The 144,179-nt window shown below is 43.1% G+C and overlaps 5 protein-coding genes across 7 annotated transcripts; all 5 read left to right on the forward strand.

Annotated features, from left to right (window-relative positions):
• Positions 1-6,985: 6,985 nt before the first annotated feature.
• On the forward strand, positions 6,986-10,186 carry rpl38 (ribosomal protein L38). The gene is made up of 5 exons (XM_073490334.1): positions 6,986-7,048; positions 7,259-7,285; positions 7,912-7,972; positions 8,474-8,596; positions 10,118-10,186. The coding sequence occupies exons 2-5, from the start codon at positions 7,283-7,285 to the stop codon at positions 10,141-10,143; spliced, it is 213 nt and encodes a 70-aa protein (XP_073346435.1). The 5' UTR covers positions 6,986-7,048; positions 7,259-7,282; the 3' UTR covers positions 10,144-10,186.
• A 1,220-nt stretch (positions 10,187-11,406) lies between these two features.
• Positions 11,407-70,848, forward strand: ttyh2 (tweety family member 2). Of its 2 annotated transcripts, none has more exons than XM_073490364.1 (14): positions 11,407-11,858; positions 26,060-26,232; positions 35,716-35,827; positions 45,390-45,610; positions 49,438-49,533; positions 56,570-56,642; positions 60,516-60,585; positions 60,692-60,747; positions 63,309-63,401; positions 63,513-63,605; positions 63,997-64,139; positions 66,094-66,279; positions 66,369-66,447; positions 69,710-70,848. In XM_073490364.1, the coding sequence occupies exons 1-14, from the start codon at positions 11,730-11,732 to the stop codon at positions 69,788-69,790; spliced, it is 1,605 nt and encodes a 534-aa protein (XP_073346465.1). In that variant the 5' UTR covers positions 11,407-11,729; the 3' UTR covers positions 69,791-70,848. The 2 variants fall into 2 exon arrangements, with proteins under 2 accessions (XP_073346465.1, XP_073346466.1); XM_073490365.1 differs by lacking the exon at positions 11,407-11,858 and adding an exon at positions 20,781-20,836 and having other exon boundaries at positions 69,710-69,876.
• Positions 70,849-72,276: 1,428 nt separating this feature from the next.
• kif19 (kinesin family member 19) lies at positions 72,277-107,101 on the forward strand. Its single transcript, XM_073489796.1, has 20 exons — positions 72,277-72,668; positions 74,711-74,791; positions 93,970-94,080; positions 94,163-94,250; positions 95,569-95,705; positions 99,329-99,454; positions 99,550-99,744; positions 101,388-101,534; positions 101,652-101,774; positions 101,939-102,095; positions 102,200-102,374; positions 102,476-102,674; positions 102,758-103,028; positions 103,603-103,727; positions 103,822-103,985; positions 104,076-104,181; positions 104,706-104,829; positions 105,023-105,411; positions 105,753-105,921; positions 106,013-107,101. Exons 1-20 carry the CDS (start codon positions 72,630-72,632, stop codon positions 106,138-106,140), a joined length of 3,054 nt encoding a protein of 1,017 aa, XP_073345897.1. The 5' UTR covers positions 72,277-72,629; the 3' UTR covers positions 106,141-107,101.
• A 1,766-nt stretch (positions 107,102-108,867) lies between these two features.
• LOC141015070 (uncharacterized) lies at positions 108,868-114,002 on the forward strand. 2 transcript variants are annotated; one of them, XR_012180536.1, is made up of 6 exons: positions 108,868-108,942; positions 109,828-110,423; positions 110,520-110,720; positions 111,399-111,528; positions 111,613-113,440; positions 113,502-114,002. XR_012180536.1 is itself a non-coding variant. In XM_073488973.1 (5 exons), the coding sequence occupies exons 2-5, from the start codon at positions 110,030-110,032 to the stop codon at positions 112,082-112,084; spliced, it is 1,197 nt and encodes a 398-aa protein (XP_073345074.1). In that variant the 5' UTR covers positions 108,868-108,942; positions 109,828-110,029; the 3' UTR covers positions 112,085-114,002. The 2 variants fall into 2 exon arrangements, 1 of the variants encoding a protein (XP_073345074.1); XM_073488973.1 differs by having other exon boundaries at positions 111,613-114,002.
• A 336-nt stretch (positions 114,003-114,338) lies between these two features.
• LOC141016117 (rap1 GTPase-GDP dissociation stimulator 1-A) lies at positions 114,339-119,004 on the forward strand. Its single transcript, XM_073490381.1, has 5 exons — positions 114,339-114,610; positions 116,159-116,266; positions 117,623-117,745; positions 117,932-118,057; positions 118,140-119,004. Exons 1-5 carry the CDS (start codon positions 114,517-114,519, stop codon positions 118,610-118,612), a joined length of 924 nt encoding a protein of 307 aa, XP_073346482.1. The 5' UTR covers positions 114,339-114,516; the 3' UTR covers positions 118,613-119,004.
• Positions 119,005-144,179: the final 25,175 nt, after the last annotated feature.

Below are 144,179 nucleotides of genomic sequence, written 5' to 3' on the forward strand. Positions count from 1 at the left end.
TGATGGAAAGTCAGGGGAAGTTTCATGGTCCACAAAACATTTCTGGAGCTTCACGGCAAAACAGCGCTGTTGTTTTAAAATGTAAAAAACAAAATGGCTCCACAGAGCTCCTCTGGCATAATCCAACGCGACAGTTGTGGTACATGCTGGACGACTGTTGAAACCGTTGGTGTACTTTCACGGTAAGGACAATCAAAAGAGTGTTTTAATATCAGAAGGAATAAAAATGAAAGTTTTTTTTTTTTGGGGCGCTTTTCAGAGTTTATTGGATTTCCAGGGCTTGTGCATGCTCCACCAGGTGCTCCACCACGCTGCTCCAGAAAAAAACAAAAAAAGAACAAGTTGAAACGTTGGAGGCTTCTTCTTCTTTTTTAGGCTTTAATGATCAAAAGTGTAAAAAATTGAAGGCAATTCAATAAACTCTAAGTGCAGAAAGATCAGAAAATGCTTGAAAATTTATAACACCAAGGAGAAACGTGAGATTAAAGTCAACTTCAGGGCCTGTTGTTCCGCACTTTCATTCATTCTTCATGTTTAAAACTTTTCATTCACGCTATTTTCTCTCTTCGCCATCGAAAAGAGAACACTGACTCACCAGAGAAACGACCTCCAGCTGCTTTTTGCCCCGTTTAGTCTGAAATACTTTTTTATAACTCGTTTTTATTTAGACCCATCAGCAGCAGAGCCAGTCAGATCTTTGTTCCCACCCCTGGTGCAATCACATTTAACATTATTTATAGTTTATTCTCCTGCCACGGAGGTTTGACGTCATATTAAGAAGTAATATTTTAGCTTAAATGATCGTGAACACATTGTCAGCATACTGATGTACAGCATCAACACGTCACAGTACGTGTCCCTGTGGTGATATCACAAAACACATCGTTCCATACAGCGAGCCACTTGAGTCATTTTGACCTTCCCTCCTTCATTTTCTGCCCTCCGGTCTTTCTTCCCACCTTCAGCATCACATTCATCCACCAACACAGAGCCACTCGGCATTATTCAAGAGGAAGGTGAAGTCGGTCGGCCCCCGAGGAGTGAAAGGGAAGACGTTGAGCCGGCCTGAGGGGGGACGAGTGGGACTGATGACCGCGTGGACTGGATGGAAGAGGCGACATGTGTATGAATTATGAGAAAGATTTAATTTCCTTTCCTGCAGCCTTCAGGCTTTCAGGGAGCTCAGGGTCGACTTCAGCCGCAGCTTTGACCTTTTTTTCCATAAGCTCTCAATGCAGCATTCAGCTGTGACCTGTGCCAGTCTTCTTCCTCCTCCTCTTCCTCCTCCTGCTTTCTTTGTCTTCTGTGTACTGTTGATTTAACCGAACAGCCGCAGTGACACAAGCAGCAAACTTTCTCAACCATCTGTTGCTTCGAAGGAACATTGAGATTCTGTCAGGGTAAGACCCTCCGACTCGCTAATAATCTCCCCTCATCTGCAGATGTACTTAAAGTTTCCTTCTGATAAGGCTGCCAGCAAAAGGGGGGATCAATACTTGACAAATCAATCTGATCAATAATCAGGGAGATTAGGGAAGCAGAGCTGCTGGAGAGGATTTTGAAGTATACTCTCCTCTTGCATTTCTAATGACGAGGCGCACTTGAACACAACTTCAATGACACGGGCGCTCGTTTTTTAATTCCACATAAACTTTTAAGCCTTTGTGTTTCATCCCACATTATCACTGGAGGTGGTTTCCTGCAGTGAATGGCAACTTTTTTGGATACAGTTAATCCTTTGAATTAAAAAAAATATATATATATATATAAACTCGCACCCAACCACATCTACTTTACAGCACATTCATGCTCAGACGTGCGTTTAAAAAAAACCTTCCGCCGACTCCACGAAACCGAAGCAAATCCAATAATGCCGGTTCAGTACACTATTTCAGGTGATCTTTTGTTGCTCCTCATCCATAGATCAAACCGTGATTAATAACAGGACGTGCCGCTGCATTACTCATTAGCTCTCAGGTGCTTCTGCTGTCGCTCGTGCAGCCTCGCAGGCAGAAATGATGTGTATCATTACCTACAGTGTCTGCGGTGGAGCTCCTCAAACTCCATCATCCACGCTTTGCCTGTCTGATACAGTTAAAAAGGATCTCTGCAGCTCAGGGTTTTTACCCCACCATGCCTTGTTAATAAGCCGGCGCGTAGTTACAAAGTACGATCATCCCTCAGCCTGAGGGTACACATTTTTTTTTTCCAATTACTACCTTTACACAAAGAGGAGGGGATTATAGTTTTTTCGGGGTGCTATTTTTAATACCTAGGTGTGTCCAGAAATGAGGACTTTGAGTGTGAATTCACAAACGAACACTGCTGTGTAAATAAATTAGCAGTTGCCCGAGGCGGGCTCATCCAATCTATCTTTTTTTAGTGTACAAAGTGCAAATTACAAAACGGCTGTGAGACCTGTGAGACTGAAGTATGCTGAAGCAGAAACAAGGCTGAGACACGCTGATAAGTTGAATTCTGAGGTGTTTTTAGCAAAAAAAATATCCAGCATTTGTAGAAGAGTTCGTGTCTTCAGCCAGATGATACGGGGGTGGAGGAGTTCAGCCTGCTCATGTGACATCTTGTGTAATGAAATGTGTTTGTTTCAGTACTTGAAGATAACTCAGTAATCAGTCAGCACAGAGAGCTGGTGACTGGTGGAGTCCATTCCTTGATACACAGCGTCTCCCATTGTCACACCGAGGACGAGACACAGTAATGAGCAATTACTCACTGCCCTCTGCTGCCTGGAAACCAGAACTGCAGCTGTGATGATATTCAGAACCGTGCCGGGTCGCTGCAAACAGCTCGGCAGAGGATCGTGTTTGTTGCTGTGTAAGCAAATGGAATAAAGATGATCCCGGAGCAGAAGAGCTTTAGTTAAACCGATCATGGTCATTTGTTGTAATCTATGAGGCTGAGCTGATCCTCTGCTGTGCACTTGTACTGTAACACATCCTCACAGCCCGCACAAGATAAGAGCATTCAGGAAGGATCACAAATAACAGTGTGATGTAAACACCTCACCTACACACTCACCTACACACTCACCTACACATGACTGAATAAAATCAAGCACTGTCGTCTCAACAGCTTCAAAATTGTTTTATCAGCTTGATACTTCATCACTTTTCCTGATTTTAGGAGAGTTGCTTATAAACATGATGATTGTAGCTGCTGTCAAACAATATTTAAATAATTAACATGATCTTTATTGATCTATATGTGATTCCTGTTATCATTATGTCTTTGGACTTTTATAATTTGTTTGTTCTGGAGGATGTCCAGCGGTGGAATGTAACTAAGTAGATTTACTCAGCTACATCTGTCTGACACCCCTCGTCTCCTTGTGCTCCTTTATAGGTCGGGAAGATTATCCTAAACTATTTAAAAACCCTCTTGGATGAGCTGGAAAACACTTTGTTGTTGAAAAGTTGACTTGTTAGAGATACTTGGTTCTCAGTGGAGGCGATGCTACAAACATAAACGATCTTATAGAAGGCGATATTGAATTGCTGTCGATTAAACGACCCGACTGTATATAAATGAGCTAAAACGAGCTCAAAATGCAACATGCACGTTAATGCAGCCGAAATATTAAATCCAAACACAGATTTAATAACAAACACTTGGAATGAGTTACTTTTCTCAATGACAAGATATGGTGCGACAAGAAAACCAGGTGCGCTCATGTTTCTGCATGAATCAGTAGCCGTAGTAAAGTAAATATTGTTGATAATACTTACATACTTTTACTTGAGTAAAGGTTTTAAATACATGGTTGGAGTATTTTTTCAGTGTGGCATTCGTACTTTTACTGACAGCTAAAAGTAAATATGCACAATCTACTTTTAGTACATGTAATATCAGATACTTTCACATGATATCTTTACTTTTATGTCGCATGACTTTCAGGTACATTTCATAACACTGGTTTTAACAAAGTCAGAAGTAAAAAAGAAAAAGTCGGTAATTAGTTTTCATTGTTATTAACTATTATAAAGCACGGAGCAGTTGGATGTGTAGGAAAAGAAAACAATATTCAGCATGTGCATGTTGGATAAGCTCCTCTCTATCTACCTCTGTATCTGACTCTTACAATCTTTAAGCATCGAGTCAGTCCAGCATCCTTTCCCCCCTCGCGCTCCCTCAGCCCCACCACAGAGCCGTGTGTCTGATGTCAGCTGGAAAAAAACAGAGTCTAATTTTCTTGGCAGCGAGGAGCAGGAAGCCATGTTGAGATAAAGTGTTCATTTTAGCTCCTGATATGGTGAAAGAAGACTAAACAGAGCAGCAGGAGCTGATGGGATAAACACGTTCATTCTGCCTCGTGCCTTTCCTGGCCTCTGCTTGTGCTGCGGCTGATTGCAGAGGCACCCTGGTCCTCGCTTAGAAGTCCAGAACCTTTATTGGAAACAAAACCCAAACTCCATCTTGAACCTTGATTGACACCAGGCTGCTGCAAATTTAAAGTCCTGACTGAAACGTGTCCAATAGTACAAGAGCTGATTGAGTATCTGGGGTGCGGATGGCCTGTGGACGCGGGCGGGCAGGTGGATGGGAGGTTAATTAAAAACGACTGATCTGGTGTTTCCTGTCTTTATGAATTAATGCCATGTCAAAGTGGATCTCCATGGAAACGGACAGAGGTGTCACTCAAACCGGGCTCCCGGTGTAAATTATTGACAGAGATCATCCATCGTTATTTGAAACTTGAATACTAAAACAGTCTTCGGCCGGTTGGAGCTCATTAATGGACTCGGTTCCAGGAGAAAAAGTGAATCTGTATTCGATGGCGTGTAGAGTTTACTGCCGGCTCCTCCACAACAATAAATCACCAGGCCCAAAGTAAAAGAAATCACACCCACTGAGCAGAAATGTGTTTCAGAACTTCGTCTGTTGTCGGATTGGCCTTTTTTTTTTTTTTTTTTGCTTCCCTGTTGTGGAAATATATCAAATTATTTTTTGTCAAGATGTTTGGGATAATAGATGAGACTTCCCTCAGTCTGAGCCATTTATATACTTAAAGGCGTATTATCCTGGCAGCCTTTGGATTTATCTGTCTTGACTGTGAGAGATAATTGAAGCCATAAGTCAGCGCAGTGTAATGTGCAGTCTCAGAGGTGTCTCAAGCAAATCTTTTAGCTTTTTAAACAACTATAATTTACAGTTTTTCGGAGCTGCTGCCAGAATGTATAGGACTAAAGCACACGGCGCAGCATTATCGAAGGAAACAAATGGAGCCGCTGGGAAGAGGACAAAAGAATAAAGTCAGACGGGTCACATCAGATAAATAAGCTGCAGATACATGGGAAATAACTGCGATCTGAATATAACTCTTATAACGTGCAAAAATCTATCTATTAAAGGGAAACTCCACCATTTTTCACACCTAATTGTGTTTACAGGTGATGGGGAGTTCGACTGCGTGAGTGAATAAAGTGGTAAAAACACTTTTGTGGCTCCAGAGGAAGCTGCATGTAATCTTATGGATTGCCTCCAGCGATGTCACCCAGCGGCTGGGTTGCATTGTGGGTAATGCGGGCGCATTTAAGCACTAAGTTCTTATAAATGTATTGACAAAGCAACAGTCGAACCGATTATGAGAGTTTAGATTTTATTGCAATGTTGTGCTATTTGTTCTTTTACATTTACGCCGGACTGACGTCAAACTCTTTGTGATTCGTAAAAGATCTCGTTTGATGTTGTCACGTTATACATTGTCCGGCACGGCACAGGCACCCTTAAAGTGACAGATTTCTGAATGGAGTTTGGCTTGTTCTGCCGCACAGGAAGGCTGTCATGCCGAATGCTCTTTAAACGTATCGTAATTGGATTTTTCTTTGCTCTAGAAATAACTATAGCTTAAAATGGTATATGCTGAATTTACAAGAGCCTCGGGCTGAATATGTTTTACTACTAGATATAGTATAGTATAGTATAGATAGATAGATAGATAGATAGATAGATAGATAGATCATTCATCCTCTGAATGGCTGCTTATCTTCTTTCTCTGCAGTCAGGAAAGTGCTTCACCTTGAGGCAGCCTCGGTCCTGCAGCAATGACACTACCTGTAGTGAGAATAAAATCCTTTTCTTAAAGTATTGCAAAGAATTTAATTAGTATGTGAAGTTTATTTTCACCTTTTGCCTTCCTGCTGTAAAATCATTCATTCTGAGAAGGTTTTGATGTCCACACAAAAGTTATCATTGAATTGAGAACCTTCTAAGTGTTACAGCCTTTTGAACTGATCCTCTTCATGATATTTTTATTTTATATTTTGCATTGTGTTCGGTATTCATTCAGTTTCTTCCTGTTTCATTCGACTACAGTCTTTTCAGGGTCGTAGCTAGCACAAGGCTTCAGGGCGAGAGGGTTCGGGTTAGGTCAGGGATGGATACACCGGGGTACCTTTCACTGCATAGTACTTAAATAAATACATAATATGTCCTGTTTGTCTATCAGAAGAAAGGAACAAGAAGCAGTCCGTGGCCTTTTGCGCACAGGAAGAGCTCAATTAAAAAAACAAGGAGGAGGATGACAAAAGTGCCACACAGAAGGCGAGTAATGGCCTTCACACTTATCGGTCACGCTGTCCATTGTATTATGTTCAATTAAAAGAGCTTATGTGTATAATCTGTGTCCGGTTACGCAAAGGAAAATTGACTTGACTTTTAATTGCCAGAAGCAACAGATCAGGTGGAGATCAACAGTGTACAATTCAATCATTAATCAGATTATTGGGACAAAATCAATCAGAATATTCATTTAATACACAAGTACGTACCTTTACAAACTCCTAATTGTTGTCAGAGGGGAAACGTGTTTCAAAGATGATTATAATGTTGATTAAATTAAAGTAAAGTACCTTTAAACTCAACGTACAGAGTTGTAATGTTTTATTTACGATTCATTTACGAGTAAGCTGAACCACGCATCATACGCTTTTCGTTTTCGACATTGTCCCTCTGTACTTCCCGTAGCGCGGTATAAAAGCCTTTCAAACCGGAAGTTCCACCCCTTTTCATCCCCTCTCTGGCAGACTGAGTGAGTTTCACGTTCACACATAAACAAATTCGCGATTTCTATCATCATCCATCCTCCTAAACGCTTATATTCACATCCTTATTCGTGTCAAATTATAGTTATCCTCTTTGGCAGCTTGATGACGAGATAATAATTTATTTTCTAACACTTTTCTGCTCATCGTTATAACCGATGAACTGACTCCATCTTTCTGTGCTCTTCCCCCCGCAGCGCTCAGTCCGCGGACACGGCAGCATGGTGAGGACTTGTTCTCTACTTTTAACACTTAAATAGCTACGTCTGCTTGTTATACAGTATTGTTACGTGTGTGTGTGGACGTATAACTAGAAATGTGTGTTAATGGCGATGTGACGGTCAAAATACGAGGGTAGCAATGTGATTAGCATTAGCATGGTGCCGCTAGCATAGCAGGGCCGCCCGGCTAACTTTGCAGCCTGTTGGAGAGAGATGTCATCTCGGGCTCATTAGCTCAGCCATTTTGTGTTTATCTATCTTATGAGATGCCAGGGTCGAGTATTTCAGAGTAGTTGAAGCCATGTCAGCTGTAGTTGTACTGAAAAGTGTAGCTTTACGTACTTTACGTCAGCAATGGGTGCTTTACGGTAGTGACAGCTAACAGCTAGCTAGCTTGAATGGAGCCTTTAGCCTTCAGCAAGACGTCCAAACATCTCAGGCTGATGTGCTCGTGATGGATTCACAGTCTTGCAAGAATAATGATGGACCAAGTGCTGAGTTTCGATTTCTACCAGAGACTTCAGTTCCACCGGTCCCCGGACACCACCTCGCCGCGCTCCTCAACCTGAGTCTGTTTCCTGTGAATGAGAATTAAACATGTTTTTTTAAATCTGTTGTTTCAATTGTAGCCTCGCAAGATTGAAGAAATCAAGGATTTCCTGCTGACAGCCAGGAGGAAGGATGCCAAGTGTAAGTTAAACGCTTCACGGTCTCACCTGCCTGTACTGAAGCAATGTGTGTGCATGCAACTTTATCATGAATATAAGCACGTTTAAAAGACATGATGGAAAAACAGGAGACTACTGAAATGTAATTCACAAAGTAGTGTCCTAGTAAAAAACATGCAATTGTTTATTAGTTAGAGAAAGTTAAGGATTTATTCCAAATAAGTGCTCAAGTCAGTGTGCTGAGCATGCAAAAATCAGTCATGTGGAGAATTTCCAGCAATAACTGAATAATTTAACATTTTCTTGCACTTACATGGAGCTTGTCTTTCAAAGAAGTTCCTATTTTTCCTCAAAATACTTCCAAATTTGTTGGCAACATAAGTCCAGGAAACACAAACCAGTAAAATAAAGCAACTGCAGTCTGTTTTGCACATTTGTACGAATACACGCCATCTCACTGAGGTTTGAGCAGATGCTTCTATTGATGAGCTCAATCTAAACTGTGCTTGTTTGTCTCCTCTAGCCGTAAAGATCAAGAAGAACAAGGACAATGTTAAGTTCAAGGTCCGCTGCAGCAGGTACCTGTACACCCTGGTCATCACAGACAAGGAGAAGGCTGAGAAGCTCAAGCAGTCCCTGCCCCCAGGTCGGTAGTATTAACGAGAAGCCGGCTTGTGATGTGAACACACAACTGAGATAAAGGCAGTCTGGGTTCAAACAAGAAAGTTCCAGTTAACACGGTGCATGGGGTTTTTGCATCTAAATGATGTATACTTGACTTTGAACAGTCTTAGATGAGTCCCTTATAAAGAAGTTTGAGTCTTTGCTGGGTCTAATTCAAGGCACCCTGTGGAGTTTTGGCTCACTTGTGGTTTCTGTGAGTGGGTCCATCACACAGGGATGGTGTGAGACGTTTCTTTAGGCTGCAGAGGATGGCTGTGATTGTAGTAAAGCACTGTGAACCAAAGCAGTGTGCTCGTAATAACAGCACTTGTACTGATGTAAATGAGGCAGCGTTCAGGAACACATGGCAGATGTTTTACAGCGTGTTTATTCAGCCTGAGAAACAAAACCAGCACATTTTAGTTTAGAAATGAATGTTTAATATCTCGTTGTTTTTAAGCAAGCGTCCTCAAGAGGAAGATATGTCTTCATGTAAACTGTGACATAAAGTATAATTGCAGACACTGTTACCAAGGTAGTTTATAAGAATACTGTCATCATGACATAATGTGTTAATTATAACTCTGTGTATCCCAAAGTGCGTTGATGAAGAGGAACAGTAACATTTCAAAATGAGTTTACTAAGCACAGACAAACATTTATTATTATGGGTCGTCTTCTGTTGAATATTATTGCTGTTATGATTCTCTATATGTTAAAGGTCCCCTGTGAATCTTAGTACTTGTGGTTGGTTGGCAGTTTTCATCATGTTAATCCAAATAAGCTCGTGACAAAGACTCAACTACCGATTTAACTGTGTTCTTCAGGTTTCTGATTATATAGAAGTTCAACAGTGAAGAGATGAAAATAGTGTGAGGGCTGAAACTACATCCAAACTCTGCACATTTGTGTGTAAATAAAACATTCAGTTGCTTTCAATGGCGTCACGCTAAGCTGATACAACTTGTTCACCTTGAATGTGGTTATTAAGTAAAAACACATGATTCAGTAGCAGCCTCCTTGTTGAAGGATTTGAACAAACCTAAAAGTTGCTCTGAAACATTTTAAGCTTGACTGCATGACTGAAGACGTTGAGTTTGTCAGATGTTCAGTTGAGGCGGATGTCGTTGATTCTCTCCTTTTTTAACGAGATTGTCAAACACGTGTTCGTTAGCGAGTTCTCCAGAGTTCCCACGTGTCCTGGAAAACAGTTGACCAGTTTTTCTGTCATGGAAAATGAGAGAAAAAGCAGAACATTATTTAAACTCCCCCAAATCACACAATACAGCATGTTTTAGTAGTATACTGTGTAGGAGCTGTGGATAATACGCTGTAACTCACAAGAGAAAAGGCATTGGGATTATAAATTAAGAAACATATTGGTGTTTGACTGCACTCCCCGTCTGTCATAAACAAGTTGCAGACTGTCTGTTGTGGTGTGAAGTTGGTTGCTGGTGAATATTTTCTAACCTGTTTCTCTCTCTCTCTCTCTGTCTGTCTGCAGGTCTGTCTGTGAAGGAGCTCAAGTAAATCCGTGATGTACAAATTGTAATAAAAAATTGGAAAACAGTGATTTTGTCTGTGGTTTTGTGTCTGTGTTGTCTTGCTAAGATGCAAACATGATTAGAAAAACTGAATTGTATGATGAAGCATGAATCAGTGTGTACGTGGTGTGTACGTCTCTCCACCAGATGTCAGATCAGAGCTATAATCGGAAAGATTAAGTGCCGTCGTCTCCACAAAATCCAGATTGATAAAATATATAAAATGTGGACATTTCCTTCAATGTTTGGTGTGAAACATTTTTGTTTGCCTGATAATTAAATGTTAAGGACACAATATTTGTGTCCTGAGGGGGAAAAAACTTAAGACTTATTTAATTAAAAGTGAACATTTGCAGATTAATCCTGTAACAGTGGACAAAATGAGTAGGCTCAAGAAAAACTGTACAACAGGTGTAAGTTGTTTTTGTTCCCTTGTGAAGCTTCATTCAAACACTTATAAAACATCGGTCAGTGAAACAACACCCGAAATAAAACCAGTACAGAGTGAACTGAGCTGTGTACTGGGAAGAAATCCAGCAACATCCCAGTACTCTGTGGTTAGATGCATTTAACCTGTTTTTATTTATTATTTTAGATCTATTTTACTCATTTTTCACATAAATAACAAATACATTTAGTTTATTAAAGATGGGACAGAGATTCAATAAAACACATGGAAATACATGAAAAACAAAAAGTGTCTTACCTGTTGTCACCTGGCCAAGGTGTTAAATAATACTCATAATTTTAATATTTACAATATTAATGAGGTAAAAACACAAACAAATATTTATTTTTCCCATAAGTGAATAAACAAGCTGTTGTCAGAGGAGAACAAGGTCCCAGAATACTGTCTGAAGCTAGAGAGGTGGCAGGGTCCGCCACATATAAACGAAAAAATAAATATAAATGTATACATTGTAATAGACCTTTTGTTTTATTTATTTATTTATTTATTGTACAGTTTGTGTAACTCTCTGGTTTGACCACTAGGTGTCAGTGCAGGAGCGAGATCCTCACACACATTAAGTCAGGAGGACGTGTGTGTGTGTGTGTGTGTGTGTGTGTGTGTGTGTGTGTGTGTGTGTGTGACCTGCTGGCAGTCTGTGTTTTTTATAAACTCACTCAGTTTTTTTAAGGGAGCGTCTTTGCGCGCTCCCGCCACCTCCCTCATGTCCTGAGTGCGCGCTCCCGGCGGCGACAGTGTTGTGTGGAGCAGCTGTCGGTCGGATAGGAGCTGCGGGTCCACACACACACACACGCACTCACACACACGCACACACAGACGCGGAGTGATTATTTCTTCTCTTCATGACAAAAAATCTGTGTGGTCTCACTTCGCGCGGCGCTGCGGACTGTGCGGGCTCTGCGGGACTCTGCGGGACTTCTTGGGACGGTTTTGGGGTTGTTTTTTTGCGCTCATGTGTGGCTGAGAGTGTTTCCGCGGACGAGCAATGCTTTCTTCGCCGTCTTTGTCTGATGTGAGACGGGATTAAAGATCTCCAGCAGCCCGCTTCTAGTGGACGGGAGGCCAATTTAGGCTGAAGCCCAACTTTTTGGTTCGGGGCAGGGATGTCTTCGGCTCGGGTGGATTACATTGCGCCCTGGTGGACTTACTGGCTTCACAATTTCCCTCATATCAACCTGAGGTTTCAGCCCATAGACAACAGCTTCCAGCCTGAAGAGGAGAACTACCAGCAGGTCAGTGGGAGCAGATGTTTGGGGCTGTAAACATCTCTGTCTTTATATATATGTGTGTTATAATGTCAGGCTGCAGGCTGGTGATCATCGCTGTGTCTCCTGCTGGCTGCAGATTTTTGTGTTATTGAGGACAGAAGTGGCTCATAATGTCTGCGAGAGGCAGCCACCTTCAGCAGTCTGCCACATTTGTGAGCAGCTCTCTCTCTCCAGTACCACAGCTCGGTGGACCCAGTCGAGAAATCCTGGAGAGTCCTGGTGCTGCCTGCAGAAATGTCTCACGGCTGAGTCACATGCCTGCAGAAAAAGTACAGACGTCTCAGTTCCCGCTTGGTGTCTCACATGTGGGTGCTTTGTTTTTCACCCATGGGAGTCGAAGTGGTTCCCATCTGAAAGACCCAGCTCGAGAGGCGCTGACAGGACCGTTTCTCACGGTTCTGAAGCGGGTTGGGATCAACTGCTGGATGACTAATGACCGGCTTGTGAACACATGTCAAGCACCATGAATGTTTGATGATCTCACTGTTTAATCTTTCAAGGTTACAGCTTAGCCTCCCTGTCAGGTACATCACGCTGAGGACACATGACATGTTAAAGTCAGTGCTGCGGTGGAGACCCGAGGTGGAGACCCGAGGTGGAGACAAGAGGTGGAGACCAGAGGTGGAGACAAGAGGTGGAGACCAGAGGTGGAGACCAGAGGTGGAGACAAGAGGTGGAGACCAGAGACCAGAAGTGGAGACCCGAGGTGGAGACCTGAGGTGGAGACCAGAGGTGGAGACCAGAGGTGGAGACAAGAGGTGGAGACCAGAGGTGGAGACCAGAGACCAGAGGTGGAGATCAGAGACTACAGGTGGAGATCAGAGGTGGAGACCAGAGACCAGAGGTGGAGACCCGAGGTGGAGACCACAGGTGGAGACCAGAGGTGGAGACCAGAGGTGGAGGTCAGGAGACTCTGCAGGGTTCAACAGAGTCACAGAGATGTGGAGGTGTTTTATTTCAGAAGTGAGGTGACAGACGGTGGGAAGAACTGTGAAAGGAGTCACGTGTCGGCTGCTGTGCGAGTGTTTTCAGTCAGAAACATGATCCAACAAGGAGGAACCTGCAGGAGTCTCATCAGTTCTGACTCATGACGCCTGGATGAGATGCAGGACCACCACAGACTACAGTGTGACGGCTCGATAGTCGTCACGCTCTCACGTTTTCCATCACTGACTGCACAACAACAGAGAGGCTCAGTCACGCCTCCTCTGGTGGACCAGAACCGCATTACAGAAACAAATCTGTACAGGCGTCAGTGCAGAGAGACAAACACACTCCTGGTCTGATCCCTGAATCACACAAAAGAAAGAAAAATTGTCCAAAAAAGGTGAAAATCAGGACACGTCTGGTCAAATTGACAGTTATATTGAGAGTTGGTCAGTTTTGTGAGCTGGCTAATGAACAGGAGCGGCTCTACAGGGTGTCGGTCGTGGGTTTTGGTGATCCTTGAACGAGACAACGTCACGTACGCAACTGTTGGGTGTGAAGTCTTCCTGATCACGAATGTTCAGTCTTATACGACAGTTTTGCGACAGATGTCTCTTGTAAATAGTCGAATGTGGTGGTGCAATAACAAACTGACTTTACTGATGTGAGCTGCACAGCAAACACCCCGAACACAACCTTTCCTCGTCAATATACCTGCCGAAAATATCTTTTTTGTGTCGTTTTTTAAATTGATTGATGTTTGAACTGAACTGCGACTTCTGTGTACCATTTTTAACTCTACCTAGCTAGTCGCTAACTTTGTGTACATGCTGTTTGGTTTGGAGCAGGTAGCATAAACTACAAAGTGTCAAAGCTGTCCTAAAGATGCAATATGTAACTATTTTAGTGTAAAAACATCAAAAATTTAATACAATTATCAACAGAAAGACGTCTAGCATGCTAACCAGCTAGCCCCCACCTGTCCTTTCTCGTAAAACTACTCCAGGCTCCCAGTCTGCACCGCTAACTGCACAGCCAACTCAGCTAACGACAGTTAGCAGTGTAAGAAAAGACATAATAATATTTTTTTACTAGTTAAAGTTATTTTGGCTTCAGTATCAGCTGTGATGCTTCTCTGCTTTCAGCTGCGTTCTCTTCACCAGTACTCGTGGATATGATTTACAGATTATCCTGTGGCATGTTGTTCTGGTGTCGGCACACAGATGGAGAGATGAAGGAGATTTTCTTTTCACTTGTCATGCTGCCAGTTTCCGTCCTCTGCAGCAGCGTGGAAGTGGACTCAGGGCCACGGGGGTTGTGGGAGGCTCGGGGGTGGTGAGTGTCAGCAGGATAGCAGCACTTCCTCCTGGGAAACTGTCAAACACAAGCGTGTGGAAACCCCCCCATCGTCATCACCACCTCAGCCTCTCCTGCTCTCTCTGACGTTTGTTTGTGTGTCTCTCTCTCTCTCTGCCTCGTCGGTGACACAACAGTGCCGCCGCTCTCTCTTTTGTGTGTCTGTCGCAGATATAGGTCAAAGCCCTTCATGCTGCCACTTCTTAGAACAATTTGGTGTGAAGCACCGAAGCTAATGACTCAATTCCAAGCTGATGCGAGGCTATTTAGGCCATTACATTTCCTGTCCTTTGTGGGGCCGGCGAGCTTAATTCTGATCAACACTCGTTATCTGAGTGCATTAGCAGCGATAATATGCTGTCTGTGCAATCAAGGGAAGCAGATCTGGCAAGAACAGGTGATGATATTGCCTCTGGATGTTAAGCTACTTGAATTATTGAGGGATTGTGTTAATGTTGCTAATTAAGCGAGTCAGTACTCGGTTTGATACGATCAGCACGTTGTAGTTGATTAACGGCATCACGACGGATGTTTCTGCAGCGATTTAATAGTAAAGAATCCAGTTAAACAACAAAAATGAAGTCCACGTGGTTAAAATGAGTCCGCTGAATGGATTGTTTCGCCGGCCGCTGCTGTGGGAAGTGTCGAGCAGTGCAGCCGTGGGTTTCAGCCGGCCCGTATGGCTTTTCAGAGGAATTATAATTGGCTGGCTGTACTGTGGGTGATCCTGGTGAAGTCCTTTGTTGGCTGAGGTCCAGCGAATGTGGTGGAATGCAAGAGGTCGTGATCTTTCAGTGTTCATTGTCTGTGTGTGTGTGTGTGTGTGTGTGTGTGTGTGTGTGTGTGGTAGTAGTGTTTCTCACTCTCTGTTGGACGCTGCTATTGTCAGGGGAGGAATGTCTGTCAGCTGAATCACCTGACTAGACTTCCCTAATTTCTGTCCTCTGACAATGAGCCGCCCCGTTCTTCTGCCTCGTCCTTGTTTCACTTACAGTATTTGGGAAAAACCTCATCCAGAGCTGCAACACGCTGCAGAGTTCAGGGTTCGGTATGCTCGAAAGAAACTAGAGTATGTAATAAAAGTGTTGATACCCGCTGCACCCAAACACAAAGCACGCTACGAGCTGTTTCTAGAGCTGGGTATCGGACTTTGATACTTTTATGGCACCGTTATGTCATCCTTATCAGCGAGCCGATACGCATGGAGCGTGTTTGTTGTGCCAAGATCAAATAGTGAAGGTTATCGGCTGTCTCGATGCAGGAACAACATGAGGTCACGCCCAGAGACAGGGCTAAGTGCCTGTAAGTGTAATATGGGTCGAGGCAGATGACCGCCCACCATTGAGTCCGGTTCTGCTCGAGGTTTCTGCCTGTTAAAGGCAGTTTTTTCTCGCCACTGTTGCCAAGTGCTTGCTAATGGGGGAAATGTTGGGTCTCTGTAAATAAATTAATCAAGGAGTATGGTCTGGACCTGCTCAATTTAGAAAGTCTTTGCCGTAAGACGTTAATATCGTGATCGCCCGAGCTTATCGTCACCACAAACACGACTGGAAACTGTCTCAAGGTCTCCTTAAAAATATCAAGTGGCGTCACACTTACAAATGTTGAAACCGCTGTTATTGTCTTGAACTGCGGTCACCGGCTTGGCAGCCTTCCTGCCTGTAAGTCCTCCACCATCGCCTCCGCCTCCTGATGTGGAAGTGCTTTGCATCAGTGGTTTGCAGAAACGTAACCTGCCAACATCTTGTCCCGGCAAATGGGTTTGCTGAGAGGCAGAGCGGGACGAGTCGTCCCAAAAAAAGCAGCAGGATCCCTAATTCTGCATATCTGATCTCTCTCTAAGAACTCAGGACAGTCTGGAGGTCTTTTGCGGTGTTGCACTCAATTATGTAAAGAACGTACTGTGAAGAGAGACGTTCAGACTCTGCCTCCTTCCACTCCTCTGCACACTTGCTCCTGACCGACCCAACTGAACATGATAATTGTCTGTTTTTAGAAAAGTTGCTCGGCAGTCGGAGTGAAAGTTTCAGGAGCTGTTCGACGACCTGATGAGCACTTTGTTTTAACCAGACTGAGGCTTTTTACTGTCCTCTCGCTGAGAGAGTGAAACCCCAGCGCTGCTGATGATCACCTCGGGGACGTACATGCTGCGGAAATTTATTTTTTTGTTGCATCTAATGTCTCTGTCTCGAGGCCCGGAGGACGGAACGAGGGCGAAAACTGAGAACTGAAAATGCTTGCACTCAAAAAATAGGACAGGGGCCTAGTTTATCTAATATTTGTGTGTGTGTGTGTGTGTGTGTGTGTGAGTGTGTGTGTGTGAGTGTGAGTGTGTGTGAGCCAGGCATCATGTGTAGGTCAGCAGGTCCTGGTCCATCTGACTTCCCCTCCCATTTCCTGCTTTGTGTCCCAACAATTTTGTGCAAAATACTCTCAGTCCTGCTGCTCCTCACCCAGCCCAGGCACTGTGATGTGATGTCATCACGACAGCCGGGATCGATCAGGATCGATCAGGATCGATCAGGATCAATCAGGATCAGGATCGTAGCATTTTAATAATGTACGAGGAAGTCGGCATTGTTGTTGCTGTTATCAGGGCCAATTACATTCAAACAGCATTATAAATTAGACTGTTGCTTTCTTAAATTATTAACTGACCCAGAACTTCCCTGGTTCTGAAGAAGCGTCGGTAACAGAGTGATAGAGACGTTCTTAAAGGAATAGTTCCACATTTTTAGGAGATAAGCTTGTGTTTGCTTTGTCGGCGAGAGTTCGACAAGAAGATTGATGAAACTCTCTTAACTGTACATTCAGTATGAATCCATCAGGCGCTTAGCTTAGCCTAGCGTAAATAGTGAAGGGATTTTCCTCCTGCTTCTGGACTTTATGCTAAGCTAAGCTAACCATCTCGTAGCTCGAGCTTCATATTTAATGGACAGCTGTAAAGTGGTATTAATCTTCTTGTCTCACTGCAAACTATGTTCCCTTAAATAGAAATTCTTCCACCATATGCTAAAGTCGTAGTTTCACAAGAGAAATCACTTACGGGGCAAAATATTTAACTGTTTTTATTAAGTTATATGTTAGCAAGACCACAATCTTGGAGCCCATTGGCTACGATCAGATGACTATCTAGCCTCTGGGACAACGACATCTGGGTAACCGATAGCGATATATAGCCGGTCGTTGTCCGATCAGCAACTGAAGATGCAAGAAACGACATTTCGGCTCATGTCTCTCAACAGATTTCTGCATTTGAATCCAGATACATGAAAAGTGCAAAGCTAAATCTTCATCAGACGATAGCTGATGGGTTTAGCTCTCCTATTTACCTGCATGCAACCAAAGCCCAAGCTCGAACGGGAACCAGAACCAGAACCCAAATTGCGTCCCTAGTGATGTTACTTTAACTGACGAGACAATCTTGGTCTTTTTATCTCTGTTGTTGGTTTGAGGCCTCGTCATTACTCACTATCTGAAGGTCACACATTAGTCAGCCCATTTTCCTTTCATGAATATTCAATATTGTGTTGTTATAATCTGTTGTTGACACAGTAATTACTCTGAAGACTGCGGCTGTACGCTCAGTCAAGCACAGAAAAACATGTGATGTCGTCGCTGAAGGAAAACGTGCCTCGTTCTGTCGCTGCTCAGCACTGAAACAGTCTGTGCTGTATGTAGTGTAGTTTACGTAAGCTTTGGTATATTTATCATGTTGTGTTACTTTATATAACTGACGACATAAGATACTCTAATTGTAGCACTTAACGCAAAGATAAATCTGCTTTATTACCCAACAAACACGGACATCTGTGCAGGTTTCACACTTCCTGTCCGTCCCCCCGGCACTTAAAAAACAAAGAGCTTTGTTTAATAGCGTCACTATTTGTCCTCGACAACACAATATCCTCTTTTCATGTCTGGGCCACAGATCACTTCACCATCCAGCTCAGACAAGTTTCTGTTGAAAGCTTTTTATCTTTGCTATTACAGCGACCTAGAATGAAATGGGGATAAATGAACAAGCCGCAGACGTGGTATTCGATTACCGGAGCAAACACACAGTCTTAAGACACTCGATCCTGCCGCCTCAGTGGCTTCTCTCGCAGAGATTCCCTGAGATCAGTGTTTCAGCCGAGTGCCTGCAAACAGCCTCCTCCTCCAGAGCTTTGTGTTGTTGTCTTTGTTTCCCTCACGTTCAGATTTTCTGCGTACGTCAGCATTTTCTTCGTCAGACCGTCACTAATCGATCTTGCCTCATGTGTGCGAGACGAAGCCGTGAGAGTAAAAATGTGTTTCTCCACTTACTTTCATTTATTTTCCTGCGTTTGTTTATTTTTGTAATCTCAAATATTGGATTGTGTCTTCGCTGGTTCTGATTTTAGACCTGCATGTTTACTGATCACAGCTGATCTTACAACTGGATGCGTGAGCTGTTACAGTCAGCTGTGTTGTAGAAAATGGGGGAATTGTGCATATCAAGTGCTGAAAAAATCCATTATTGCCTCTGATTGCATTGGAAAAACACCAGCTCCCGTCGCCTTCCCAAGAAAAATCAATCCAAAATGTGTTGTTGTTGATTTCCATGCTCCTCGCCTCACCTCAGCCTCTCTCTCTGTGTGTAATCATATTGTAAAAACAGTTATTCAGCTTCTATAGTCGTCATGATGTCTTGTTTTTCTACTTAGTCCTGGTTTGAGTCATACACATAGAAAGAGGCTCTCGCAGTGTCGCCTCTGGCTCTCCAGAAGGTCATTAACCCCAATCTGTCTTTGTAGTGCCTCGGAGCCGGTAATTAGCATCACCTGATTGGCTGGATGGTACGGCCGAGGTCTGTACTAATAAGGCAGTACGTCCATCCTTTGTGCTGATATAACAACGTTTAAACAGGATGTGACGGCGCTGAAGGACGATCCACAGAGCCAGAGGTTTGTGACGGCGCGGTCTTCATCTGATTCTCCTTTTTCTTCATGGTTTCTGAAGAGCAACGATACGAATCTTCTGCAGGTCGCATCACATGTGTGTAGCTGCTTGAACTGGGACAAGTGGATTCACGCAGCAGCATTCCCCTCCAGCAGAAACAACAATGAGAGTCTGCTCTTTCATGGAGGCTGAGGGGAGGGGGGTTGGGTTTCCTTTGTTGTGGGGGGGGTGTAGCATCAAAACCACGACCCCTGACTCCCCCGAGGGGGGAAGGTTTGGGCTCCGGGTTCACAGAGGGTGCCAAGGAAATGAGGAGATAACGTTCACTGCAATCCAATGATGTGAGCGCAGGAAGACATTCATGAGGGCAGAAGTGATGAACAGCACATCTGTTTACTTCCTGTCAACTTATGAGCAGTGAGGTTGGAGCTTTTGTGCGTCAGTCACTTTGATTTTTTGCAACCTTCCCAGGCACCGAGTGTAAGAAAAGACCCATAGCGACCCGACGTTAGCTGAGCTCTGAAAGTCGGGCTAACCACACAAAGGGACTGCCCAACATTCAATCAATCAATCAATCAATATTTATTTGACCCAACAGTTCCCCCAGGAGCAAGCACTTGGGGACACTGCCGAGAAAAACCTGCCTTTTAACAGGAAGAGCAGAACCGGACCCAGTGGTGGGCGGCCCTCTGCCTCGACCAGCTGGGTTGCTAACGGTTATCTAAGACACTGAGGTGATTATTAAAATGATCAAAACACTTTACAAACATCACAGTCCATTGTCTTCTCAGGTGCTAATCAATCAGGAGGACGTCAGTGAAAACACTGTCAGATTATTTACGTATATACGAGTTGCAGCATTACGACGTTTGAGCTTCTCACCCTCGAGTGTGATGTCCAGGCAACATGGCCGCGGTGTGAATCCAGTCTGTTGAGGGCAACAGGGCAGCGCAACAGATTTAAAGGATCCTTCAGAAGAGGAGCCTCCTTCCTCCTCCTCCTCCTCCTCCTCCTCCTCCTCTCATCCATAACCCATGGGTCGTTTTGCCGGGACTTAATGGCATCCCAGCCGTGAACATGGGCAGGCCCAGCCGAGTGCACTCTGCCGGAAAGAGCCCGGGTCCCCGAGGGTGTTGACCCGAGTGTCAGAGCGGGGACGGGCGGGAGCGCCGAGAGATGACGGCGAGTCGGACTGCTCCGTTGGTGTTCAGGGGAGGAGGGGGGGGCGGCATTCGTTCGGCCCTCCATGTGGATTATATAAAGTGCTATGATAAACTTTACAGCATGTTAAACGTGGCAAAGAAGGAAACGTCACAGGAATAATAGTAACTGGCTGCTTTACGTTAAGATGTCTGGAGGGATTCTGTGTTCTGGATGTTGAGTTTTGCCTCGACTGCAGCACGTGGGTTTGTCCTTGTTGTTTTGTGAGTTAAGGTGGAATTTCTAGTCTTTGTGCGTGTCTTCTTCCTTCTCTACGTGACCTGACACATGTTTAACCCCGATCATGTTGAAGTAATGTCACTGTCACTGTCACACACACACACACACATTGTACACCGATTCCCAGCGCGCCCGGAGACCTTCTCCACCTCCGCACACAGCTGTCCACCACCTGCTGTGGAGCAGCCACGCTGGCGGAAAGACGCTTCGTATCGCTCAGCGGTGCGTTTAGCGTCACTGCGAGCTCGTGGAGTTCCTCCTCTGCTAGTCGCCTTCGGCAGATGTAACAGATGGAGGTGCTTTCCATCGCTATGTATTAATCATGCTCACTACTTGTGTATTAAAAATTGATTTTGTAATATGCTCAGCATAAGGAATGAGCTATATACCACTTTAACTGTCTCGACGTACAGCTCATCCTCCATCTCCTCTGTTTTCTGCCTGTTTCCATTCTGCTCCAATAAAGATTTTTATCAGTGGAGCTGTTCAGGTGCTGTTTATGCTCTTTTATAGATGAGGACTGAACATTTGGGGAAAATCTCAGTAGTAAATCACTGCAGTACGAACGTATTAGCAACTTATTCCTCTTTTCCTCTGTCCCTCTTTCAAATGAAGTCGAGTATCTCATAAGACTTTCTGTCGACTGAGGCAAAAGCAAACTTCTAGTCGTATCTCGTGTGTCAGCTCTACTCTGCCTCCGATTGGCTGATATTCTGACCCAAAACCCAGCCGACTTAACCAGTCAGAGCAGCCCAATCACCAGAAAAATGTTGGCAATGTACGTTTTCTGCAAACGACGGATGTGTCGAGACTTTACTTTATGTCGCAGTTTCGTGTTTCTTCAGGTTCTGTTTGCAATTTCATTGTGCGCCGTGCTGTTCTCATGGTCCGGTTAGGTTAAGGCACATAAAACCAGGTTAGGTTTAGGACCAGATCAGGTTGATGATTATAAATGACCTGGAACAGCAAACGAGACCAAACACCTGTGCTCGGGTCCGATCACATATATCACATATAAATGCTTTACCTCATCGTGATCCATCCTGCAGTCTCTCCGTCACTCGCTTCCTAAACAAATGCATCGTCGCCATCTTTACGACAACAGGCGCTGGTGTCGTACCGCTAGAATCAACAAAAACTGAAAGTTCCTCGTCGCCACAAACACGACTGAAGATGTCCCGACTTCCCGTCAAAAACATCTGTTCTTATGGTCGCCACAAATACGACGTGGAATTGTTAAAACGCAGTCTGAAAATGCGTTCAGCGGCTTGGCAGTTCTCGTTGAAGACACCTGGTTTTGTCGGCACAAACGCGGCTGGAAACTGTCCCAAAGTGATCCACTGGTTTCTCACTACAGCCACTGAAACACAGTCTTGAACTGTGGTCACTGGCTGTCAGCTCATACATGATTTGTGAAGATGTTGATATGATTCATCCTGACGACTGAGTCCAGACTGTAAGAAAGTTGGATTTATTGCAGGGTTTTTTTTGTGGATTGACATTTTGAATTACATTTTAACAATTAATAGATAATAAAATAATCCTTTAATTGAAAAAAAAACAGATAGATTAGCCAATAATTAATTGGATTACACTGGATATCCTTCATGAGCTGGCAGCTGTGCATTTTATCACACTCACACCGGGGCCACATGACACATGGCAGTGTTTGTGACTAACAGATGGCTCATGAGGTGCTTTTTTGGAAAACCTTCCTCTTGTGTTAACCTTTGCTGAGTTCACTTATGTGTCATCTCTTGATTTAGTTCATCCGCCGTCCTTTGAGGGCCGAGCGTACGGCTGATACGTCTTCTCGTCTCGCTCTCGCTCAGGTCTGTTCACTATTTTTGGGGATAAAGCGTAAAACGTTATGCAACGCTCCGGCCTCGGGGCGAAGACATCCAGAGAGAAACTGGGCCGTGGCCTGAGTAATGAAGAGACTGTGGTGTGGATGAGTTAGCTTTGCCTTTGTGTTCCCTTTTCCAGACCGAACACGCATCATTCAGGCGTTCGTTGCCCTCTTTTCTTCTCCTCCTTCACGTGTCTCCGCTCTGCTGCTGTCTCACTGTTTTCATGACCTACAGTTTCCCCTCCATCACTCTGCAGCCCCTCTCCTCCCTATTTCCTCTTTTTATCCTCATCTTCTCCAGATCTCAGGGAAAGCCTTTCCGCTCAGCTAGATCTTCCTTCCTTTTTTCTTTTCCCCCTCGTGCCGCTGCCTCCAGCCTCGTGCTCCTCCTCCTCCTCCCCACCTCCCTGTCTATAGGGGACAATCGAGAGGAAACAAAGCCGTAAAAAACAGCCGAGCCTCTTGAGTTAGGAACGAGTAAGTAAAGAGACGGGTGTTAACACATGGTGTCTACTTTTTTTATGGGAAACTACTCAGAGCTAATTCAGGTAGCGGTTAAGTGGTCGGAGCTGCCAATTTGATTGTTTCCCAGAGAGCAGCTGTACGCACGCTCCGGCCGCCTGAAAGATAAATGGTGTTTTTTAAACTTAATGGAAGGTTGGAGCACTTCAGAAGTGATGGTTACAGGATGGGGTTGTGGTGTGTGTGTGTGTGTGTGTGTGTGTGCGACCTTCCACTCGATGGATGCTACATAATTCAGAAGCCATTATTTTTTGCGCCCAGAAGAAAGGAAAGGACAGCGAGCGAGAGAGAGAGAGAGTGATAGACGGAGAGGAAAGTGGAGAGCCTCAAAAAGAAACCTTGGAATAAAAATGTTTCTCGAAGACAAAAAAGCATATTTGAGTTCCCCCCCGCAGTGTTTTTAAATTATACAACATGTTTTCAGGCACAAAAACAATCAAACTTACCAAAATAGAGATTAAAAAACACAGTTCGTCTCCCTCACATTCCCTCCTGGCCTCAGCGTTGTTCAGCTGCCAGGAGGAATCACAAGACACGAGGGTGCTCGGCAGCTTCAGCCGGCCCGTCACATGCTGCTTAATTCAAATTGGCTGTGTTAATTCGCCCCTTTCGCTCGCCCTCCCTCCCTCCCTCCCTCCCCCCCGCCGCGAGGGCGGCGACCAACTTGCACGTTACCATGACGATAGGAGAGGCTGGGTGGCCCCGACACAGCGAGCTTCTCCCCCACTTCTTCTTTATCTCCTCGCGCCCATCCCCCCTCGATATTACCCACCTGCGTCCCACATCTCCATCTCATTTACTGCGTTCACCTCAATTACACCCAGTTTACGCCGGCTCTCGTCACGCCGACCCCCCCAACGCCTCCCCGCCTTCTTCTTCTGCACCTCGTTGTCTCACCTTGGTGTCATCCATCAGTCTGAGAACACCCATTAACACATTTACAATCCCGTCTCTCAAACGCTCGGCGCCAAGTTTCCACTAATTTCCAACACCTGCTTTAAAGGAGCACCGGAGAATATGGGACCATTTAGGGGCCGGTGACCGCAAATGTGCTCTTCCTGTCCTTCGACACCTCTTTCTCTTTCTTTTTTCCCCTTTTTTTTGTCAGCAGATGTGCGTCCTGCTTCATGAAAGGCATGTAGCCGTGAAATGAGACAAGATGAGCCCAACAGATGGAGCGAGCGTAGAAAGAAATATTGATTTTGGGGGGGAAGGGTGCAAATGATATAAACAAAGATTCACGGTGCAGAAAGTGCAAAAAGAGCGAGCATCCAAAATAATCGCGTTTATTTAAACCTTTCAGTCGTGTTCCCCTGTGAGAGGCGCCGTGACAGATGCTATAAACATCTGTTTTCGAGGCTTTTCTGAGGATTTTTCAATTTACCTGCCTCTTTCATAGCGATCGTTGACATAATCCTGCAGATTCTTCTCCCGTTTTTTTTTAATTTAATCCCACTACTTGACTTGTGGGACTCACAAACATCACAGCGTGAGAGCAGATGGCTCGGCACCAAAAAGATTTCAGACAAACTAAAAAAAGGACACGTTAAGAGGGGCCGAGCTTGAATAAACCCATCTGCTCACAGATGGATGCAGAATTCATTGGAGGCTGTTAGGACGGCTCTTGTTGCTATTTTGGTCACAGCGCTCCATCTCCTGCAGGAGGTGGGATGGAGGCTAAAGGAGGAGTAAGCGGGGAAGTCGACGCGGAGATGTACGAGGAGGCGTCCGCTCTCCGGCCTCGTTTCTTTGTCCCGCCGCAGAAACATTCATTGTGTTTGTTAGTTTTATTACCACGATGACTGTTGACACCAGTGTGAGTCTGTCTGGACTCCGTGATGAAGCTCTTCAGGAGACACGAGCAGATGATGAGGGGAAAAGCTTTTTAACGGTGATTTATCGAGACTGTCGTTGCTGTCGGCACGCAGCGCTGGAAAACATGAATTAGCAAAAGCAAATTAATGACTCGGTGTGTGTTATGATTGGCCACTTAATTTTGGCTTTCACTGCAGGCCTCAGAATAAATGCTAATGCTGCTCTCGTTAGCCGAAACACAAGAATACGTCTGTGTTCGCTTGTCGTGGAGTTTTTTTCTTCCCTCGAGTGGCCTCTTCGCTGGGAAGACCTTCTTGTTGGATCCTCTGTGTTCATATGAAACTGATCATTATCTGAGTTATGGAGTTACCAGATGATTGGAGTGGTCATGTCAACACCACAGTACGATATTCTTCTTTTTGCTTTATCGGATTATGAGAAATCCAAGTTTTTTTGCCCAATATTCTGCTTTATCCGGCACATGTACACCGTTAATCCGGTTTCCTTCGGTCTTTTGCATCCGTGTAAAAAACGTAAAAGAAACCAGATGTTGTTAAAACTGCTGCTCACATGCACAACGCGAAGAAGGAGAGCGTTATTTTGCACGTTTTGCAAATCTAATAAATCCCAGACGCCATGATGAGCGACGTCATGTCGACAGGATGTTTAGAAAACCTGTTTTTTTCCATTATCGCATCACTAAAGTGCATTTAAACACATCACAGCCTGATTATTCCCAGTTATCAGATTATTGTCGTCATGTAAATGTGCTCATAGCTAGCTCCCTGTAAAGCTAACGTAGCCTACCGTGAGTGTGTTAGCTGACATTTAAGCTACATTCTCTGGTTTTGTCTGTGAACTTCAGTCATGTGTGAGGTCCTGGAGAGTCGATGCTGTCGATGCACAAGAAGGTTTTGGTTTCATATGTGTTCAGTCATTAGCAAACATGTTTAAAATTTCTTATTGTCTGTGTGAGTGCACACGATTTCCTGTAAATATATACGAAGTCAGTGTTTGGGTCATTTTAGGAAAAGTCATCGAGTTTCACGTTGAAAGATCATTGAGGGGGTTCTGGCGGGTCATGTTTGACCCTCAGGACCACACAAGGGTTCATTAGATATGCTACATACTGTACATGTGTGTTATCTAGGAGCAACATTGCATTGTCTCGCCTTTAACGGGCCGATTTCCCAAATAATAAAGTTTTGTAAACCCTCTGGGAAACGATGCATTCCAGGACAAAATGTTTTTTCACTGCTCGAGGCCAAACAACGAGCTGCTTTCTGTTTCTGACTTGTCACCCCCTCCCCTCTCCCCTCTTTCCTCCCTGCAGTCGCTCATATTCCTGGGCTGCGTGGCGGCCGCCGGGCTCGGCCTCAACCTGCTGTGTCTCGCCATCTACCTGAGCTGCCTGTGCTGCTGCCGCAAAGATGAAGAGGAGGAGAGCAAGAAGCCCAACTCCTGCTGCGTCACCTGGTCCGCCGTCACCGCCGGCCTCATCACATGGTGAGAAGAAAAATCAAGACGAGATGTTTTGACTAACAGCTGATTACAGTGCACACACACACACACACACACACACACAGACACACTGTCGCCGCTGCCACTCTGTGTTTTCCCATTTTCTTTATTGGTCGTTCAGTATTCCTGACGGCGAGCTGTAAGTGGCCGAGGCTTTCTCTGCAGTCTGTTTCTGCACATCCTGTATCCCCACATGACAACTTAAAGATATTAGCTCCTGTTGCATCATCTCTGTATGTTTGTCTGTTGTCACATTCATATTCTCGACTTGTTCCCGGTCTCTCTTTCAGGGTCGGTCCACCTCTCTTTTTAGAAATACCCTCAGCTTCTATTTGTAGTTTCTGCAGATGTGTCGGCTGCTCATTTCCTTCCTTTTTGATGAGATCAGTCTTTGATGTGTTTCTGCCAAGACTCCTTTTTACCTCTGTGAGACAGCGATGTGGTCGATGTGGATGAAATCTCTCTGAAAAACCCTTTTCTAGACTTTTGTATGATTTGTGGCTCCAGGTGTAACGTACAAAGGAGTGCAACTTTTTTTGATATTTGTACGAGCGGCGTGTTCCTCGAACATCAGTGTGGATGTGGCCTCGGGTTTGAAGGGGGGATCATCTTTTAATCCAGTTTTTTCCTCTGGCTTTAAACACATTAGTTAGCAGCATCCTGATGCAGGTGTATCGTGAATATCCTGCTGACGATGGTCGAGTGTGATTGTGCATTTTCTGCCTGCAACGTCCAACCTGCAGACTAATCGCCTTCTACCTCTGGTAACGATGCGCCAACTGACTCTGCAGAAAATATGTGAAAGTGACATTTAGGAGGAAGGTCACTGTACAGAGTATAATACAGGGAAATAAAGATGGCAGACAACAAATCTCGAGCACTATGCCTCTTCTACATACCTCTAAGTCTTAATAGGATTACACCGGTCTTGAAACTAAGTGCAGCTCAGACATTATAATGGGTTTTTTTGAAACTCCATTAACAATACTTGTAAATAACACTCACCTCAGCTGAATGCTCGCCTGAACCAGCAGACTATGAAAGTTCATCAAGCGCAGCCCCTTTTAATGCCGCTTCTATAAAAAGCCTCTCGTATACATCGTCGGCTGCGTAATGCAACCCAATAACAGAGAGCAGGTTACTAATGGTGAGTGAAATTACACTTTTCATTAGTCCCATTAGTGCGGAGCAGGAAAAAATAACAATCTGCGGCTTCGTTATCGCGTCTGAAGTCTTAAATGATGAAGATGAGGCTGTTACTGCCTTCATTTCTGAGATGATATCTGACCGGGTGTGTGTCTCCCCTCAGACTGACAGTGAGCAGCGTTGCATTAGATGTGATGTGTTTTGGCTGCAGGCTGCTGGAGCTCATCAAGTCTCGAGTGAAGTGGAAACTTTCCTGATCTGAGACGACGTTACGTTTAGCGGCGGTAAAGATTAATGATATCGGGGTATTTTAGCCGTTAGCTGGTACGCAGACGACCTGGAGCGGCTCATTATTTTTACTTTCCATAACATCCTGTGTCAAACAATCACCTCAAACATGGAGGATCCCCTGAAGATCTCCTCTCACAGTCTTTTTATAAAGACACCAAAAACATTTTCAGCACTTACATCACCAGATAAAACCTATTAAGTCGGTCAATGAGATGTGCTTTCTCCTCACAAAGTAGCTAATTGAATTTGTTGCCAGAGGAGCGGTTACCTCTCAGAGCCATGTGACAGTCATGTTAAGAAACCGGTGGCTGTTATTAAATTAAGCCTGGAGCATTATCGCACATCTGTCTTCCTCAGAAGAGGCTCATTGTTGAGTGGAAACACGGCGGTGTCAGTAAAATGTCCTGCAGACTGAAAGCTTCTGTTCTGAACCATCTGTAGGTGAATCTCAGTAATTATTTACATCCGCTGTCCTCCTCGCCCACAGCTGCTGGATGCAGTGTGAGAAATTAAAAAAAGAAACATACAAACAACTCATCCAGAGTTAAATATTCAGCCCGCTCCATTCAAAGCTAAACGCTCGTCGCTAAAAGCACGATGTCAAACACTCGTGCGCGTCGAATAACCTTTGAGTCACCGGAGCACTAATCGCAGCTTCACGTCGCGCATGTTTGTTCAGCGGTTTCTCTGTTTAAGAGGGATGCAAACGGCTCCTGCTCCCACCCTGTCGACCCGCTCTTCATTATGTGATATTTAATCATTCATGTACGGTTTCTCAAGACGTCATCTCGCATTAAAGATGTACGCTGCAAAGTGAAAATAACAGCTGGAAGCAGCAGCGAGGGACCGTGGGAACAGTGGGCGCTGCTGCGTGAGGACATGAAGTGTTTACAGTCGAGGCTCGCTGACGGATAAGATGCTCTCGGAAGAACTTATGAATCGATGCCTTTAGGTTTGAAGGAAAGGTCTCTCCGCCTGAAGGCTTTTTGCTTTGAAAGACTGACAGTAGATATTTTAAGTTAACAAGAACAGGAGGGCATCAGGCTGACTGTGACTGTAGATAGTAAATATAATACCCAGAAAACATTGCAACCACACTTTTCATGAATTCTGTCCTGTTTTTTTTTGCGCATTTTCAACTTAAGCATCTAAAAGTGGGGTTGAAATGTGAGAAATTTGAAAAAGTGAGGAAAGAATCGCAGAAGTGTTTTCATTCTCGGCTGAGATGCAAAATGTTGTGTACCAATAATTCACATGAAGTGCAGGAGAAAGACTTTTCCCATCAGTGTGTTACAAAAATGGCAGTTTGTCTGATGCAAAATATGTTAAATGTAAATGTGCTTTTCTAGTCTACTGACCGCTCACAGCGCTTCACAACACTTGTCACATTCACATGCTGATGGCAGAGGCTGACATGCAGGGTGCTAACTGCTCATCAGGAGCAATGTGGGGTTCAGTATCTTGCTCAAGGACACTTCGACATGCAGCTGGAGGAGCCGGGGATTCAAACCAGCGACCTTCAACGTCATCAACGACCGTCTGAATATTTTTTCCCCCCCGCATGAATGTTTTGCAGCGGTGTGCCTACATCAAGATCCAAAAACCTCCGCTGGAGAGTCAAACACATCAGATCTGCGGACAGCGATGGAAACACTGATCAAACTGACACGTGAACAAACGTTTCCGTCTCGTGTTCCTCATCATTTTCAACAAGTGCTCCTGTAATTAATCCATCTTGTTGTGACCTCCTGACTTCTGAATTGGACGACCGACTGGAGAAATAGCGCCACCAGCTCCTTATCCTTGTACAACATTAGCGGGTTGAAGCGCACACGAGTTCTTATTTTCCTTTTCCGATGGCCAAATATACAGTACGCCGAATCACACATCACACAGTTGTTTTGTTTTTAATCTGTCAGAGTGTCCGGCAGTCGTCCCGTAACGCTGATGTGTTGGAGCACGTCTAAAGATTGCACGCGGCCTCGACTTGATAAGCTGTAGGACTTAATGTGGTGAGATGAATGAAGTGGGGGAAACATCCAGCGGGAAATCAAGTCTCCTTCATGTGATTCCCAACTTTGATTACGACGGTCTCGAGGATGTGCCAGAGCGACATCCCAGAGGATTTTTGTGTTTTCGGCTCAGAAACAGGAAACTGGCTTCATTTTCATCTCATCAGTCCAGATCCTCTCCCTCCTCTCGCCCTCACTTCACTCCTCACTATCTCCTCTTTTATTCCACTTCCTGCTCTCCATATGTTCCTGTCTCCGTCCTCCATCCCTGTCTCCGTCTCTGCTTAAAGTCTCGCCGTCCTCCGCTCTAATTATGTTTGACAGTGGCTGCAGCTGATAGGCCGTGATGTCCATCCCAATTAACAGCGGTGAAAGCAGAGCAGATGTCACTCAGCTGTGTTTGCAGGCCTGCCCGTGGTGTCGCTCATTAACTGTGTGATTATAATGTAGCTGGTCAGAGTGACGACATGTGGACTGTAACAACTGGTAGTTTGGTTTACTGTAATATGACAATCAGAGACGGCAGGAGCCTAAAAACCTTTTTTGTTCAAGTTATTGTCCTGTTTTGCTCCACTTTATGATTAAATACAGTATTTCAAAAGCAGGTTGTTCAAGGTTTACAGCACAAATACAGTTGAAAGTCTTAATCGTCCCTCATCCTTAACATTAATCACCAAGGCGAGTTTATTTGTAGAGCACAGTTCAGACACAAGGCGACTCAAAGTGCTTCACAGGGGCGAGAAAATTACATTAAAGATGTTAAAAACAAGCAGGAAGACGTCAAGAAACAAAACATTAAAACAAGTTAAGAAATAGGAAAGTAAACTAAAAAAGAAGAGGTTTAAAAGAGACAAGACTACAGAATAAAAGTCTCAGTTCATATTAACTGAACGCTGCTCCTCCATGTTGAGTTTTGACTCTGGGGACTGAGAGCAGACCTGCACATGACGACCTCAGAGGCCTGGACGGTTCACAGCGTAGCAGCAGGTCAGAAGCTTCACAGACCAACAGCAGGATGTTTAAATCTCTTCTTTGACTGACGGGAAGATCAAGAAACCAGTCAGTGATCAGAGAGAACAACCGTGAGACCAACACTCGCGTCTGCTCGTACACAATAACACAAGAAAACATAAAGTATACAAATAAAGTGCAGAAAGAGGAAGCGTGTTGTTTTATACGAGGTAAACTGAGTCTGAAGGCTTCTGCAATAAAACCCAGCTTCTCTCTGTTTGTTCACACGAAGGCGTCGCAGCAGAAACAGTGTTTGTGTGTGATCGAGGCCTCGTTCAGTATTTAGCTGCACAAGGGATTCTTATGTTTTGTTGGTAATTTGAGAGTTAAACAACACCGTGCGATCACTTTTTTTCCTTCTGTCTGGATAAATGAACAATTAAAATCCTGAAAACATCGTCAGTATTCTCAGATGTCCCCCAGCAGAGACTCTCACACACTTCTTACGATGACAACGGTGTTTCCACCGCTCATGCAAATAGATCATCGTTAGCGACGCTGTTGAAATATTTATTTGTTTATTGTGTTGCGTCTGTTGCCAATCACAAGAAAAGGAAGAGAGCTCAGATGTTTACATGATGTCCTCCATACGATGCCCACAGTACGAGCAGTAACAAACACACCAGCAGTCGTGTTGTAAACCCTCATTTGCTTCTTGTTTCGGGGTCATCTATTTTTAGCAGCTGACGATTTACAACCTGTTTTTGCATCTCGGCCCTTTAAAAGAAAGGAGCTGTGTGTGTTTTATGTTATCGGACTGCTGCCATTTTGGGGCAAAAATCTCAGATATTCAAACATGTGTGAATGTATTCAGAGTAGCTGAGGGGCATTTTTCTTCCTCTGCAGGCTGAAACTCCTCGGTCTCTTTTCTGAATTTACGTCAATGTCCTTTTATCCGTTTTGTCATTCATCAACCTGACAGGTTGGACTTTGTGCTCGGTTCATGCCTGCTCCGATCTACGATACTCTTTCTCTTTGGATTAGAGCGAAGATATTTCAAAGAGCGGAAGAAAAAGAGAGACGCTCTCTCTCTTTGCACAGGACTCTCTGTCCTCAGCTTCCTTATATTAATTAGATTCTACCCTTAAAATATTTGCGTGGTTCAAAGAAAAATCCACATTTTTCTCCCGGCTACTGTTAGTCCGATAGTTTTCTGAGGCCGTGGCATTAAAGGAAATGAAAGGAGAGAAGCTCCTGTGGTATGTTTTTCTTTTGTAGGTGATGTTTTTGAGTCGGGAACAAGAAAAACATCCAGCAAATAAAATATATATATGAGTCACGATCAGTGGATTGTTATTATATGAGGGTGCGTGAGGCAAAGCTAGCGTTTCTTTTATTTGCGTTGCTCTTTGTGTCACATCACTCGATACAAACAGACGTATACGCTGTCTGCTCGTATCGCCGTCAGTCCGTCTCTTTCCTCGTGCGTCTGTCGCTTCTCGTCTCTCCAAAAAAAAAGCCAGAAACTTTCATGTCTGCTCTCTCTTTAATGCATCTGCTGCTTCCCTTCTCTCCATCAGAGTTATGTGTTTTAAACCTGCAGAGTGGGTGGCTTACCTGCAGGGGGTCAGTTAATGAGACTTTGTCCTCGTTGTACTCATTAGGAAAATAGCCCCTGTTGTTCTGCTCCACCTGCACTCAGCATCCACAACCACAGTCAGGCTTCACCAGACTTCAGCGGTTCCAGGCGCTCGCCGCAGGAAGCGCCGGTGACTGTGGATTTATAGCCGCTATTTTCTACTTCGCACTTATCCGAAGCATCAGGGAGGAGTCCACAAGGTTAAGGATACCGCTCCCGGTCTCAATTAGTCTGACTCCCGCTTACCTTTCTTTTTTCCTTTCCCTTCACTTTTTCATGTGATAGCACAGTGGTGGTTTGTAGCAGCGATTCCTAACCACGGGGGCATCAGGAGGAGCCTCTGCAGTTGCTTTGGGGTCACATGGAAATATTGAGGAGTAGAAATCATAATATGAAACTCAAACTGAGTCAGATTTAACAGAAAGAGAGAAAACTAGCTAAGATGTTTAAAGGTGCAGTACGTAAGAAGTGGCCACCTTGCAAGTACATACTCTAAACCAGTAGGGGGTGCACGTGCAGCCGGCGGCCTGGACTGGGAGCTCGGAGCAGTGGTGGAGTGTTGTTGTTGTTGAAAACCGCTAGCACAGGACAGGGCTAGCTGGTTAGCATGCCACAACATCAAACTGTTATTTCATCACAAGCTGTTGATAATTTTAGTTAACTTTTTAATCTTTTCTTACATGTAACACCTTTAAAGTGACGGCGAAGATGTGAAATAGGTCAAACTTACGGCTAAATGGTAAAAATATTTCACGCCAACTAAATTTAATGCATAAACGGTTTAAATATAAAGCTAGAACAGGTCACATGGTTAGCTTATAGTGATGCATAAGTGGTGAAATAGCTAAAAAATGAGTGGACAGTTAGTTGAGATGGTTAACAGGCACGTGGTCTAAATAAACAGTGAGATATCTATAAGTGGATTATGGTCATTAAGCTGTATTGATGTTTCATGGTTTATTAGATACGGATAAGTAAAGCGGCGCCGTACTCAGAATTAATGAGGTCATAAAATATTGATCCACGATAAAAAAGTCAAAAAAAGCCACATGCTGTATCCGCTCGGCTCTCTGGGGCTCGATTCATCGCTGGTTTATATTAACTGATATTGATTTTCAGATGATGTAGTGAGTTCTGTGTCAATCTGAGCCGGCGTGTGAGGCAGCAACACAGCGTGATCCAGTACAGTGAGGCTGATACGTACAGTGGTGAGTGTTGAACCATCTCCGTGGTCGTTTTGGAGGCTGTAGGTCGTGTTTCTGTTGCGTCATGTGGAAATATATACATAAATAAATGATAAACTAAAGGAAAATTGTGATTGCAGATGCTCGAAAAACAAAATATTGGTCTGGAAATGATGTGATTAGTGTCACTGGATCTTAAACCAGTTGAAAAACGGTGCTCTGGTGGAGTTTCAGACGTTTCTCTCACATTAAAACCGTCCTGGAGGCTCCTCGACACCACGCTGAGATACTTTTCTCTTAATTCATCACCCATGTTAAGCTGAATCAACACTCCTGACATTAAATGCTTCATAAAAATAGGATTTACGGCGGCGCTGTTGAATTGCGTTGGACTGGAGGTGGTGCACTTGATAAACTGGTGACTCACTGCACAGAGAGTTTCCCCTCAGGAGTGCTAATCCTCGTCTCCTCCTGAGTTTTACAGATGCTGACTGCATCTGACGACATCGTTGCACTTTTCCCCTGAAAGTTAATGTTTTATTTTGTGAAGTAATTTCAGGAATTCTTCATCTAGTGTAACGCAGCGGGACACGCTGGTGTTTTACTGCATCTAGGCGATGCAAAAGTTCTTGTAGGGACGGAGGGGGTCGGGTGACGTGTTAAGCATAAAACAAACGCTACTATTTTGCTAACGTCTCAGCTAAGTTGCTGGACTTGGTACCGCTCCTCTTGCATCAGTACAGGCTGGCAGGGTAGGAGCACGGGCTAACAGCAAACGTTAAATTTCTTAAATTCTCTCCTGGCGACTGGGCAAACGTCATTGTAACAGAACCATTGCAAAGGTAAAGCACGAGAAATCACCACAGCTGAAGACGGCATGTTGGACAAACACCAACAACGTAAGCTGATGACGACGCGGTGTGAAGTGAAGGGTTGTTTTATTTCCTTGTAGCTCTGTTCTGAGGGGGGACTTGAAAATAAGGTCTGGAGGTAAAAAAAAAATGTAAATGGGATTCAGTGATTGTCTTCGCAAGAGAATTTTCCTCGACATTATGTTCCTACGTTTTATCCACTTGTGGGCTTTGTGTAGAGTCGCAGCTACTTTCAAATCTCATCGTACGGCGGCACAATGCTGCAGCACTTTGGGGACAAAAGAAGCTCAGACTACTCAAGAGTTTGAGTTTATGATGCGATTATTGTGTTTGTGCTGATGCTCCGGCTGAACAAATGAAGTCCTTGGATGACTGAATATGCAAAAGAGTTTTTTTTTCTCAGGTTGTGCACACACACATTATCCTAAAACACTGTATTGTATCATTTCTGGTTGTTGACAGAGATGAACACAGAAATCCAAACAGTCTTCTTGCAGCTTCAGCGCTCGATAGATTCAGAGTATTTGTTCTGCCGGCTGTAGTGAAAACATTCAGCTCTTCAGGTGTCAATCAAGTTTGGTTTGCTGCACACAGATTTTAAGTTTCAGTCAATGCTTCTCTTTATGTGTTTCTCGTGTTGTCTTTTGTTGCCGTGTCGGACATCTGTTAGACAAATGTGCAGCACAAAAAAAACATTTTATGGAAGAAGCACAAACGCTGAATGAGTCTAATTTTATCTCTCCCACAACAACCTTAATTGTCTGTGAAGTCTCCAAAATGTTCCCCAAGACACACACACGGCAGCTCTGCCTCTGCAGCCCGCCATCACTCGCTGCGTCCGGATGACTGTGTTTACCGTCGCAGTTAACCGTTGAATAGACAAACTAGCATCTTCTGCCTCGCTGCAGGGATTGTCCCAAAGTGCCTCGTTACTTTTTTGTATTTTATTCCTGGCATGGTGAAGAAAAAAAAAAAAAAAAATGATGATACCGCTTTATGATAATGTCCAAATGCTCGGGTTGAAAAAATATATGAAATATTCATAAAAATGTTTGTGTAGGTGCTGCCGTCTGTTGTGCCAACACTAATTACAGGTTGGAAATGTCTGCCGCAGGATGCCGCGACGTTTAAGAGCACAAAGAAAATCCTTAGTTTTAAGTTGTTATTTTAAATGCGGGGAAAAGGTTCAAACTGCGGCTTTAGAGGCTGAAACTTTGAATTCGGAGATTTGGAGAGGACGTCGCCTCGGACAAACGGGATTTACATGCCAAGCACCGTTTGCTGTTGTACTCTGCTGCTCTCATTAATTTAACAAAGGCTTACCTGTCATGTCCCTGTCCCCCCCCCCCCCCCCCCTCCCCTTCTCTCTGCAGCGTCGCAGTGGGTGTGGGTTTCTACGGCAACAGTGAGACCAATGACGGCGTGTACCAGTTGACCTACTCCCTGTACAACGCCAATCACACGCTAGGCGGTGTGGACAGTCTGGTAGGTGAAACACAGACCTCATGCATCAGTTTTTGGGTCAAACAGGAAACATCTGGTTCGGTTTTTTTTTTTTTGCTATTTCATGAGACACTTTGTAGATGAGAGACCTCATCTTAGCTAGAAACAAACATCTCTGAGTGAAGGCTTCAGACAGCCTGGGCTGTGATGTATTCACACACACAAGAAGACACACTGAAGAGGAGAGGAAAGCCCGGAGGACTCAATTTGGTATGCCTTTAAATGTTTTTTATGGTCTTTTTATGGCTTCTTACCGCCGTTACACAAATTGACAGCCTCTCCACACACACCAAACAGACAACTGACACACAAACACACACTCTCCCTCCTCCCTGCTCCACCGTCTCCCAGCCGCCGTGGCCTCGGCAGAAACAAAGAATCGTCTGGTGTCTTTTCTTGCGCTCGCTTTAGCTCAGTTTGTGTGCGTGATCCTTTTTTCTATTTTTATCTGCCTCACTTCCCATCGTAGAGACGCTCGTCACGCTGTCTCGCTGCTGCACATTTCACACTAATGACAAGGCATTCTTCCTCCGTTTAGTCACGAGTCAAACGCAGAGAAGTTAAAGCAGTTTGACATTTTTCTGCCTCTAGTTCTTTTTCCCACCACTGTTCTTTTAAAAAGTAAAAAGTTAATTACCTGTCAACACTATCCGTTAAAGCACTTCACAGATCGGCTTGGCAATCTGGGGATTGTGCCGTCGTCCAGGCGGCCGGACTTCAGTTTGACTTTGGACCAAACACACTGTTAACGCAGTTGACAGCGTGACATCCCGATGACCAGAGAGACCTGAATTATGAAGACTTGCCCCCGAGACTTTGACGAGACCTGTAAAGTGATTTGAGATTTGTGCAGACGGCCTCGACACGTGTGAACTGGCCTGACAGTAAACAGGAGACTTGTGTAGATTGACTTGGGAGTTGGCTTCAGATGTGTGTTAGTTGACTTGACACCAGATTTAAGACTTGTTCAATTTGACATGAGACTTGGCTCAGGATGTGTGTAAAAAGACTTGATATTAGACTTGAGACTTGACTTGACATCTGTGAAGACTGACTTGAAACTCAACTTGAGACTTCTCTAGACTGACTTGAGACATTTAAGATTATCTTGAGACTTGATTTAAGACTTGAGACTTGTATAGACTGACTAGAGATCATTTTGAACCTGTGGCGAACACGTCGTCAGGCCTCTGTGTTGTCTGTAACCTCAGCCGAGCGTCGCCGCCTCGGCAGAGTGCGACCGGCGGCGCTCTCGCGGTGATGTCGGGTCAGGCGGAGACCCGCGGTGACTTTGTGTGGAGGAGAGGGGGATTAGGTCTCCATCTGTGTTAATGGAGATTAATGTGGTGGTATGTGAGCCACTTAGCGTGGTGACTTGACATGGCCTCAGTAATAAACTCTTTGCTGAGAGGGTATCGAGCCCTCAGCTCGCTCGCTGCAGCTCTGTGCCGGCACTTCTTCTTACGCTGATGATGAAGGAGAGCGGACTCAGAGTAGTTCTGAGCTGATTGGCTGTGATTGATTATAAATAATTTAAGCTGGAAACATGTAAGAGTTCTGATTACTGGTGCTGGAAGGTCAGTGGAGCTGCCGTAGAGCGTCAGTCGGGATTAGTTCTCACGTGACGTGCATTAACCGCTAACATGTCAGCCTTTTTGATTCACTTCATGTCCCGCATGTTAAGCTTGTATCGGTTAACGCACAGTGATAGAAACATCTCTGATAGTATTAATCATTCACTGATTGCCTGCTGTTAGTCCTGTAAAGCACTCAGAAGAAGAGCAGAGAAATCATTAACATAAAGCTCATGTGAAAGCTCGTCGGTGTTTTTCCTCGGGGATGTGTGAACTCGTGTGAACGAACACACAATTGGACATGGTGGCTTTTTATTTTAGCATCTCGCATGTGTGAGTGCACTCGCCTGTTTGTGTATGTGTGTGTGTGCATGAGTGAGTTCATTGCACGCAGCTATAGACTGTTAAGGAGTCCAGTTCTTGAGCAGGACAAAGAGCCCAGTGTGCCACACACGGTTCCCAGTCTCCCCCCACCTAATCAACCATGAGCCCGGGAGACAAAGCCATTTGACGGGGGAAGAACAAGGAGCAATGCTAGCCTGTCTGATTGGCAGAGTCAGGATTGAAATCCGTATTGAAATCGCTGACAATGAAGGCCTCACTGCTGTTTGGACCTCACAAATGCCTTTTAGCCCGGCTCCAAGGGAGTTTATAAGTGAGTTCGCCTCTAAAGACTCAGTGTATGAGAGAGGAAAGGAAGAGAGTTAGACTCATTATCAGCGGATGCTTTTTTCTCAGCTACCTTGATTAGCTACAGTCTAGAATATATGCTTATGATGTGTTTATGAACACACATTCTCACACTGAAACACCTCGCTGATGGTGAGAATGTGAATTAAAACAAAACACTCACAAACCCAGCGAGGTTTCAATCTGGAGGCTTTCAAACGGAGGTGCAGAAGATCTGGGAACCGGCCAAACTCGAGGCTAACAACTCTGGATGCTGCGCTGTAATGGGAGTGATGTGACATTTGAAGTATTTAGCCGCACTAATAATAACTCTATTGTTTGGAGATGGGTGTTGTGTGAGAGTTTTGGCAGCCAGCAGTCACCCAGTGGACCGGGTCCATGTCTGGGTCAGTCACTGAGCACATTTGGCCGGAGCTCAAAGACGGTTTTGGATGTTGGCCCGCTACATAATTACAAACATGCACATTTCCACAGCATTCGCATAATACCCTTTTGTACTAATACAAAATAATAAGGTACTCATAATATGAGGGAATCGTATTGAACGCACTAATTTTTGTAATTTGGGGAGAGGTCGAAAGATAGATGAGGAAATCTGCTCTGAGAGTCCGACTCGGCCCAGGTGGAGTTCAGACCTTCTTGCCGTGAGGTGTCGGTGCTAACCACTGAGCCACCATGCTGTGTGTGTGTGTGTGTGTGTGTGCACATGCTTGTTCACAGCCTGACCCTGGCTTTTGTCCAGAAAATCATTATTTCTGAGGAGAGTTGAGTACATAGAGCGTGAGCTCAGCGGAGAGATCAGTGCAGTCTAAGCAGTAAAGACGGATTTACGGTCACTGCGAGGGGTTAACTGGAGTCCCACTGTAGTTACCTGCAGCATAGGTTTTTATTTCTGGGTCAGCGTTGGTCTCCACAACTCTAGATGGATGTTTTATACATAATCAGACTGAATTGTACTTTAATTATATCTCCTCCTGTAAGCTGTGGGTAGTGACCAAGAGATTTAGATTGTGGATACGAGGTAACTTGTAATTATTGGTAATTAAACAGCACAGGGTTGTGTAACAAAAGTAAAGTTTGTAGATCCTTAATGCTAGACTATCGTAGCACATGTATACAGTTATTTATATACTGTGCATATATCCACAAGTTTCCTGGGGAGGTCGCTGGAGAAACGATTATGGGTGATACTTCCGGTGCTTGTGATACTAACTGACACATCGGCAGGATTTTAAAGACTCAAGAAGCATCATCCAAGTGTGCTGTGCAGAAATAATATTGTTGGTCGTATTCACTCGATAAATTCATAACCGAGATCTTTATGAACGAAACGTACGCCCTACAGACCGTTCTAAGAATGAGGGTTAGCCCTGTTACCATGAAAATGCTAGTTGTGGTTTAGTGACTGGATGCGCAAGTTATCATGGAGGCGAGGAAGAAGGCGGATAAAAATGGAAAAATTGACTGATGGAGAGGAATTTGTTACGAAAGAGATTCGATCTTTTCTTCAACTGTTTCACAAACAGAAAGTACTCAGTAAGCAGCTGCCTTTCCTGGGTGCAGATGTAAAGATCCCCACTGCTGGACATTAATGCTGGCTTCCACATTCTCCCGTGGCCGGATTGGCAGCCTTGTATAGTTGAGGGGAAAGTACTCACGCTGGGCCAGAGGTCATCTCTGTAGCCAAACCACTTTCCACTCCACCTCTGTGTGAACTCCTGCTCTCAGAGGAAATAAACCACAAGCATTCATAGAGTCGTTGGATCTGCTGTCATCTGGTTGTGTGTAACGGTACTTACAGCAAACCACTTCGAGTGTGACAATCCCACTTCCTTCCCTTCGGTCTGAAAGTCTTCGCCGTGCGGGCCAATTGGGCTTTTCCAAATGTCTTGATTTAATGTCTGCTCAGTATTTCATAAACACACCCATAAACACCTGCGAGTCCGACTGCAGGACAACCGCCTGAAAGCTCTGCGGTCATCAAGTATCTGAGAGGATAAGAGGAGGTTGGAAGGAATATATTTTTAAAGAGATGCTCTGCTGAGCTTTGGGGTGACTGAGCTGCCGAGGCACTCCAGACCCATGTACCATTTCATGCTCTAGCTCCCACATTCAATTTTAATTGCAGAAACTCTCTCCACTATCAGGCAGAGACAGCGAGTTAGAGCATGAGAAAAAGGTTCAGGCAATCTTAACCTTTGTTTTTCTTGAGCAAATACACTCATTGGTTGTCACTTATCAAGCAATTACAGGATGACGAGAGAATATAGAGAAAATTATTCTTGGGATGTTTTACTCAGCAGCTGAATTAAAACACAAATCATTTAATCGATGGAGAAATCAGTGGCTGCCGTGGACCGAGAGCTGTGTGGTCATTTACAAACTGTAGAACAGACTCCAAGTCTGGCTCTGGTGGATACTAACTTTGGCAGGCAGTTTTTGTTTCCACTCCCAAATGGATGCTCTGCTTTCTGTCTGTTTTGTGACCCCAGAGTCACGTCAAAGCATCACTTCCTCTGAGGCTGAGTACCAGCCCCGACAGGCTGAAACAGAGATCCAGTTCCAGCGAAGGATAGTGATTTGTATTCTGTGAAGCCTGAGAGGCGGTATTGTAAAACACAAGGACGATACAGCACAGAACGTATTTAGAATCCAGATTTTGCTATAATAAGACTAAGATGGGAATTGAATGGGACTCAGTAGAGCGCATACCTCCAACAAGGCCCAACAGTCCCTTTAAATTCAGTCAAGACTAATCCAATATCAAACTCGATAGCCCTGTATCACTTTAGATTTGAAACAGACCATAATTCAAGCCCAGATCTGCATCAGATTTTTACTCACTCATAGATACCAGCCACCTGAATACGCCTGATACCCTGAGAAATTAACAAAAATGCAGAAAACACGTTATTGCAATATTTAAGAAGGTGAGAAAAACTCCTGGATCCGTGCCTTTATACAGATGTGCACCAAAGGTCAATGAGGTCGACTCTGGGCCGAGAGCCATCCTCCATCCAAGTTTCATGGAAATCTGCAGTTTTTGTGTAATCTTCCAACCAACCAATCACCCAACTAACCAACCAACCAACCAACAAACCAGCCAACAAACTAACTAACCAACCAACCAACCAATCACCCAACTAAGCAATCAGCCAACCAACCAACCAACAAACCAACCAACCAATCAGCCAACCAACCATTAAATCATTAAACCATTTAACCAACCAACCAAGCACCCGACCAACCAACAGGCGGACACGGGTGAGGAGGAGATTAATGGTCTGATTTTAATTATTGAGTAATATTAATGGTGAAACATTTGTTTTCCATGTCTGATGCAGGTACGTAGTTATTTGAAATGACAGGTTTGATCTGAAGCCTTTGTGAAGGAATAATAAATACAGTTTGTCTGTAACTGGAGATCAGAGTTAATCATTTGATTGTAGAATCAACGTGGCAAAGAATTACATGTGAGACTAATGAACCTGAAACTAAAACTCACTGATCTATATTTTCCTCCTTCTCCTCGAGCCAGAAACTCATTTGTATATTTGACAGCACGTTGTCATTTTGTCGGCCCGAGGCCACTTGTCATTTGTCACAGTTATGTAATTTATCGTGATTTCTTCGGGTCTTTTGTTTGATGTTTACCCTCCGGTGTTCAGAAGTGAATGTCCCACAGTAGAAAGAGCTTTGCACCGAACACACTCTCACACTGTGTGAGTTGTTTGTTTAGAAAGATAGGAGACAGAGAGTGCGTCTCCATGCCCTGAAACCATCAGACTGAGATAAAGACCTGAAAGACTGGGACTGGGAATCGTATCTTCTTGATCGGTGAGGATCACTTACGCGGTGAGGATCAGACCAAGACGAAGGAGAGATTAGCTGCATTGGCTGTCTCCCCGGGCGTTTTAGATAAGATGCTCACACAGGAGGCAACGATCAGATACATCCCTTCATTTCTCATCTGCGATTTCATCTGCTCCGTCTGAGGAGGCAGCGGTTCTGATGAGCGATCAGATAACAAACTACAGAGAACCACAGGCCTGTGACTGTGATCACGCCGGCTGCCTCAGCGTGGTTCTTTTATTTCATTTAAGATATTAAAGCCTCTTTGTGTTGGATCGTAACGGGATTATAACATCTTTTAAATAATTCTGAAGGCATAGAAGTTTTGTATTAAAACGTGAGCCAGACTCAGAGACAACTGGAACCGTCTATATGTTGCTTTAAGTCCATTCGTTTATGATACCGCCACGTGGGTCCCTGGAGGGAATCTTCAAAGTCTACAGTAGCTATGAACAATAAATATAAATGTTTTTTTTTTATATATGGCTGTTGATCATCTGCAAAACATATGTGCATGGTGCAGCGTGAGGCAGTTTGCATGTTCTGCCTGCCTCAGACTCTAAATTGCCTGTAAATGTCAGTGTAACCCTCAAGGATCAGCGGGTATGGATAATGGATGTATGGATGGATATTTTTAGCCAGGCTAGGCAGCGTGGCTCTCGGGGATGGGCAATGTCGGCGTGTTGGTTGCCTCAGCACTTTGGCCCAGAGTGAAAACTGTCTAACGACTTAATGAAATTCCATTAAATTTGGTGCACACGTGCTCATGATCTCCAGAGGATGAATTTCTGATGACTCGGGTGACTTTTTTTCTTTACCGCCATCATGGGGTTTGTTATGAGTGAAATATCCTGAACACTTTGCTACAGATAGTAGACAGAGTCACAGGCAGAGGGAAAACAACAACAGCGACTGAGATATAGATAGAAAATGTGAAACAGAACAAGCAAAACAAAAATATAGTGATATAAAGATTAAGTGAGGAATCATAGACTGTACAATAAATAGTGCTTGTTTCTGGGTCGCAGTTTTTGAAACCTCATATTTGGCATTGTGTCCGTCTCTATCTTGTTTTTTTGGAGCCAGAAGTGACTATATTTGGATGCGAGGGTGGAGCTGGGGAGGATATGCATTGATACGCCCGTATCTGATTGGATCTGACTGAGAACTTGTCATGTCTTGTCTTGGCATGTTGTGCTTATCGTCTATCTTACTCTAAATGGGACTGTAATTCACTGAATCAACATCATGCTGAAGTGAAGAAGGCCTGAAACTAGAGATTGAGACCATAAACTCATTAGGAAACTGTTCGCTGAGGTAAATAATCAAGTGAGAAGTGGTGTCATTTTCTCATAAGCTTACATACAACCAGACTTCTTATTGCAACCAGTGCCCGATAGAAAAAAAATGCAGGTTTAAGTCCCCTCTGCATCAAATTTTAATTGGCGTAAGACTTTGGTTTATGTTAAATGTTAGCATGCTAACAGACTAAATTTAGAGCCTGGTACATTAAATGCTAAAAATGCAAGTATACATGCACATCCAAGATAAAAAAATGTCAATGTGAGCATGTTAGCATGCTGATGCAAAACACAACCGTGCCTGGCTCAGTGGCTGTCGACTCGCAGCCTGTTTGCAGCCGTCTACTGAATGCAAACCCGACTAATTACTTCCACCCAACCTCTCCTCGTCTCGGCTTCGGCAAACCCCCTGTCCCTGACAAACACAGCAACAATATGAGTTTTCCTCTCCTGTGAATGCCAAGTACCCAGAGCTGAATGAAAAGCATTTATTACCCTTTTTAATTATCAAATAGCAGAATGTCTCTGTGAATGCCATTTCCCTGTAAACAACTTCCCCCTTCGAGCAAATCACAGAGTAATTAAATCCAAGGAAATGGGTATAGCCTGCACAGGAGATGTTCTCTTCTCAAATTTATTCTGGTCTCGCTGCATCTGGGCAGGAAGGTAAAAATGTATCAGAATAAATGACAGAGCCTTTAGTTGTGTTTGTTGTTTCATTTAGAGGATCACACTGACTGCTGGTGGCCTAAACAAGCCAACAATCCATCGGCCTCGTTAGCGAGGTATCGATACGGGAAGAAGTCCGACAAACAGCAGTCGCAGGGTAAAAATAAAGTACACCAGCAAACCTACTATTTCACCTCGGGCCTGTCTGGGTTTGGCTGTTTTCCAGGATGAGCTGTTTACTCAAACTGGACCTCTTCACCGACACCCACACTCACTGTTCCAGCTCTCCCACACTATCCCCCCCTCTGTGCTGCAGCGCTGATTGGCAGCACAGACCGGCCTCATGTTTAGGCTAATCTCACCTTTGACCACTTTTTCTTAGGAAACTTTCTCAGAAAAAGTTGACCACAGGCACCACACACACACACACACACACACACACACACACACAGCAGCAGGAATCTGTGCTCTGCTCGGCTCTGAGAAAAGTCTGTGGAGAACGTTGTTATTTTAGTAAAGCGGAGTATTATTATCTCTTTAAACTGGGTTATTCTACTGCTGGCAGCTTCAGAAAACTTACTGCTTACTCAATCACCAAGAGTGTGAGATGTTACTGGCAATCAACGCTTGCAGCTCTATGAGGCTGAATGTAGACACACCGGTGCTTTGAGCTCAATGCTAACATCATTTAACTAAAATGCTCACAGAGATGTTTAGCAGGTGGGAAGATCATTATTTCTGCAGGTATTTGTCAATAAACCAAAGTTTTGGACGAATAAAAAGTTTGATGTTTTCATGGTGCTCCAACTCGTTATGTATCCGCCTGATTATAATGTCATTTAAAGTCCAAACTAATGCAAAGCCATGCCGACATTGTGTTTTGGGCGCTCTTTTTAGGAGTGGAGCAGAGTAAAGTAAAAACAATCTCTTTGACAGAGTGGCCAAACCGTGTACTTACGTGGTAACGTGATGCACAGGTTCCCAAAAATACTGTTTCCCATAAGCTTACATTGTAAAGGAAGCGGTCGTACATCATTTCACTATTATAATTTGGTCCATTCGGTCCGGTTAGCTGACTCGGCCCCACATTGCTGAGGATCCAGAAGTTTATACCCTGAAAGTCGAACTTTTGTTGGTGTCAGGCACCACTGAGCAGCTTCCACAGGACTGACCGGACATGGAGACGTAATGTTAGTGCGCTGAGCAGCAACACACTTTTCATTCTCCTCACGTATCACAAACAACAACAACTCTTGCCCTACGGCAACTCTGAGAGGACACACCACTTAATTGTGCTCTCTGGTGGGGAGCCTTTTGAATCACAATGTCACGATGGTCAGGGATTTGTAGTCGATGGCATCGTCCATCAGCCCGACCCCTAACTCTCACTTTCACGCTCGATACTCAGCCCTGTTGAACCATTCATCTGACCTCCTGCTCTCCTCTTGTGCCCTCCAGGTGACGGGCACCATGGGCAGCATGAAGAGCGGCCTGCACCAGCACCTCGCGAGGCTGGACGAGATCTTCGCCACCCGCGGCGACTACGTGCAGACCCTGCAGTTCATGCAGCAGATGGCCGACAACGTGATCAAGCAGCTGCTCGGTTTGCCCGACTGGGAGCAGGCGAAAGTGGACCTGGCAGTCGTCGCTGATCAAATGGCGACCATCGAGTACTACAGGTGAGGAACAGAAAGATGCACGTGTCGGGCTCGTGCAGGTGAAGAGAAAACTCAGGATCAGGATGTAGATTTGCTTCATAATTTTCCATGTTGTTTACTGTTGTCATGAATATTTTAAAGGATACAGTTCACCCACAGTTTTAGTGGGAGGCAAAAATTTGAGCGTGCATTTCCAAAATGCAAATCAGTACAGAGGAGTTTCATAAATACCACGGTTGTGCCGATATATCCGGTAGAAGACGTCGAAGCATGAGGGGAGGTGGATGTCACATCTACGCTCATGTATGAATACTACATCTGAAAGGTAAAAAAAGATGTCGTTGGCCTCTCAGAGACGCAGGACTCATTTAAGCTTATCATATCATGTCTCCTTCATGGCTGCAATCAGTGCCGAACATGCGGCTGAATAGATAATTCATGTGTAAGGTAGTTACATTTTGCACGTTATGACCTCAATACATCACATGATATTTAGTGGAGGAACACGGTTTGCATGTGGTGTATCATCCGCTTCTGAGAAGATGAAGTCTGGATCTCTGGGACGTTTTAAAATAGAATCCTATGAAATAACAAGCAATCGTTACATCAGCGCTTTAACTGCACAAACAACAAGGACAGCTACGCTATGTTAACAGCTGTTACCATTAAACTCTTATCGTCTTGGCCCACAGCCAGTTCCTCGGCCCTTGTGTGGGCTCGATGAGTATTTCTGCTCGTGAGCGTGCTGATGTGTTTGTATTGATCCGTACCGTGACTCCGCTGCTCTGCCGATAATTCAATACCCCACATCGCTCCACGCTAACAGAGCAGGCAGCAGAGAGCAGACACACATTGTGTTCTGTTGATAGACTCATTATCACTTCTCAGAAGCACAATGAATTGTTTGCGTGTGTGTTTTTGATTCGGCTGATGTCGCCATGTTAAAGTTCGCCGTCTGTCTTCAGCGTTCTCATCCTCGACTCCTTTGTTTACTCTTCGAGCTCGCAGTTGTTTGTCATGTTAATTAACTGAATCACAAGAACGCAGCACGACGTTCTTTCCAGGAATCGTCCCACGTTCCTCTTTAAAGGCAGCAGACAGACTCTGTTCTGATCCTGCTTCGTACCGAGCGTTAAGACGCTGCTCAGGTCGTTAAGGAATGTACTCCGCACCGGCAACAGCCACGGCAAGATGCATTAATGCCGCTTGTTGTCCGTCCGCTCGTCCGTCCCCTTCTTGTGAACGCCATATCTCAAGAACACCTTGAGGGAATTTCTTTAAAGATAAGATAAGTTAAGACTTTATTAATCCCTCAGCAGAGACGTTCAGAGTCACAGGCAGAGGGAAAAGAACAGCAGTGACTGAGATACAGATAGAAAATGTGAAACAGAACAAGCAAAACAAAAATATATTGATCTAAAGATAAAGTGAAAAAGTAATAATATTATTATGATACACTAAAAACACAGGAAAGAGGTCGGAGCTGAAGTAACTTACAAAAAAATGTAACATACGATGTCTAAAAAGGTCCGACAGCAAAACATTCTGCAAAAATGTTCTGGCCCGTTATTCGACACCACGGCTGAGGAACAGAAAGTGGTCTGGTGTGCAGAGGCGAGGCAGTAATTCAGGCTGATATCGAGGATTACTGTGCATTTGCTTTCACGGCACAAGTCACACTGCTGCTTCGATATTTTCTGTCAGATGGAAAAGTGAAGGACTTTAGGTCACCTGTAGGATTTTGAACACTTTCTCCTGGACTATCGATTATTTTATCTCATCTCTTCTGGTTTCACACGTCTCTGTTTAGATGTATCGCTTGTGTTTTTGTAACTTTGATAAGAAAAGTGTTTCAAAAACCAGAACTTGGGTCTAAAGTTTCTCAGGTGGGAGAAACGTTCTGCATGACCTCCGTACTAAACGAGAGAATTTGATCCGGTCGGACAGATGCTTCATCTCATTTTCGGGGGTTGCTGTGATTACATCATAGTGCTACTTTGGGGTTTAGCTGCAGACAGGTGACATTTATCATCTTTCTAAAATAAGCTACTTTGAGTGGAGGAACAGGCCGTTCTTCAACCTGACGTCCAAGGCCGAGGTTGGCAAACACTTCTCAGAGATCCAGATGGAGATAATGTAATTTATGTGATGTATTTTCGAGGTGCGGGACGGGACGATAGGCGTGACGGGGACGAAGCTTTGTTTGCGGCGTCTCCTCCTCCTCACTGAATGATAAATCAATATCAGCTCATAAACACAGAGCTATCCTGCACAGTTTCTCCAGGACGTGTACTTTTCTAACGCAGCTCGCCGTCCCGACGTGATTCTGTGCAGCATTGAGTTCGACTCTAATTGGATTAAGATAACAACGGACGAACACAGCGGCGGTGTCACCCGAGAGCCTCCGTGTGCATGTTGATGTCCCAGCCTCTTGTCCTGTACGCTGCCAAGAGAGGGAAAGATGAAACGAGGAAGAAATAGCAGAGAGCTGGTGGTGTTGAGGGAGAGAAAAAGAGGAGGAGGAGGATAAAAAGAGGAAGATGGAGGAGAGCGTGAGAGCTGAAGGAGATGTGGGAAGGATGCTGCAGAGTGATGAAGGCAGAGATGATAAATAACAGAAATAATTAAAAAGAAAATAAAGGCTGCAAAGTGAGTGTGATGTAGGAGTGATGAGTGCAGAGGAAGATGAATGCTGATGGAGCTGATATGAGAAGGAATAAAGTGACTCGGACGAGAGATCGATAGATCAGACTGAGAAGGTGAGAACACTGCCCCTCCCCCCTCCAAGTGTTCGCAGCATGCAGCGATCAGCCATATGGATCCGAGTCCATTCAATATTCACCATCTGGACGGGCCGGTCACAGACTGACCACTGCTCACGTAACAGATGGCATCGCTGCAGAGGGCGATACTGGACAGGAGCGCCAACACACACCTCAGATGACGGCTGGTGTATATAGTGTCTACTGAGGTGAACATAAGTGGGACACTCTCCCCGTCTGGTTCTGACCTCCCACTTGTTTCCCCCGTGTCATTATTACATTTAATTGCTTAAAATTGTCTTAATTAAACCTTTTTGATAATATATTTTTCACATGACACTGTGGGACGTCTTTGTTGTGCTGGAAGCCGGTCGTTCGTTGATGTTAGGGGACTCCATTTCTAAACCGACGTCAGCTGCTGTTGCTCTCTGCAGAACATGCCGCATGAAGTCAAATCCTTTGGACCGCAACGGAAAAGAAATCCGACCCGAGCCCTTCACAAAGAAATCCACAGCCTGGCAGCATTAAAACAACTTCAAGAAACCGTCCACAGGCTTGTGAAGTGTTGAAGCAAATCATCAAAGTCCAGTTTAGGGTTTTGCTGCGATGGTGTGAGCTTTATTGAAGTCTGGTGAACTGACTGACAGAGAGCAGGTCTGCAAGCATTTAGATAAAGTCGGGCAGGTAACGCTAAATAAAAGGGACCAACAAAAGGGAGACAAAGGCAGGAGGAGGCATCAACATGAAACAACACACAAACCTTCAGACACACAGGTGTGACTGAAGGTGTGACGGGATCAAGGGGCAGGAAAAGGGAAGCGTCACATAGTTGTCATGACCCCGAAGGTTGAAGATCATTTCATTACAAGACCAAAGGTTCACACGAGTCGGGGAGGGAAGATCCTGGACGTTTCTTCATCAGTAGGCAACCGAGAGAGAGACGGAGACGAAGGGTCTCATGTTTCACTTACACACATATTTCATTTAGAGGTTTAGCTGAATGGTCCTTTAACAGAACGGCGTCACTGCACCAATAACACACATGTGATATTTAACAAAATGCTCTGTCTCCGTCTGTCTCCACAGGTGGCTCACCTACCTGCTGCTCCTCATCGTGGACCTGATCATCTGCCTGCTGGCCTGTCTGGGGTTGGCCAAGCAGTCTCGCTGGCTGCTCACCACGTGAGTCTAACGTGCCCTCCAAGTTACAGAGACGAGGACGGGTTTTTTCCTTTGATTTTCTGTCCTGAACAACAGGAAGGAAGGGCGGGATGTATGAGAGTGAGGGGTGGATCGGGAGATTAGCAGATTAAATAAATCACCGTTAACTGCGAGACAACGTGGAAACAAAATTCATTTTCTTTTTTGTCGCATTAGTGCTGCTGCAGCTGCTTCAGTCCAGATGTTACTGAAGCCGCATGTTGCTCACAAATCAAACACTAGATTATTCCTCGTACGTTCTTATAAAACCAGAACAAACTGATGTTTTCTTCCTTTTCTGTCTTCATTTATATTAAAGAGCATCTGAGAGGCCGGTCGGTGTTTCTACCATTAATGTTGCTGTTAAACGCTCGTCCGTCCACATCTTATTGTCCTGATGAACATCATTTTTTATTTACGAGGTGCAACATAATTCCTGCTGTGCTTAGATGAATCTTTTATAAGAACAGGAACAACAGATATTATACATTTAGTGTTTTCATTGAGAATTAGTTTGAACTGGTGTCGACGGAGGGAGCTGGAGGCAGGAGTTGTTTCTCCTCCCGTCGGGGGAACGAGGCGGCTAAGTTATCGGATCACGGCCTTGCACAAACACTGCCCTGATAGTCCTCTCGCTGTTTGCCTTTCAGCATCGCCCGCGGTCGGTTGAAACCCGCTCAGAGCGTTAACGTCTCGATAGCTTTGCTCGACAAATTGGATCGGAGAGCCGTGGAGAGATGGGAGCGAGGCCATTTGATGTTATCGACAACATCACTTCCTGATGATTGTTATTCCAGTTTAACACTTGACCTGCTTTAACTGGTTGTAGACGTGAATTACATTCAGTAACAGACGCAGCGTGCTGAATATCGCGGCCTTTGTGTGGCACGTCATCAATTATTCAGCTTTGTATTTTTAGGCCCCTTTTTTCATATCAATATTTTACTGACTACCTTTTATGAGTGACAAGAAAGCAGGATACAGAGAGAAATAAAAGCACACGTGGGGTTTATTAAAACATAACCGAACATCACATGTGGGCAGGAAGCAATGATATAATATGCTGACACTTTGTTTTATAGGTCACGGTCAATTATCAAGAAACATACGCCCCAGTTAACACAATAGTTACCTTACGTTTGTATGAAAGTTTGCATGGATGCTATTGGACCGTTGATCATTAAATCGATAGATCGATCCGGGTCGATGTATCGTTACACCCCGAGTAACTACCACCTACTTACAATGAAAGTTACAGACCTGTAAAATGATGTTTTGTGCATTGGGCCTTTTAAACAGAAGATTTTTCAATTAAAACATGTTGTTGTTGTTGTTGTTGTGATGATAGAATTATGGCATGGAAACACTCCCACACATCATGATTCATGTCACACTGAGCGATTATATAACAGGTGATGATATGTTGCACGCACACACTTCACTGTATGTTTAGTGTTTACTGTATCCATGCAGTGCCTCCGCTTTCCTTTAATCTCCTTACAGTATTTATAGCTTAAGTTCATCCATCTCCACTGGAATGTGATTTTTATTTATTTATTTATTTTTCCTTTCCGACTGTAAAGGAGCTTTTCACGGGGCATGAAATCCACCCGCGCCTCCATTCACCCAGCGAGCGTCACTCTGTCGCTCTCAATCAGTCAGTTGAGGGTGTGAGATGCTCTAAACTTGCCCTACTAACCACAAACCCTCCCCCTCTTCCTCCTGCTACATCCTCCCACCCCTCTGCACACACAAGATGAGTCAGTGTCAAGAGTGTCTGCACTCCCAAGGCATGCTCTCTTCCAGCAGAGTGGAAGTGGTTGGAGGCTTTCGGGAGCAGATTACACTCTGGGGGCCTGCCGACTCTTCCTGGTGCTTATAACTGGCTGGGTGTTAGCATGACAGGCAGTAACAGCTCTGACGGGAAGAAACGCCCACATGCGAGCGAGAGCGAGAGATATCCATAGACTTCGCTGTGAGCTGGTTTTATTTTGGATTTCTTCCTGTTTCATGTTTGCTGCTCAATTTTTCACCACCTCAACGAACACATTTCCCATCCACCTCCATCGTATCGAGCCGGCAGGGATCTCAGAAACTGGCATGTCAGAGCATAACGCAGCATCTGTTGGGTGAACTGAACCTTAAAATGTCATGATGTACCGTAGACACAGCACAGGCCTGTTTTCCAACGTTTATGGATGCAAGATTGCATGTTCCCCTCATGCAGAGAAGGTAAAAGATGGAAGACAGGAATAATAAAAGCTGTCCTACGCGAGGGAATACACCGAGAAGGACTCTCATCTAAACCAACCATGTAATTGAGTGGGCTTTGAAATAATAATGGAACAAAATCACAACTTTTGTAAGGAAGAAGAATAAATATGTATTAACCGCCTGCAGGAAGAACAAGAATAAATTGATTAATAAGCCGAGAAAACGGCAGCTGACTTCAGCAACTAGTTTCCCACCTGTATAGTTGAGATTGTGGATCAAACAGAAGTACGGAGATTAATGCAAGAAGGCTCTTACAGCTTGAATACAGATGAATGAACTGATTAAAGGTCAAGAGGAGTCTAGACATAGAGATTTATATAATGCTGATTATCAGTTTTGAGCTGCGCCACAAGGGCAGGCACTTTCAAAAAGTACTTGGCAGGTGATTGGACGAACCATCTGTCTATCGCCATCAGAGCGCTTCCAGCAGAGCCAGTCAGTCAGGAGATAAGAGAAAATATCTTTTCTATCAAGAAAAACCGTCGCTTCAGTTCACTCTCCTGTAACAACGAAATCTACTCTCTATAGCAGCATCCATGTGCTCCTCTCACTTCTTTGTTTTGTGCCTCCTCGTCTCTTCTGTGACCTGCAAATTGGTCTCAACGCGCTGTATTGAAGGACATTTCAATTTTCTAAAATGAGACAGGAATATACAAACCACAGTGAAGGCAGGACTACCTGCTAACAGAACAATGGACAGATGATGCAGCTGTGCCTGTTTTCTCTGACCGAAGCTTCTGTCTCCAGCTGCCAGTAGTTCCTCAGAGGACACTGATTGGTTCAACGCCTGTGTACTCGGCCGCAAAGGACATGTTTGCTTTATTGACATATAACCGATCTTCCCGAGCCTTAACTAAAGTGGGTTTGTTGCCCTAAACCTCATCGGGCTCAGGATGAGAACCCCGGTCTCAAAGAAGGTCTCAACCTAGTCCAAAGTATGTGTATGTGTGTGTATGTATTCATGGCCACACTGAAGTGCACCAGGCCCGTTGAAGTTCTGCATATACACAATAGAAATTAACCTTCCAACACAGAAAGTGTGGAGATGACACAGCTGCTCAACATTCATCCAGTCAGCCGGAGAAGTAAGTTGAAAAGCTGCAAATAAGGTCACTGCAGATTGTTTATTTGAAAAAGCTCCAGATGAGATGCCGGCTGTTTGATGATTTATTAAAAATGCAGCTATTGCACAACACTCATAGATATTACAAGGATGTGATAACTCCCCGAGTACACCGATCAGCCACAGCATTAAAACCACTGACAGGTGATGTGAGAAACATTGATCTTCTTGCTTTGATGCAACGTTCTGCTTGGAAACCTCCGGTCCTTGACAAACACACAACCCATCCAAACACCGCTGTGGACCAAGTGCACCCCCTCGTGACGACGGCGCCCCCGAGCCAGCAGGACAATGCGACCTGACAAAAACTACTCAGGAATGGCTGGAGAAACACAACAAGGTCAGGCGTCGACCTGGCCGCCAAATTCCCCAGATCCCAATCCAACCGAGCATCTGTGGGACGCGCTAGAACAAGTCCGGTCCACGGACATCAACATGCGGGACCCAAAGGATCAAACCCAGAAGTCTTATGACCGTGGCCCGACAGGTCAGATCTGTCAGCTGTTCTGGCTGCACAATGTGAAGTCGGTGGTTTAAAGGTCGTGGCTGATCGGTACATTTAGTCTTTTTGTTTTGGGCCAGTGCACAAACGACGACTGGTTCTGCTGCTGAGAGAGTCCACGTGTCTCGTGATAGTGTTTGTCCTGATAGGTAAGAAAAGCTCAAAGTCACAGTCTGTCAGGAAGTTGTTGCTGATTTGTTCCAGACACATAAACACATGATGTGTGTTGTGTTTGTCCTCAGTTCTCCCTGTGATGCCTAAAATAAGAACCTGAGATTACAGTGTTATTATTGTGACAGGCTAATTTGGCGTCGGCAGCTCGTTCTCATGTCTCCTGCAGTTTCTGCTCCGAGGATCTCATCACTTTCATTTTTAATCATTTTCAATTGACACATACGTTATAAGTGCGGTTTGTATGTTGTCGTATTGAGCTATCACTTCCCTAACATTTTGTTTAGAGCGGATATAACCGCAGATTACGGCAAGAGATTTCCGCTCCTCCCTGATTTAATTCAGAGTGACTCGACCTCGTCCTTCGCGGGTGCGTTCGCCCTGCTCACTGGCCTCTGTGACTCTTTCACTTGATGTACTTTGCATCAAGTTTACACTCGATTTCCTGCTCTGCCGTGTAGCTCAGTGAACCCCTGCTGTGTACCAGAGCACGAAACTGAACACGGTCTTTGGTTGGCTTGGACGAGAGAGGGCATTTCTCCTCCGTTTGCCCCGGTCATCCAGAGTCATAGTTAAAAGAAGCTCATGCAGGCCAGTATCACAACAAACTTGCCCCGGCAGACACACAAGCCCGATGGTTCCCAGCCTTTTTGGCTCGTGACCTTTTCGAACAAAGCCGTGTGTGCTGGTGCCTCTCGTCGCAGCCTCGGTGTGGACATAAGCTGTGACCAGTCGAACCGAGGAGGGATTTTTCCTGCTCAGTTTGTTTTCTTTGGAAGAATTTTGAAGCCTAATGAGATGAACTTTATTCAGTATTTGACGAGAAACAAACATAAAGAGAATAAGAAAGAGAAAAACCAGAATAAACAGACTTTTGTTGCACAGATTTCTTCCTTATCTCTTTGATCATCTTGTGATCCGTCAGATTTGTTTTTGGGCACCGTAGACTTTTATATGTGTGTGCACAGATGCATGCAAACATACAAGTGATAGAAACACAAAATTAGTTAAAGCTACATTATGTAATGTTGGTATTTGGCACCCTCCAACTTTTCCAATAAAAATTCCAGGTTTCTCCGTAAATCACAGAAACATTCAGCGTACTTGTTCTCAGAAAAGACCCTGACTAACTTTCCACGTAACAATACACAGATACATTCAGACATTTCTGTAGTAAACCACGTTAAAACCAGTAAGATGGAAGAGCAAGTTTTGCTTTCCATCTCTAAATCAAGATAAGGAGTCAGTGAGGCCTTGCTTTTCTGTCTCCTCGCTCAGTGTCAGGGCTTGTCAGGACTCTGTATCTGAGTGGAGGAAGGAGACGGACGACAAGAACGAAAAACTGATAAAGAGGGAGGCGGAGAAAAGATAGGAGAGAAAGGGGTGAGGGGAATGAGAGAGAGTAAACAACTGGGGAAATAAAGATAAAGGAAGACTGAGTACTGTCAAGTAGCGGCTTGTGAGTTGAGTGTTCGGGGGTTTAGTATCTTCTTGAATCGGATTAGCAAAGGGAGCTGGAGAGTGGGAAAAGATGGACGTGCATATCCAAGTTATGTTTAAACAAAAGTGACACGCTGTAAGTGAAATATCAGGAAAGCGCCACAACGGAGCTGATTGGATTTTCTGGAGATTATTCCAGCTGACGAGAGCTGATCTCTGACGGGACCGGTGTTCGTCTATTAATGCGTATTGATCTTCCGTCTTACTGTATGTACACGCAGACAGACAGCGATGACGTGAGATCATCGGGGAGGGACCCCACTGTAAAACAACATGTTTTATGTCCCCGTGGGTGCAGGCAGCAGCCATCCACCCAGGGGGCTGTAATCGAATGTAGGCCAGCTGAGCGCACGTGCTCCGATGATGTTCCTCGGTTCATAAAGCTGCAGCTGTACATTAAAAACTGCAGGATCGACTCCCACAGAAACAAACATGACCTCTGACTCTTTATGTAGATGACAGGCCAATGAGATCATCCGCTCCCGGTCCTCGGGGCTCACCTCGTTTCCTCTCAAAAGCAGAGACTGTTAACTGCTAACATTTGTCTCTGTTACAGGTTGTGTCCTGCACGTTTAAAAAGACGACACACATAAAAAAAACAACTATAATAATGAGTTTCATATCAAAACTGGATCACATGAGTGTTTGTATGTGACACCCAAATGCTCTGTGGAGCTTTAAAGCGTCTATTAGCTTGCAGTTTACTGCTTCAGTTCACTCTCACGGCTCTAATTACCGTCTTTTTTTGGCAGTAGACGATGCTTAAAGGGAAACTCCGCCAGTTTTTACACATTAAAGTGTGTTTACAGGTCTCTGGGAGACCTACTGCTTATGTGAAACAAGTAGTATGAAGCCTTTTGTGGCTCCAGAGGAAGCTGCATGTCATCTCATAAATTCCTCTTCAGTGATGTCACTCAGTGTTGTATTTGCATTGTTGCATTGTGGGTAATGTAGGCACCAAGTTTTGAAAAGGAAGTTATAGGAACTGATGTTCACACTGACAATATAACATTTAATTTACATATAACTGTTTTAAATTCTAGTATTTAAAATGTTTTCATGATTTGATGGTATTTTACCGTGTGTGTGTCTTCTTCTATTTTTATTGTGTTGTTTATTTTTCAACCTGCTCAGCACCAGTTGCCAGATTAGCACGTTAGCACCTAGCCAGTGAACAAAGTGGAGCATTTAATGGCTGACTGTGTCGGTGAGTGTCGGACACAAACACAACTTCAGGTGATGATGTGTCGGTCAAATCTTCACCCAAAAATCACCAACATTATGTAGAAAACTGGTATTTTGTGCAAACGATCATTAAAGATTTTGCTTCAACAGGCTTTAGTTTATTTGGCTTCACATCCTGGTCGCTGAGGCTTCAGTTAATCTGCGTTGGACTCGATGATTACTGCTCTGTGACCTCGCTGTTGCTTTGTGTTGTGTCCCTGCAGGATGATGGTGTTCGGAGTGCTGACGCTGGTCCTGAGCTGGACGTCTCTGGGAGCCGACCTGGCCACCGCTGTGGTGAGCTGCTTCGCTTTCCCCCCTCCGGCCTTCCCTCGCCGGCTGCTTTACCCCCCAATATAAACTTGTGTAAACTGGCCTGTAATCAATTCCTGTCACGCCTGACAGTGGTGATAAATTGCTTTAACTACACGCGCGCTGCACTTGAAAAATGTCTTTCGGCGCGTGAGGGGGGAAGAGCTGATTATACAACACTGCATTTGTGCTTATGTTCATATATCTGCATTTGTATGAAATCTGTAGGTGGTTAATACAAAAGGAAGGGAAACGACAGTCAGTCTCAGAGACACGTGGATGTTAATTTAGGATTGAGCTGCAATTTGTTGCATTTGCATCCTCTCATCAACATTACTGTACGTATCAGCTGCATGGCTGCTAATCAAGGGTCTATCTGCTTTAATTAAATTTCATCCTAAATTTAAATTACTCTCAGTAAAATGTGCACGAGCGCTGCGGTGTCATCTAAAAAAGCTCATTCTCACTCGGTTTGTCTTTCTGTCGCGTTTCTGATCTCAGCCATCAAACGCCACCGAAAATAGGCCGACGAAAGAGAAACACAATCCCAAATTTACACCTTCAGCGTCATTATACGAGCCTGAATACCTTTGATTCAAAGTCAAGGATTATGACACCAGGAATCCAATTGCAGCTTTTAAAACCTATCATGCTGAATCGGTGAATAATTACAGTGTTTTGCTCGCACACAAAAATGTTTAAATGACCCAGAGGGCGAGAATTAGAGTGTGACAACAGAGAGATGGGTTTAAAAAAAAAAGTGAAGATCAGATGGATGAGCGGCGGTGTTTTGACTCACGTGCCTCGGGCCTGTGTGCTACTTTTCTCAGGTTTGTTGTTGTGTTTTGACTCGAGGCTGCGCAGGATTGTTAGCATGTGTGAATTTAAGTTGGAGATAATGAGCGTCGGGTGGAAAAAAAGCAGCAGGAGGCGCGATCAGTTACAACGCATTAGTCGCCGGTTTCATCTTCCTTTTTCATCCACCGGCTTCGTGTCTCCTTCACAGCTCTGCGCTCTCTGTGGTCTCCATCTGTGGATTCTTTGTGATACCGACGCTCTGACACACAGGAGAAGCATGCGATGTTCAATCAGAGCACACAGTGCTGAATGTTTCAACAAAAAACTGATGATTTACAGTTCAGTTAGTCTAATACACTGGGACATGTAATATGTTGTGTGCAGGTGGATTGTGGGTGTAAAGATCCTTCTACAGGCAAGGAAACTGGATGAACAGTGGGCTAATAGTGGGCCTTTAAAGGGACAGCTGACTATCGGCGATAGGCTCAACCCAGCGCCGGTTGGTTTGTTGGAGCTGACCTTTTACTTTGCTAAATTAATGGAGCGCCTCCTTGAAAATTTCACTCAATAAATGATTAACCTGTCAGCGCCAAACATAGGAACGGGCAAAGTCTGTGGTTTTCTTACTGTGATTAGAAACGAGTCGAGGAGGAGCAGAAACTGACCAGCGCAAAGACATGCCGGGAATAAATTTAAAAACTGTTAGGAAAATGAGACGTGCAGGATTACGTTTCCATATTTGTTTGGCACAAATCCTCCTCGTCCCTGTGCACTGAGGAGCGTCTCTCAGTGTTGAAGCGTACTCAGCAGGATGGTGTCTTGTAGTGTTAGCGTCCTCCCAAACTGGTGATTTGTCTTCTTTTTTTGCAGCTAGCTCCTCCATAATTGCATTCAATGAAAATGCATGCAGTGCTGGAGCAAACCTGTACGAATATATCAGCAATCGGCGATTGATGGGCTGATGGTGGCCTGTTGGAAAACGTTTACATATCACCCAACACCCTACAGCTCACCCCAAAATGAAAAATACGTATTTTCACTCTTATCTTAATTTCTATTCATGCATCTGGATTGTTTTGGTGTGAGTTGCAAACTTCATAGAAGGTCGGGGAAATAAAATGTAATGATCCGTGTTCAGGGGAGCGTGAATATCTGCAGCCATCGTTATTTTCCTAAATACTTTGTCCTGTTTGTTGACCACACCGAGTTTGTTTCAGTCTGGATGAGCTCGATGAATCATGTGGCTTCACAGGAATCATTCCTCCTCTCAGTGGCCCGTTATGTAACCTGTCCAAGCACGTGATGTTCGGCTGAGGCTGACCCTGACTGGACCGTTCGCTTCATGTCCTCGCCGCCTTTTTATCTGCTACAGAACAAACAGCACCGCGGCTTACAAACAGCACCGCGGCTTACAAAGAGTGGGCAGCTGTTGCTCCAGCATGAAGTCCAATTTACAGTCTTCACTGGCTCCTTCAAACATCCTTTATATGTGTGAATAAATGTGTGTGTGTTGTGTAATTGTTTGCAGTTGGGAAAAAGTAGTGTTACAGGAGTGTGTGTAGTTTCTAGTTGGTAGAGCAGAAACTTATAGTCGATAATCGATTCGTTGATCAGTCAAAATGAAATAAAACTTTAATTTTTCACATTTCATTCATGTTTTTTAGCAAAGACATCAAACATTTGCTGCTTCCAGCTTCTTAAATGTAAAGATTTGATGGTTTTCTCCGTCATTTATGAAGCAATTTTCATTTTCTGGGAAATTTTGACATTTTATGGACTTAACAACTGAACTACTGGGCTGTCAGACAAACTCTAAAATGTTCTGTGGAAGGAAACATAAATGTGATCTGATGTTCTGGATTTTTTTGACAGATTTCTCTTCAGTCCGAGCACAAAATGTTTTATGACTTGTATTTTTTCTCAGTAATGGTTTTAACTCACTCTCTACTCGATGTTCAAACACCGTTCATTTATTTTCTTTTTTCGGGGACTTTCAGTGGCTGCAGACTGTAGCAAACAGGTCATCCGTCCACTGCAGGGCTAAAAACTGAAATGAACCCCCGGCTGTGGGCAGCTCTCCACATCAACTAGGTTTAATGGTTCTGCTCTGTTGAGGGGGAAATGGTTCACCTGTGGGGACCTTGTGTGTGAGCGGTGGCCACTTAGCTGTCCGTCACAGAGCTCAAACGCACCGCCGCCACCCGAGAGTGTTTGAAAAATCACTGAATTGCTTCCTTCGCTCTCCGTCACCGGCCTGACGGAGGCTCCAGCTGCAGCCAGACGGTGTCCCACTTTAAATGAGAGCCAGAGTTTTGTTGCTGCGCTCTAATGATGTCAGACACATCCTGCATGCTGGTGCTGGTGTGTTAGTGTGCAGACAGTGTTTGTCTTTCTACAGTCTCACAGGTCTGACAGGTGTGTACGTCAGATGCTTGACTGTCTGCCGATGTGTGTATGTGTGTGTGTCAGCGCCTCACCTCACAATAACTGAATACATAATGAATGCAGCCCTTTCGCAGAACTCTTGATTACAGACGGCAGTAATCAGACCTCACACAGTCATTGTTCCCTTCAGGAACTCTAACAAACTTCCTCCTGAACTGCAGAGCTCCTCGCCGTCCCTCGTCCCTAACAAGCTCACTCTGGGTCCGCCGGGAGAAACTCGGCTTGCTTTATCTCATCTGGGCTCATTAGCCGCCGCCCCAGAGGAGGTGAAGCTACACGCCGTGTGTTTGTTCTGAGCTCGGGGGACGTTTAACATTCAGGCGGCACAGTTCAGAGGAGACCACCGGCTCCTCACTTCTGTTATTTCTGTCGAGGCAGGTTTCTTGTTAGCGCTGAGCAGTGAGTGACAGGATGGAAGAAGTCTTCCTGTCTAGACATGTTAAAGAGGATTATGAGGGAAGGGCTGTCCTCTTCATTTTCCCCTATTGTGTGACAAAGTGATGAGGTGATAAGCTGCGACAAAAAGATTTTCAGCGTGTTAACGGACTATAAGCTGCAGGTTCAGCCTCTGTTTCCTGTTCACCGCTCTCACATTGTCTCCTGCTTTTGTTTCAGGGCACGAGTGACTTCTGTGTGTCCCCTGACAAATACCTCCTGAGCCAGACGAAGGGGATCATCGGTGCTGGTGAGCTTCAGTGTGGATGAATATGAATAATTCTGCATTAAATGGAGTTATAGTTACAAGAGCAGCAAGCTGTGACGTGCTTTTAATCAGCTTCTTCCTCCCACAGATATTGTTCATTACTACCTTTACTGCAACCAGACTCTCACCAACCCCTTCCAGCAGGTAGGAAACTGTTGACTGTTGTGAGGTGTGTGGTGTAACCCGCTACAAAAGTAACGTGTAATATATTACTTTAACCGGTAGCGGAGTTATAAAACACGTTTCTAATAGGAAAACTAATAGGAAACTGAACATTTTGTAGACGTCTGCAGGAGCTCGCCGTCGTCTTCCCTCTCCTGTCTATACGTTCACGAGGTAAGGTACATTTCCCCTCCAGCTCCAGTCAGCAGTCGACATTACAGAACATAAACCGCCGGAAACGGAGGTCGGGTCGGGTCGCTGCTGCAGTCAGGCCGATAAACAGGAGTGAAGATAAACCCACTTTTTAATCCCGAAAGTTTGAGAGTAATCTCTGAGCTGTCCCTCCGTCAGATAAAAAACAAAGGACGAGGGATGGTTATTTGTGTCTGAGTATGTACGATGTCTTACTTTAAGGGAAGACACACGTGTTCTGACCCGCTCAACTGCTCAACACATCAGTGTGACTTCAAAAGGTTTTCCCAATTAAAATGTTTGAAACGTTTCCAGATTTAAATCAGAACTTTTCTGATTGAAGACACCATTTACTAAATGCCAGATTTAATCCTTGATGCTGTAGATATCTCGTTCAGTACCAGGCCCAGTAAAGAGACTGAGTTCCTACACCAGAATTTTTAGTCCTGGCAGAGTGATGACAGAAAATAGTTTCAAAAAATGCAAAATCCTGTTCGTAATGACTGTATTTGAATGTGGAGCAGTTAAATTATAGTGATTTGAACGCTGATGGAAAAATGGTTTTACGTAACTTGAAATAATGAGAGTTTTGTTCACTTTAAACTAAATGTTCAGACGTCTTTGGACCCGAGACTCAGTAACTCAGAGCTCGATGGGGGAGTTCACGTCTTCGCCCTTCAAGCCTCATCTCTCTCACACTGTTTCTCCCTTGTTCAGCCTCGTCTGTCTGATTTACATCCTGACTTCACCTCGTGAGCCTGGTAGAGCACTATCTTTCATTCCTCCTCTTCTACTTTATTTCTTTATTCTCTGGCATTCATCAAGCAAACAAGCCAAAACATGCAGGAATGGCACAAAGCTGCCAAGACACAAGCGATATAAAGAATTGAATCTTCCTCCTCGTCCCCTCTCTCCCTGCCGAGGTTGCGTGAGGTGACTCCTCAGAGAGTGGAGAGACTTCGGGTCACATCGCTGACTTCACTGATGTCAGCGGTGAAGTCAATTTCTGCCAGCTCGGGCCCAGCGGAGCTCAGATCTTATTAGATCTCAGCTCAGATCTGCAAAGTTCACGAGCACGCCGGCAGATACAGGAGTTCACACTGATTGGCAAACATACAAGCTCTCATGTCTCCTCCCTGGCGTATTCTCAGGCTGCCCTGTACTTCCACCCTCCGTGCCCTTGGATTTCATCGCTCTGGGCATCACCGCAGCTCTTTTTCTATTCTTATCACCGTCATCTTCTTCTTCTCATTTTTTTTCTTTTTACCGACTTCCTTCCTCCATCCACTTTCTCTGTCCTACTTTATTTGGCTCAGAAGAACGAGCTCAGCCAAGCTCAAATAAAAAAAAAAAGCCAGATCCGATCAGGCCGTTTGGATTTTCGTGCAGCAGAGAGCAGGTTGACCGCGGACACTCATGCAGATCCAGAAGAGAAAAAAATAAAAAGTCAGATCAAAGGAAAGCAATTACATTTATAGATGGAAGGTAATTGACCATATCCTGTTTCAATTTAACACTGTGCCACAGGACAGGGGTGGTGTCCAGGCTGCTCCTGACTGTGAAGATATCATTTTTACTCTGGAGATGTGGCAGATTAATTCACTTACGGCTACGCTTAAAAAAAAGGCATGAGGCAGAAGGTGCTGTCTCTCAGGGAGGATGTGATTAAACTGAATGTGGAGGCTTATTTTGCCCCCTGCTGGCGAGAAGACAAACCTACACAGACTCCCAAGTACATGTGATGTGATAATATAGCATCTTTTATATCAGTTCAGTGTCCTGCAAAGCCAGGATGTGGTAATGATGTGGACTTTGTAGCCCAATTAAAAGAAAACATGTTACATTTTAAGGAACTGTAACGCTGCATGTCCGACTAGTAAATATAGTAACTCACTTTCCTGATCAGGCGAGTGGTAAAGAAGAATTAAACACAGCTGATGATGGAAGTAGCTCAGGAGTGAGACATCTGTCCTCCATCTCATCTTTGTTGAGAGTTAAAAAAATGACATTTATGAGCTGAAGTGTCAAAACGTTTACATTTTCCTGGAAACTTATACTTTGATACTATTTTTAGATTTTTCACTGATATATTTTTTTTCTGTAATTAAACAACCAACAAATGAAGTGACAGAAAATAAGATCTGTTATGTGAGCTGTTGTGCTTTCATGTGTTTTCAGTCAGAAGGACATGAAGTCGGCTTATTCTTTCAGAGGATGCACGCTCATTATGTCATTTGACAATATCTCCGTTAAACGCCCTTGAAAGGCTTTACTTTCTCTGCTGGCTCTGTTTCCATGCAGATCAGTGTTAACTCTTCATTTGAATGCTCTCTGCTCTCTCTTGTCTGCAGCCTCTGACCATCTTCCAGAGGTCCCTGACCACCATGCAGATCCAGATCCAGGGTCTGCTGCAGTTTGCCGTGCCTCTGTTCCCCACGGCCGAGGTATCACGAACAACCAAACACCGCTATCCTAGAGCATAATGGAGTCAAATTACTTGTGGAGCAGCATTAGGAGGGATTTTTCAGTGATACTGTACATTGACCTCTCCACAGAGAGACCTACTGGGCATCCAGCATGTGCTCAATTCCTCAGAGGCCAGTCTGCACCAGCTGACCGCCCTGCTGGACTGCAGGGGGCTCAACAAGGTTTGTTCTCTTCCTCCTAATTGGCATCACAGCAGCACAACTAGGTCAACAGGAGAGTAAGTGGCCACGCAGGACTTCAGCATCGAACTGAAAGTGGAACTGGGGGAAGAGAGCGGAGCGGAGCAGAGCGAGGCACAACAAGAAGGATCTGAAATTTAATGAGATCCACTTTTTCTGTTTTCATATAAATGCATATGTGAGTTTGCTGCACAGTGCTTCTCACGACTGCGGTGCAGTTTGTATGAAAAATGTTGAACTTGAAGCGAAGTGTGGAGACGACACACTCCAGCGCCCTAAGTGCTTTTTTTTTTTTTTAACCAAGTCAGACGTAACAGCAGGAGTCGGCCTGTACCAGCATCTCGTGTTTTCATTATGTGTCTGACCTCTTTAGGACTACCTGGACGCGATGGTGGGGGTGTGCTACGACGGCGTGGAGGGCGTGCTCTACCTCTGCCTCTTCTCCAGCCTGGCAGCCTGTGCCTTCACTGTCATGCTGTGTGCCATTCCCAGGGCATGGAGACAAATTGCCTGCAGGTCAGTTCGTTCTCTGCGTGTCTGCCTGCCTGAGCGCCCTCATTTCCTCCTCCTGCAGCCGACTCTATGCAGCTCCACGCACTGTATGAGCCAACCAGAGCATGTGTGTGTGTGTGTGTGCGTGAATATTTTTCACAATTGCACAAGCAGCCAGATGTTTTTTTACCAATACAAATTCACTCTTGAGTGCTTCAGAATACCATCTTTAAACAAGGACTAGAAGGCAAATTTTTGCACGTTTACTCGTCTATCATCAGTGCATACATAGTCGCAGATTTAAGGATAAACGCAAAAATGAAAATTCAGTCAAGTTTCGTCGTCCGCAAAACATTTCTGGAGCTTCAGAGGAAAGCAGCATTGCAAGATTCTCCTAAACAACTGAAAATAAAATATAAATTGGCTCCACACAGCTTGTCCGGTGTAATCAAAGTCTCTAGAAGCCCCAAGATCCTGAATTGATGTGAAAAAACGTTATTTACACCCTCGAAGCGACCTCGTGCACAACGCTTTTAGCAGCTACAGTAAAGATTTCGGCTCATAGGAGGTGTAAATAAAGTCTTTTCAAATCAATTTGGGATCTCAAAGCTTCTGGAGACTTGGACGAGCTGTAAGATCAGTTGTTTAGCAGAATGCTGCAACAACCAGAAATGTTTTGTTGACTACGAAACTTCACCTGACTTTTCCATCAGCGTGGAGCTGAGCAGATAATGGGTGCACTTATCCTTTAATTTCCTGTCCTTGAATTGATTTTTAAGCTATTTCAGTGAACATTGAAAAATAACATGCAGAGAATGTGAACTGGCCTGAGACAGGTGATCCTTCACGATGACCCATTTATCACTTGTACGTCCCTGTCAGTGACTTTATCATTATGTACGCAGGCGTCAGCAGGGCTGTTTAGTAAAAGCTGCTCATCGAGACGTAGACAACAACGAAGCAGCCTTTTTTTATAATGCAGGAAACCAAATTCACATTGTCTTTTTTCCTTCATCTGTTTTCTGGGTTTGATTTCCTGACAGTACAGCCTGTGAATGCTTATCAGCAGCTGACATCTGAATCTCAGAGAAAAAAAACGCTGTGAGGGAAGAGTTCCTGCTCACAGCTGTATTAACATGCACCGATAACACAAGAGGGTGTTTGTCAAAAGGTGTTGAAGTGGCGGCTTTGATGGATCATGTGTGCCTTGAAAGTTTCAAGTATCTGTAAACTGATATTAATGCAGCACTAAAGAAACACTAATCTCCCGGAAAGACAGGAAATGAAGCTAAAACCTCGCAGCAAGCTTTCGGAAATGGTACGTTTAAATCAGCCAGTGAAGCAACTTAGTATTATTGAAACTCATGCAGGAAGAAAAGTTCATGTTGAAGCAACAGCTCACCCATAAATGTTAATTTAGTCATGTCCCCATCTACTTCAGTTGTTTAGCAGAATGCTGCAACACTGTTTTGCTGTGAAGCTCCAGAAATGTTTTGTTGGACTACGAAACTTAACTATCTGCACGAGGTTGAGCAGATAATGACCGACTTTTCATTCATGGACATTGTCAGCCTTGTTATTATTCTGTTTACTTCCACTTTGGGTATAATTACACTCTAAAGTTTTGAACTTCAGAGGATGTAAACAGGAAGTATAATTGGATTCAGTGAGTTGAGCTGTAGGCGACAACTTGAGCCTTTAATCTATATTATGAACATTTCGGCTCATTGGCACCATTAAAAGTTCGCCGAATTAGCTGCTGTGAAGTCTCTGTTTGAAATGTTCCCATTAGTGTAGAGAAAACTTTCACTGCATTACTTCTATACTGAAGCAAACCTAAAAATGTGATAATTCTCAGCAAGGAGAGGAAGGAGCATCTTTGTTCCCATCCACCAGTCCTCTCTCCTCACGTCTCTTCATCCTTTAACCTGACAGTTTGAAAAACCATCTGTCTCTTCTTGTGCTCGTGTTTCTCCAGGGAACGAGATTACGACGACATTGACGAGGAGGATCCGTTCAACCCTCGGGTGAGGAGGATAGCCTCCCAGAACCCCAACCTCACCAACATGCACAGCTTCTGCAGCTACAGCAGCAGCATGGGCAGCCAGACCAGCCTGCACCCGCCCGCCCAGGCCGTCTCCAACGCCCCCATGTCCGAGTACATGTGAGTGGACAGAAAATAAGGAAGTGTGATTTTTTTAGATTTCATATTTCCACTGGCATCTGACTCGAGTCTTTTATCGTTTTTCTCAGGAACCACACAGCTTTGTTCGGGGGAAACCCGCGGTACGAGAACGTCCCTCTGATAGGACGAGGCTCTCCACCCCCGTCGGTGCGTTGGGTCCCAGAGGCCAAGTCCTTCCTATGACGTCACATTTAGCCTTTCAAGCACCAGATATAGCTTTTATATAAATAACTGCTGATTGTTTAACTCGTAGTCGGCTCACTTCCTTCGCCTTTACTTCCACTCAAATGCTCAACCATATCTAACCTTTTCTTTGATTTAATCAACTTTGGCTAAAGATGTTTGATGAGATACTCTTTAGCTGCACACTGTGCCTTCTTCTAGTCCTCGGGAGGCTGGCTTACAGTACCAAAGCAAGGCGAGGAGAAGTAATGTAGTTAATATTTAATCGTGAACTGAACATCATTTAGTTTCCTTCAGGCCAAATTCCCAGGAGGCAGTGACATGGGTCCTGAGCCATAAACTCTCTCACAGTTGACACTAAAGGTTTTTCTTCCACATTGAATACATCCAGCCTCTCGCAGGACCACTTGTCTCCTGCTGCTGTACATCAGGGAGATAAATATAGAAACATTTTGCATTAAATTTTCATCGGGCACAGCCTCGTGTGTGATGGATTGCAGCAGTTTCGTGCAACTTTTGCAGGTATCTTATCTACTTTAGATCAGCGTTTTATAAACTTCTTTTGAGGAACAAGTGTTGAGATCAGCAGCTCAGGAAAAACAAACCAAATAGTTTTATTTTATGATAAATTGCATATTATTCGTTGCTACGCACAGAGGGTTTAAAGGAGACGTATTATGCTCATTTTCAGGTTCATCATTTTATTTTGGTTTGCTACTCGACAACACACCAGTTTCTCTGACTGTCCAGTGCTGCAGTCTGTCCGTCTCTGCTGTAGCTCCTGTGTCTTTGAAACTGGTTTTATAGCCCCACTTGGAGGACGACATATGATCATCAACATTGCCAGAAAAATATCATGAAAATACCAAAATACACCGTGCCTGCTCTGATTGGTCAGCTCGCACACGCCTGAGCCAGCACCACTAACAACAACAGAGCAGCTGTGCTTAAATAATTTGTACGTGCCAAAAGAGCTGCAAGGCATACATTTTTAACAAATGCGTGACATGGTGATGTAGTGTGATGTCACAAAGTCACAGTATTTAAAGGCAAGGCTACTGACGAGGCGTTTCAGGAGCCGTGTTTTCTGTGGGAGAGAGGAGCTTCTTTTCCACTTTCAAGATCTTTTACATACAAAACAAACGATACAACCCACTGAAGGATAGGAAAAGAAAAGAAAAAGCATAATATGTCTCCTTTAAATCCGTGAAATTGCAATAAAGAGCGATTTATTTTCTACTTTTCATGTTTGTTTCACCAGTTTTTGCAGATAAAGCAGAAAAAACATCCTCTTCTTTTGCTTTTGTCAGTCATGATTGACTCATTAACCTTCGGCCTTTAGTTCCAAGCTGAGCTAACGCAATAATACGATGTACTTTGCCTTCTGACTTCACTCCTAATTAATACCAGCAAGTGATGTATAATTAAATTCTCCCTCATGACTACAACTGTACCGCACCGTGCAGCAGTCTGCAGCTAACAGCTTCTTTTATGTATTTTTTTTGTTTGTCCGTTCGTCATGTGTTTGTTTGTTTGTTTGTTTGTATCTTTCATTTCTATATTTCCTCTTTTTTTTAATCAACTTTTGGAGATATACTCTCAGCAGTATAGAAACAGAGTAAGTCTTTTCAACTCTTCCTCAGGATTAACTCCCTCACTTCTTCCTCTGTTGCATCTCTTGTCTTTTTACCTCACATCTCTCTGTTTGGTTTCCTGTGCAGTTTTGTTTTTTTTCCCGTTTGGCATGGCTTTAAAAACTCACGACCTGTTGTCCTTCATTCCAGACAGTCTGTTTGAGTTAGTGAGGGTTTGTCTGCCCCTGGTGTTCACAGGGTGGTACTGTAGTTTTGTCCCTGGGTCTCCTCACAGTTATCCTCCCTGTGCATGCAGTTCATTCGATTCTATAGCTTGTGCTGCCACGAGGTGTTAAACACCGGGCGTTGTGTGGCGCTATAGAATTAATATTATCGGGGTTTTGACAGGTTTGGAGGGATGTTACTGTCTTAATGTTGACGTGGCTGACCTGCTGGTAATTGTACATTGTGTGAGCCAGTTTCGTAGGTATGGGTTAAAGGAATACTCCGCAGAAAATCTCTCTTGATGACAGAATTCGAAGGTGGCTCTGAAAAGTTTCTTCGCTGGAGATGGCGACCGTAGTCAGCTTGGATTCACAGCGGCTACAATCGATTACAATGGCGACCAAGAGTCATGTGACGATGCAACACAACGTCCACCTCTCTGACATTGATCATGTAACAACACTTAAAGGTTCACCAGCAGCAACTAAGTCCAGACGGGTAGAATCGGACTGGCAGACGTCCTAAAGGGCCAATCAAGCCCAATCAGGCCCCCAGAAAGAGCACCAGGATTTGAAGCCAGTTTTTGTATTAGTCGACTTATTCCCATAAGCTTACATTGTGAAACAAGCATCTGTAAAAGGGTGGATACATTTTTTTGAGCCTCACAACCTCCGAGAAATGACTCGTTTCACTGTCACAACTGGAGCCAATAGGTCCAATAACAATTAGAAAGTCTAGAAGAGCCGCACGATTAAATCATTTTATCCCCATTCAAGTTAGCTGGCGTGGTTGAAAGTCTCTATGTAGATCCAGGTATTTTCATACCCTGGAGGTCGATCTTTTATGGCTTCAAAACGCCACCGAGCAGCTTTCAAAGGAGTGAACAGGGCTCTCGGCTGCAGTCCATTTCAAGTCTGAAGTCGACAGATAGCAGTATTTAGAAGAACCATATTGCTCAACAGTGATTGATTCTACAGTTTATCGGTTGTTCTGTACTCTTATTGTTACGCGCTGAATATAACATGAAATATCCATAAAGTATGTCGCTGTCAGGGGTCGTCAGTTTACCTTAGGTAAAAATGTCGGGAACCACTGATCTAGATCAGCAGAATCAACCTTCTCATCTAACGCTCAGCATGGAAGCAACAAAAGCGTATTTAAAGTCACAGTCCGGGTCGCCGCTGAAACCCGTTCTTACTTTCTGTGAGTCCGAGCCGACTGCAGCTGCCAGCTGAGCTTCAATCTTTAAAGAGCCACCTTTGAATCCCACACAGGGACTATTCCTTTAAACCCCCATGACATTTTATTTCTTGTTTTACCTTTAAGATAAGGCTCAGTCCACACCTGTGACACCTCGCCGGCAGCTCACAGAATCAGCTCATAATGTTTCTCCGTGTGTGTCTTTGTGTTTACCTTTCCCTCCACAGTACTCCCCCAGCATGAGGGCCACCTATCTGTCCATGACCGAGGAACAGAGAAGACAGTTTGGGAACGACTTCCAAGCATAGACTTCTTTCTCTCTACACACACACACACACAGACACACACAGACAAAGAGTGTGTGGCTCACAGAGGACGGTGTGTAACATCTCGTTAGTCCAGGACTCAGGACAAAGGAACCATACTCATGAATGATTAATCACATTTTTCTGTCATATGTGGGGGGAACTTGCTAAATACTACGTTACTAATACGTTGTTAAAAAAAAAAGGATGTACTGGCAAAGATCTGACGTCTGTGTGAAGAGGAAACTGATGATTAATAACTGTGATGTTGCAGTAAAAGCGTAGAAATGTGGTCACAATAACATAAAAAAGACAGTTTCAAGTTCCCAAAAAAAAAACCCTTACATTCAGGTGATGTAAACACGACATATTATTTTGTATGTATTGTGCTTCATGCTTGATATTTGTGAAGCACAAACCCAGCACTGTCGGTCGGCACACAGCAGGAGGTACTGTTGAGGTTTTTAATTTATTTACATTCACACACAGACGCCTGCGAGCGAAGCTTTACTCTTTTTGTTTTCCCCCCGGAGAGACGAGACGACCTTGAGACCACGGCTTCTGTATATAAGTTGTACAATAACAGACTGTTGACTCATTCTGATGTGTTTTATTTTAAACAATGTGCCATTTTTTTATATATTTTTTCTAGTTTTTTTGTGGGGATGTCACATACGATCACTCCTTTTTTTATTTTCTCGACGGCCATTCATTCACATTCTCCGCCTACTTTAATCCAGCTAACACAAAAAAAAAGTTGTAGTTTTTTCCGACCGTAGCTTTTGAAGCTGTGCTGCTCTAACCGTGATTAATGAGAATATTCAGGTAATTATTTTTTTTCCCGTTCAAACCCATCCAAACAGTACGTGTTTGTATTGACTAACAATGACTTTCTGTAGGGATTTAATATATACACTTTTTGTTTTATTAATTATTTTCTCAAGTGTCATTTATTTCCGCATGTTACATTGTACAGGCACTGAAGGTGGTGCTTAATTTTTGTGTGTGACCTTAAACTTCAGGGTCTTAATGTGAGTTGAATAAATCAGTTTTGAGTAAAACTCCACGTGTCCTCACTTTATTCTTGATGTTCACGTCCTTTAGGTGCGACAGAAATGATGCCAAGTGTGATTTTTTTATTGTAAAAAAGACCAAACGACAACATTGTGTATTATCATCACTAACACTTAAGGATATTTAAGCTCCTACATTATTTTTAGACACAAACCCTCTGAACACACTGTAATCTAGACCCATAACTGCACACTATAGTATTGTATGTAATACCAAAATGCAATAAACCAATAAACATTTAGCAGCTTTCCTCCAGAAGCCAAAAAACTACAAAAACATAGGCTACATTTGTGCAATCACGAGGCATTATTTTGGTTATTGGTTGTTATTATTGTGGTAGTTTGGTTATTATTGACTGTAGTTATATGAAAAAACACTTGTTGTCGTCTATCTTATTTTTATTTTTTAACAAAAATTGGGAACATGTCCCTGACACACACACTGACATACTGTTTTTGTGTTGTGTCTGTTTATTTAAATATATTTGGAAGTTATTTAAAGGTGTGCTATATAACTTTTTTGGTTATATAGACTTTGTTTACAATAACTTCTCGGTGATTTGATGATTTCATATAATATAATGCATTGCTGTAGATTAAACTACCTAACAGTACATAAAGTGGTTAAGAGGCTGCGGCCTGCTGCACAGTTTATTACAATAACACAGTTTTTAGTCGTCAAAGTACGTGAAAAACAGAATGTGCCCCCTTTTTAATTCATATTTTAGTAACATATTGACCACAAAACTGGAAATGTCCCCAGTTTTCATGTCAGAAATCTGGTCACCTTATTTTCCTCTGAGAACAGCTTGTTTATATAATTATGGGGAAAATAAATATGTCATTAATATTGTAAATATTAAAGTTCTGACTTCTCCAAAGCTACACAAAGTAGAGCAGGTATTTTCCTACTTGTCCCAGCAGATGTCAGCAGAGTCTTACTAAAAGGTTTTGTCAGTGGCAGCTGAAGAACACAATTATTTTTACATCCATACATTTTTTAACTTTATACGGGTAGAAAAATGTTAAACATGCAGCTAGCCGGCAGCTAACTAGCATTTGTGACGGTTTGCATTTGAGCCGAACAAATTAAAATAATAAAGAAGAAATACAGAGAGAGAAGGAAACACGGACTCACCACAGGTGCTGTTTATCACGTGGTGTCATATTTTATTAACATATAATAAGAATAATAAGCGGATAAGTTGTTAGTTAGCATTGTTAGCTAGTAGTTTTGTTTAACGGCAGCTAGCTTGATCGCGCGACGACAACACCGGTGTGCCGCGAATCTCCAGGGAAACGCGAACACGCGCGCGCGCTCACATGGAAACCCAACGGCAGCCGCAGGGGGGAGCGGGGGGAGGACGGAGGGCAGGCCGGGAAGTGGAGGCAGCAGGTGGGCTGGCGCTGGTCTTCACCTGCCGGGTCCGTGTGTGGAGCTCCTCAGTTATCCGTCGTGGTTCTGACCGGGCTCAGAGGAAACGGGACGACGGACTGAGGTCGTGAAGTGTTTGGCTCGGTAGTACAGTAACAGTCAGCAGCTGCTGTCACTCCGAGGAGACAGTGAAAGACCGTCACAGCTCAGCGCGTTAAGCTAGTTAAGCTAGTTAAGCTAGTTAGTTGTTGTTGTTGTTGTTGTGAGTGAGTGAGTGAGTCAGAAGGTGTGTTACAGCTGAGTGGCATGCAGGTACCGACGGCGGGGAGGATGGTCCCGCAGCGTCCCGTCTCTTGTTGACGCTCAGCAGCCATCGCTCGGACCGACAGGGACCATGAAGGACACGGGAGAGTCCAAGGACCAGCAGCTAACTGTGAGTTCAGACCGCACACCTGTACACCTCTCCTCGTGAAGCCACAGGTGTCGTGTAGTTGTGTTTTACTGACAGGAGAACAGCTTATAAAGAATCCAGGTGGACAGGACGGCAGCACATCAACTAGTGTTTCACTTGGTTGTTTATTCTCTGACATATGTTAGTTTTTATATGCACACATGCACCCAAATCCCAATATCCCTGACTGTAATTGCAAATAATTAGATGTTTCTAATTGAAATTACCTGGACTCAGAGCTGAAATGGAGATTTTGTGTTTCAACTAGTCTGGATTTAGAAGAAAAATCTACATTTTAACTCCCATCTAACATGTACACTACTCAAAATTAGTGAGGGATATCTTAGTGTTTCACTTGATTATATGCACACATGCACCCATATCCCAATATCCCTAATTGATTTTGAGTAGTGTATATATATATATATATATATATATATATATATATATATATATATATACATATATATATATATATGTATGGCCAAGATGGATATACATGCACAGAGACTTGGATTGCACAGGATTCAAACTGGAATTGGACACATCACAGTTAATTTATAAAAGTTATAAAATAACATGAATCCGCAAAGTAACTGGTGACTAAATTTATCAGATAAATGTCGGATAGGACGTTTAAAGTAGCGGGAAAAAAGGAAATACTCAAGTAAAGTACCTCAAAATTGGATACTGTCTATTCTACGTTTTGATACTAAGATTTTCATTTCTACTGCAAATGAATATCGGTTCCAAATACCCGTAAATATTCCTAACAACATGCATAGTTGGTGTTGTTCTGTATGTGTGATTTCCCAGCGCTCCACTACCTGCACTTTGTTCTGCAGCCCATGTCTGAATTATTGAAGTGGCTGTTTCAGTTGCCTGGCCTCTCTCTTGTGCAGCATGTTAATACACTTTCTACAGGGTGCTGACAGAGAGAGTAGCTTATTATACCCCTGTGGTGGAACAGTAATACAATATTACTGTGAGTATCATGAATATACAAACAGCGGGGGGAAAAAGCCTCAAACATGTACCATATTTAACATTATGTTCAGCTGTAGTTGTTGTTCTTATTGATCGCATATACCTGTGGGTGCAAGACACCCCTGCTGTGATTGTTACTGTCTGTTTTCTTCCCACCACAAGCTTTTCTAATGATCTCTGAATGTTTTCATAGAAAGAAATCATGCAGGGAGTGAAATTATAACAGCGCATTGACTACATCTGAGTCTATTCATGTATTTGTAAAGTGTTACACTAAATTAGTGCTCATAAGGGAAGGCTAATTTGTCCTCTGAAACTACAGGTGTCTGTTTCACATTTGAGATGAGTGTCGGTGATTGTGGGAAAATGTCATCGCTCTAATTTCTTACTTTCTGCAGAATGCGTTGACATTAATCAGGCTGTGGAGTGATTAACAGCGGGATGTGGGGTTAAATTAGTTAGCCAAGCCATTCATCCTTCCATCCGTTTTCTATATCTTTATTAGTTTTGTCAAAAGTACAGATTTTTAAAACTCATTTTCTGCAGTATCGATACCCCCGTACCAACTCACACGAACACACACACTGTTTTTAAAGGCCTAAAAAAAGGCATTCTGCTGTTCACTGCTACTATTTTGAGTTTCCAATTTACCTGACTGGCATGTTTTTGTGCTGGAGGGGTGGAAACTAGAGAGAACAAGCATGTAAAATTAAAATGTGAGTGTTTTTTACTGTCTGGTTGAATGGGGAAACAACTCTTATCCTGTGCTTGACATTTAGAAGATTACTCACACAATGCTAATTGTACCTCCATGAATTTGGGCTACTCTAGAGTGTTTTCCTTTTTTTTCAAATGTCAAAATAGATTATCGTGAACTGAATTACACTCCATACAGACTCAAGACACTCATTCTTTGTAAATAAGAACAAATGTATTTTAAAAGTAGGCGTGCTCAATCTCTAATTCATTTTCTAGCCTGTCATTTCAGTAAATTCAATATCTCTGTGTTGATTAAATTCCCTGTGTTTGTGCCGCAGGTTGCTTTGAGGATCCGACCCCTCAGCGATGCTGAGCAGGAGGAGGCGGCCACGATCGTGGCCCACAGAGTGGACGACCAGGTGAGATGGCCACCCTTTACCCTACCGCTGTGTGTGTTTGTGTGTGTGTCAGCAGCCTGTTTACCTCTGTGCACATACAGTGTGCATGCACGTGAGTGAGTGATTGATTGATGGGGTCAGTGCGTGTGCTGCTGTGGGAGAGGGCTGCTGTCTCCGTTTCAGAGCCCTCTTCCTGCACAGATAAGGTATCTGCAGGGACCTCGGTAGAGCCAGCAGCTCTTGTTAAAAACAAACTGGTTTGTAAAGCTCAAATGTCACATTTCCTTTCTAAATGAATGCTGGATGACTCAGACCTGAAGCAAAGCGAGTGATGACCTTTCTAACGACTAATGGAAAGGCTCGAAATTTTTCATAGGCAGACGGCTGAAAGCCTCGCCATAGTGAAGCCTGGGGTTTAATTGGACATCAACAATTGCAGAGCTGTTTATACTTTTGACATTTGTGGCTCAGGTAGTTTAATTATTGGTGGTAATTATTTCTGTTACGTATTTATTATCAGTTGTAATGTTGTAATTCTCTGTCAGTTAATCGTTTAATGGAGTTCTCTGTTAATTTAGCGTTTCACTAAATTAACAGAGACTGGGACTCTTTTTTTCTTCTAGATAATAATTGGGCATTTTTGGTTCCGACACATCAAAATGGACAGTTATTTAATTAAAGAACACAATTGAAGCCGCAGAACCAGAGATAGCGCCTTTTTTTTATCCCACACATTTTTCTTCCAAAGAATATATTATCGACAATACAACTAAATCAACAGGCTTTTAAGACCTAGCTGGTCTTTTTAATTTAATTATAAAGCGCATTGAACCACAACACACATTGATCAAAGTGCTGTACAGAAGAAAGTAGGTATACAACACATGTAAGACCAGAGACATGGACTTTTGAATTAATTCATCCTAGCAATTAAAGAAAACCTAGATTTAGACCGCTGTCACACAAAAGAGGTATTTTTTCCCCTCAGATGATCCTGTCCTTCCAGCACAACCTCTGTGTGCTCTATGTAATAATGTTGTCGTACATGAAGTACACGGAGCCCGTGTTTACCAGCAGCCTTAGCTTTTGAACCGGTCCCTCTTGGAGACCATTTAGCAGTACCAACCGGTGAGTGTGTGATGATGATGAACATGGTGCAAATGATAATGGGCATCGTGACTGGGGACATGCTGAGGCGCCTCCTCGCTCAGTGTAGGCTCATTCAGGCAGCAGTGGGCATAGTGGCGGTGGGCATCTTTTCTTAATTAACCAAGACGAAACCAGGAACGTGACAGCATAGCAACAACTGGCAGTGACTCACTCTTGACCAGTGTTAGAGGGAAATGTTCATGCAGGGACGTGAGTGCTTGTTACACTGCCGGAGAACACTCCTAGAAACAGATAATCCGTGGCACTGAGGCTTGATTTGTTTGTCCGTCTTCTAAGAAGTAATGTAATTAAGCCATCTCTTGAGGACAACATCAGCACTTCTGCCTGCCATGACATCATTAAAATAGGCTTGGGCACAGGGGATTAGAGCATAGCAGGAGGCAGGTTGATATGGCGCTGACACAGCCACCCTAACAAGGCTTTGTTATCATCTCCAGCAGCCAAACCTCAGCAAGAAAGTATGTTTTTGTGCCAGCTTTACCTGCAGGGCATTCGATTTCAGTCCTGGATAGCACGGTTCATACTGTATTATGTCTATGGAGAGAATTTCATTCTGACAGATATGAAGTATGGGGATCATATCAGGTTCATTTGGGCACATTCACCGCAAAGGATTAGCAGAGCTTTACTGTACAATATACACTTGTTATTGATGCAGCGGGATTGTGGGAGTCTGCTGTTTACCTGTGAGTCAAGCTTACATGGGCTGTCCTGACATGGGTCGATCGGATATAGTAAGGAAGGTCACAACAACACAGAGATGTTGTGAGATTATAGACGACAGGATGACTGAATGTCTTCATGTATCTGTCACTCCTGCCTCAGCCAGCACACAAGTCACACACAAATATATGCAGAGGTGCACTGCACATACAAACAACTTCAATCCCGTCCACACGCTACCTTTCCACAAATACACGAGACGGTGTACAGATGATTTTGTTATCAAGGCAGACAGACAGGCGATGACCATATGGCCAAGAGGTAGTACTCAGACAAGATTAGCAGGACGCTGGTGGCTGACTCGGCCGACTGGGCGGGAGTACCCAGATCTAGCTTTCCTGGCAGAAAGCAGACAACTCGAGGCTGAACTAAGCCTGCGGAGATGAGCTCATTGGACAGGTTTTAGCTCAGGTTAAGCCTTCTGCCACCTGCTCTCTCTCTCTGTCTCTGTGGCTTTACTCTTCCCCCACTCGCAGCCTCAGGAGATTCAGCCACTGCCTTTCACAGACCACCTGTTGCCTGTTATGCTCAATGGGCTTTTCTTGTCCTTGAGTGAGTAGTACACAGGTCAGCGTGGTAGTGAGGTGGATTTATGAATGAGATATGAAATGGCTCAGGTTGGGCAAGTTGTATTCAGTCGTAGTTGTAATATTATGACATTACAGTGTACAAGATACAAGAAGGCTTTGCTGTTTCTAAGCAGCAAATTTCGACTCTGGTGCAATTTTTATTTTTTAACTGATACAGGATTATTCAAAAGAAGGAACGTTGAATAATATTTTTTCGATGAATGTGTCGTGTAAGAAAAGCTTCATGGACACAAGGAGCTGGTTGAGGATATTAAGAAACCGGCCTGACCAGTGTTGTCTGAGACACTATGGGCAGTAAAAAAGGCAGACACGAGAACACATTCAAGATCAGATATAGTTTCACAAAATGTACGTCACAAATCAAGCTATACTTAAGAAAAGGCAATCAGGAAAGTTGTGAAGTTTAAGTCGTCAAATATCGAATGTGCATTGCCTCCGCTGCCACAACAGCTTAACTTGCATTTTCTTATCAAAATAAAAGCCCAAAAAACAGCTGTTCGATACTGATATTGTGAAAAATATCACAAATGTAATATTGGCCCAAGCCTCTTTGCCACTGTATAACCTCACCCACAAGCAAGTTTTAAGTCTGCAAAAATACTATTTCTTATCTATTTCTGTTGAGAGTTTTCCCTGGAAGGAAATACATTTTCAAACTTTCCTGATATGAAACGATTGATATGAAACTGATATGATACGATTCCTATTCAGAGGGCTGCTATGCGATCATAAAATTATTATCAATGCATCTTGATGCATCAAAATGTTTTGATTTCTTGACATGTTTTTTTTTTTTTTTTACTGTGTGACCACTTGCTAAAAACACGTTTGTAATAATCCATAATTAAAACAGATGAAATTCCCGTATCTTTGCTCGCGCTCAGCCATCCTCACCAAAACTCAAGAAGTAGCCTAGCTCCGACCGTAAACACAACGCACACGTTCACATCATTACGTCCAGTTGGTTCAGCCGTAAGGGACATACAGCTCAGTCTTACAATAGTGTTGGTTGTAAATATCCAATTATTGACTGTTTTTGCATTGAGACATAATCCTAATCATGATGCATCTCAGGATGGAGATACTACATTGTTGGTTAATACCAGCTCCTAGAGCCACATTTACTGTTACTCCTTCTGTTTGTGTGTCATGGCTGTTGCGAACTGACTGAACCCAATGTACTCTAATAAAAATGTGATTTAACTTCAAAATCCAAATATCACAGAGCTCGGGAGAATTAATACAGTGTCAGCGTCCGTCGATGTTTGGCCATGAAGAAGTTGTTGTTGTTTGTGTTTGGGCTCTCAGCTGACCTAGACAAGCCTGAGTTGGACGTCGGAGTGAAAGACTGAGGGGGGTGGTATCATCCCTCCTTAAGAGGCTAACAGGAATGCTACGTTTATCCCCTGAGAGATAAAGATGGTCCTTCCACCTCGTGAATGAGACACCTGAGAAGTTTTATCTCACGACCAACACTTACAGAGGATTGATTGGCCTTGGCAGCTATACATACACGTGTTGGGAATTTAAAGCATACATCAGATAGGATAACTGATGAAAATAAGCTATTAGAAGCTAGTAGAAGTGAGTGTTTACACCCCGCAGGATGTGTCCTCGCCCTCAGACTTGTTCGGCATGTCTTTGCCAGGGCTGGCCTGTCAGTAGCACACAGCGGGGTGTGCTTTATAGTGAGGCCTCGTCTCCATGGAGACACCTAGACAAGGTCAGGGCCATTGTTTGTTTTTGTTTTTTCATTCCTGGTCCTCAGTGGTTCAGTCCTCCATATGGGAGGGTAAGGAACAGGGGCAGCAGGGGTAGAAGGCCATTTTTTGGTTGTTCTTTTCTTGTCAGCAGATGAACTGGCTTTTACAAATACAGACTTTAAATGGAACATTTGCTCAGCTCAGTTGTTGGCAGCCTTGTCAATTCGATTTTAGAGTGGACTGCAAGTGCAGTCACAATTCATATAAGACTTTCCTAGCATATATTCATCCGTGTGTCTACCTGAAAAGACAGAACTCTCAGCCAGGTGGTTCATTGTAACCCCTGAGAGAGAGAGGATGTCAGCCAGCGGGCAAACAAGAAAGTGCCATTCTGCCTCTCTGTTCCTGTGTGAAGGTCAAGTCCTTTAAAACAATAAACAGCATTCAGCCCTGTCCAAGTGCAAGTCTACTTGATTACAGAATACCATGGATTGGCAAATGTTCTGCCTTTGTGGAGTACAAAGCAGCTCGCCTTGAGTGCTCAGTGTAGAGTTTCCGCCACCATCTCTATACGGGGCTGCCAGTGAAAGCGAATTGAAATTCACCTTCAAGGCTGCACTGTAGTTCGCCTGATACGCATAAAAACAGCTCGATCTTAAAATCAAACTGCTGTGAATGAGAAAGGCATTGTACTCCTGAGAAAATAAAAGGTGAGATGTTCAAACTGCCGCAAATACAGAACAATTATGTGAATATTGCATAGGAAACGCATTATGAAGAAATGACATGAGACCTTTGACCAATTCAGTGCATCGGTGTTGAGGTAGCTAGATCAAGAATGCATCTACTGCAAACACAGCTAATTTCATTTCATTTGAAAAAGGCTTACTGCTGTCCTGAGAACGAAGCAGAGTGAGTTACATCAGAAATGCAAAATATTTGCATTAATATGACCAAGTTCCATTGTTTAAATAGGAACCTGATGTTTCCTCACACCATCGTCCACTGGCTTAATAGCCTAGTTAAAAATCTGCAGGGAAAAGCTGGAAAAAAAGGCACACTTTGTCCATGTAGAGTCTTTTTTATGAGGCAGAGTGTTTGAATAGCTTCAGTCGGACAAGAGAGGGAAAGGAACTACAAATAGCCATGTTGTTCTTAGCTGTGAAGATTTACTCTCCACTCACACAGACTGCCTGAAAAGAGACCTGAATCTGAAACAGTATTAGATGAACTTAGAAGCACAGAAGGGTTTATTTTTGGTCGCCCACTGAAGGTAGTCCTACTTTTTGCAAAGCTAGGTTAATATGTCAACACAAATAGCCTGTCTGACCCAGGAAGTGGATTATCTTCACTTTCCTCATTTTCTCTGACTCATCTTGGCTTCCATGTGACACTCTCTCTTATTCCCCTGATCCTGATTCCCTCGGGTCTCTTTTACAGCGAGGGCTGTTGTGGGTGGGTCCGTGCATGTTAGTGTGAGTTGTACGTGATCCCTCTTGATGTCCTGCCTGCTCTTCCACTCCTAATCTCTATGAGAGTGCAGGGCAGCTCACCACAAGCAGCTCCTGAAGGAGACTACATGTTGGAGTGGCCTTGCTGTTAGTTCTCCTGAACCACTTTCAGTACTCAAGTAAACACACTTAGGCCTCATTCAGACCAAATCAGGCGTTTACTGCGAAAATACCAGTCCTCCCGTGTATTTTAGAGAGGGTGGTGTGTTTAGGCTGCAGACCACAGGGGCTGCCAAAGAAAACCCTGCACCTGTCTGCAGTGAAAAAGTTGAAACAGAATCAACTTGTGAGAAACGCAACCTGACATCACGTTGCACTAAATACACAGAAGACTATTAATATGGCAAGTAGGGCTGTCACATTACTTTCAATCACTTGTGATTGTGATCATTTTGGCAGATATTGTGATTGCAATATGATTTACAATTATTGGGAATGATTATTTTTGCACCACAATTTCTATTTTTCACTGAAAAAAACAATTAAAATCCTGATGATTTGTCAAAATAAACATGTTTTCTTACATGTGGAGAACAAGATTTGTAAGCCAGGGCCTTTCTGCATCACCGTACCTTATCATAACACTGTTTTGTCACACGTTTTTTTCTTAATCAAAAAAATAGCAGCTTCTTGCAACTTGGACATATTGTACTTTCGATTATATTTTGATTAACATGAAAGTAAAGTTCATTATTTCACACAAAGGGGCCACTGAATGACACTCCCACACCACCACAGTCATGGATAACTCCTGATTTGGTCTGAATGAGGCCTTATTGCCCCGACTAAACCCTCTGTCTGTACAGCACGGTCCTTTGCCGTGAGAGCCAGGAGGCACCTTGGAATCACAACATGTTCATTATGCAGTTCAATTAAAATAACAGTATTATACAATCAAGTAGGGAACATAATGTAGCTGATGTACTAGAAGGGCTCTAACTGTAACCTTGCCAGCTACTTATGTAGCAGGTTTCACAGGCGTAACATCATTCAATTTCAGGAAAAAAGCAAAATAGTGTTAAGAGCACATCCTGTGGTGCTGAGTGTGTGCAGTTGGCCATGTATGTCTGTGCTCTGTTCTGTGAAACAGAATCAGGAGTACAATGTTCCCCTGCTTGCTCCGCAGCCACCTAATACCTCTTACACAAGCAGGAAGTGCAGGCCAGCCGTAGGGCCATCCGTGTACTGTCTTTATTGGGCTCCCGGCCAGAAAGACAGGCAGGGATTGGTCCAATGTAACATTATTAACAGGTCACAAGTTGATTCTCATAAAAACTTTCAACAGCCAACGACCTCTCAAAATGTACTTCCAGGAAGATGCTGACAAACTGAACTAGATGAGAGCTCAAAAACAGTTACTGAGAATATGAGGATATAGAGTGTGGTGAGCAACAACAGGTAGACAAGAGCAGGTTGGGGGGAATTCAGGACAGTGAAGAGGTGGCACTGAGTACAGACAGGATTGCAGCTAGAGATAGTCGGGTTGTTACATAGAAAACACCTCCCATATGTCTTGGGATTTAAGGAACTCGAGGGAGTGAGTCTCTAAGGCTTTCTTCTGTGTCATGTGCCCAGTCATAACAACATGTTGTTTGTCTGGTAAGGCTCATCCATGAGACTTCCTGTCCACAGCAATGACAGTTAAAGATGGAAATGTTTACGCACAGTGTCTAAGCAGTGGTGTTACCTGACCTCATCTACAGTATGGCAGATCAGAAAATGATGTCATCTTTGGAAAGCTTATATTGAAGCTCACGTGGCAGCTTGATGGACAGCTGGGCGCTAGATGAATGCAGATACATGTTTTTTTGGTATGGTGGTTATATAAATGTAATTATGATGCAGTTAGATTGCTGCTAGACCACCCTGTTAATACAGGTGTGCCTCTCTTTGTGTGTGGCAAAGAGTTTCTTGACCACAGTCAAAATTTTATATGTGAAAAATGTTTACTCCTACATCCTACACATTCACAACTGTAATCTAATTCTACACATTGTTTTATACAGGAAATCATACATGATGGTGATGAATATCAGTCAAACAGGCCCCTTGAAACACAACTGACTGTTACATTTGACAAAGAGAAAGCAAAAAAAATGTTTACAATGCTTTAATACTGTTAAATACTGTCTTCCAAGGGCTCGCCACCTCTCACCAATATCTGTGTCCTGAATTATATCAGCACACTCAAAAATGAAGCAGATTACTAACAACTCTAAAGGTCTTAAAACACTAGATACTCAAAACCCACTTTGTCTATTTTTCATCCATCACAACAGTTGAGTCTTTGATGTAATGAGCTTTACAGTCTCATGTGGCGCCTAGCTGTTCTTTAATCTATTTCTCTTCACTCAACATCAGTTCTTTTATCTTAAAAAAAATCAATACAGTGTATTTTTAAAACTGTGGGAAGAAGGAAAAAGACTGAAGAAACACTAATGGATCATTTTCTGTTCTCACAGTCCATATCTCCCACTCTGTGATGTCTGATGGAGGCAAAATGGACTAATGTGCTTGAAAATAGCATTCTGCTATTTTTGATGCCATTACATGTGGACTTTAGCATGAAGTCAGCTTGACACTGTACTAAGTGGGTCCTCACACAGCTTACTGCTGCCCTCTGAAAAGATCGTCCAAAGGGCTTAATTTACCAAACACGTGTTATTCTGCCTTTGAGCTATTATATTTAAGAGGGGAGAGCTATGTTATTATGGTATCGTAAGTAATAAGAATCACAAGTAAACAGGAGATTCTGGGTTAATACATTAACATACATACATCCAGAGGTACTGGTTTGGCACTGGTCAGTCTTTTCTCTGTCATACTTAGTCAGAAATACTCACCTGATATGGATGACGTATTTCATCTCTACCAAAGTTGGTTAAACTGACACAAAACATATTTTTTCACCAGTTTGCTTTTATTGTAGCTTATATTTTTACTGTTTTTTTTCTATGTTCCTAAACAACGCAGCATATATGAAACTGTCAGCAATATGTGTGAATCTTGCAGCCTCTTTACTTCACAGCTCCTGAATTTAGTCGAGCCTGTTACTCTTTCTAAAGTTTATGAGGTGTGACGTTAAGCTGTTGTTTTCAAAAAGCCCACGGAAGAGATTTATTGATGCATTACCAGTCAGCAAAAGGTACATTTCTCTCATTTGCTGAAATGCAAAAACAATCTTTAACCATTTTTTTTACTGTCAGTCGCATAGCAACAGCATTCTCACAACTCGAACCACCTGAACGTCAAAAATAATGACTTCCATGTCGAAACTAGAACCTAAGCATGCTTCACTTGAAGGTAGCAATTATCACAGCTCAGATGTTTCAGCGGACTCACGCAGCTGCTCTGCTGAAACTGATGAGCCTTCATACTTGTTGCAGGCTCCAGCAATACAGGATGTTGATCAGTCCTTATTGTTTGAACATGGATGTACGGGGAGATTTACTAGAAGGAGATTCATCAACACGGTGTGGTCCTAAACTCCCAATATCTTACCTGATGATTTACATTTTCAGGAGAGAAATGTTACTCATCATGCTTGTTTTTGTCGCAGGCACAGGCAGGCTTCTCTTTCAGTTTCCGATGACTTGGTTTTAATCCTGAGATCTCCTCCTTTAACCTCTTTCTTTTTTGCCAGAAGCACGGCTGTACTGCTTCCTCTGTGCTCTTAAGTTGTCCCTTTGGCACTCAAATATTCAGCACCTGGCTAGATTTTGACCCACAAAGACCACAGGGCTGTAACTTGATTCTTTGTCAGGTGTGTATGTGTGCATGTCTGTGTGTTGTCGTCTTGGTAATTGGTGATTGTCCCAGTTTGTGTGCTATTGCCGACCTCCGGCCTCTGTCCTTAAGTTTACCTCTGAACCTTCAATAGCCAGCAGCCTGAGCCAGTCTCTGGCACCCACCTACTGAGCTTTCCTGCCAGTGTCCCCTTGGACGCTTGTTGTTTGTGATGGCACCAAGTGGATAACTTTGCTCGTAATCTGCCTAATTAACCTCGGTCAAGGAGGTTGTGCTTTTGGTTCTGTCTTTTCTCTGTATTTTTAAAACTTGGTATTTGTAATACAAGCAAAACGGAAGAGGTGATTAGATTTCGTCTGGATCCAATAATTTCTGTTATTTTTTGACTTATCTGAAATAAGAACATATGAAGGAACCTTAATGTCTTTTATCATTTCATGTTGAGGGTGACGTTTATGGGGATGAATAGAGAACGCTGCACCCTCTACATCTTCACACTTCATTGAGAGCTGGGAGTTCAATTAATTGCTTTCATGGATGACAAATTGCTGTATTGTTCCTCTTATCCTTTGTAACCATCTGTGCCCGTGCCATCCAATAATACATCTGAGCTGCATGCCCTCCAAGCCGAAATGGCGAGGGTAATGAGCAAGGAGAGAGGGGAGGAGAAGGAGAAAAAATGGACAGGCGGTAGAAAGAGAAGAAAGAAAGAAAGAAAGAAAGAAAGAAAGAGAGAAAGAGAAAAGTGATTTCTCTCATCCAATCCTTGATCTTTTAAGACCACTTGTTGCGTTGCATAAGAGGCAGGGAATCCTATTGCAAGGACCTGTGTGAGTGTGTGTGTGTGTGTGTGTGTGTGTGTGTGTGTGTGTGTGTGTGCAGGTGCACATGTGAGCGTCTGAGTCGGAATTACAGCGACACTCGTCTGACTGTACTGATCTGGAATTGGTTTGCCACAGCCAGACGTCTTACGTAACGTCAAATGGAGAGCAGACTTTGCTATCAAGCACCCTGTATCAGGTACACCGTGATCCAAAACACGCCTCCGATCATGGAGAGCCCCTGAAACGGGATATACAGTAGCATTGTTGGGGTGCAGAGAGGGCAGCTCTGAGGTTTTCTATCAGATAACCAGCCGCAATTGTGCCCGTTGGACTTTCCAAAGCTTCGGTTGCGTTTCTGAAAGAGCAGCTTGAAAGGTTGCCCCGTAAAGGTCACCGCTTAGACCTGATTGCTTTCTTTCTGTGATCTTGATCCTTTGTTCTTTGCCGTATTATTAACGTAGCACACAGATGCCAGTGTTAAACGACTCTACGTTATGTCATCGTGAAACCAAAAGAGGAGAAATGTAAAGGAGAATGGTGAAATGTATGCAGAGAGGGCCCAGCTGTCGACACACATGCACACACTCCCTTGTACTTCTGTACTTGTGAGGACCCTCATTGACATAATGCATTCTTGAGCCCTTTACCCAAACCTTAACCACCACAACTAAACGCCTGACCCTGAACCTAACCTCGTTTTCACCTAACCTTTAAAACCTCCAAGCAGTCCTTTGACGTTGTGAGGGCCGACAAAAATGTTACAAAAAATGTCTGCACTCTGTGTGTATGTGTGTGTGTGTGTGTGTGTGTGTGTGTGTGTGTGTGTGTGTACTGCAACAACACACACGCACACACAGAGTATGTGTGAGATAAGTCATTGTTTCGGGAATATTCAGTAATTCTTACTAGCACATTATTAATTTTGTTTTGTTTGTCCGTTTAACATTTAGCAAGATATATAACAAGTAGAAGTAGTGTTGACAAAAATACTGATTTATCAATACATATTGATTATGAATATTTGAAACACCAGTACCAGCTGCACTTTCTCACCCGCATTGCAAATGGTATCCAATATTGCTATTTCTCAAGGTATTGTATCAAAGTTAGAAATTCCAATAATCCTAGTCACGGCAATGCATTGAGCTAAATGCTAACATCAGCATGCTAAAATACTTAGAGTGACAATGCTAACATTCTGATGTTGAGCAGGTTTAGTGTTTACCATGTTCACCGGCTTTGTTTGGCATTCCTAAATAGCAGTTAACACAAAGTGACACTGAGGCTGATAGTAATGTCAGAAGTTTGTAGATTTTTAATCATAAACAAAAGTTTTAGACAGATTTAAACTTTGACCTGATGATGGTATTAGATGAAATGTAATCCATCACAAAAGTTATTACAGCTCATTCTAAGGGGGACTAATGTGTTTCCTGAATTTAATGGCAATCCTGCCTTTAGCTGTTTGGACACTTCACTAAGTGTCAACCTCATATTGGTGCTGCAGGAAAAGTCAGAGAATCACCAGACTCCGTAATATTTATCCTCTGGGGACCCACCCAAATAGATTTTTCACATTGTGACATGGGAGCATTTTTTTGGAACAGTTTTGCTATTTTGTCACCTTCACGTCCTTCTGATGTCAATAACCAGGTGTAGTTTCATGCAGCTCTAGATCCAGATGGAAATTTATTAAATTAAGTATATTCTTGGAATAAAATAGAAGAGCCTCGGTGGCACCTTTATGATGATCACCAGTTACATCCAAAATTCACTAAGCAGTTGAAACATGCTTTAAAGGCAACAACAAACATCACATGGAGATGACAGTTAAATAAAAATGGTGTCTCTGGGGACAAACAACATACGTAGCTGGACATGCACACGGATGAAAGCCCTTCACTTAATCTCTCCAATACATACACGGTCAGCCCCTATGAGCTGGATGAATAAGGCTGCAACCTCTTGACCTTTGAAACCAGAAACAATAAAGACAGACACAAATGTAAGCAATAAAACATGACACCAGTGTGTACGGGTGCTTTGACGTGTTCTGGTCCTATCGCTCTGATTCAGACCTCGTCTCCACCTGCTGTCTTCACCTCTCTCTCCTCTGTTCGGCTTTCTTCTGTCTTACTAGTCTTCATTTATAGCTGCATATTCTCTTAAGTGACTTTTCACCTTCTTGTTAGTTACAGTGTTAAAATGTTAAACTAGATTTTCCTTCAGTTTCTCTCCAGTCTTAGCTGTTGCTGTTAGCAGTGAGACCTGATGGAGGCCTTTTTAGTGAAAACACTTAATTTTACTTCTAATTTTGCTTCACGCTTTATGTGTTATTACACAGCCAGTTGCCGCCATTGAACCTTTATGTGATTGAGATTTCCAATTGCTCTTTTGTCATTTTATTAGTGATCCGAGACACCATTTAGTTGTAATGAAACCAGTGCCTATAAAAGCGGTTGATGTCTACACGACTGCTGACTTTTGTTAGCCGTCTTGGCAGCATTTGCCACTTGGCATACAATAGTGGAGCAAGTCAGGGAGAACCAACCAGGGCAGGCTGACTTTTGAAACAGTACCACATCCAGGCTTTGAATTATGGATCCGCGGTGGGAGCTAGCAGTGCTATAATCAGCAAGATGGCCAACCAAGTCAACCCTGCTGCTTTAACAACCAGAACAGCAGGTCCTGTTGATTAGAAAACCCATCAGCCAAGGAAGGCGCTGGGCAAGGGTGCTTCATCGCACCCCGTTGCTTTTTATGGCAGTTAGATAACTCCATCACACTAATTGGTTTCATGTCGCTGCATAAGCAAGCTGTTGTTTTGACTTTGGCTGATCCTTGTGAGGATATGAATATTTTAGGAGCCTCTTTTTTTCTTCGCCAGTGTGTAAATTCACACTCCAACCATTTGTTTTGTCAACCCCCCAGGGTCACGTTAAATTGAGCCAAGCCCTGCATCCAAAAAAGAAAAGTGCATGTAGCATGTGATGTCCATTGTGAAAAGGGACAGCATGAATAAAACTGTTAAAAATGACACCACGTTTACAGAGGCTGTCGACCAGGAAATTGCTTTCCTTTTCAGCGGTTGATGCCGTTCTTCTTCAGGCTTGTGTCAAAATTGACGTCTCCTTTATTGGCGGCCATGAATTAGTTAGGGAATAAAGGGTGATTGGTCCCAGTAGAAAGAGAAACAAGACGCAATTTCGACCCCATTGGAAAATCTGACCTGGACATCACTCACATTATGTTATTAAACTGGACCGTAGTTGAGAGATTTCTTTGTCTGCTGATAATCTTACCTTTGAAAGTTCATTACTTCTTTCCTTTAAGTGGCTGAAAGGTCAGACAGAACTAACCACCATTGTGGATGTTTAGAAGTCAAGCTGAGGACTCGCACTATTTTTATCTGTCTAGTTTAAACTGTCAAATGATAATCAATCAAAATAATTATCTACCATGACTAACTAACGATCAACAATAAGAGGTTAGAGAAACAGATCGTGAGCAAAAAGACAAATAGATTGCTTTTAAATTGGTTTCGAATTAGAGTCACAGCCATTGTGCCAGTGATTAATTATTATTGTCATAGTTGCAGCTCGACCGCTACTTTGTTCTTCAACAGCGGCACCAGAACCAGTCAGACATTTCTATTAATGTTATCAGGTTCTATGTTTGCTGTATTGTGCCAGTTGTGTTTGCAGAGTGGTTGCTGTGCAGCTGCTCACTGACTCACACAGCCCAGTTTCAAGCCTGTTGAATTCATGATTTAGGTACGAAAAATACAGAGAGCTGAGTCGTTCAGCTGATCTTTGTGTTCAACGGTTCCTGCTTGGATCCTGCTGTGTGACATGGTTTGTCAGTCCATGTAGAAATGAATCATAGGCTTTATCCAAACATAGAAATGACTTGGTAGTATGTGCTGCTTGTAGCATATGACATAACTAAAGACCAAGAATGAGGGCTGCAACAACCATTATCTTTATTTTCAATAATCTACCAAGTGTTTTCCCCGTTTACAGCTTTGAATGATCAAGGAGACCAGTAACCAATACTTGGAACTGATATACCTTTGCAGTAAAAATGTAAATCGTAGTTATTTTCCATCACACTCAGTACAGTTTACTCAAGTACTGTACTTAAGTACAATTTTGAGATTTTATTTTATCGCAATCCGACACAAAAAACACCAATATCAACAATCAGAAAAATGCTCAAGATCATCCCCATTAATCAGCCAGGCAGATAATTGGTCTTTTTCTAATCAAAATAGTGTAGATCTACTAATTAATTAATCAACTAATCATTGCAACTCTAAGAAGTGTTGACCTCTGGATGATGAAATCATCACCACATAAAAGTGTTGAAATCAGTTCTTCTCATGTTGGTTTGAACATCGTTTCACCATCAAACTGTGCTACCGTCAGTGCAAACACACAGATCGTGAGAGCTGCCTCTACCTGAATGTTATTGTAAAAAACCAACAGACGACTCTCTCATGCACACTGCGTGGGAGTGCTCTGGCCTCAGCTCTTGTGGTCAGTCATGCCAGTTGCCACCCTGCCTGCACAGACTTGCTGGTTGCAGAGGACATGAAATGCTGCTCTCTTAGTTGCTATGTGTATATGAGTACATGTTTCCACGCAACAGTGTGTGAGAGATTTAATGGTTTCCATGAGACTGCCGCGATTCCAAATGCTCCTTAACCTGTTCTGTAAACTAGACGTCAACACTCTGCAGCTCAGATTGACCTGTTCTTCACCTGAGTCTTTTGTTGCTCAGAAGCCTCTTAATTGAACCCAGAGGACAGTTTTCTGAGAAGGGCACCTATGTTGGCAAAGTATAAAGTCATTATTGGCAGCAAAACCCTGAGGCACATGCCCAGAAACCCCGTCTTATGTTGCCACGCAGCGTACTGTCATCAGAGCCAGCACCTTACAGTCTTATCAGAAGAGCTTAAGAAAATTAGCGGTATAGAATCTGCCAGAGCAGCAGCTGCTGTGTGTGCATGTTCACGGGTGGAGCTGTGGAAGGTAACTCAAGAAACACAGATGACAGACGGGACAAGAGGTGTTATCAACACCCCTGGCCTTTAATGATTTTCCCAAGTGCATGCACGCCGACAAAATGTGCATGGATGCACACACTATTTGATACCTGCTATACTGTACATGCAATTATGTAAGAGCGTTGTTACGTGCTCATCAGCTTTCTCAAGGAACACAATTACATTCACACACGCACACACCATGCACATAGTAACAGCTGTTCACACTACGCTGGCTAAATTATCTCCCTGCTTTAGCCTTTCATCGACTCTTCACAAACTGTGCTCTGCGCTCACGAGGCCTGCTACTGAAGATTATTTTCATTATCAATTTATCTGCTGATTATTTTCGCCCAATGTGATTGAAAATGCTTTTTTGTCCATCCAAAAGTCCAAAACCCAAAGACTCTTCTTTTACTACCAAAAATGACAAAAAAGCAGCAATATTTAAGAAGCTGAAACCATGTCTGACAATTTTGCTGGAAAAATGACTGAAATTATTAATTGATTTTCAAAATAATTAGCAAATTAATTTCTGTAAAAACACCTTTGTCACCTTTGTGTTTAGTGTGAACAAGGATTTTAAAACTTTCCCAAAGAGAAGATAGACACAGTTGGATGTTGTGTTGAATGTTGAAGTAATCAATCATTTTTGTTCTGTTGCCTTCAGCTCTGTTGTGCAGATCTTTCATTGATCTGTATTTATGTTTATGTTGTCAGATGTGTTTGCTTTGATACTATTATATAGTATTATATACTATTTTTAAGGGGAACAATTTGCAGCCATGATTGTGGCTGATATTTGTGCCTAAACCTAAACGGTGCATAAGCACGGCATTTTCACAACATAACATAGAAAATTGAACCTAAATAAAAGTGACGTTGCAACTTAAAGAAATCCAAAGTTTCAACAGATCCATGGTTTGCAGACACGTACGTTGCCAACAGTTATTCTGGTGATGAGTTGTTATATGACAGGACGATCAAAGTAGACAACAATGCAAGCCTGCTGCCGATCTGTATCCTCTTAATTATCTTAACATTAATCATTGTCACTCCGTCTCTGCCATTTTATGACAAACTTTTACTTTTTTCTTCTTCTGACTATACACAAACTGGTTCTGAAGGTCACCAGATTGGCCAAGATTAAGTGGCTTAAGTGCTTCTGATACTAAGAGGAGGACTCCCTTGTTCACATTATCTTTCCTGTGAAATGCGATCAGAACTCGTACGTCATTGAAGCTGGAAGCCGCAAAGAAAAGTTAGAGGAGAAGCAGGAAGTAAAGAGGATGTGGAGAAAGAAGAGGGAGGGAGGATCGGAGAGAGTGTAGCATCACCTGCTGCACATGCTTCCCTCTTCTCATATGTTGTCCTTGTGTCGTTGTGCATGTGCATACCATGAAAAGATGTATTCTTCTAGAAAAAAATGTAAAAGACGTTATGACCGCAGGAAAGGAGTAAACTCCAAGGACAAACAAGTAGCGGTGTTGCAGACATTTCTCCCGCCTCTTCGTCTTTCCTCCAGCTCCCCATCTCTGCTCTTGAATTTCAATCGAGAGGCTTCAAAGTGAGCAGCTCAGTGGTTGAGGGGGTCATCAAACGAGCCGGGTGCTTCAGCGTTACAGCCCTCGGAGGACTCTCCAGGTCCGAACGGAGCTGATCAGCTGAAAAACCTGGCAAATCCCCAGCTGCCCCACGGTCATATCTGAAATGAGCTCGAGGGTCCTGTGTGCTATCCTGTGTTCTTTATTATTATTGACTCTGCCAAGTGCACAGTAGAGCTGCAGTTAATTGCTATACTCTTATAAACGGTTAATCAATTCAGTCATTTTCCAAGCAAAAATGTCCAATACTTGCTTCTTCGATGTGAGGATCTGCTGCTTGTCTTTGGCCTTTATGACAGTAAATGCAGAGTATTTGGGTTTTGACCTGTTGGTTGGACAAATTAAGCAATTTGGGCTCTTTAAAATTTGCGATGAGCATTTTTCAAAATGTTTGGACATATTATCGACTCAACAATTCATCACATAATCGTGAAAAGAATCAGCAGATTAAAAATTTGTGGAAAAAAATTGTTAGTTTAAACATTTGCAAAGCATGTGATACCAGCCCACGATAGTGTGCAGGGAATAATTTTCTTTTAGCTGTCAACAACCTGTCAAGCTGTTTGCACCCACTCGCTGATTTGTCAGGACATTATAATATTTTTTGTCTGATGTTGTGTTGTATCGTGTCCTTAAATGTTCTTTCGGAGAGCTGTGATTACTGATGATTACGGTTCTGGCTTAGGCTCAGTTGGAACAATGATACATCTCGATCTCCTTCTGTATTCATACATTCATTCTACTGTTCTGTCACATGCATAAAAACCACCTGTTCACTCTCCTACAGATGCCACAGTATGAATGTCCTTGACGTGTGGGCTGATGGTTCGGTCTTATGTTGTATAAGCAGGATTCACAGTATAGCAGATGGCTTGAGTGGATTTCCATTTGCATAGATGCATACGTACTATGAAATGTCCTCGATCTGAACAGGGGCTGTTTTTGTCAGTGAGTCGTACATTGGAGACGACAGCTTCCACTGACATTTCTGACAATTAATAATTCAGCCAAGGAGCGTGTGTTTTCACTAACGTCTGGTAGATTTTTTGTTGGTGGGTTTGTCAGCAGGCTGACACAAAAACTACTGAACAGATTTCCACGAAATTTGGATGGAGGATGGACCTCTACCTAGAATAGACCCCATTAGTTTTTGGTGCAGATCAGGATAAAGGGATATAGGTTGTTTTTTTTCCCTCACTTTTTTCACCGTCTAGTTCTTTTCTTAGGGAATAATGCATGGAAAAAGATCAGGCCTTTTTAGGTAGCTGGTATCTATGAGTGAGTACATTTTTGATGCGGCTCCAGGACCCTTTTAGTCTCAAGCCTTGTCCACCAGACTCAGTTGAAACTGTGCAGTAGATCTGTGATTCGCAACCACGTGTACCTGATTGTGGAGTAGCTCACCTTCTTGGTAAGTTGATGATTTGGCCCACGTTGTTTAATGAAGGGAGAAAAATAACCACTTAAAAAGGATTACAAATTTATGTGAGGCTGATCTTGGGTGTCTCGATTACTCATTAACTTCTAGCTACAATAACCTGACTGCACAGAACATGTCCTCCACAAACCCAAGTCTGTTTAGGTCTGTCCCTAACACAACCCACTTCAATTAAGAGTGTGTGAAAGCTCATCAAGTATGCAGAGACGAAACAGATGCTTGAAATGTCCACTGAACATAAACTTCACCAAACCTACTGAGGAAAAAACAAATATTGTTTTGTATTATGACAGTAACATCATCTGCTCAAGCTGTGCAGGTACATTAAACAAACAATGTTGGGAATCATTGCAGTAGATAAACCTGCCAGAAGCTGTCAGCTGTGAATGTCTGGTTTAAATTTTCTTGATGTACACCAAAGTGTTTTCAGCAGAAACAGACATCTGCAACAGAGAGCCATCTGCATCCTCTGTTAGCCAGCCCTGACAGCTGACGCTCCAGTTGCTTTTTGTAATTTCTCTTTTGCAGCTTTGCATAACACACAATAATAACAAGAGTAAACAATAGCAGTAGCTCCTGTGATTTGTTCAGTCGCAGCAGAACTCCGTTGAGGAGGTATTTTCAGTAATGTTCATTTTCACATTTTCGAGCTGGACCTGGACTCGTTGACTCCAGGGCACATTTGCTCATTAGCCAAACTTTCCACAGTGATTGACAGGAGACGCATCATCATGTTAATTGGCTGCTCAGACGTCAGAACAGGCTCGGAGATATAACACCCACTCATATTATGTGCCTCTTTTTTTCCTCTTTCCTGTCTTTGCCCTCCTCCTCATCATTAGATGGTGGTTCTGATGGACCCCATGGAGGACCCAGACGACATCCTGCGTGCCAACCGCTCCAGGGAGAAGACTTACATGTTTGATGTGGCGTTCGACTACTTAGCCAGTCAGGTCGGTCGAGAGTGAAAGTTAAAATGAAACAAAAACTTAATGAAACAAATGTGGCTAAGTTTAATTTCTTCTTCATGTGCAGGAGGAGGTGTATCGAGCTACAACCAAAGGGCTGATCGAAGGCCTCATATCCGGCTACAATGCCACCGTGTTTGCCTACGGACCCACAGGTTTGTGTGTGTGTGTGTGTCTCAACGACGCACATGTGTTAGCTTCTCTGATGCATAATCTCTCTCTGAGTCAGTACACTCCAAAAAGGTGAGGCCTCTTATTTGCATCTGTTTTGGTTTTTAATTCGAGTGCAGGTCTGATTAGAAAATGACGAACGCTTTACCTCCCACGTATCCTGTGGGTAGCGACAGATTGTCAAAGAATAGTCGAGCACCATTTCCCCATCAAGTTATCCATCTGTCTCACTGACTTCTTCTGCCTTCTGTGCGTCCATCTGTCTCAGAAATTCACAGCTCTTTGTCTCCTCTTGTAGACAAGTAAACAGGGGTTTTAGAGTGTGTTTGTGTTTGCTTTCCCCGTGCGGTCAGGTCAGCCAAGGACAAATTAAGACGGCACATCCTGAACCTTTTGCCATAAGGACATAGTAAACACTTAGCACCTTCCATACGGTGGTTTGGTTTAGACTACAGTTTTTACTTTGGTGGTATCTTTAAAACCCCATGAATAAGCTTTTTTGTCTTTGGGGCCACAGATTTACACCTTATTATCACCTTATTCTGTTGTTGTTGAAATGGATTAAAAGCACATTTTTTTGGACTTTGGTCCGGTCTCCCAAAACTCTTGAAAGAAATATAATTAGCTGCTAAATGCTCCAATATTTCCACCAGCCGGGTGCTAACTTGATCTGTCTGGTTTGGTGCTGACCCTGTAGCATTAGTAGGTGTGCCAGAGCTTTTATTGCTCACAACAGCTGCGTCTGAAAACAGGTGATGGTGATGAGAGCAGTGAGAAAGAGCCAGAACAGTAAAGTTACACATTTACAACCAAAACAAGGAGCTGAAAGACACTTAGACACATGCTGCTGGGTTGGGTGATATTTCTCTGTGGGTTTGTGACTACAAGCGACACCTTTCACATTATACGCAGTCATTTTATCCACTGTTTATAGTATATGAAATATTGATGAGGGCAGCTCGGAAACTGGCTTAAATTTGACAAAAGCTTTTTTTCTAAGAACAAATCAAAAAGTGTTTTATTCTTCTTTCTTTTCAAGATAAACAGTTTACAAAACAAAGAAAACAATGTCAGGGATAGCTGATGACAGTGCACACAGAAACCTATAAATCTAACAACAATATGGGATCAAGTGTGCAGAAATGTAACGGAAATGGAGCTGAAAGAAGGACGACCTTTTTAAAAAAAAGTCAGCCACGTCTCTGGATAAATAATCTAACAAGCTGCTGGTGTTTCATGCTTACCTAAGGGGGTAATGAGCATCATAAGCTGTTTTTCTTAAATGTTGTTTTCTGTTTTCAGGTTGTGGGAAGACATACACCATGCTCGGGACCGACAAGGAGCCAGGAATCTACGTTCGAACGCTGAACGACCTGTTCCGTGCCATCGAGGAGACCAGTGACGACATGCTGTACAGCGTATCTATGTCCTATCTGGAGGTCAGCATTGCACCTTCCATAACTTGTCTCCAGACATTCAGGTCATTCTTCTTTGAAGTGGGGCTCGAATTGTTCAAAGAGCTCTTCTGATTTCTCCACATTTGAATCGCCTTTATCCATCTCTGTTTCTATCAACGTCACAATTAGAAGTGCTTCTTTCGCCGTCATCTGTTCACACTGATAAGATCTGAGGTTGTTAGCTAATGCCAAATGCAGGCAGATACTGCAGGTGTACCTTTACTAAAGTCTGGCATTCGTTTCACGTCTGAGATGAGCTGAGCAGGCGTCCTCACCCTCCGCCCTGTAGACACAGATCACCAGTCATTTCCACACTGTGCGGTTTTTGTGTGTTTTACTTCGCTTTGTGTTTCTTTGATATCTCACCTTGCTGTCTTTAATAGGTCTTCTGTAAAGCACTTTGAATTTCCATTTGAAAGGTGCTGCTTTGCCTTGTTAAAGTAAACCTTGAAATTAAAGAACGCGTCTTTCTTTAAAATCGTTTTTGGAAACAGCGGTCATATAGTCGGCCTCAGAACGATCATTAAACCATCGGCTGTAGTTTTTTTTCCACTAACTGACTCTTATTGATTTGCCGTGTTGTATTATTAGTGGAGGCAATTAGTGACAGAGACGTGTCTGAAAAGCAAAATGCAGCAGTGATTTCACCCCTTTATCGTGTTACAATTTTATCCTGTCTCCTGTCTTCTATTGTGTCTGCTTTTTTATGTATTTTCTGTCTTTTTTCAGGCAAATTATCAGGGGCTGAATACTGCAGGGACACATTTTCTCAGTTTATATTCTAAGTACATATAATGGTATATAATGGTAACCTATTATGTTGTATCTCCTTGGTATCCTTTGGAGTTGAGAGACTATTGACTAATTTATCCCTCTCATGCTCATGACATAGAATGAACGGTCGTGCCGTTTAAGTGCAGCCTTTTTTTCTCAAAAAATATTAGATGAAGCGAGACAAGGTGACTGACAACTTTAAATCGCTCAGACTTTGTTAGCATTACTTCTTTTGTGGCATGAAAGGACACTTATTAAAGAAGGAAGGCAGGAATTATATGACCAGACCGTCACTCAAAATTAGTTTGAAGACCAAGGACGTTTGTCTTTCTTACATCTCATTAAGTGGTAATTCAAGAGCGCTGTAGCTTGGACAAGATGTACAAACAATGTCAAACACCAATGGCTTCGTTGCACAGAAGCCCACAGTACTTTTAGATAGGGCTTTAAAATAATATCGCAATATTTTTAGGCTATGTCGTGATTCACAATATATATCTTGATATTTTGAAATCTCCTTAAAAGAACTTCACAAATGTTATGACTGGCCACAGAATCCAATATCATGATATTATTAAACACATGACAAGATATCAACATTGCAACAACATTGTAGGAACAACTGTTGGTACTTTCACAAAATATTAACTCAATGGGTATTAAGTATTAGAACAAGTAGAAGAGTTCAGTAAGTTCAGAAAATGTCATAACTTTGCTTTTATGTAGCATTTTTTTAAAACCGGTAAAGACATCACAATATAACGATAACCAGAATCTAAGATGACGAAATAATATCGATATATTAACTATTGCTTGTAGGTGTGAGTGATCTGTGGTCCTGTCCTGTTGTGCTATGATGTATTATTATTATTTATTTGTCTGAGTGATGATCTCAGCCTTTGTCACTGGAGGATGGATGGACCACAGATAAGACGGCAGGCTGTCCGCCCGCTGGCCGTGGCTCTAATCCTCAATACTGAGAAGCATGTACAGCTCATACTGTGTGTTTAATGACAAAGCCCTTAATACAGTAGCATCGGATAGAAACTGGTTCACTTGACTCTGATAGCAGTAACTGAGTCACACTGCTGTGACTCATATTCCTATTTAAAGAGGTAAATATTGTTCTTCTTGACTTTGGACAATTTTAAATCAGTAATGATTTTCTAGCGTATATGATATTTATAGTTCTGAGTGAGGCTGTCCTTTAAAAAGCCTTTTCAAGTTACACTTCTGTTTATACTTCTCGCCTTCCACATAGCAGAGACTCTTTTTTTTTAAAACAGGAAATAATATAGAAATTTTATAAAATGTGAACCGTGGCCTGCCACATGCAGAATCTGTTCTGATTTCACAATGTGTCTGTTATACTTTTGCTCCTTGAAATCATTCTGCAAAAGACGGCAGTGTGAGAACGAAGGAGATGAGTCAGATTTGTTCCATAATGTTCGGCTGTCGGGGTGGAAAGGATGAGCGTGTGACAACAGGAAAAAAAGAGAAAAGGGTTGGGAATTAAAGAAAAGAAAGGGACAAAGGCAGATGATGAATATGACCTTGTATAAAAAGATCAAACATGAAAAGAGCATTAAAAATGAAAATGGCAGAGTGGCACCAAATGTTGCCTGCTGAGAGGATGGTTTGCATCAGACACTGAAATAACATTGTGTGTTTTCGGTGCCAGAAGCTGTCATTATGTTCAATGATTGACAATGTTATTGAGGCTTAGCACTTTAGTGGCACTGTTGGTGGGTGGAAGTGAAAATGTTCCTATTAAAATGCCAATCATTGAGTCTGGATGTTCTCTGACCTATATCGAACTCCTGACACAAGGCTACGTGAGTGTTTGCTGTTTCCAGGGAGCAATCTGTTGCCGCGAAGAGGTTAAACGCCATTTTACAGCCTCACAGAGCGATGTGCACACATCTGCTGCTTTTCTTGTACAAACCACGTTTTCTTTCACACGCGCAATCTCTGAAACACACGTGCAGAAACACAATCAGTGAAAGCTGATAAATATACTCTGCGATTTAAAAAAAATAACCTTCAGCTATTCTTTACCACTCACATGTGCACAGCGCTCGCTCCACATTTATTTCTCAATGGCAGGAGAAACCGTTGTAGCTTCTGTGCATGTTAGCATGCTCATATGTGCTCAAAGCACCATTGTGCCTAAGTACAGCGTCAAAGAGCCACAAGCATGACTTATTCTTGGTCTTGTTCAAACCAGTACAGATGGAAAAACTAATAGAGCAAATATTAAACTGTCAGTGTCAGTAAAAGCATCCTGCTTTCAGAGTTGGTAGCTGGGGTCGGCTTGACAAATAAAAACTGTCTTTCCAGCTCCAACCTCCCAGTGGTTTGTCATCCAGTGGTCACTTTCCAGGATGTCACTTCCTGCACTGAGCTTTTAAGTGGGTTTCGCTGCTTTCGCTGCACCATCAATGTCAGTCCAGAGAAATCACCGGAATTTTTCTCTTTGTGAAAGAGGAGCACTGACACCGGCTGATGACAGCCCGCCACCCAGCAAGCTGTGGTTTCTAAATGACAAGTTGCTGAAAATATAGCACTTGATGTTTTTGTACCAGGTTTGGGTTTGTGTTGGAGGCCTGAAAGACTGAATGGAGCCTTTTAAATGGACATTAACAGCCTCCCAGTTGATTCCTTTTACTTTAATTCAATGGAACATAACTTAAAGAAGTCAAGCAGATACATAGACTTTACATTGATCGCTGTATTTAACTATGCTTCACTGAGACATATCTCTACTTCGTTAATTTTTATTGCAAGTGCGTTCAGCTGACGATTTTATATTTCTATGTGTGTCTCTTTAGATCTACAATGAGATGATCCGGGACCTGCTGAACCCGTCCTCGGGCTTCTTGGACCTGAGAGAAGACGCTAAAGGAGTGATTCAGGTCGCAGGCATCACAGAGGTGTCAACCATCAACGCACAAGAGGTCAGACAAGCTTCCTAACCATGCATGACATGACTTCTTATTAAATTTAATCACAACTTTCAACTTGACCAAGAACTCTGCCTGTGCGTTTTCAGATCATGGAGCTGCTGATGAAAGGCAACAAGCAGCGCACCCAGGAGCCCACAGCGGCCAATCAGACGTCGTCTCGCTCCCACGCTGTGCTGCAGGTGGCTGTGAAGCAGCAGAGCCGGAGTCGCGATGTCCTGCAGGAGGTCCGCTTCGCACGCCTCTTCATGATCGACCTCGCCGGCTCTGAGCGAGCAGCACAGGTGTGTGTGTATAAATACTCAGTCAGGAGGTGTTTAAATGTCTGAAATGATGTTTCATTAGTAGCGGTACAGGTGGACGGTTTATTTGGTGTTCTAAATGGCGCTTTTACTTTTCTCAACTACTTTTCTGCCAAATTAAATTTGAAAGACTTGGCTAATGTGCCAGTTACATACACTGCTTCCTGTATTATACATTACACATGTATATCCTCCAAACTACAAGCGTCTGCTTTGTGAGTGTGTCTAGACTCGACAGCAGTCTGCTCACTGGGGATGCTTGGCAGTGTGTCTTTACAACAGTCCAGAGGATTATGGTTCCCGTAAACCTCAGGAGAGGTTAATAAAAGCCTCTTTATATCTGCCATTATGGCCCATGATGCAGTTCGTTAAAGTAACAGACCAGCCTTTTGGCAAACAGTTTACCCAAAATGTCGGATGATGATTATGACTGTAACCATCATGTTGTAGATTGTCCTCTTCTCTCTCTGTGTGTTCAGTAATATTATTATCTCAGAACATGGTTATATATTAAATTGTTTATTTTAAGTGATTAATATTTGATTGATTTTACGACATGTAGATTAGCTGCTCTGTTGAGAATATTGTCTGTGGTGTCACACAGAGCAGGGCTGTACTATCAGACAGGAAGAGAACACTCACCATCTGTGAGCCGGTTCATTTTCTGAGTTAAATTATTGCTTTGACCTTTTCTTTGTGACCAGTCAAGTGAGGACGTTGTAAAGAATTTGTTCAGATCGTTGTCAGCAGTTTCTCAGGTTGAGTCTGCTCCTGTCTGTCAGATGAATGGCTCGTCATTGTCGCCTTTTTTAACACTTCAGCGTCCTTCCACACCACAAGAACAACATGCAAATGGTCACTGAGTGAGAGCACTTATTTACCGTGGAGACTGTTTGAAGGTTCACACCTGTACTAATGACGCATAGCACATATGGCCTCCATTAGTAATTGAGCAGAGCAGGGAGTTGTTTGTCACTGGAGACCACAGGGAGCATTTTCCTGCCTCCAAAGACAGGAGTGCATGTGGTTAGTAAAGGTTGATTTAGTTCAGCCAAGTATTAATAGACCAAATGTAGGAGGCGATGCCATCTCCTGGGCAAGAGTGGAAACAGCCAAGAGTCTGTGCGTCCAGCAGAGGGGATGCACTCCGGGTTTAAAGCCTTCAAAATGTTGGTTTAAATTCTTAAGTATTGCTCTGTAATGTTAAATATTCCTGACTAAATAGGCAACAATAAATAAATCAATCAATACATTTTATTTAAGTGCAGAATTATCATGCAGCATCTGTAAAATCTGTGTAAAATATTGCCACATTCTGATTGGTTCATGGAAATATGTGGCATCACCTTTTCCTATCTAAGCCCGAAGGCCAAACTTGAATGAAATACAAAAATCCCTCGACTGAAATAACTGACATCGTTTGAACTCCATCAGAAAATATTGTGTTCGCTTTCAGAGCCTTTAACACTCCGACCGTGTAATTACAGCGTCCAGCTGTGTGGGTTTGTTGCATATCCTCCAGCTCTTATTACCCTCATTTCCTATCAGCTGTCTTCTGCTCTAATAATATGATGAAGTGAAATTAATAAATAATACTAACACCTATCTGTCTGCCCCTCTGTTAGACTCAGAATAGGGGTCAGCGGTTGAAAGAGGGCGCCCACATCAACCGCTCCCTCCTGGCTTTGGGCAACTGCATCAACGCCCTGAGTGACAAAAACGGCACCAAGTACGTCAACTACAGAGACAGCAAGTTGACCCGACTACTGAAGGTACAGCAGTTAATGACTTTCCAAGAGACCAGCTCCACTGAATCTATTATAAATAATGTGTTGTCATTCTGATGTTATTTATGTTTTATATTTTCTTCTGATGTCTTTGATTGACAGGACTCGCTGGGCGGGAACAGCCGAACAGTCATGATAGCCCACATCAGCCCCGCCTCTATGGCTTTTGAGGAGTCTCGTAACACGCTGACGTACGCTGACCGTGCCAAAAGCATTCGAACACGGGTGAGCTCAGGACACATGTTATCTTTATCCTTACTGCAGTTATATCTATGTGAGAAAGAGTCGACAGGACAAACTTATTACTACCAGATCTAAGACATTTGTTGCCATTGAAGCAGATCCAGTTACTGTAATAGTGTTTACTTCCTCATCTCTGTGGGCTCCAGGTAAAGAAGAACCTGATAAATGTGTCATACCACATCGCCCAGTACACCAACATCATCTCAGACCTGCGCAGCGAGATCCAGCGGCTCAAGAAGAAGATCGCAGATCAGGCGAGCCGCCAGCTCAGCTCAGACCGGGCAGACATCCGCCATGTCCAGGGTAAAGTCTTGTCCAGACTCCACCACAGGAAGCACATCTGCCAAAAGAAGCTGTTTCCTCATATTTGTATTTCACACTAATTTTCTCTCCTCTCTGCTCACCAGCGGAGGTCCAGGCCCACTCCAGCCACCAGAGTCGGGCGGAGATGGACCAGTTGAGGGAGCAGCTCCTGGATGCCTTTCGCCAACAGATGGAGATCAGGAGAAGCCTGATGGAGCTGGAAAACAGCAACATGGAGATCCAGATCGACACCTCCAAACACCTGCTAACCATTGCAGAGTCAGTGTTGATGATTTATGTCTGTCTACTCCAACTGTAAATTATAAACCAGATGACATATAAATGTTGCTGGAGGTTAACGTGTATTGTTTGTCTCCTAGCTGGGAGCAGGAGCGGAGTAGACGCAGGAGGAAGTGGCGAGCTGAAAGGAGGAAGGAAAGTGTCAACAAGGATGAAAGCGAGAAGGACTCTGACTCTCCCGAGTCTCCTCCGGACAGCACAGAGACCCAAGAGGTGGCGGTGGCCCGAGAAACCCTGGTCACACTCATGGCTGAACAGAAGAAGATCCAGAAACAGAAGGTGGGATTCTTGATCTATCTTTTAAAACCAAGAAATGGTTTGTTCACACATCTTTAACTGTTCTGTTCCCGTTTATCTTGAAGGCGTTGCTCGAGCGCAGATTCTTGGAGCTTCGCGATCGGGCGCGGCGCCTGGAGGAGCTGCTGCCCAGACGGGTGAGCTCAGAGGAGCAGCGGGAGGTCCTGTGCCTCCTCTGTAAGGTCCACGAGCTGGAGATCGAGAACGCGGAGATGCAGTCGCACGCGCTGCTCAAGGACAACGTCATCCGGCAGAAAAACTTTGTGGTGCAGCGCTTCGAGCAGCACAGACACCTGTGTGATGAGATCATACAGCAGCAGAGACAGTTCATTGATGGTGAGCATCAGCACTAAGACAAATGGCTCTACTTAATATCAGTTGTTTGGTTAACTGCTCTTTCACAAGTCTGGTTTTGAGCAGCAACACTGTGTTAAATTGATTAGTCGATCAAAAGAGGCCTTATCAGATTGCAAACGGGGCGTAAAGGTCTGTCGGTGATGCAGTCTCAGTACGTCTGCACTCAGTTCATCGACACCTTGAGACGTCTGCCACCCACACAAGGGTTCTGTTTGTTGATCACAGCACAGCTTTTAACACAATTCTACTGTCCAGGCTGTGTGATAAAGTCCTCCCGAGAGTCCAAATGTCCCTGGCTGACTGGATCTTGGACTTCTTGCAGGGGAGGAAGCAGGTGGTCAGATTTAATAGCAGGCTCTTAAGTGTGATCATGAACACTGGCGTCCCACAGGGATGTGATTCGTCTCCACTGTTAAACTCATTTTACACAAATAACTCCCCATCTGTTACATTAGGATGATCATACCGTTCCCTAACATTTAAACACAAGTAGACATAGTTGACTAGCCTAAAAGAAAATCTAATGAATTATCTGTGTGGGTTTGTTTTCCAGACCACAGTCTGCTGGTGCCTCCACACCTCCAGGAGCTGTACGATATGTACATGAGGGAGCTGGATGAGAGGAAACTGGACAGAGCCATGGCCCTGGATAAAGTGACCACCAGGCACACCATCAAGGTAGCCCCCTGCACGACGAACTTGAAACAAAGCATTAAAAATGTGAAGATATTAACAAGGTCTGTGCGATTAATATTAACGCTCTCTTTTCCAGGAGGGCTCTCTACCCAAGATCACCCTGCCCGGTCAGGCTCGTGACAACATGCAGGACATGGACTCAGACCAGGAGAGCGTGCGCAACATGTGCGCTGATAACAGACGAGGCCAAGCCAAAATCCGCAGACACACTCTGCCGCCGATTCTGCCCGAGCCTGAGCTGTAAGAGGACATCTTGTTTCAACGTTTCCCTTTTAGAATTAACAAAGGACTGCATTTACAGTCATTTTTCTCTCTCTTTCCCCGTGTCAGGGATAATAACAGAGTTTTTAAGAACAGCCCTCACGCCAGGCAGATGAAAAACTCGGCTGTAATGACGCCACCTCCCATCCACATTAACGGGAAGGGCAACAGAGAGGTGAGGACAATTCTAATAGGCTTGGTTTATTCCAGTTCAATAGCTATCCTTGAGAGGTGCGCCATGCTGTGAATGAATAATGTCTCGTCCGGTTTTTCCATTTCACTTCAGGCGATGTGGATTCCTCTTTGAATTAAACTCACATTTCCCTCTGATAGAACATTTTCATTTTCATCCCACGCAGCTGCATAAAAGAAACTCCAACAGCAGCTGTAATAGTTATTCACTCTCAGCTCGTGCATTCTGGGTTTTTTACCCAGCTTCCCGAGTTGTATTGTGCAAACCAGCAGAGTTACATCTTTGTTCGAGGCTTCAAATAATATTACCTCCATCTGATCCTCTTGCTGTGAAAATGCATCAGGAGTGACTCATGCACGAGATGAAATAAGAGTTACGAGTGCGGGAAACCAAAATGCCCCATTCAAAGTGTAGTTTTGGAGAGACAGACACAGAGGTGATTAAGATGGCACTGACATCAGTGAATGTCTGATCATCATGTGGCACTCTGCATCTCATGTTCACAGCTGCAGCCGCTGCTTCCCGAGAGCTCTCTGAGTTACAGTCATCTCAGCCACAGTGTCAGCAGCCACCTGGACTCGTCGCCCGAGAGCAGCGAGGCCGGCGCTGATATCCCTCTGTCACGAACTGGTAAGACTTTCAAACGAGTGTGTATGATTTATGACTATTTTCATAAAAAACAAAAGTAACGCTTCTAATGTGTTGCTCCCAACACTTTAAGCCTGGACCTTCCCAGGATTGTATCTATTGCAGACAAATAGATACAAGAGGATAAAGAGAATGAGTAAAGTAAAAACAGAAAGCATCTCCTCCGTCTCCACAGAGCGGCAGCAGATCCTCAGGGGGGTCCAGAACATCGTAGTGAAAGCAGCCCGTCGTCGCTCCAAAGCCCTGGAGGTGGATGCCCTGCGGTTACCCCCTCCCCCGTCTCCCCTGGACCCCACTAAGCAGAAGAGCAGCCTCTCTTTGAGCGAGGCGCCCCCCAGAGGTTTGCCAATGCGGCGCGGCAGGCAGCCGAGCCCCGAGCTCAGACACGCCACCTCAGACGACAACCTGTCCAGCAGCACGGGCGAGGGGCCCGGCCTGCAGGTGACCTGGACGCGCCCGCGTTACCGCCAGGTCGCCACCAAGAACCAAACGCCGCGCGATGTGGACTTCGAGGCTCGCCGCAAGAAGAGGCGCTCACGGTCTTTTGAGGTCACTGGTCAAGCAGTGAGTATTATAGCCTCGTAGTAGAAGTATCACAGGCCTCCTTTTTGTCTTTTTTATTATAATGGGAATTTGTTGAAATAACAAATATCGTAAAATTCTTGGTGCTTCCTCTGATATTAGAATAAATGCAGTTAAACATCGAATAGTTAGACATGACAACACTGGCATTGACTTGCCCTTTAGCCTGTTTTAGCCTGATGTTATCCTGGTGTCACATGATATGTTTGTGATCCACGAACCCCCAAAACAGTTCACACAGGACTGAGCAGCAGCTTATTAGACCGTCGTTTTGGTTTTGGAGACATTTGTGTCTCATAATTTCTTCATCTTGTCGCTCACAGCTGCCACAAACCAAGACAACCACGGCTCAGAGGTTCCGCCCTCTGGACAGCACATCAGACCCCCACCTCCACAATAACGCCCTCCCCCAGGCTCCCATGCTCCGCCCCCAGTACAGAGGGGTCCCTCCTCTCGCCAAAGTCAGGGCCCCCCACAGCATCCAGCAAACAGGTGAGATCACTCCCACTGCCGATGTAGACTGACACTCCTCTTTAATAATCTTTTTATTGAGCTTTATTTGTCCTTTCCCGTCCATCTACAGGCTCCAATGCAGAGTCCTCTACAGCCCACATGAATAACCTGAAGCGGGGGCCCCAGCTGCGGCAGCCCCAGCCCCTCCTCTACATCACCACCACAGGCACCGGGGGCCAGCGCACACGCAGACACTGAGCCCTCACCCACATCTGTCCTCAACACCAGCACTAATAAACCACACCAGCTGAGCCTGGAGGGGAATCCTCTCCTCTAACTGAGCACCCAAACCCAAACCCACCCCATTAACATGAACAGTTCACCTCTCAGTGACACATTAAGCGAGCCCATGAGGCAGTATGAGGGAGAGCGACCAGACAGCAGCTGGACGCCTCCACACAGGCCTCCTCTGTGCCTCGTCGTGGACACTGAGCGACGGCGCCGGCGGGCTCTGAGACCTGCAGACGCCAAAGATCACCAGACGTGTTCTGTTCTGTCACGTGTTTCCACGTTAGCTTGCTGTCGTGCTGGATTGTGTGTCGGGATGGCGTCGAGCTCACTGTGAATGCAACACCGTACTAATGTTTGTGCATTATGAGTATATACCGTTTGGTAATTTGTCCGTGGTTGTTATGGAGACCAGAAACTGAAACGTCAAGCTAATGGGGATGTTTGTGGGGCTCAACCTTACAGTAACAATGTAAACAAAGGATGTAGAAGCTGAGGGGACGTTGCTCTAATGGCAATGTAAAAGATGCATGAGGAGAGAATGGCCTACTGTCGAACTGTTTCAGCATCCGTTTTTCTTGTAGTGATGTTGTTTCAGTTGAATGGCACACTAATACTTGCATAAAAACCCTTGATGATCTTCATTGTTGTGCACTTCTGTCCTCTCACACGCCCCGGGTCTATGCCTTCTCTTACCCAAACGTGACGGTTAAATGTCACGTCTGTCTGTGTAGATGTATAGAACCACAAGTTGCTTTTTTTCCAGGTTAGTCGGCTGTTTTTAATGAATTATTTAACTGTTGCCTTTTTTTTTTTTTTCTTGTACGTTGTTGTCATTGACATTGTTTTCATAATTACTACTTTCTATGCTTTATTTTGTACAACAACATTTTTTTTTTTTATTTGTACCCAAATAAATTAAACGAGGCAAGTGAAGAGGTGATTATTCTCTGGTGTCAGTTCATTTTTTCATCCTTGGAAACTGTTGATTGGGATCAGATGTGACGGACAAACGAACGGATCAGGGTTTAAATCAACACGAGTGAATGTTCTGAACTGTCCACTAGATGGAGCACAGTGGCCTCCTTTGGACAGAAGAAAGCTACAGTGCACCATCTGGTGGAAACTCTGCTGAATGACAACACACATTTCTCCTGAAAGAGAAACTTGAGTTAAAAATCACATTTATATTTCAAGGGATCTTACTCATTTCAAGATTTCTTGCATTTATTGTTTTACATATTTTATAAGCAGCAAGTTTTCTGTACTTTTTTCATTCCTGTGATTAGAGGACACACCGAGACTATTAATTAGAAACTTTAGGAAATACAGATCAGGATAAATATGATAAAGTGTGTCTAAACAGTGGTTAAAGGGTGATTTATTGTTTTTAAAAACACTATTTTTTTAGTTTAAAATGATTATTTCAGTCACTAAAAACTGCTCTGGGACCATAAACGTTCATTTAATACACGCTGGAAGCTCTAATTCATTATTTAGTCGTAGTAGGTCACATGTCAAAACTCACTGCCATGATTAATCAATGCTCCAAGTCAACAACTGCTCAGAGCATCTTAAAGGGGCAGTATATAGTTTTGGAAAAAAAAAAAATCAAACTCAGAAATGTAATATTTACAGTATTAATGTTGGAATAACACACATGTATTTATATTTTCCATAACTGAACTAACAAACTGTTCTCAGCGGACAATAAGGTCCTTAAAACACTGTTTATATTTCCTGCACCCTGCCGGTTCTTCAAAACTACATAGTGCACCTTCAATATTACATTTATAACGGCGTCCACCTCTGCTCAAGGAATAATAATCACACATGTTTTGACATGAGTAAAAACTAAAAGTCTAAGTGGAGTTGAAGCCAGTTGTCCAAACACAAACTGGTTTAAAGAAATGTACAAAAACATGATTTTCACAAGGTGCAGGGATGCAGAAAATTCACTAGGTTGATGATGGTTATTCTTTTGGTTGTTTATTATTTATTTATTTATTTATTTAGTTTTGTTTGCAGGAAAGGAAGGTGGGTATGTAAATATGTAGATATGTATGGTGAGGAGTAAGTGGGTGCTGGAGAATACATACTTACTTTAAAATACATAACAGTTGATGAATTAAATTATCTTTTGCAGGACATATTTGGTTATAAATTATATATATATATACACACATATATTACATATTTATTTATGTATGTTTCATAAGTTATGATTAAATAAGGACGCCTGTGCTGAATTATTAGCTTTATTAACATGTAATTAGAATTCCCTGTTTTCATATATGCACTATTCTTGTGTCTGATACAGGTTTACTGGGTTTTTAAGGATAATAGCCGACTAAAAATCGATTAAATCAGCCTCAGAAAGGTAAGAAAACACACAATGTGTGTACTTCTATAACCTGTAATATTTCAGCAGGTGTGTGACTGAGAGCATCTTTGAAAAACGAGATTAAAAAGACAAACAAGTGAAGAAATAAAAGATTTCATCCTGTTGTATTCGGATAAACCTGGACCGGAAGTGCCGCCTCCTCTCTTCCGTTGACGGCGCGCTTGTCCAATGAGAAACCACACGTCGCGTGACTGACGTGCCGAGCGACCAATGAGCGGCGGGATTACGGCTCCAGAGCGGAAGCGCTCGTACGGCTGATTTGCAACCCGCCGAAGCTTCAGCAGAGACGGAGGGAAAATGTCGCTGGCGTCGACGCGGACCGTTCTAGGATCAGTGTCCTGTTAGCGGAGGAGCCACACTGCGATTCGGTGAGTGGGGCAGCCGTCACTACTAGTTGCATCCAAGGTTAGCGGGTTGAATTTGGCCCGTCCCGTCCGGGACCGCTGCGGTTTCGCGGGGCTCTGGTGTGTAGACGGTCCGGTTCGGCCTGGTGTCACAGAGAAAAAGCTGGTCCCGGCGGCCATGATGAAGGATGGAGCGCTGTTGATACATGTTGCAGCGTTTAGTTTGTGGCTAGCTTAAAAAAACAGTGACAACAAATCAGACACGATCTCTGCCGTGATTAAATGTTTATAAAATGGCGGATGCAGAAGATAAAGCTTATCTTTGCTGTTAATTTATAAACTTATGAGTTTACACACACACACACACACACATCTGCCTTCATAAAGTTGAGCTAATGTGAGTTTTATTAATTTGTGGATGGTTATTTGTTGTGTTTTGGTTCAGTCTCACCGCTCTCATCAACATTTCCAGCAGTTATCTTCAGTAAAAAAAAAAAAGTGTTGGAGAAACTCCCTGTATGCTAACTGAGAAGCAACAAACACACCAGAAAATCACCTAAAGATGTCATATTATGCTAATATTCAGGTTCATACTTTTCTTTGGGGGTCCTAGTATAACAGGTTTACATACTTTAATTTTCCAAAAACATTATTTTTCTGCAGCATCCCTTTACACACTGTGTCTTGAATGCTACGTGGTGAGACATCTTGCCTCTGTTCAATCTTTGATGAGAGCTGCACATGCGCGTTACTTAACAGGCAGGATGTAGCCAATCAGAGGCAGAGTAGGGCGGGTCCTGCCGAGCAAGGTAGTGTGATTAATAATAACGCGGCTACAGCAGAGCGCCAGGCTTTGAATAAAAGACTTTTCCCTCATAAGTAATCATGATTTTTTCTTTTTTCTTTCAGAGTGAAACTTCTGCCGTTGCCACGACTGATATTAAGCTTCAAGAACAAAGGAAGTGACAGTATCAATGTGGGAGGTTTTACTTTGACTGCTACCGTTAAAGAACTGAGGTGTATACTGTAACGCTGCATGGACGTCTGAGGTAACCTGATCTGATCATTAGGCCTCCTCCCTCAGATAGAAAGGTAACACTTCAGTGAAGACATGGACCCGTCTGCTCGAGTGGTGGGTCTGGACGCTCAGGGGAACATGGTGTTCACCGTAGTTAAACCAGTTATGGGCATCTTCCAGGTGTCTTCAGAGCAAACGGGTAGTGTCGCACAAGGGGGCATGGGGCTGCAGGGTTTATCTGAAAACACATTGCTCCTCCCTCAAGCGCAAAGCCAGGTCCCGCTAGACCAGAACCAGGTGGAAATGCACAACATGCAGCCTCATATTCAGCCCCAGATGCAGATGTCTTCCCCGGTCCAGACTGAGGATGTGCCCCAGAACCAGGAACTGCCACCAAACTCAAGCACAAATTCACAGTCCTCTACCCAGATGCCTTTTGCGGAGGTGTCGTCACTCCTGGATCCCAACATGAAAGGATCGAAGGCTCGTAAGTGTCCAGTTGTTTGAAGAGAACATATTAGAAATCCAGATCCAGAATCCAAAATCCTGCTGTGCTGATTCGCCTCGTCCTGTCTCATTTCAGGAAAGTATCTCATCTCGTACGATGAAATCAAGCGGCGCCTGCAGGCCCCGGAGAAGATGTCCCTGCGCTCCCTGGCAGCCTACACTCGGGTCAGCAGAGGCCCGGCCAGCAAGAAAACCCTCCTGGAGTCACTCGGCGTCCTCGGCCTCACGCCAAGCACAACTACCTCTGTGTCCTCCTCCTTCTCCAAACTCACTGAAGGTGAACAACATCAAAACTACTGTACATATACATATATGGTCCTTTTTATGCATCTAGATTGTTTTGTTGTGAGCTGCCGAGTTTTGGAGATATCCGCCGTAGAAATGTCTGTTAGGGTTATAATAGAACTAGATGGCACAAAAAATGCATTTGAAATACTCAACAGCAACGTCTCTCTCCAGAAATCATGACCTGGTTACTTAAAATAATCCACAGACCTTGTTGTGAGCAGTCTCACGTTGGAACTACTTTCTTTCCACTGAAGTACACCCACCTACAGTATCGCTGCACAGAAGGAAGAGTGACGACTCAGCTTAGCCTCTTGTCCATGAGTACGCATCCTTCAATCTGTGGAAAGAAAATAGTTCCTACATGAAACTGCTCACAACAAGGTCCTTAACGAGTAACCACGTCATGTTTTCTGGAAAGAGACGTCGCTGTTGAGGTTTTCAAATATATTTTAGTATTTTATTTATATCTAGTTTCCTTGTGTTTGCGAGTAGGCAGACGTCTCACAACTCACACCGAAACAATACAGATGGATAAATAGCACTACAGGTAAGAGAGGAAAATATGTATATTGATTTTGGGGTGAACTGTGAAGGAATGTTTGAATTGGATGACGTGGAGGAGAAACGTGTACGAGACTAACCTGTGTTGTAATTTGTGTGTGCTCAGGCGACACCGGAGCTTTGTGTGACGACATGAAGGACTTCGCCCACGACTACATCGACTACAGCAGCATGGCGAAACAGCTGATCCCCGAGATCAATACAGTTCAACACTGGTCGAAAATTATTGAAACCAAGTACGTATTGTTTGTACTTGTTCTAACATGTCATTAAAGGTGCAATATGTAAGAATTTGTATGTAACAGCCCCTCTTCTCTCAGGAACCACCTCGAGGATATGAGGAAATGTTTCAAGGACCCGGTCAACAGCGGCGCGTTTGACAACGTCACCCACGGCCTGGGGCTGGGAATGCTGGACGTTGCATTGGACATGATCGTCATGGTTATCGAACAGCAGATTCGGATTCTGTCCGGCGCGGCGGCATCAGATCCGCCTGACTCCGGTCCGCCAATGCGACGTATCCGCAGGCGCCACCGCAAAACCCGCCCGAACGACAACGAGAAGTCCAACAAGATGCCCGGAGGGATCAACGAGCAAGGGAAGGTCATTTCAAAAGGCAAGGGGCGAGGCAGAGTCCGGAAGAAGAACCGGCAGGAAACTGGAGCTGCTGGTCCGGTGGAAACCCACGAAGAGCAAGGCAAGCCAGAGGATGTGGAGAGTAATGTCCTCACTCTGGTTTCTGTAGGATATGAGACTGTTTCCAGTGGTCTCAACACAGCTGGAACTGTTTGACAGCCGGTCACATGACGGGTCTAAAGAACCAATCATAGTCCCGGTCGAGGGGAAACTCGGCGACGGGTCACAGACGCTAAACAAGACGAGCTCCTGGGAAGGAGGTCGATGTTGTGATGAGCTCAGTGTCACATCTACATCCACATTTTGGGATATAACACTTTAGCTGTCTTGCTGAGCGTTACATGACAAGATTGATACCAGCCAGCAGCTGGTTAGCTTAGCCTAGCTTAGCATAAAGACTGGAAACAGGGGCGAACAGTCTGGCTCAGTCCGAGGTTAACAAAATTTGCCTACCAGCAACAACAGCTGAATGCAAATGTCAGGAACTGATCGCAGTCCAGAGCGGCCTCGAGCCGACTCTCTGCAGACTCACCAGGCTCTTTCTTTCTTTTAATGATTGTGTGAATGTACTCATCACGAGTAGTCATGAAGGCCAGAAATAATATTCACCTCCATCATGATGTGAGCCCGACATGCAGTTTTTTGTTTTTTTTACTCCAACACTGATGATAGGGAGTAAAAAGTTCTGATTCTGATATATCGACTGATAAACACACATTTTTTGCATTGATCCCCAAAATGTGGTTATCAAACACACAGACTGATGTTTGTAACCGAGGCAGGATGTTTTAGTTTAACAGTAAACTTTATTATCCGAGATGACATCAGTGAACTAAAACTGTAAAGTTCTTTAAAATATGTCTTCTTTAAAGCCAAAACCCTTTAATATCAGTTTCATACTGATGTTCTGTGATAGGCCGAACAAAAACATGTTGATGTATGGACATTTTACTTTAGTATTTAGGTCCCTCTGTCAGTGTCTCAGTCCGCTGGTCCAGAGGGTGGACATCTGGTTTCACAGGGTGTGATGTAGCACTACGTCTTGAACGTAAAACATAAAATTGTCATTTTTACACTTTTGTTTTTAATAGATTAGGACAAGAAGACATGGCGTGTTAATAATTGACTTTCTGGGATGAAGAATTTGCGGCCCTTGGACAGAGCCAGGCCACAGTCCCTCCTCTTAGACCTCAAAAACAGGGAGGATTCAGAAACCAGAGCAGAGGTCTCATTCCTCCCCCTTCAGAGACGACGTTTGCTGCGTTCAGTGATTTTTAAAGAGTGAAGAAAATCTATTTATATATTGTGTAACCTATTTTTAGGTTAAATCATTTTAAATATACTTTTAATGCTCAGAAAACAACACAGAACAATTCAACGTGATATTCATCGTTTACGTTTTTGCCTCTACCCCCGAGAGTCTTCAGCGTCGTCAGCCTCTTGAGGTTTTGTGACACAAACTGACAAACTTTAAAAAATGCGTGCCCTTTTCCAGGAGGTCTGAAATTTTCTGTTTTTGTTTCTTTCTCTTCTCCATTTCTCTGTTCATCTCTCACTCCATGAGAAGAAAGAGGCTGTACAGCGTCAGAAACATGTTGTGAAAACTAAAAGAAGGAAAACATGTTGTGATCAGCGAGGAGAGATTATGAAACCGAAAGAGGGCGACGAAAAACGTGACACGTATGAGTTCCAGACTTTATGCTAAGCTAACCAGCTGCTGCTAATGAGAGACGTATTTATGTTCTTGTTTCCCCAAAGTGTCAAATTATTCCTTCAAGGTGAATCCTCTGTCGTCTAACTGAGTCAAATCTAAATGTTATTTTTTACAGGCTGTTTCCAGTCAGCAGATGTGTGTATAAATATAAACACAGAAAACGTTCAGCCCGTCACGTAGAACAGATCCTGTTTGATTTGATGTGTGATGGTGGTACGACGTCTCCTGTGTCCCTGTTGTATTTATTGTTTAGATTTCCAGCTGAACGTCCGTCGTTCTGTACTAGATTGTTGAAACTGTGTGTTTTTACCTGGAGCCTCAAGAGTTGAGTGGACTATAAAGATTTAATTTTCCTAACTACTCTGACTCTGTTATCATCTTATTTTTATTTCCATGTGTTTAATTACAGAGCTCTGATAATACGTTTGTGTACAAAAAACAGATGCCAAGTGCTCACCTGTCTGTGTTGTTGTTATGGCTGGGGTTTTCGAGAAGCTGAAAGGCATTGTGGGAGATTGTTTTAGGGCTCAGCAGAGTCAGCCAAGTGCTAATACCTTGCAAAGACACACACACACTCATGCAAAGGTGGAGAGGAGAGAACAGCTTTAGGGAGAGGATTTGCTCTGCATTAACGCCGAGAGGAGACGCGGAGCCAGCTGGAGTACGAGGAGCCGGAGACGGACGAGCACCAAACATTTAGACAATTTCATTTAGCACTAAGAAACGAGGATGGGCGAGGAGGGCAGCAGTGGGGTTACGGTGAGATGTAGATTTCCTCAGAGCGACAGCTGATGACTCCAAAGACTGGAGCGTCTCTGCGTGAAGATGTCAACCTGAGAAAGTGTCTCCAGCAGCTGTCCCGAGACGGAGCAGGATGGGACACCACAACGTACCACTCATGTACACTTACGCTCGCTCCCACAGGGACAAGCACAGATCTGGTCGCCTGCAGCCGTCCACGCCGAACGGTGAGTGCAACACGGCCGTGGCTGATGAGCAGAGGAGGAGGTCCTGGTGTCGGCTGTGATGTGTGTGTAGCTGCACACTGTTTCAGCGATCACACGTGGGACCTGCTGCTGCAGCCCGACGGCACTGAGCAGCTTAGACCGACAGTCTGAGGGCTCAGAGAAAACCTCAGTTCATTTTAAATCACTTCAGGCTGTTTAAAAGTATTGTTTCTAGTTATTTTCACTAGTTTAAGGTGCCCAACCTTAAAACTGAAACACTGAATACCAAGTGTCACTCAAATTTAAAAATCTTTTCCTCCCAATAATAAAACCACATAAACAGATTAATTGTTGTTTTACATTTATTTGAAGCATCTGCTGGTTCTGGTGGATCTCATGGTGCTGCCTGGACCTTCCTGGTTTCAAGTCTTCTTCTATGAGACCGGATGTCAAACGATGACCTCACGGGGTCCATCAGAGGGGGCGGAGCCTCAGCTCTCTACATGCTGTTTCAGTCAGAACACGAGTTTCACTTTATTCAAATCTCCCCCTCTCTCCCCCTCTCTGTGTCTCCCTCTCTCTCTCTCCCCCTCTCTCTCCCCCATCTCTCTCTCTCCCCCTCTCTCTGTCTCCCTCTCCCTTTCCTTTTCTCCCTCCCTCCCCCCCTCTCTCTCGCCCTCCCTCTCTCCTCCCCCCTTTTTTCTCCCCCCTCCCCTTCTCCCTCTCTCCCCCTCTCTCTCCCCCCCTCTCTCCTCTCTCTCTCTCCCTCTCTCTTCTCTCCCTCTCTCCCCCTCTCACTCTCTCTCTCCCTCTCTCCCCTCTCACTCTCTCTCTCTCCCCCTCTCACTCTCTCTCTCCCTCTCTCCCCTCTCACTCTCCCTCTCTCTTCTCTCCCTCTCTCCCCCTCTCACTCTCTCTCTCCCTCTCTCCCCTCTCACTCTCTCTCTCTCTTCTCTCTCCCTCTCTCCCCCCCTCTCTCTCTCTTCTCTCTCCCTCTCTCTCCCCTCTCTCCCCCTCTCCCTCTCTCCCCCCCCTCTCTCTCCCCTCTCCCCCTCTCTCCCCTCTCTCTCGCCCACCGTTCAGCCTGGCTCTGCTCGGGGTTTCTTCCTGTTAAATGCAGTTTCTCCTCACCGATGTCTCCAGGTGCTTTCTCGTGGGGGAAATGTTGGTCTCTGTATATAAATGGACCCAGGAGTCTGGTTCTGGTAGAGACTGATTGATGTTTTGGCCACAAACACTGCTGGAAAGTGTCCCGATGTGAACGATTGTAGAAATGTTGATATGAAAGGTATGAAATGTAAAAGGTGAACGTATCCACCAACATTGTATTCTGGTGACTGGGTTGTGTTAGCATGCTGCTGTTAGCATTCAGCTTCACTGAACTGCTCATACGGCCAAAACACCAACATACAAGCAGAGTGTTTCTTCAGAGACACTTCTGCTTTTATATTCTCAATACTTCCTCACCTGCATGTTTTCTTCTCACTGGTTCTTTAATCTCAGCCCTGTTCTCCGCTTCAGTATCTGAACCTGTCAGCCTTTTAATGCGTCTCCATATTCTCCCCACAGACAACCTGAACAACGCGCTGGGCGCCATCAGAGTCCTCGGTCTGGAGCTGATCGAGGACGAACTCAAACCACATCTGAACACGGTGCTGGTCAACATCAAGGAGAGGAGTGAGTTCATTCACACGCTGCTACGCTGCAGCAGCTACATCTCACACAGCTCATCATTTTAAACCATAAAACCTGGAGTAAACGCACAGCAGTGAGGATGTGAGGATGTGAGGCGGAGGGTTGAGAGGCGGTGAAGGGATCAGGTGCGTGTCAGTCGTAAGTCCTCAGCAGGCGTTAAGCTGCATTTGTGTCTCAGAGCGACGGGAGATAAAAAGGCAGAAGAGGCAAAGAAAAGGTCAGACAGCTTCTGATTCACGCTGAAACTAACTACAAATAAAACTTCTGCAGGATTCTGCTCAGTGATGAAGGGAACTGAGCAGTAACACTGACCCAGTCCCGCCAATGTGATGGGAAAACAGAGACTCTGCACGTCATGACAATAAATATGTTTCTCAAAATGATGTAAAGTATCTAAAAAATACAAAATGATGACTTAGATTATCAAAATAACTCATAATAATGACTAAAAATCTTAATGCTCAAGCTTCTCATTTTTATTTGATAAACAAAGTCTTTGTTTTGGGATACTCAGTCCAAATTTTGCAATATTACATCATTATTTTTGAGATATGATGTCATAATTTTATGATATTAAGTTGTTAAGTCATTAATCTAAGATACTGAGTCAATATTTTTGGATACTAAGTCATTATAATAACGTACTAAATCATTATTTTAAGATATTTAATCATTATTTTAAGATATTAAATCATTATTTTGTAATATTAAATCACTATTTTGTAATATTAAATAATTATTTTGTAATATTAAATCACTATTTTGTGATATTAAATCATTATTTTGTGATATTAAATCAGTTTGCAATATTAAATCATTATTTTGTAATATTAAATCATTATTTTGAGATATTAAATCATTATTTTAGGATATTAAATCTCTATTTTGTGACGATACGTAATTTTTTGAAATAATAAGTCATTGTTTTAAAGATACTAAATTTCTTTTTGATATTTAATCCTTATTTTAGGAAATAAACTCATTATTTTAAGTTATTTAATCATTATTTTAAGATACTAAATCATTTTTTGAAAGTAATTTTTTGAAATAATAAGTCATTATTTTAAAGATACTACATTTTTTTTATATTTAATCATTATTTTAAGAAATAAACTCATTATTTTAAGTTATTTAATCATTATTTTGTGATATTAAATTATTATTTTCAAACAAAGTTTCTCATTAAGACTTTCGGGCTTTGTGTTTCATCACTCTGGCAGTAATGATATATATAATATATAATATATCGTATATATATACATATATAAAGAGTCTCTATAAGTTCCTGTGCACTTGTGCCAGTGTTGTGTTTTCATGTGTAATTCCACTTGTGTCCAGATAAAGGCGCTGCTGAGCAGGTGGTGATCAGTGGGATCCTGCCGGTTCTGGCGCTGTCTCTGAGGCACCGAGGGCCTCTGGCGCTGCTGACGGCAAAACTAGTGGCCGAACTCGCCAAAGAGTGTAAGTAGTTCCTACAGATGCACGTTGTCTGTCTTCTGTTCGCACTTTGTTCATTGATCAGGTGTGTCGGATCAATATATCGTTCTGTCAGGAGCCTCCGGGCCTTTTGTGTCTCTGCTGATGGTCTTCAACCTTTTGTATTTTCTGTTCATGTGTTGAGTCGTTTGTCGTCTTGTCTCCTGTCAGCTGTGGTCCGTAAAGGTTTTGGAGATGCAGGTTTGGTTGCGGCTCTGCTGTCCGTGCTGACCAGTCCGGACCAGGACCTGCTCATCCACGCCGCCAGAGCCATCTCACGCATGTCCTACGACAGCTGTGAGTAAAGCAAAGCAAAATGAAACGTTTTGGAAATGGACTTCCTGTTTTCATCCTGAGTTCGTCTCTCTGTCTCTTTCAGCTAAGCTGCAGGAACAGTTACTACGTCGGGGTGCAGTTCCTCGTCTCGTCGCCATCCTGCTCCGTTTCCCCGATAACGAGGCCCTGGAGGAGGAGCTCCTTCGGGCCCTCTGTAACCTCAGCGGGATGGGAGTGGCGGAGGAGGCCGGCATGGTCTGGGAGCGGGGTGCGTCCGTGAGGCCCGGGGAGTCCGTCTTCCACGGCGTCTCTCCTCACACCTGTGGTTTCGCCTCGTCGGTGACTCTGGTGTGCGTGTCTCAGTGGGCGCCGGGTCAGTACGCCGTCAACATCGAGGTCTTCCAGCGCTGCTCCTCGTCTTTCTGGAACCTTCACGGGAACAAACGGACCGCTCGTTGGTTCCCGTTTTCTGGCTTTGGAAGCTGCTCGAATCTGTTCAAAGTGATCAGGTTCTCCACGAGGAACGTACCCAGAACCAAAAGTCTGAGGACACGCGTGTTCCACACTTTCCTCTGACATAAACAACAATGACTCTGAAGGGATTTTAAATATTCTTTTATTTCACCCACCAGAACCTCAGAGGAACGTTTGCACACCTTAAAGCTGGACGCACATTTCTTCACATCCACACAGATTCAAACTACAAATGCTTCTGGATCTCTCGTCTGTTCTGCTGACTTTTATCTTATATTTAGCTGTTTTTGTTGGTGTTTCTCGGCTCAGTTCGTAAGAAATAAAAAGATTTTGTTCCCTGAAGCGGACTTACACGAGCACCTGCTTAAAACACGTCATTTGCAGCTCATTTTACTGCTGCAGCTCTTATGGGATCTGGTTCTGTTCAGTACTGTTCCTGTTTTGTGTGCATTTGAGGAAAATGCTATAAATCAAGTGCTTAAAATAATGTGAAGTCTCTTTCTCTTGGCACCAATATTGATAATGTTCTTTTCTACAATGCAAATGTATCATTTTACCAAACATGTTTGGTTATTTGGATATATTTGACCCACTTTAAATAATAAAAAACATTGTATATGTGTCTCTATTCTTCTTTACATGTAGTTTATGCACACAAATTGATTTTTGGGGCACAAATTACCATTTCATTTAACAATAAACACATAAGATACTTTACTGCTACCACTGCAGCCCTCCTGTGCACAGTGTGATGAACCTCTCCTGGTGCCTTCTGCCTGGGCGCTGCACTGGGCTCAGTAATCTGACTACGATGGGATTTCAGGATCCAGCGGCGATAAAATGGAAGTTGCAAGAACAAAAGTCAACCAGAGAAATGTGTTCAAATGTGTTTTAGTGTGTAAAAAAGAGGATATTATTTATCCAGAGCAGGAGCTAACTGGCTACATATGGTATCAGCTGTTTGACACAGAAAAAACTTTTCTCATGATTTTTTTTTCTGATTTTTATTAAAAAAATCGGAGAAAACTTTTTTTGCACTCGGTTTCATCCGAGGAAAAACTTCTGATCTTTTTGGAAACACAATTTGCAGGAAAAGAAAGTTTTCAGCAGAATTTTTTTCGCAATTTTTTTGTGGAAAAAAAAACCAGTTTCAGGAGAAATCTTTTTTCATGTGAAAAAAGTTTCAAACATTAAAAAAGTTTTCTCCTGAATTTTTTTTTTAATCTACTTGATTTGATTTTGAAAAAAATAAAATAAAATAAAATAAAATGTTTCACTTGGTTTCACACCCAAAAAACCTTTTCTCATGCTTTTTATTTTTATTTTATTATTTTATTATTTTATTATTTTAAAAGACTGAAAAAATGAGTTTTTTTCCTGAAAAAAATGAGTTTTTCTCCTGAAAAAATGAGTTTTTCTCCTGAAAAAAATGAGTTTTTCTCCTTAAAAAAAATGAGTTTTTCAACTGAAAAAAGGTTTTGTTTGGTTTCACACGGGGAAAAACATCATTTCTCTTGGTTTCACTCATGATGAAGGAGTTTTAAATCGCTTTCACACATATTTTCAAGTTTCTGTCCTGAAAAAAGTGACTTTTTCTCCTGAAAAAATGACTTTTTCTCCTGAAAAAATGACTTTTTCTCCTGAAAAAAATGAGTTTTTCAAATGAAAAAAATGAGTTTTTCTCCTGAAAAAAATGAGTTTTTCAACTGAAAAAAGGTTTTATTTGGTTTCACACGGGGAAAAACATCATTTGTCTTGGTTTCACTCATGATAAAGGAGTTTTAAATTGGTTTCACACATATTTTCAAGTTTCTGTCTTGAAAAATGAGTTTTTCTACTGAAAAAAAAAAGTTTTTGTCCTGAAAAAATGAGTTTTTCTCCTGAAAAAAATGAGTTTTTCTCCTGAAAAAAAAAAAAGTTTTTCTCCTAAAAAAAATGAGTTTTTCTCCTGAAAAAAGGTTTTGTTTGGTTTCACACGGGGAAAAACATCATTTCTCTTGGTTTCACTCATGATGAAGGAGTTTTAAATCAGCTTCACACATATTTTCAAGTTTCTGTCTTGAAAAATGAGTTTTTCTACTGAAAAAAATGAGTTTTTCTCCTGAAAAAAATGAGTTTTTCTCCTGAAAAAAATGAGTTTTTCTCCTGAAAAAAATGAGTTTTTCTCCGAAAAAAATGAGTTTTTCTCCTGAAAAAAATGAGTTTTTGTCCTGAAAAAAATGAGTTTTTCAACTGAAAAAAAAAGTTTTTCTCCTGAAAAAAATGAGTTTTTCAACTGAAAAAAGGTTTTATTTGGTTTCACACGGGGAAAAACATCATTTGTCTTGGTTTCACTCATGATAAAGTAGTTTTAAATCAGTTTCACACATATTTTCAAGTTTCTGTCTTGAAAAAATGAGTTTTTCTCCTGAAAAAAATGAGTTTTTCTCCTGAAAAAAAAAAGTTTTTGTCATGAAAAAATGAGTTTTTCTCCTGAAAAAAAAAAGGTTTTGTTTGGTTTCACACGGGGAAAAACATCATTTGTCTTGGTTTCACTCATGATAAAGGAGTTTTAAATTGGTTTCATACATATTTTCAAGTTTCTGTCCTGAAAAAATGAGTTTTTCTCCTGAAAAAAAATGAGTTTTTCTCCTGAAAAAAAGAGTTAAAAAAACTCTTTTTTTCAGGAGAAAAACTCATTTTTTTAGGAAAAAATCTTATTTTTTTTAGGAAAAAAATCTTATTTTTTTTAGGAAAAACCTAAAAAAAATAAGATTTTTTCCTAAAAAAAATAAGATTTTTTCCTAAAAAAAATAAGTTTTTTTCCTAAAAAAAAAAAGAGTTTTTCAACTGAAAAAAGGTTTTGTTTGGTTTCACACGGGGAAAAACATCATTTGTCTTGGTTTCACTCATGATAAAGGAGTTTTTAATCAGCTTCACACATATTTTCAAGTTTCTGTCCTGAAAAAATGAGTTTTTCTCCTGAAAAAAATTAGTTTTTCTCCTGAAAAAACTGAGTTTTTCTCCTGAAAAAAATGAGTTTTTCAACTGAAAAAAGGTTTTGTTTGGTTTCACACGGGGAAAAACATCATTTCTCTTGGTTTCACTCATGATAAAGGAGTTTTAAATCGGCTTCACACATATTTTCAAATTTCTGTCTTGAAAAAATGAGTTTTTCTCCTGAAAAAATGAGTTTTTCTCCTGAAAAAAATGAGTTTTTCTCCTGAAAAAAATGAGTTTTTCAAATGAAAAAAAAAAAAGTTTTTCTCCTAAAAAAAATGAGTTTTTATCCTGAAAAAATGTTTTTATTTGGTTTCACACGGGGAAAAACATCATTTGTCTTGGTTTCACTCATGATAAAGGAGTTTTAAATCGGTTTCACACATATTTTCAAGTTTCTGTCCTGAAAAAATGAGTTTTTCTCCTGAAAAAAAATGAGTTTTTCTCCGAAAAAAAAAAGTTTTTGTCCTGAAAAAAATAAGTTTTTCAACTGAAAAAAGGTTTTGTTTGGTTTCACACGGGGAAAAACATCATTTGTCTTGGTTTCACTCATGATAAAGGAGTTTTAAATTGGTTTCACACATATTTTCAAGTTTCTGTCCTGAAAAAATGAGTTTTTTTCCTAAAAAAAATGAGTTTTTCTCCGAAAAAAAAAGTTTCTGTCCTGAAAAAATGAGTTTTTCAACTGAAAAAAATAAGTTTTTCAACTGAAAAAAAAAGTTTTCTCCTGAAGAAAGTTTTTATTTGGTTTCACACGGGGAAAAACATCATTTCTCTTGGTTTCACTCATGATAAAGGAGTTTTAAATCAGCTTCACACATATTTTCAAGTTTCTGTCCTGAAAAAATGAGTTTTTCTCCTGAAAAAAATGAGTTTTTTTCCTAAAAAAAAAATGAGTTTTTCAACTGAAAAAAATGAGTTTTTCTCCTGAAAAAAAAAAAGTTTTTCTCCTAAAAAAAATGAGTTTTTCTCCTGAAAAAAGGTTTTGTTTGGTTTCACACGGGGAAAAACATCATTTCTCTTGGTTTCACTCATGATAAAGGAGTTTTAAATCGGTTTCACACATATTTTCAAGTTTCTGTCCTGAAAAAATTAGTTTTTCTCCGAAAAAAAAAGTTTTTGTCCTGAAAATTTTTTTTTCTACTGGAAAAAAAAAGTTTTCTCCTGAAGAAAGTTTTTATTTGGTTTCACACGGTGAAAAACATCATTTGTCTTGGTTTCACTCATGATAAAGGAGTTTTAAATCGGCTTCACACATATTTTCAAGTTTCTGTCCTGAAAAAATGAGTTTTTCTCCTGAAAAAAATGAGTTTTTTTCCTAAAAAAAATGAGTTTTTCAACTGAAAAAAATGAGTTTTTCAAATGAAAAAAAAAAAAGTTTTTCTCCTAAAAAAAATGAGTTTTTCTCCTGAAAAAAGGTTTTGTTTGGTTTCACACGGGGAAAAACATCATTTCTCTTGGTTTCACTCATAATAAAGGAGTTTTAAATCACTTTCACACATATTTTCAAGTTTCTGTCTTGAAAAAAATGTTTTTCTCCAGAAAAAAATGAGTTTTTCAACTGAAAAAAATGAGTTTTTCAACTGAAAAAATGTTTTTTTTGGTTTCACACGGGGAAAAACATCATTTCTCTTGGTTTCACCCAAAAAAATCTGCTGAAAACTTTCTTTTCCTGCAAATATTTGTTTTCAAAAAGATCAGAAGTGTTTCCTTGTGTGAAACCAAGTGCAAAAAAAGTTTCCTGTAAATTTTTTTTTCTCTTTTTTTTCTTTCTGGGAGAAACATTTTCTGTTCATTTGTGAAACTGACTGAAAAAAGTTTTCAGGAGAAAAGATGTTTTTCACGTGTAACAAAAGAAAAAAAAATATTTAAGCACATTTCTCAGGAGAAAAATTTCAGCAGAATTTTTAAAAAAAAATCAGGAGAAAAGTTTTTTTTGTATGAAACTGAGTAGGAATTTTTTTTTTAGCAGAGTTTTGCAATTTTTTTCCCCAAAAAAATTCTGAAGTTTTTTTCTTGGGAAACCAAGGTCAAAAAAAGTTTTCTGCAAATTTATATATATATTTTTTTAACTTTCAGGAGAAACTCTTTTTTTTAACAATCTTTTTATTGATTTTAGCACATACACATACATTATTGGTCCATGAAATAGCAAACAGCATACATCAAAGCAAAACATCGTGGTGGCGATGCACATGAGTGGAACAATCCCTTCAATATCTCCATGACAGGCTTCACTTAATCCCTAAAAGGTCCAGAGGCCCTTCCCATCTTCTCATCTATTTTTTGCTGATTTTTTTAGGGGAAATTTTCCTGAAATTTTTATAGAAAATTCTGCTGAATTTTTTTTTTTTTTAAATCTGCTGAAATTATTCTCTTGAAAAACCTGCTTAAATATTTTTTCTCTTGTTACATATGAAAAATGTGTAACTACAGAAAAAAATATTCAAGCAGGTGAAAAATTTCAGCAATCTTTTTCTCCAAATGAACAAAAAACGTTTCTCCTGAAAATAAAAAAGATAAAATAAAATTTGCAGAAAACTTTTTTTGACCTTGGTTTCACAAGAAAAAAACTTCTGAATATTTCGGAAAAAATAAAGTTGCTGAATTCTGCTGAAATTTTTTTTCCCACTGTTTCATATGGAAAACCTTTTTCTCATCAAAAAAAAACTTGAGAAAACTTTTTTTGCACTTGGTTCCACACAAGGAAAAACTTCTGAGAAAAGAAAGTTTTCAGCAGAATTTTTCCTTTGAATTTTTTTTTTTCAAAAAATTGACGGGTAAAAAAATTCCTATGAAAGTGAGTGGAAAAAAATCAGGCTGAATTTTTTAAAAAGCACTTTTTTCATGTGAAAAAGGTTTCAAACATTAAAAAACTTTTCTCCTGAAAATGCTGCTGAAAATGATTTTTAAAAATCTGCTTGATTTTTTCCCACTCAGTTTCACAGAAAAAAACTTTTCTCATGATTTTCTTTGAAAAAACATTTTGAAAAAAATTCTGCTGATTTTTTTTGTTAGAAAATTCTGCTGAAATTTTTCTTTATCTTTTTACAAACAGATGAAAAAAAAACTTTTCTCCTGAAAATGTTTGAAAAAAAATAGTTTTTGAAAAGATTCAGCTGAATTTATTTTTCACTTGGTGAAATAAACTTTTTTCCTGTTTTTATTTTGAAAACAATGAAAGTGTTTTGCACTCAGTCTCACGCATGAAAAAAGCAGAAAAATCTGCTTAAATATTTTTCCACTTGGTTTTTAGACATGGAAAAAAAGTCAACTCCTGAAAATAAAAAAAAAATAAAAAACAAAAAAATATTTTTTTCATGTGTGAATTTTTTTCACTTGGTTTTACACAAAAAACCTCCTGATTTTTCAAAACAATCTTTTTTTACATTGTAAAACATGTATTTAAAAATGTTTTTTTAAACATACAATTGAACTGAACTGACAACATGTTTTCACAGATGGAAAAACATTTAGAGAAAGAGAAAGATTGCTACAGCAAAACTTTTTTCCCACCAGTTCTCAAGTCATAAAAACAGGAGCCAAAACATTTTAGATCCGACTGAGAAAATGTCTAAAAACTAAAACTCTCCACTTCCCGCTCTGTTCTTTAAACATGCTGTCAGACCAGTGTAGCAGCTCTGTGCAGCCCTGCTGAACCAGCTGGATGACTGGACCATGACACCAGATGGCGTGCATGTGCTTTGTATAAAGCTACACAGTCTTTGTACAGTAGAATATTAAAGAAACACAATGTCAGTCTGTGACGTTGTGCCTCCACACATTGACTGAATCTAATAACAACAAGCTGCCTGACTGCACGTCTCAGTGAATATTCTCACATATTTACATAGATTTAATTGGTTTACTCTCCCCTGCTGGTTTGTGACGGTGCCTGAGTTAAACTGAGCGGTGGCTCTTTGACTGTAAATCTGTTAAATACAAATGCTAAAACAAAGATAGACACAAGTGCATCTCCCTCCGTACCATTCCTCTTCTTCTAATTACCTCTCTTATTGGCTCCATTCAGCCCCAGGCGTCCGAACGTGGGGGCACGTCCTCTAATCAATCCTAACTTTATTACTCCGGGAGCCACTTAAATATTTCATGTGATAGAGATGAGGCTTTGGAATTATTTACAGGTAGACAAGAAGAGCACACACCTTCTCTGGATTGTCCTAAAGGTGAAAACAGCATCAGAAGTGCAGAAGAGTCGTGAGAAAAGACGCGTTTAATGTTCAATCAGTTTTCTTTTGTTATAATAACAATACTGCACAACACATAGTGCAGATTTGAAGGTGTTAATGAGTTCAGACTCAGTTTGTGCTTCGATGAAATTCACTTGCTTTTGATTTGCACTAAACATGATCACCAACATATTAAAGGTCAAAGCAGCCACATCGACTACAGTCAACAACAGCAAGGAGGTGAAGAGGAAGAGAAATTCCCCAGACTCCCTTCGAAAATCACTCAATTTTGTGAGTTGCTGAGTTAAGAGACTCTTTACGAACTTTGTGAAACCTTGTAAATCACATATTCTTAGTTATTTGGGCCTTCTTGTAAATTCGGCATATGTCACAGCCTCATTTTAGGGGGTGCTGCAGCTCCCTCAGCACCCCTAGTTCCCACATCCATGGCTGGAAATGACTCAAAACCAATAAATAAATAAATAGAAACGTGCAAGTTAAACTTTCTGTGTAAAGATGTTACTTTCTTATATTTTAAGTCCTGAAACATCTTGTTTTTTGTGTGTTTTTATTGGTCGTTGTTACTATTATGCAAAATAAATTTTTAACAAAGATGTTCATGACACAACGCATCATAATTTAAAAGAAGAAGAAGAAAAACCCTCAAACATCTTGTTAATTATTGGCTCGAACAAATGACATTACCAGCTCAGGGAACACAGTCACAACTACAGAAATGTCTTAAAATGTGTTTAATCTTGCAAAAACACAGTTGCAGCAGTTGTGAACAGTGGTCACTGGCTAGGCCCCCTCTCGGCTGTAACTCCATCACCAACCCTTCAACTCTCGATATAAACGTCAGGTCATAAACACATAATGTGAACGTGGTTTGCAGAAACGTTAACTTTCATCCTGACGACCGGGCCGATTGGTGACAGAAATGAAGATGAAATCGTGTCAGTGTAACATTTCATAATGTCTCTTTCCAAACGGACGATAGAAAAACTGAACGTTTCAACAATTCTATTAAGAAAACTACTTTTTTTTGCAGCCGTCGTCTTCGTCTTTGCACAAACACGTGCCGCGTCAGACACATGAAGTGTTTAATCAATAGCTCCACTTCCACTCTGTAATAGGAGACGCGGGAAGCCTGCATATATTACTTTTAATATAAGACTTATTAATAATGCATGACGAACTTTTGCATTATGTGCCCTCAAACCCAGATAACATGGCTGAAGACTATTTTATTGCTTGTCTTTTTGCAAATGAGTCATTTAAACTTTAATCCTCTCGTTGTTTTCTGCAGAAACGACTCCGTGTAATTGCATTACGATTTCACGGCGCTGAGATTCTAATTACTTGCTTTCGTCATTTCTCTATTGTGGCCTTCGTTTATTCTGAGCCCGTAGCATCCGTCAGCACCAGAACAACAATGATCCACCTCGTTGACTCACAACACACACTCTCTCGTTTGATCCCGACGCACACAAACAAACTGCGACATGTATCGGCAAACACAGAGACACAGATAGGCAGACAAACACACACACACATAAACATGCAGGAGGGGTTTCAGTTCAGCGGATTGATAGATCCTTCCTCCGGGGTTTTGCCTCTTGTCTTTGAATATTGATCATCAGGCAGATAAGATGATGGACCCCTGATTCTCAGTCCTTCTGACAAGCCGGCCGCTTTTGCAGCCGACCAAATTCTCACTCGTGGACCTCTGCGACGGGTCGATGGCAACTCTCATCAGCAGAGATTCAGGATTAGCATCAACCAATCGATGCCTCTGTCAAGTGCCAGCGAGTTTTTGGACAGATCCACTCGACTGTATTTTGGGCCGTTCTGACTGGAGACGGCGGTGGCCTTGACGTTTGAGAGGAAAGCTTGTGAGAAGAGTTTGAGGCGAAGGTCTTTCATGTCATCTACATTCACATATTCAGGGGAATCTGTGCTGTCCGACTGTGTTGCAGCATCGTCACAGGGACGAGCATGTGAAGGGTTACCTCCCTCCGACAGAGGAGTCTGTGATTGCCTTTGCTGAGGTGAGATGACAAACTGCAGCATCATGTTTCTGTTGTTCTGCCGGCTGCAGCCCAAATAAACCTGTGATGACTTTTGTTCGCCTGCCTTTTGTTTTTCCTAAAAATAATCCAATGCCAGACAGTCCAGCCTCCATCCTACAGAATGCTACCCGACAACAAAGGCGGTGACGTCTTTAAAATGAGATTTTCTATAGCGTATTTTAAACTGGCAACTTTTACGCTTCTGCACAATGTAATGGTTGTTAAAAAAAATGACACCATCCTCATTTTTAACGAGATCTGTGGCGCTCATTTTTGTATGCATCACCAAAAACTTGTAGATTTGACAGAACTGCATGATTTTGACACAGAACCAACATTTGGTTGCAAGAAATTAAAAACGAGTGGAGGTGTGAACTTTTGAAAATGACAGATTCATTGTTCTGGTTCTTGTTATTAACCGTTCAGCAACAACTATTAAAATGAATGAATGTTGCCAAGTTTCCTCAGGGTCTCCTGGATGTTCAGGACAAATTTCAACCCGATCCAGAGAAAAATGAGCTTCAGAATTCAAATATAAGGACTCAAAAAAATGCTGAAATTTAGCTCAAAGGCCAAAAACTTAAAAAAATAATAATTTAAAAAGTATTTGGAGTACAGCTACAGGATACTGCAGGAAAGTTTCAACATAATATAATCCATGACGTGAACTGGGAGGCCCGTCATGAGTTGGCATTAAGTCTTCGATGGTTTCTGTAAAGTTTATAATGTTTTAATTCGGGTTAACGTATTTTTATATGCATATATGTTAGTAAGAAGTGTTGCATTCACGTCGTAGCAGCTAATGGGGATCCAAAGAAACAATAAACACAGTCAGATGTCAGAAGTCAATCAGGAAAATGAAACTGAACTCGACTTCTTGTGAAGACAACAGTTGAAACAGTCACATGAAATTTCCCCCGAGTCTCGGCGAACACACCTGTGGTTGCCCCGTCACGGTGTGATGATGCTGCACCGGCTTTATGACAGGCAGATGTTCAACTCAACATCTCAAACACCAAAGAGCCCACCGCGTCCCAGACAGCTTATTTTTACCCGAGGATGTCAGTGAGCTGAATGGTCGGTTCAAACGCCGGCTCCGTCACTTCTATTTCTGTACTGACATCACAAGCGAACGTGGCACAGATGTAGCTCTCTCCTGCTGCTCTGAGCGACAGAATAAGGCTAGTACTGGAACAGGCAACAACAAGCGCGACCAAACACTGAGGCTGTGCTTCAGGCAAGAGTGTGTGTGTGTGTGTAAATGTGTGTGTTGGTGGGAGAGGAGGCCATCTGTCCCGGCCTATTACGTCCATCGCAGGAGGGGCCTTTTCCACAAACACACACAACCTCACCGACGTGTCAGAAAAGGACACTGTACGACAAAGTGTGGACTTTTTTTCCTCTCCACGCACGACGTTTTGTTTAACGGCTGTTTTCAGGGAATATTGCATCTTGACATTATCAGCTGGGGGTGAATGTGGGAACACGGCGAAGGCGAAGGAGGGAAGGGCGAGAGCGGCGGCGCACAGAGATGACACGGCAGATGGCTGATTGGAGATTATCACCGTGGGAGGAAACTCCGGGAAGCCAATTAGGGGAGGGGACGGTGACGCGCAGACGGCGGCAGAACCAATGAAAATTCGTCATACTCGAGTGTGTAGCTCTGACTTTTTGGATAATGATTATCGCCCACAATGACACAATGAAGACACAAAAAAGGACACACTGAATCACTGAGCTGCAAAGTAAAAATGTATCTTATTTTTTATTAAAATTGATATTTGAATGAGATTTAATGAACAGTTTTAAGGGGATGAGACCTCTGAGACGCTTCTAATCAGTGATAAAATGACAGGAAAGTGTGTGTGTGTGTGTGTGTGTGTGTGTGTGTGTGAGGGAGGCTGGCGAGAGACAACAAGAAAAGAGACAAAGACGGAGGGAGAATGTAAGATGAGTCACGCGCAAATCAAACAGAGAAGAAGAAAAGACGGCAGCGAGCGAGACAGAAGTGAAAATAGAGAGCCGACTTCGACAAAAACATCAAAATGGTCCTCGAACTTTCTTTTCAACCTCCCGTTTACAGCTTCAGTCTTTCATCTGCTTTCTGTTCTTGTTTGAGCAAAAAAAAAGTCTCGACTCACCGTTTCCCCCCGTCAGCCGGTGGGTACGGAGTACATTATGTGTTACTGTCATCCTGCTGAATAGTGATGACAGCGTTAGCGAGCGTGGCTATCGCTTTGTTTCAAAAAATGACTACAGCTCCCCTGACAGGCTATACCGCCGACAATACTCTCTCCTCCTCAGGGAGGGTGTGCTGCGAAATTTGATCAAAAGTTTTAAAATGTAGTTTTGTAGATGTGTGCAGCTTACACACACACACACACACTCACACAGTGTTAGAAAGAGCAAACAGCTGATGGCGAGATACACACACCTGAGCTGAGGCACGTCTGTTTTAGCTTTTCCGACTACCTCTGACTCGCCCGTTTAGAGCTCGAGCTAGAGGCCTTCAATCGCACCGAACAAACTCTGCGTCGCCTCCAAAATGACGACGAGAGACGTAATCGAGTCGTAAAAGCACAGCGAGTCAATTAACTCCGACGTGGAGGGAACAGGACTTGTCAGCGAGCGTGTGAAGGGCAGACGAGAGAAGGGGTTTATGCTAATGTGAGTCTAGTTCCCAGATGTGCGAGGCCTGGAGGAGGCGAAACCTGAGAGTGAAAAAAACCCTCGTGACCCCCCGGAGAAGCACCTCGCCCGACCCTGCGATGATTGACTCGGCGGCTGCCGAGGATATGCAAATGTATTGAACTACTCTGGGGTGCAAGGTCCAATTTAGCTCGGGCCAAATTGGACCATTAGCTTTGGAGGAGAGCAAAGTGTGGCAGAACATAAACGGAGAAATTAGATTAAATTAAATACAGATGAGAATGAATGTAGATTCAAAATTATGCAGCTATACACAGGTAACCCCTAACCCTGTAGGGCAGTGTGGCTGACGTGGTGCACTGACACATAAATACTGTTCGATCACGAGGCTACTTGCGGGTCGTGGTTGCCGCAGTGGTCGCAGCAATAGTGTCTCTTGGCTCGTAGGTAGAAAAGACTCCGACCTGATGATGCCAGTTTATATTTTGATGGTTCACCAGAGTTATTACAATCCATCCTGAGGGGAACACCACATTTTATGGCAATGGTTGAAGATATTTAACTCAAAACATGAAGGTCAACCTCATGACAGTCTGAGGATCATTAAAGTCAAAGTGATTCATCCTCTGAGGACAACGAATGTAGAGATAACTTGGTTAATGTTAATAAAAAAATGTTGCTTGCTGGTGGTGTTTGAGGAGAAGTCAGGGGAATCACCAAAGTCATTCAGAGTATGTCCTCTGGGCGCCGTGTAGCCATGCACCAGATATTTCATTTTACTTCCTTAAACAAAGCTAACGAGAACCCATCTGTGTTCAAGCCTTTTAATCACAAGGTGTTATCAATACATCTTTCCCTCCCAGTCAAAATGTGACTGGTTGAAGTTTGACTGATTGAGGCCAGGCTGAGCGCTGCTCTTCAGCAACCCTCCCAAGCCTAATTAAGATACTTCGGCTGATTACAGACTTGTCTGATTAGGCTGTTCATTATGTCTGCCCAGGGTGAGAGCTTTCACACCGGGCTGCAGACGATCTTTGATATCATTGAACAACACCGGATGGATACGAGCTTAATGGAGCTTAATGGAGCACATTTTCAGTCTTTCATCCCTCTTGAAAACATCATCAACAAGTACGAGGTGCCTCCCGATCATCCACGAGCTACAAAGCCACCGCTCGAGCGCTTCTGAATTTGTTTTTCCTGCCGTCCCCCTCACACCTCCCGTATCTCCCCAGATTGGACGACAAAGCTGCCAGGCTTCCCTCCTCGTCCTCCCCCCTCCCCCTGCTCGTATTTCTTCTCGTCTCGCCTGATCTGTCAGCGAGTGTCTCCCAGCCATCACTCTGTCTGACAGGCGGACTATCTCTGAGTCGTCAGTCACTCCACTGCCTCTCTGCAGCCGTCATCTCCAGCCGGCAGGGACACCCCCTGCAACACAGCCGTCACACTGCAAATGAAGAGAGGCCCCATGTCTCCTGCAACAGGGGGAGGCATGAGAGGAATATTTGTCCTGATTAAGGAGCCTCTCCTCTCATGTGGTCATTAGCATTGCTACCAGTGGCTGTAAAGTGAAATTTAATTGTCGGGGTGAGGTCTGACCTTGACTTTGGAGAGTGTATTTCTGCTTTAATCAGATGTTACACTCACTTCGGCCCCTTGAACTACAACAGTGAGACTCCCATCTGAAGCGTGACATTTGAAATAAAATGACTTCCGCATCCCGTTTGCCAAAAGTAAAAAGATCTTGTTGGCAGTCTTCTTCAGGTGAAGGAGGCAGGGAGCACGATGAGAGCTGATTTTGTTTTTTGTCTGATCTAAGAGTGAAAAAGGGAGAATTTCAGTTCGTACACAGATTTGTGCCAAAAATGAATGATTACAACCAAAGTAGACGAAGTGAAGCTCGGAAAAAAGGAGAATCTGACAGACAACGAGGAATAATACACAGACGCATATCAATGACTGGCAGAGACAAGCAAGAGCCTGTTGCTCTGTGGAAAATGAAGTTTTCCTTCAACAGTGACTTTTCCTGACAGAATTAAAAAATGTTGATGCAAAACTGACAGAAAATGTTGTTTAATAATCTGAATTCTGAGGAGTTCGTCTTCGAGTTTTGAGATGTAGGAGGTACAGTATTTGTTGTCTCTGTTAGCTGGCCCGTGTGCCGCTGTTTTGTTGCGTCCTCCATGCGACTTCGCATCTCAGCGGAGCGTCATGCCTGCCTGATGTTGTTGACTTGATCTTTGTGCTTCAATCGTTATGTTATTTGTCCGTTTTAAGTGTGTTTGTTGTTAATATCTCTGACTTTGTGCTGTAGATCCCGAGTCGGCACGCTGTGTTTTATTTTGAAAATTGATCGGATGCACTGTGCCGTTCCGCTGCCTGACTTCCTGTCTGACTCGACCTGCTGGGAGCCTTTTCTGGGACGCTGCTGAAACGTGCCGGTGGAAACACGAGTGGCCGTGATCAGCTCCGGCGACCGTGTCGCAGCCATAACGCGGCTCTGATGGTTGAATCTGCGGGTTACACCCATGTCTTGGACTCCCTCTTTCCTTATGATATCGGTTTCTTCTAAAAGTTGCCGGTGTGGATGAATCTTTATCATCTATGTTCGCTCCCGTAATTTGCATTGTGCATACAGTCACTTACGTTTTTTAGGTGAAGCAGACAAGATTTAGTTCTTTCAAGAAAAGTGGCATCACTTTAACAGTTTAAGATATTTCTGAAATGTGATGACGTTCAAAGATAAAAGAGGGCATCTCAAGTCAGTTCTTTAACGAGCAGCATAAAGACACTAATCTCCCAAAAGAGCCGACAAAACCTCGGTTTCTATTTCTGATGAATCGAGACCAGCTGTGCTTTCTTGAACCTGGATCAGCTTCCACTGCAGGAACCGTCTTCGTATCAAATTGGTTTTCCTGCCGTGTTTTGTCTGTAGGACGTGACACCCGTGTTCGGGCCTGGTGGGGATTACAGGCAAGGTGGAGTTTGCCAAATAACATCTTTGGTTTACGCCGGCGGTGGCGTTTCCCTCAGAGGAGATGTGAAGTTAGAAATGTATTTTCCCTGAAAGCCTGACAGATAGCTACTGAAAAAAACAGGACAAGACATGACTATCAACATGTAGCGTGCCCTTCTTGATATAGATATACTCACTGGGTAATAAGGTGTTGCTGTCTGATTCATTTTCGGTTTTCCTCTGTGATTCTGAGTGTGTCGCTCGCTGTAGTCTTTTAATTCCTCCTCTCTTTCTCTCTTTCCTTAAATTATCTTTCATCGGGCTGTTTTTCAGGGAGTAAACAAGCACTCTGGTCGCTGCTCCAGCTCGTTCTCGGCCAATAAAAACAGCTCTTGTGACAACAGTTTGAACGAGTGAATAAAAATAGCCACAGAACTCACCAAATACAGATGACAATCGTTGTGGTTGCGTTATTTGAAGTGGCATCGAGAGCAGTTTCCAGTCCAAACATTCAACACTGCTGCTCACACAGATGCCCAGAGTGACCTTGTTCTGTCTGTTTATTCAGAGATGACAGTGTGTGTGTGTGTGTGTGTGTGTGTGTGTCTGAGCTTTTACATATTCTGTGTGTTTCCCTGTGTGAGGTTGAGCTCGTGATGGTTGGATGATGAGAGAACGAGCTGTTGATCAAATGATGTTGTGTGTATGTTTGTACAACGAGCACACAGGGATGTAATGAAACATAAAAACTGATTACACACACCTTATTAGCCTCTCGTGTTTTTTCTTTATTAGGTGAAAATTATAGTAAACCGCAGTAAATGTTACCAGCTACGCTTGTGCTCAGTAAGGTAACCGTCTCATGAAGCCATGTGCTGTGAATGCAGATTGAAAGCTGATTTACAGCCTGTTTATCTAAACATGCCGACAATCTGCTGTCGCACTGTTTATTTCATATTTCAGCCGAACAGTAACAGCTAGTTAGCCTAGCTTGTTTACATTAGCAGTGATTCCTACAACGCTTTTCCTTAGCTAGCGGTGTCACGCCGTGTTTCCACTCGCAATTTTTACTGCGCGGAGTTGAACCGAGCCATGCCGGCGATGGACCTGCTCCGGAGTAGGGCCAAAACGGGCCGGGGCCGCGGTGACGTCTCGTGACTGCAGCCAACCCGTAACAAACAGCCGTCTCCCGCTCAAATCAATACAGGAGTCATGTTTACGTAACTCGAACAAGAAAAATATAACATATTGACGGTAAACATGTCAACTTTTACACATACAGTAAAAAATAACTAGTATTTGCCAGACTCCCTTGAAAAAATGCTACATTTTGCGACTTGGTGCGTTACGAGACACTGTATAAACTTTGTGAAACGCTGTCTACAACACAGTCTTAACTATTTGGGCCTACTTGTTCAATCGGCAAACGTTCTCCATGAAGATATTTCTTTATCAAAGCTCAGATTATAACTCAAACCCTGGTTACAAAATGCAAGTGTGATTTTGAACGAGGTTTTCTTCCTTCGGGAGCAGAACGAAGGAAGTCGGAGTAGTTAAAGTCAAAACAAACATCGAGGATGTAGGATATTTATATTGTCTTATATTTCAGTCCCCACACACACTTATATTTGTGTGTGTCCATAATGACAGCCATTAGTTATCAGCATCTGTCTCCTTCGCTGTATCCCTCCACAGATCCCAGACCAGCGGCCCTGCGCTGACATTGAGGCCAGCTGTTTCACGGCGGTCTCATGCGATTAAGACCAGAGGAGGGGTGGGACGAAGTAAGAGAGGAGAAACGATGGCTGTCCGTCCTCACGGGGCCACCTATCCTCCATTTTCATCCTCCCATCCCAGATGCCCCGAAACATCCAGCCAAAATCTGAAGATCATTTTTTATCTCTCTGGTTTTCACATTTCCATTTTCTCTCGTCCTTCTGTGTCCCGTTTCTCCGTCTGTTTCTTCTCCCGTGTCCTTCACTCTCTTTCCATCTTGTTGTCTCCTCTATTTATTACTTATTGACCCTCTCTCCGTCACTCTCGGTTTCTCTCTCGCCCTCTCTGCGTCTCAACGTTGAATCTATGAAGACAAATGTGACCCCACGGATACATGGTATCTATTTTCCAGCCAAAGTCAATCTGCCACCGTGTAACGAGGACAGATCCTCGCTCAAAAGGACAGAGAGGTGGAGACAGAGGAGAAAGAGAGGGATCGTCTGTATCTCACCAAAATAAAATATCATTAATAACATCTGCACAATCGTTAGCTTAATCAGACGGTGACATGATGAGATCTTCCTCTTCGTTTGATTCATTCATCTTCTGTCTTTAAAGGATAAATCAGCTTTATTTTTACAACCTGGGTCTAATTTTTGCGGCGTTGGGCATCGTTTCCATCAGTCACCTCGCTGAGACCTGGAAATCACTACAACAAAGTCAGGTAGGAGAGACAAGCATTCATCAGACGGGCTGTAAACAAGCCAAGAATTTGGTAAAACACTTTACTTGGAAGTAAAACTGAAAGCTAGCGCAACTCGGTGTTGGTAATAATCCAACACTGAACAGGAAGGGAAAGTGCAAATATGTCTCATGTTACATTGTTTGTGCTTACAACTTTGACGCTGGAAAAAAAAAGGGTTTTGAGTCCTGTGTGGTCAGGTCTGGCAACAAAAGCAGTCTGGAAGCAGAGCAGCGGCTACTGGCACGACTTCACCTACTCCCAAGGTCCAAGTTAAAAAGTCTGAAGAGGTCAAAACTCCAGCAACACTTGTGTGTAAAGAACAGAGATCTTTTCAACGTCTTCGCCGGCGTTGAAAAGACATCCAACACCTCTTTTCCACTGGCCAAAAATCCCACTTATCCCGCAGCTCTTCTAGACTTTCAAAATGTTATTGGACCAAATGGCTCAAATTATCTGCCGTTTTACAGACGATGGTCGTGACGTCAGTGATGTACAACGTGATAAAAATCACAATCAACGTGATAAAAATCACAGACATGCCTGAGAGAGGTGGGAATGGGGTCAATAAAAAACCTGTGTAGACCCATTAATTTTGGGTTTGGGTTTAGATCAAAGCCGAGTCAAGCTGATACAAACCTGTGTCTACTGACCCGGGTGTAAATGCAGAGTGTGCACACTCCCATTGCACACAAAAGCCCGATCTTTAACCTAAGTGTGATTTCTGACCAGTGGAAAAGAGGTATCACTTCTCTGATGCCTCCCTGGTGCTGGGCAGGTTTCATTTATCAAAGCATTCTTGCTGATAAAAGATGTCTGTTTCTAAGTTACTCTAACAGCGTTATTATTACTCTGGATGACGGCCAGGACTACAGAAATAAGAGACGAGACGGAGCAGAACGATCCTTTAATGAGCCTCGTGTCCCTCTCTGGTCCGGTCTGTCCCGCAGTCACTTTGTTGTATCAATCACATGAACACACGACGCTTCAAGATGTGAGTAAATGGTGTTCGCTTTAATGAATGTAAATGTCAATGTGTGTGGAGATGAGACTGAGGAGCATACAGAGGCTGTGTGTGTGAGTGTGTGTGTGTGTGTGTGTGTGTGTGACAGGGTAATACATTCGGTTGCGACAGTAATTCTGAGGGATCGTATTGATTGGTCCTGATGGAGGCCGAGATATCAAGCAGAAGGACACTCGTCTCTGTCCGTCCACGGCGCACACACACAGGTTTAGAGAGTCTTGAGGGTCCTCGTCGGTGGATAGAAATAGAAAGTAATCACACACTTTGGTGATTCGACGACAATTTGAGTCTTCAGTCTACGAACCGTTCTTTGCCTCGCCCTTGTGAAGTCCACCGTGTTTTAACGACTGAAAGGGGAATTGAGTGGCAGCTCGCTTCATCACCGCCCGGCAGGAAACTCTTCTTTGCTCCCTGGACGTCGTCCGCTGCTAATGTTACGTCAGGAAAGGCTCGTTTGGACGGCTCTCTTTGAAAGGATTTCTTTTCCCGACAATTCTGATTCGCTCGTTTGACATAAAAACATAAAAAGTGTCAACGAATGTGATGTTGTGGGTCACGTCATGTCGGCGGTCGTCCGGTAAAAACTACACAGCTCGGGTCTGTTGTATCTCCGTCTGCACAGGTTGCTTCAGACCTAACAGGTACAGCTCCTCTCATTATTCTGTAATGGCTCTTTAATTGGTCTTTTAATGGAGCTCTTTTTTTTTCGAGGGGCCTAATTGGTGTTTTGCAGCGTCGCCAGCAGTCCCCTCCGCCTGCCAGCGAGGAGCGGGGGTCCTCAGGGCGCTCTCAGGTGTCTGAGCTGATTGCCCGCCTGCCTGTTTGCTCTCAATCTGTCAGTTCTTGCGACCGCGCTGGCAAGAAAGGAAGTGAAATTGCAGGAGAACATTATGTGTGTGTGTGTGTGCGCGCGCGCTCTCCTAAGTGAAGGCGTCGGCGGCTCGGCACGGCACGCCATCCTTCAGGCGGCGCCACGACAGGACCCATCTGCCAGCCAAAACAGAGGGACTGGTCGGAGCAACTCTGGCACAGACTGGCACAAACACAGCTCGCCTCACCTCTCCACCTCCCTTTTAATAAGCCTGTTCTTCCTCCCAGTCGTACCTCCTCTGCATCCATCCGGTTATTACTCTCCTCTGCTGGCCTTATTCCCCCGTCTGCTGTTCATCTTCACCCCTCGATTCTCATTTCCATCCTCCTCTCTTTGAGAGCGGGGCGACTTATCCGGCTCTCCTGTGAAGCCTCCCCTCTCTCTCCTCTCGCCGCAAACAGATGAGCCTGTCGACCGTTTTAAAGTAAAGAATATAAAAAGCACTGAAATCTTAACTGAGATCTACTTTTGACTCGTAAATTGATCCGAGTTATAGTTTTTATTTTTGCATGAAATCCCTTCTCGTGCTCATCCCTCCCACTGCCTGTATGAAACCGGTGGGTGGATCGTTGATTTATCTCACTGAAAACGTGAACTTGTGGGTGTTTTGCAAGCGCATTAGAGTTATAAACCTGCTATTAAACTGTCTTCACCGCGTCCTCCACCTCTGCAGGGTGCGCTGGTTTGACCCCTGAGTGCAGAGCTCAAAGGTCGTACAGGTGGGTGACACCAGCGTTGGGATTAAGTCCATATAATTGGTTTGTGTGTGTGTGTGTGTGTTCGTTGGCTTGTCTGGCCCCACGCAGGCTAATTGGGAGGTGATTATCAGCCCGTCACTGTTGGACGGTGACTGACAGACTTTCTCACCAGGCGGCAATGAGTCATTCACACAACAACGCACACAAACAGCAAACACATGCAGGTGCTTGTTCATAAATACTCGCCGAGCTGAAACACAAACGCGTGAAGAAATGCAGCTCGTCTACACACACACACACACACACACACATCCTGCTCACTCGCTACCTGCTCTGTACATGACCAGCCATGCAGAGGGTGAATGTTTTTCCACAGGCTTAGTTTATTGAGGGTGAGCAGGTTCAACCTTTCGCCGAACATGTTGACAGCAGCCGCAGGGGCCAACGTACACATGATGGACAAACCGTGATGCTTTGCAGGAGGAATCGTCCAGCCGGGACTTTTCACCGACTTTCACTTTCTTCGTTTAGCTGCCGTGACGTTACGGTCAAGCCACCGAACGCTGTCGGGTCTGATTTGGGGAAAAGCGAAGCTGCTGTCCAGTAATTAGCAAGCTGTTGCAGCGACAGGAGGACAACATGACCCAGCAAAACCAAAGCAAAACAGGAGTTATGATGTGAAATGTTTTATTCAGTAGCTGTAGCAACAAATTCATAGATCAGTTTCAAAATGATACAAAAATCTAGTTTTTTGTATCCCTGGACGTAAAACAAAGCCTCTATATCCAGCGATGGATCACGTGACTCTGTCATGTGATTTAATGTGCTATGTTTTGTTTCCGCATGTGAAAAAAGCGAATCACATATGAATGTATGTAATTCATATATTTCTATTCAATTATATTACTTGTGAAAATGTCTCAAGATGTAGAATTTACATGTCAAGAAGCAGATTTCATGTGATTTCATTTGCCATATTTTCTTTCCATTGGAGGAAATTCTAATTCACGAAGGGAAAAAAAAGCCAAACGCATTAAAAAAATTCAATTCAAGTCGCAACTTTTTGGTTTCACTCTCACAGCTTTCATCAGACAGGCGCAGATAGCGACTAGTTTAGTAAAGCTGCTGTAGCGTCAGATATTTCCCTCGGGAGTTGGTGGAGACAGGAGAGTAAATATTGCACTCACGTTTACCGAGTGGCCAGAAACTCGACTCCAAATTAATGCTAACGTTGCTCTGTGAAGTGATCATATGTCAGTGCTTTGTTTATTGTTTTTTCTGCTCATGGCCCGGAAACAAACAATATTTTTGCTTATAAGTTGTCTTTAAACGACATGCTAAGGAAGCATTTATTTCATGGACTTTTACCCTCTAATGCAGCGTGCTGTGTGTCCATCTTCTTACTGTACACATTCAAACACACACACGTCCAGCCACATGATGAACGGGCTGTCATCATTAAAATGACATCCATAAATTAACAGCCATATGTTTGTGTGACGCAGAGTGTATATACTGTATGTATGAGGGTGATGTGTCCTTCTAATGAAGGTTGACCTGAAACAGACGTGAACCAAACAGGCTGCATAAACGTTAGCAGCCCAGTCAACAGAGCGACATGTCGGCAGCTCTGCAAAACACTGATATGACTTTCAAATCACGAGAAGGGCAAAGTGGTGACGTTGGAGCCGTCGTTTCACATTTATAGCCATGAAACCTCTGGATATTTCCAAAGAGATGTCGGGACATTTCCAGCTGCGCTTGAGGCAGCAAAACCAAAAATGTTTGACAACAAGTGAGGAAATGTTTCGGCCATGTTTGTGGCAACAAAATGGACATTTTTTTAATGAGGTTTCGGGACATTTTTCAGCCATTTTTGAAGCAAAAAAAAACAGATTTTTTTTATGACGCGTGGGTATGGTTTCAAGCTGTGTTTGTGAAAACAAAACATGTATTTTTGATGAGACTTCTGGACATTTCCAGTCATGTTTGTGGCCACAAATCCAGGTATTTTAAGCCAAAACGTCTTTTTCTTACCCTGATCTGGACAATAAGCGTGGTCACAAAATAAAACCGAAAATGGAAGCAAACATAAACTGTGATATTTTTCACTCTTTTAGTCAAACTACTTCAGAAAGTCAATCACAGCTCAACCTGAGTGAGATCCACAGGTACTCATTATGTTTAGGATGAAACTATGCACTTGGTGAACGTCTCTGGTGATACAGAGGAGGATTAAAGGATGTCTTGCTATGTCTACGACTAAGGGCAAAGCCACTTCGTTGAAGATTCGGGTATTAACTATTCTGTAATTATCATTAGTGTCATTATGTCCCTTCCTTTCCTCTCTTCCTCCCCCTCCCCTCACCGCTCCTGCTCTTCCTCTCCCATTGGCAAAGTGTAATCATCAAGGTTATCAATCACGGTGCGTTGCCTCGGGCGCAGAGCTGTAATACCTGCAATGACGGAAATGATTCATATCCACAGCTTGCTCATTACATCAACACAGACGCATCGCACTGCCTCGTGAATTCATTCCCTTACGCAAAAGTTTGGATTTTGATTTAGTAGATGAGCAAGATTTGCTTTTATCTAAATCAGAGTAAAACAAGTCAGAGTGGTTTGATAATGAACTTTAATACTCTGAGTAGTATCTTCTCTCTGGGGTGGATCCTGTTCTTATCAAAGATTACAACTTACAACCACATTTTTTCAAATATTAATGTTTTATTTTAAATTTAATTTGATTTAAAAATCACATTCGAAGATAATTCATGATTCCTTGCAAGTCTCCAGTACACATCGAGTAAGCTTCATGTCTGAAAACTAGGGCTGGGACTTTATCGCGTTAATTACGAATTACAGAAAAAATAATGCGACAAAAAAATAACGCATTTAATTGCAATTTATTTTTGCACTCCAAACAGCGCGGAACGTTGCTCGTTGCACAAGTTCCCGGCAAACACGTAATACTGATGCACAGGACACAACACGAGAAATGGAAACCGATGAGAAGTCGCTGCTGGCTGTCATATACCAAAATCCATTTAAATTGAAAAATGTTGCTTCTTGTGTCAAATATTGATATGCGATTAATTGAGATTAATTAATTACAAAGCCTCTAATTAATTAGATTAATCTTTTTAATCGAGTCCCACCACTACTGAAAACACAAGAAGACCTACGAGTGGTCGAAGCAAATCAAAACTTCAAAACAACTTTGAAAAGTTGTTTTTTTAAAGATGCTGAGAACACTGAGCTCATCCGAAGCAGCTGCAAATCTCTACAAACAGCACATTATTAATGGCAAAGTGAGACCATGTTCCTGTGTGCAGTCTTAAGCATATGTTGGGTGTAGATTATTAATGTACAAACAGGATTATGCAAGAGTATCGCAGCCTTAGGTGGTGCAGTAGCCATATGCAGGATACTGGTGGGTATATGTGCTGTCGACACAGCGGCAGCTTGTGAACATCAGCTGTAAACCGACTGTGACTGTATGATGTCTGAAAGTTTGACGAAGTTCTCTGCGAAAAACAAAGTTGTCCCACTGCACTGAGAGGAAAACAGCACTTTAGATGTCAGATCATTTACTTAAAGTAGTATTACTTGATCCGCCAGGGAGAGGGGGAAGTGGTAGACTGATGACGTTGTTCTAGTGAACTTCTGAGCAAACAATTGTTCCTTTTAAGTCGGTATACACTCCACAATTTGAGTTTCTCTCGCATCGAAATGCGTCTTTGTCAGGCATGGATTGTTGTGCCGTACAGGGGAGAGAGACGTTCGATCATCTGCTCCCGACTGAGGCTCTTGATCTCCTCAATCTCAGGAACGTAGATCGAGCGGTGAAATCCAAAGTTAGCCTCAGCTCCTTCTTAACCACGGTGGTCCAGCACAACCCTTGCAGTCCTGCTGACGTCCATCTCACACTCCATCTTCCCAACACTCGTGAACGACACCCCGAGATACTTGAACTCCTTTGCTTGGGGCAAGATCTCACCCGCCAACCAGACGAGGCAATCTGCTGTTTTCCGGCAGCGAACCACGGCTCCAGACTTCGAGGTGCTAACCCTCATCCTCAGCCGCTTCACACTCGGCTGCAAACCACGGACAGAAGAAGCCAGCAGAACAACGTCATCCGCAAATAAAGGTTCCCAAACTTGGATGCTCCGGGCACAATCCCAGAGTCCAACACCACCAAGGGACGTGATTAAATGCTCATACTGGGAACATGCACATGACCTTGGGATGCCAAAGTTAAATTCAATCGCTGAATGAAAATGTTTTATTAAAGGAAGTTTCACATTATTCAGCAGAAGCATAAACTGTGTTTGAGAACCAGACAGCCAAAGTCAGCCTTTTGTCAGCCTCAAGCACAACTGTCAATACTGATCTTGTAAACCGGTCGTGATGAACAAACTGTGACTATAATTGGACGACAAACAAAAACAGGACAACTACAAGCGACAGCCAGAGGTTTGTTTGCTGCGAGTCGCAGTGTGAAAGCTCCTTGTGCATGACCTACTACCCCATTACCTTACTCTACTTAGCTCTGTCACTTTGATCAACACCTCATCTAACGCTGTCAAACTCTGACCTTCGGCGGGCGTCCGATGAGGCCGTTTGTCTGATGGATGTTTGCGAGACGCCGGTGTGGATGGGCGGCTGCGTGATGGAGGCAGCACAGGTGTTGTAGTTAACAGGGCAGAGACTTATTTCCTCCTCACCTTTGTAATGAATAGACAGCCTGAGCTCATCTGTGTGAGTAAATGTGTGCGCACATATAAAGATGCCCTTTCTTTGCCTCCATGGATGGTTGCAGTCAGTCATCATTCTCCTGGATGGTCTGTGTAACAACAAGGAACAAACTTTTCTTACCAAGGCCTCGTCTTTCTCGTCTTTCTCTTCTGTCTGTCTTTCTATAACGCTGCTGTCTTTCTGTTTGCTTGTTTCTTAAAACATCACAGCGGTCATACAGCCCATTAATGACAAAATCCGTCTAATTTACATTTTTGTTGACGATTTTAAAAGGCACACAACACGTCAGATGTCTCGAAAATGATTGCATGGTCCGTGTTTTTATGTTTTTTTTCTTTCAGGTTTAACACACTGGGGAGACAGACGTCTGGACAAAGCTAAAAGACCAGCGATTACTGTACTTTCATTCCCCAGGTGGCCAGAAATCAGGTTTTTTTTTTATTGTCAATTTCTCCACATGTACCAGACAGAGGAATCGAAAGGTGTTTCTCACTATCCCACGGTGAGAGAAATAAAGTGCACAAGCACAACAGATGAAGACAGACATTTCCTAACACTAAAGTAACAATAAGGTAACAACAAGGTGCACGACAGATAAAGACATTTACTAACATTAAATAGACAATAAAATATTGAAAAAACTACTATGTTTCTGTATGTACAGTATGTCAAGTTCTGTATGATATGTAATGCAAAAGAAGGCAGTCAGTAATAGCATACAGCTTCAAATGGATGCTAATGTCACAATAACTTCATTGGTCATTATATGTTATGATTTTAATGTCCCTTAGTGGCCAAAAATCAAATAATGCTCAACAGCAAGATTATTTTCAAATAGGCTTTGCTCAAAATTTGAAATCCACAACATTACCACAAAAAGCTAGAATGGCAATAAGTAGAGTGGATACCTCCGGCAAGGCCCAACAGTCCCCTTTAGTCCACTCAAGCCAAATCCAATATCAGATAAAACATATTTTAATCCGCTAGATCCCGACCGGATCAAATTGTAAACACTCA

The sequence above is a fragment of the Pagrus major genome, chromosome 20, assembly GCF_040436345.1.
Source record: "Pagrus major chromosome 20, Pma_NU_1.0".
Taxonomy (NCBI): domain Eukaryota; kingdom Metazoa; phylum Chordata; class Actinopteri; order Spariformes; family Sparidae; genus Pagrus; species Pagrus major.

Bases quoted from the DNA above. Each gene is read 5' to 3' on its own strand.
- rpl38 (XM_073490334.1), top strand. The intron at 7,973-8,473 runs GTAAGTTAAACG...TGTCTCCTCTAG, and splicing joins CAGGAGGAAGGATGCCAAGT to CCGTAAAGATCAAGAAGAAC. The intron at 8,597-10,117 runs GTCGGTAGTATT...GTCTGTCTGCAG, and splicing joins CAAGCAGTCCCTGCCCCCAG to GTCTGTCTGTGAAGGAGCTC.
- LOC141015070 (XM_073488973.1), top strand. From the start codon at position 110,030: ATGGACCCGTCTGCTCGAGTGGTGGGTCTGGACGCTCAGGGGAACATG. The intron at 110,424-110,519 runs GTAAGTGTCCAG...GTCTCATTTCAG, and splicing joins CATGAAAGGATCGAAGGCTC to GAAAGTATCTCATCTCGTAC. The intron at 110,721-111,398 runs GTGAACAACATC...GTGTGTGCTCAG, and splicing joins CTTCTCCAAACTCACTGAAG to GCGACACCGGAGCTTTGTGT.
- kif19 (XM_073489796.1), top strand. From the start codon at position 72,630: ATGAAGGACACGGGAGAGTCCAAGGACCAGCAGCTAACT. The intron at 74,792-93,969 runs GTGAGATGGCCA...CCTCATCATTAG, and splicing joins CCCACAGAGTGGACGACCAG to ATGGTGGTTCTGATGGACCC. The intron at 105,922-106,012 runs GTGAGATCACTC...GTCCATCTACAG, and splicing joins CCACAGCATCCAGCAAACAG to GCTCCAATGCAGAGTCCTCT.
- ttyh2 (XM_073490364.1), top strand. From the start codon at position 11,730: ATGTCTTCGGCTCGGGTGGATTACATTGCGCCCTGGTGGACTTACTGG. The intron at 49,534-56,569 runs GTGAGTCTAACG...GTGTCCCTGCAG, and splicing joins TCTCGCTGGCTGCTCACCAC to GATGATGGTGTTCGGAGTGC. The intron at 60,586-60,691 runs GTGAGCTTCAGT...TTCCTCCCACAG, and splicing joins GAAGGGGATCATCGGTGCTG to ATATTGTTCATTACTACCTT.
- LOC141016117 (XM_073490381.1), top strand. From the start codon at position 114,517: ATGGGACACCACAACGTACCACTCATGTACACTTACGCTCGCTCCCAC. The intron at 116,267-117,622 runs GTGAGTTCATTC...ACTTGTGTCCAG, and splicing joins GGTCAACATCAAGGAGAGGA to ATAAAGGCGCTGCTGAGCAG. The intron at 117,746-117,931 runs GTAAGTAGTTCC...GTCTCCTGTCAG, and splicing joins GGCCGAACTCGCCAAAGAGT to CTGTGGTCCGTAAAGGTTTT.